This window comes from Cupressus sempervirens, chromosome 2 (genome assembly GCF_028749045.1).
Source record: "Cupressus sempervirens isolate cs-2001-9-10 chromosome 2, ASM2874904v1, whole genome shotgun sequence".
In the NCBI taxonomy this organism is placed as follows: Eukaryota; Viridiplantae; Streptophyta; class Pinopsida; order Cupressales; family Cupressaceae; genus Cupressus; species Cupressus sempervirens.
Window position 1 is genome coordinate 734424795 of NC_143119.1, and position 144179 is coordinate 734568973.

General features: G+C 35.2%; 1 protein-coding gene across 3 annotated transcripts; it reads left to right on the forward strand.

Annotated features, from left to right (window-relative positions):
* Positions 1-25314: 25314 nt before the first annotated feature.
* On the forward strand, positions 25315-108949 carry LOC149575473 (serine/threonine-protein kinase BSK1-like). 3 transcript variants are annotated; one of them, XM_089815219.1, is made up of 4 exons: positions 25327-26412; positions 46022-46180; positions 71947-72060; positions 108401-108949. In XM_089815219.1, exons 1-4 carry the CDS (start codon positions 26275-26277, stop codon positions 108644-108646), a joined length of 657 nt encoding a protein of 218 aa, XP_089671345.1. In that variant the 5' UTR covers positions 25327-26274; the 3' UTR covers positions 108647-108949. The 3 variants fall into 3 exon arrangements, with proteins under 3 accessions (XP_089671346.1, XP_089671345.1, XP_089671347.1); XM_089815221.1 differs by lacking the exon at positions 25327-26412 and adding an exon at positions 29810-30055; XM_089815220.1 differs by lacking the exon at positions 71947-72060 and having other exon boundaries at positions 25315-26412.
* The last annotated feature ends 35230 nt before the right edge of the window (positions 108950-144179 follow it).

Below are 144179 nucleotides of genomic sequence, written 5' to 3' on the forward strand. Positions count from 1 at the left end.
TCAACCTTCTCTTTTCCTTTGTTTAATTCATTGCTCGATACCGGTGACTGAGTCAGACAATTTCTGCTGACATGACCAATCTTGAGACAACTAAAGCATGTAATCTCACTCAACCATCTATTGTAATTACCTCTAAAGTGTGTTCTTATGTAGTTTTTAGGAACATGTCCATATCATTGACAATAGTGACAACTATACCTTGTATTGTAATCCCAATTGCAAGAATTTTCATGATGTTAACTGTGAGAGCTAACTAAAATGCTCCTAGTACCTCTATCTCTATTTCCCTTTAGTGAGAGAAATGGGTTGCAAGGTCTTAGAAAAATACTGCAGAACATTAGTACCACCAGAACCACCACCACCCCTATCACCTATGGTGCCAAATTGTATCTCATGTTCTCCTTAGCCTAGTCATGGAGTCCTTCCCTTACAAGTATAATCAATGCTACGTATAAACTATTGTGCCATAATGAACCCAATTCCCTATAGGCTAGTAGGAAACCACTCTAATATCACTCTAAGAGCCCCTATTGGCTCACTCTATTTCTAATTGTGTAGAAACCAATGTAATGAAGTTTTTTATGGCATCAGATAGAGATCAATTTAGTGAAGTTGTTCATAAAAAAATGGTAGAAGATACCAGTATTAGGAGAGGACATATAGTATGGGAAACATAAAATTTGACATAAAAAAACTAGAATGTAAATCATAAGTCTAATTTAAATTGCAATGTGAAGCATATATATATGAAGAAAAGACAACTAAAATTTGGAGACCTTAGTTTGCTTGTTTGATGTCCACTCGGGCTTGGATCTTCATTCATATGCTTTGTGTCCATATTTATGACAATTGTAACAATATCCTTCAAATTTCTTAGTTCTCATGGTTTTGGTCCTGCATTCATCTACCTAATGTCCTTGCTTGGGGTTTTGGTTGACAATTTTTCTCCTGCAAAAAATTGTTGTATGACCTAGCTTTCCACAATTATGACGAGTGGGTTTGTTGTTCTTACCTTTTTTATTCCTTTGTTCACCACTTCTAGATTACTCTCCTTCCATAGTAGTAGTATATCCCAATCCAATAGTATCATTAGGTCTTAGTGATTCTATCAATTTCTCAAAGTACTTTATGGCTTCACTTAGTTTGTTACGCTTTTCTTTTTCTATCCTTAATTCATTTTGTAGTAGATATTTCTATGACTGTAGGGTTGTTATCTCAATGTATTTTCCATTCAATTCATGATTTGCAAGCATCAACTAATTCATTTTATCCAATTACATTTTTCTAAGCTTTTTTACGTCTGATGTCTTCTCTTCAAGTTTTCTAGTTAGTAGTCTTTTGTCTTCTTCAATCATGACTTTGTCTTTCCCAAATTTATTTTTATTTTTAGTCATTTCACATAGAAATAATTATTGTACTTTATGTTTCCTTTTGAGATTCCTGACTTCTCCATTTAGGGCACCATTCTTTTCCATCAAATTTGTAATTACTGCATCATACTCTTCTAAGTTTCCTCCTACAAATAATCCAGTAGTGTTTATCTCTTCATATTGAGAGTCATTTTTTTGCAAAGCTATTTCTTTCTTTCTCTTCAATGACTACTATAGTATATTTCTTGCTTCATTCAACTGATGCAAGACAATTTGTATTTCAATCTTTTGATTCTGAATATTCTAGTTTGTAGACTTCCATCTTCAAGATACTTAAAACTTTAACCTTAAAATAATTCACCTAACATCCATCTCATAACTTAGCAAGTAAACTAAATTAAGTAACTGTACATCACATCCATAGAATAAACAAAATTCAACACATAACAAAAATAATTTGGTTACCCAGAAACCCTCCAAGGAGAAGGTAAAACTGGGGTGGGGATGACACCCACAAATCTTCACTATTGCAATTGTAAAGTGTGGCCAATTATGGCTACAAAGTTTTGATCATAAGCTATGGTCTATCGTATGAGAGGTCTACCCTATTAAAGGCTTACAAGATTGTTAGGTCTCACCTTGCTTAAATGATTTTAAACTCACAATTAATTAAGCACTTGGTTAAGCTATTTACATCATCTTGTTAGGAATAATCAGTTAAGAGATTTACTATGTATCACCTGTTAAAATGATTCAACACTTGATCCTTCAATTAGCACCTTGCTGCTTAATGTACAATCTTCTCTTTACTTTTAGAACCTTGATGTCCCTAATCAAATATTTCTTCTCTAACCTTTCACTACTTCACTCTATTCTACTTAAACTGATTTTGAAATATATAACTTTTTCATAGCCATCTATGACATCACGAATGCCATCTCTACTCTTAGCATTCATCTCCTTGCACATGTATATCATCACTCATTGTCCATAATCCTCAAAAATATTTAGGGTTTTACCTCCTTAAATAAGCATTAGTATATATGGGATAGGTCATGATCAATGGCCATGTTTGATCCTTATTGCCGCCTAATTTACTCGCTTTTCTAATTGGTTATATGCATTTCATAGGGATTCATAATATGACTCAATCATTATCTTCTATAATCAAAAAATCATGTTTATGTCGGCCAAAAATGGTTTACATAGTAATTTGTTCCATTACAAACAACTATGTCTTTGATTGGTTACTTGACATCAATAGGCTTTGATGCTCATCCTTCATTATGCTCTTAATGTTTATTACTTGGATCCTAAATAGCTCAAGACTCACTTTTTTCTTGGCACTTGAATCACTTGGCACATGCCATTTACTCAACTCCTGCTGTTGCCTCAACACCTGAATGACTCGACACACACTGACTACACGACACCTACTAGTGCTCAACACTAACTATCATATTACTTAGCATGTATTGTCTAGAGGCTTATGCTCAGCATACTCTATGCAGTTGGATTGCACTGCAATTCTTCTAGATGATGATTAAGTGTTTTTTCATTGCCTTGTCAAAACCAAAATGAGATCAACACTTCGAACAAGTTATAAATTACTCTTAGTAGGGTGAGCCCTTGAAAAGGGTTATTGTAGCTTCTAACAAGGCACACTCAATTAACATAGTAGTGAGCTTGTGGATGTCATCCCCACCATGGTTTTCACCCTATAACCAAGGTTCATCTTGAAAAAAATGTTCCATGTGTGATGGATTTTTGAATGCTTGATATTGCTCTCTTTTATTTACTTATATAAGTTACATTCTTTGTGGCTTAGAAGTTGATATTGTAGTTGTACAAATTGGTAGTTAAATTTTACATTACCTATTTGTATAGATTCACCCCCCTCTCAGTACCTAAGAATTATAAAATTTGGTATTAGAGCTCTGGTCCTCTTGGTAATAATTCTAACAAATCGAGGAAAAAACCCACATTCATGGAGAATTATAGGTACAAGAAGCAACACAAAAATGCAAATAAGATGATCAATGAGCTACAAGAAAATATGAGGAAATCAATTTCCATAAGGAGAAAACTTATTGAGAAGTTAAATAAAAGCCAATTGTAACGCCCTGCCAAGGGATCCAAAGAATTAACCTAAAATTTCACTAAGTTTGATAACATTTTTAAATTTTTTTTTTTACATGAAAGTAAATCCATTTAAAACTTATACATAGTAACGGAAGCAATAGCAATGTCCATTAAAAGTAAACATAACAGGTTATATTCTTTAAGGATCCCTTAACATTGAATTACATCTAAATCAACTAACATTATTGAATCCATCTAATACAACAACCACATGAAATAATAATGATAAGTCCAATTTTTATACATTACATTTTTAAAATGCTCAATCATCCATTGTACATGTCACAGGGTATGAAAGGCTTAAAAGAATATACATTCACGATGCAACAAAGTAAAGGTAATCACAAATCATACATGATACATCATCATAGAAGATATAGACATTCATCATAAAAGATCAAACATAATAAACTAAGTGCACAGTTCCTCCCAACCATAAATATCATCATTAGACTATCGTGGATCCTAGCCATCCCTCTGTGCATAACATTCCAAATTACCGAAGAGGTCATCGGTATTAACATAGTATGAATGTCACACCTAAACATACTACATCATATATAGAAAGTAATCTAACATGCAAATATAAGCATAAGATAACATCATCTAACATATGTTAATCATCAGTGAAAGGATACATGTCCACCATCAAAATACAAGAATGCATCAGCTACAGTGTCTCAAACAAATCTCAAATGATAAGAGTGGAGAAACACTACCACCCAACCGCATGGAACCTAAGTGGTCCACTCCCACCATGCTGAGGAGATAATCTCAAGTTCCAAACAGGTTAACAAATCACAAAGTAAAAATACTCTCTAAGTCCAGGAAACTTAAAAGTATACTACTCAATGGTTCTAATCACAAAATCGACATCTAATCCCAGAGGCACACAATGACATGTAGGAAACCTACAATGACTGAAATTAATCATATTTTTTTAGCATTAATACCAAAAAAGCTACAACAGTATCACTTTCATATTTTTGCCCCATTGCATTATGTAATACAATATATAAAATTTATTCAAAAGCAATAGCAAATAGAATTAAAACTTTGCTTCCAAAAAATTATCTCAAAAAAACAAACTGGGTTTGCACCTGGTAGATCAATACTCGATGAAATATCCATTATTTAGGAAACTATACATTTAGTAGTTAAAAACAAAGAAGCTTGTATGTTTATGAAGTTAGATATAGAAAAAGCATATGACGTAGTAGAGTGGAGGTTTTTATGTAAATGCCTAGAAAAGTTTGGATTTTCCAAACAATGGACAAATATAATTTTTAAGTGTATATCTACTCCAAAAATCTCACTAATTATTAATGGTACTCCTGAAGGTTTCTTCAAGATTTCAAGGGGTATCTGACAAGCAGACCACATGTCACATTTTCTTTTTATAATTATGGTAGAAGCATTTGGAAGAGCTATTCAAAAGGCAGAAGGTGTAGGATTAATTAAAGGCATTACTGAACTGAGAATGTTCCAAATACTATCCATCAATAGTTTGTTGATGATACCATTCTTCCAGGAATTAGTACCAAGGAAGAAATCAAAGCTTTTAAGCAAATTATATTGGATTATTCAGTAGCATTAGGACAAAAGGTTAATGAAGAAAAATCAGAAATTTTCTTTTTAAACACTCTAAGGAACATGGAGGAATACATATGCAATTATATGGGATACAAAAAGAGTAACTTTCCATGCAAATATTTAAGGATATACTTGGAAAAAGGAGTTACGAGTAAAAAGGAGGGGACAATATCTTAGAAGGAGTAGAAAACAAACAGAATCATGCAAAGGAAAATGGCTAACTAAAGCTAGGAGAGAAACAAAAATTAAATCTATTATGTCAACTATTCCTACTTATCCTCTATCTTGCCTTCCACTACCAAATAATGTTAATAAAAAATTGGAAGGAAAACTTAGAAATTATTTTTGAAATGGAACAGAAGAGAAAAAGAAACAAGCACTAATAAAATGGGATATAAAGGAGTATTGGGTATAAAAAAATCTCAGTTGGCAAAATGAGGCATTTGGAGAAAAATAGTATGGCATCTATACAAGGAAAAATATTAAAATGGGCAAAAATACTTTATAATAAATATTTTAATCCATTAGACCCTTCCTCTCTCTTTAGAATAAAAAATCCACCAAGTGGTTTTGAAAAGTGAAATTTTATGATGAAATGTAGGCCTTTGTTAGCAAATATAGGCATTATTTTGGGATGATTAATGGGATGTTCAACCCCTGATTATTAATTCTAGAATATCTAGAAACAACATCAATGTCATTACTAATATTTGGGGACCCAAGGTTTTAGATGCCAAAACACTTATCATGATTGATGAGACCAAGAATTGGGTATGGAAATCTTTGGATAATTTTAATATTCCAAGTATAGATAAAACTATCCTTGAAAATATCCTCAAGAGTAGATTTGTGATTCACAAAAATTGAGTAGATAAACTCAACTGGGGAGCATCTAATGATGGAAAATACAAAGTTAAGCTAAGATATGATCTTATAATTAACTCACAAAGATGGGATAATATTGTTATACCCTTGGATCTATGCTAGGATTCAACATGCCTACCTAAGGCTGGTATCCTTCTTTGGGCAGCAATTCAGAATTAGATTCTTACAGTTGATAGATTCTCTAAAATGGTGTTTGAAGGACCATCCAAATGTAGCCTATAGAAAAATGAATTTGAAAATATGGAGCATATTTTGTTTCAATGCCCCTTTGCATAAGATTGTTGGTATTGGGTTAAGAATAAGTAGAATTGAACATCCCCTATACCTCAAGATATCGAGAGATTTCTGAGGGGTTGGCCTATTAAGAATAGGACTAGTGTATATGAGAAATTATGGAATATCACACCTACAATCATTATGTGGGAAATATGGAAGGAAAGAAATAGAATAATATTTCAAAATTTAGAACTTAGTAAGATAACTTTTTTCAATAAAGTCGAGGCAGCCATTACAGAAGTTATGAATTGTCATCTCAAGAACACACCCAAGGTGGAAGGTACATTCTTAGTATGGGATGAGAATATGAGGAAAAATTGGCTACATTTGATTGATCTATTCATTCAAACTAGATAACAGCCCTGAATATCTAATCCACTCTAAGTAAAAATAGTAAACTGAATAGGATAAGGGGTTAGATTTTAGATAAAGATTCATTTAAAGTATATTATAAAACTCTTATGACTAACTCCATTGGTAAATTTAGGATTCTTATTGTATGAATAGTTTCTCAGTATGTTGATTGGTCTCTTTACTCTTCCTACTTTTTTTTATCACATTGATTTGGTACTAATCCCATATTGGAAGATAGTTGTATTTTGTCATGCAGATGGTTGGTGGATCACTTCTCCATGGCAAGATCCTTAATGAATTTAGTTTGGAACCTTGCCTCTCCTTTGATTTATGTCCCCTTTTTCAAAGGAAGTCTATTTGTTATTAATTGTTTCATCAAATTTTGTTTAAACCTATATGAAGTTTCATATAAACTAGGGTATGTCCCTATTAAATTGTATAATATTGGACTTCGGTCTCGGGTGAGATTGAAAGTTTTCTTGCTCCATTGTTTCCTAGTAGTGCCCATTTGAATGGAGAATTCTATAAATTTAATTTTGTTTTATTCAATATAACAAGGCTTCGGTCATTTACCGATCAAAAAAGAAAAGAGTGAAATTACCTAAAAATACTTAGTTCTCATTGGCTCAAAATAGTTCATTAACTATTTGGATGCAATAGTATATTGCCTAGGGATAAGCATTGAAAGGAAGGAATGGTGGAGTGCTAGAGAAATGGTTTCCAGAGAGGGTTTATAGAGAATAATAGGAATAGTGAGAGCTTTGGGAGGTTTAGAAAGGGCTTGGAGCCTTTCAAAAGACATGAAGGAAGATTTTACTAGGGGAATAGGAATGAAAGATGGCAAAATAGGAATAGAAACTACCAAGAAAGCTCTTAATGGAAAAAATTGGAACAGAACAATGGGGAAAAATGGCAAAATGAAAGAGAGAGGCTAAATGAAAATGGTTGGAGAAGACATCTGATGCAAAGATTCACATTAGTGAATCTTGGTGGGAATGTGGTTTGTAGTGCTTGCTCTTAGTTCGCATTTCTATTATCATTGTCAAACTCTTTTAGGTCAGTTTTATGTTTGATGATTAGTAGCATTATTTTGGGATTATCAGATATTGTTTCAGATTCAGTGGATATATGATGAGATTACTTGGTACTCTATACTTCATGTATGCATGATGATTATTACAATGTTTTTCAATTATTGATGATGTTTAGTTAGATGGATTATCATATGTGTTTTCTTATGGATACTTACCCCATACTGCATGTGTATGGTGCGCGCATTTGTTTTCTTTATGTATGGTGTTTCTAATGTGGTTAAGGAAGGGAGTCGTAGTCACCTGCTAGTCAGGATCTACATGATGCACCACTTCCTACCATTGCATGTTTAGCTTAGAATATGGTGTCTATACATGCATGAATTTTATGCAAGTTGTAGGTATCGGGTATCGACTTCCCTGAATTGCCAGGATGAGCACACCCTATCGCATTATCTCAATGGTAAGAGAGGGGAGATAAATTCTTAATTTCAAATCCTAAACCTTTAAGCCATTTGTCCTAGATAATTAGGGCAAGTATCTGAGCTGTCTACCCTCTGAATGTGTCGAATGACGTTAATTCTTGATTATAACCCTTTAGTTTGATTTTGTATGTATTCTTCTATGATGGGTTTCCATATTTTGTTTTATGAGTCTTTGGCAATTTTTCTATTAATTAAGTCTGATTAAATGATTAAATTTAATGGAAAATTATTATGGTATTTTAATATTTAATTAATTGGAAAATTAATTAAATAAAAAGAATTAAATTTGAAGATAAAAGTTATAAGTATAAATTTAGAACGTGATAATATTTATTTAATTTAATGATAATATATTTAGAGTTCATTTTTAAACAAATGCTAAATAATATTATTATTCAAGTTAATAAATATTTTATCAATTAAGTTTCAAAAATAAATTAAAAAGTGGAAAAGATATTAAATTATTAAAAGTCTTAAGTTCGCATGATGCGTGCATGAGATTAAAATATAAGAAAATAATTAAAAGATAAAACAAGTGAATTTAATAAAGATATTTTTATTGCATAAAGTGCACATGAGATTAAAATTTAATAAATCAATTAAAATAGAAGTCAAGTAAAAATTAAATAAAGTTATTTAATAATCCAATAAACATGCATGAAAAAGGTAAAGAAAAGATTAAGAAAAGTAATTAAGAGTTAAAGTTTAGTGAACACGGAGTCCTCCCAAGTGAATGCACAATTAGTGCCCCAATTTAAGGAGAGAACTCCTTATCACCAATAGGGGGTTCATTTTTTATTGATGGGAATTTTGGAAGCAAATTTGGAAGCAAATTTTGGAAGGGGAATTTTGAAAATTTTTTAGAGAGAAGTTCTTGGATAGAAGCAAATTCTCTCACAAATCTTCTGGATGTTGCGATTTTAGCATCAAAATCCAGCTAGATTCTTATGTTTTGAATTGCACAGTTAATTATGTTATTTAAATAATTTTGTCTTCTTCATGATTGTGGATTGTAAATTCAATTTTTTCTATGATAAACTGTGAATATTTCAATGTTGTAAATTACTGAATGCATGTCAATATCTTTTGCATACGGGGTGAATAGAAAAGTAATCAAGAAACCCCCATTTTGTAAATTAAAGAATTTAGTATTTTTATTTAGGAAGGGTTTGAAATAAAAGAAAAATTTTAATTAGAAATTTGAATGGTTAAATGTATTTTTCCTATTAGGCTAATATTGTAAATGTTATTAAAAAACAAATTTAAAAATTTGCCGCAGGGGGTGGGGTGGTGGTGGATCTTATTTTTGGAAAACACACACACACACACACACACACACACACACACACACACACACACATATATATATATATATATATTTGGGGAGGGGGGGTTTTACCCCACCCACCCCCTTACCTTACTAGCTGACAACCTTAGCCACTACGGCAGTAGTCTGCCACAAGCTTTAAAGGTCACAACCTTTCCTTTAAAAGGGAAACGTTTCAAATAAAACACACCTACTTCCTTGTTTTTATTAATTGTTTTTAATATGTATAAATTATTTCATAAACTTTGTTTATTAGAAATTTCAATTTTAAATCATAAATTTTATTAAAAGTTTTTAAATTAATTATTAATAATGTTAATCGTTATTATTAATTAGTAAATTTACTAATGAGTTTATTATTTATTAATAATTATTAATGAATGATAGTATAATTAATTTTATATATTTATTAATTAATTTAATTTAATTTAATTTAATTAAGATTAGTTAATAATTGAAGTAATGTAATGAATTATAAATCAATTTAAATAAATGGAATTTAATTGAGATCAAATTAAAGGGGAGTATTTAATGGAAATGAATTCATTTTATAATGATAATGATTTTTAATAAAATCAGAATTATTTCATTGAAAGATCATTAGTTATAATTTTAATGTTTGAAATAATCAAACATTTACCCATAGGGTATTTTAAGAAAATTGATTTCAAAAAATTATGAGGATAAATCTTTAGTTTTATTCCAAACAATTATATGGGTTAACTATGGGGTAATTGTACCATTATTTAAATTAAAGAACATGATAATTTGTAAGGGTAACTATGGATTTTATCTATTTAAAACATGCGTTCAACTAGAAATGAAAACCTCACATTAACTCAACAATATATTATCAATCAAACTGAGTGTGAGACTATTATGGTTTCTATGTACTGTCTATGTTTTGAGTTTTGGGGTTTGACTTAGCTTGTCCAGTCATAGGTTGTTACTAGAGGCTCGGGGGTTATGTGTTTGTGATGTCATGCTAATATTTTGTTCTCAATCTTTTTAAACGCAACCATGGTAATGTGTTTAGTATGCTCTATGATGGATTGTATTTATTATTGTTATTAATATCTAGTCTTCTTGTGTGAAGCTGAGGTGTATATATATGAGATACTTGACTTAACCATTTTTGTGTCCTCAATCAGTTATACTTGGGTTACTTTCCAGTCGCCTTGATGAGATTGAAGTGTTTGCTTTGACCTTGGTGATGTCATGTTGTGACATGTTTGACTTAACCATTTTGAGTTGTTCATCAGTATTATTGGGATACTTTATGGTTGCTTGTTGAGAACCAATGGGCATTGTGATTTATCTTAGGATGCTTTCCAATTGCTTGTAGAGAACTGATGTGATTATTATGATTATCTTTATGATGCTTTCCAGTCACTTGTATAGGACTGAGTTGATTTTACTATGATTCTTTGATTTGTGATTTCATGAGCCTAGGCTAGGTAATCTATATGTAGTGTTGGGAAGTGGCTTGCAATGGGGGTTAGGGCCCTAAGTGGTTCCTAGGGTAACTCATTGTAAGTTGATTAATGAGTGAAAACATTACACTAAATCAGAGTAAAATGAACCCAATAAGAGTCTTTGTATGTTATTGCCCATGCCTCGAGTCCTAGTATAGACTAGGATGAGAGAAGAGAGAACACTTGGTTGCGACCTTTCATTTTGTAGTTTGTCTTGTCAGTACGAGAGGATACTAGTGGCCGCATAGGGATCACTATGGACCCTAGGGTCCTAAGAGACTACCATCTGCGATGACACTTGCTCGCTTACATAGAAGGTTTCCTACATGTCTTGCGTGCCTCTAAGAATTAAATATTGATCTGTCTTAGAACCTTTGAGTTAGAATACTTTTAGGATTTTCTGGACTTAGAGAGTATTTTTTATATTTGGTTTGATATCTTGTTTAGGACTTGATATTATCTCCTTAGCACGGTGGGAGTGGGCCATTTAGGTTCCACGCAGTTGAGTGGTAGTGCTTTTTACTCTTACCATTGAGATTCATCCGTAGTCACCATGGCTAGAGCTTCCTTGTCTGCATTTACTTTCATTCTTTCTATATACCATTATGGTGGATGGTTTCATTTATTTTTATTGTACTTTGTATCATGGATCCAAGAAGGATGATGTATTTTTGTTTCTACATATGTATATTCTTTAGCCTTTCATACCCTGTGACATGTACAGTGGATGATTGAGCATTCCGAATTTCATTTGCCAAGAGGCATTAGGAACAATTGTATATTATTATATGGACTTTGGACTTTCTCTTATTCTTTCATATGGATGTAGTAGTGGTTAGACTTAGTATTAATTAAATTTTAATGTGATTCAACGTCTTGGGATCCTTAAAGAATGTAACCTAAATTATGTATGCTTATAGTTGATTGTATGTTATTGCTTCCGCTACTATGTGTTTGATGTGTATGTTTTACCTTTCTTGTTTAAAAAAAAAAAAATTGGCAAACTTAGTTAGAACTTTAGGTTAATTCTTTTGGATCCTTTGGTAGGGCATTACATCTGGTATCAGAGCCCAAGTTTCTATATTGGGAGCTCTGGGTATATTGGAATGCCACTAGTTGTTTACTAGTTGAACAAAAATGAAAACTTTAAACTGTTATGCATATCATTTCAAACTGAAACTTGAACTTAAACTTTTAGTTGTATATTTTTCATACTTCAACACTTAGACTTCAAAACTGAAATTATACTTAAACCTAAGAATAGGCAAACTGAAAATTGAATTTAAATTATTTTCAAAACATGTATCTTTTATCTATGCTTTAAGATAGTATGCCTTTGATTTTCTTTGCAAGCATTATGCTATTCTTGTTTAGAGTGTTTAGGAGGTCTATTTCAGTATTTGTTAAAAGAATGAATGTTGGATCAATATGGTTTTCAATTTACTATTAAATCAGAATCATATTGCTCTAAGTGACTAAAAGTAGTATGTTTTATGGTTATTATAGTGCCTTGTTATTTCGGGTATTATTATAGTGTTCTCAATAGAGTCATATCTATTGGAGTTGATGAAAGCCAACTTCGAAGATGCTCAAGATCACCTACATGCGAGAACCTGTCAAAGAGAAGCCAAGAAGAGGAAGAGCATGGAGTAGGGGAAAAACCCTAAACGGACATAAGAGCAAATATGCAAACACAAAAAAAAATGTATTTACAATATGCACAATAAGATATGTGATATGATATAAAAATACAAAGAAGGAGCCCAAATATAAAGAGCTCTAGGAACCTTCTAGAACAAGCTAGAAGATGCTAGGAGATAAGTGTGACAACTAAGTATACATCCACTTAAGGTGGAAAGTCCTCGAACAATGTGAGAGGATAAGTATGACTTAGGAGAGAACAAACTCCCATATTGTCAACAACTTATAACTAACTCCTAAATTATAATTAATAAATAAATGCATCTACCTAAGTAAGCTTAAGTAAATAGAATAAATAATTAGTAAATTAATTATTTACTCTAACACCCCCCCTTAAGTGCAACTAAGGGAAATGTCTTAAGTTCACAAAACTAAGAAATGCAGGAATGGGTCCCAGCAACGAGGCCATGTTAGGTACCCATGAACAATGCAAAAGATGCAACCTCTATAAACGGGGAAAGAGAGAAAACCATGTGGGAAAAACCCTCCCCCAAAAAGAGGTAAGAACCTAGTGAAGAGCAGAAGAAGCCTCCAACTAGGGAAATGTCCCCTAAAATAGGAACAAGGAGTGATCATGAAGAAGCATCGCTGAAGCATGAAGAAGCCACAAATCTATCAACAGAGCATGTTGGAGTTGATGAAAGACAACTCTGGAGATGCCCAAGATCACCTACATACGAGAACCTGTCAAAGAGAAGCCAAGAAGAGGAAGAGCATGGAGCAAGGGAAAAACCCTAAACGGAAATGAGAGCAAATATGCAAACACAATGAAAATGTATTTACAATAAAATGTGATATGTGATGTTATGAAAATACAATGAGAGAGAGGTCGCTTATAAAGACCTCAAGGAAGCTTGTAGAACAAGCTAGAAGGTGGTAGAAGAGAAGGTTGACAACCAAACACACATCCACAAAAGGTGAAACATGCTAGAAGGGAACAAACTCCTGTGTTGTCAACAACTAACCACTACATGCATTAAATACAAGATATTAAATAAATGCATTTACCTAAGTAAACTTAAGTAATAGAATAAATAATTAATACATCAAATCGCCTTGTACATAGGATCAACCACTGAATACATAGTTCACACTATCGAACCACAAATGCATTAGAACAATAGCATAACCCCCCCTTAATGCAGACGGGGTGTGTTGACAGGCAACTGAGAAGCTGGGCCAAAGTCTCGTGTAAACAAACCAAGAATGACGAGAGAGGGAAGAGGTACAGACACCTATGAAGACACGATCAAACTGACTCTGCATGGGCTAATGTCATGGAAGGGACACTCACTTAACAAAGGGAGAATGCCTAAAATAGCAAACAATTATCCCCCCCATGGTGCTTTATAAAAATAATGCATGTACAACTAACTCAAAATAACATTCATGACCCCTGGAATGCAAGAGTGGCACTTTATCTCAGTGCGATACATAAAATTGCTTCAAAATGATAGCTACAATGATCAAAATCAAAAATAAATTGTAACAAAACATAGTACAGCCGAAAATAAGAGAATCCTTGCTAGGAAAATGATCCTTGGGCCTAAAACACTCAAGATATCCACCATATAGAAAAAAAGCCAAAACTATGATAGAAAGAGCATAGGCCAAAAACTCAAGAAAAGAATCACATTTCTGAAAAGTACATAGAACTAGCTTTCCAAAAATATAAAGTTTTAAGAAAAGGGCATGGGACGCAAAAGGTATGCATGCCGGAGTCAAAAATAGGACTTCAGATTTCAACTAAAAAAAATAAGCTATAAAAATGCATCAAAACTTAAAAATACCTGCAACAAAGTCTCTATCTCGAAACCAGCTTTTCGGCGCTTCTTTCAGATCGAAAAAATACCTCAATATGCTCATGTTATGGCCAAAAAATTGAAGGTAGGTCCAAAGTGACCCTAAAGGAGAGGTGCAAGCAAGGTCTAATGACATCATTCTGATGTTAGTAAACTGCTACATTAAAATTGATGGCCGGTCAACCATCATTGCAAAAAAGAAGCCACATGGACACCACGTGGCAAGGCGGATGATGTGGTAGGGACCACGTGGCAAAGTGCCACGTGGCAGCCCTGCCACGTGTCACGTCTCACGTGCAGACTGGCTGTTGGGCGCTGACTGTGCATCCCTACTAGCGCTGAGTCTACATGGAGCAAGGCGGCGGTAGACTGGCTATTCTGTCTAGTGGAGATGGCACTGCACTGGCAGAGGTGCAGGAGGCTAGGGGCGCCGCCTAGTCGTGGTGGCCGGTGGGTGGCCCGCCGGTGGCGACGGTGCTGCGGCAGCACGACTACTGCAGGCGAGGCCATGGTGGCGCGGTGGTGGCGGCTGGGTGGCCACCCGATGGTACTATTTTTTATTTTTTTCTCTCAGAAATCCGTACAAAAATGGCCTGCAACAAATTTTTTTGGCTCCTAGAGCTCTGTCTCCAAAATCGACAAGCTTTATATGAATCCTAACTACAAACGACCTTTCAAATCCAATGGCAATGTCTGTTTGGCCCCAATGTGCTCCAAAAATTCGTTGATCCTCAGATTTGAAGAAAAAATGCACAAACAAACTAGGGTTTGTGACTTCAAATCACGGCTTCAAAATTTTTCAACGAAGCAGCAGCAGGAAGGCTCTGATACCATGTTGGAGTTGATGAAAGCCAACTTCGAAGATGCCCAAGATCAACTGCATCACATAGTGGCATGTACTTGCCCTATTGTTATAACATTTATATAACTAATAAGTTCTCTAAGCATAATTTAAAATGAATAAATAGAATAGTGTAAAAACTCATTATACTCTTATTATTTCATTGATAGTTGTAAATAAATTTTACTAAGATGTATATAAAATTTTACTCATATATATTCTTTTGATGAAAATAATCTTTACAAAGTACACAAAAATTGACCATGTTATTATTATATTTATTAAGATTTATTTGATTGTTTGTAAATTTGATCAACCAAAACTTGTGCATAGAGAAACTAAAACTAATACAACTATTACCATGTAATAGTTTTTTTGATAATTTTTTTTAAATGATTATTTTTTCCATATTTGATAAATTGAATTTAATTGTAAAATCTTGAAATTATTGAATACGTTTCTTAAGCAATATTCAAATTTCCTAAATATTATAAATTCTATATCTATGTTTTAATCTTCAACTTTTTTATTGTTGTATTTTCATTTTAAAAAAACTTATATTTACATTATTTAATGTTCATTCTACATTTTTTTCTTAAATCTCATCTCCTATCGACACACTCGTTGCATGTACAAAAGCATGCGACTACTAGTACTATAATATTTTTAATATTTCATATTGAAATTATCTTAGTTTTGAAGGAGCCTAGACAATTTTGTTAGAAAAGAGAAAAATATGGATTTATTTTTATTTTTATGAAAGAGGTAGAGTAGAAATTTAGAAATAAGATTCAACAAAGGTATCTCAACCAACCAACCAAAAACAAGAAGATTAACAAAAGATTACAACTAACAAAACATACAACCTCTCAACCTATTACTATACCAATAAAAAATAAAGATGCTTGACAATGAAATCATTTTTATTTCACCTCTCTTTTGTTTGGAGTGATTTGTTATTGACCTCCTAATTTTATTTTTTTAGGTATTCAAGATCTCACATCAATAAGCACTACAACACATCAACAAGCACTACAAATCATATTATTATTATGTACAAATATTTATATAATAATTAATGAAACCTTTAAATACACTATGTGTCACTTTTATCTTTAAAAAGTACTATGATGCTAGGCAAAATTTGATTTTTTTAAAGACGTATTTCTATATAGTCACTGTAAGCAAAACATTGAATAAAGTATATTAAATTTACTTAAAAGTTATATATCAATTAAACAAGAGCTCTAATCGAGCTTTAGTCCCTGCCTTATGTGGGGAGAATGAGGTTTATACATACCGCCAGATCTATTTTTTAGTTTAATCCATGGAACTGTAACATTGATTTCAAAAGTTGTTGCAATTTTATAGAAAAGGAGGAAGTTGAGGGTTAAAAAAAACTAGAACGGTGGAAGTTTTCTATTTGTATTTTGAAATTAGCAGATTTTCAAATTGCACAAAAATAGCACATGTAGCATATGAATAAGTATGTTGAGAAGACTGTATATGTAAAACTATCATATTCTATGCATTATAGAAGGAGTAATCTAATTTACATTGTTTGTAGTAAGGACGACTGTATCAAAAGAATAGGATAGTTTGACATTGATGTAAAATGTAAGATATGTTTCAATAATTATGAATTTGTGTTTCCCTAGCATAACTTCAAATATAGAAATAATTAATAGTATAATAATAATAATAAAAAGTTTTATTTTAAATAACATTTAATGAAAAAACTATATTCATATGATGTAATGTTTGATCATTTTCATTAAACTAAAGATAAATAATGTTTTTACAAATTATTATATATGTCACATAAATAATAATAAGAATTGATATTTGGTATTTTTCTGTTATTAATTTTATTCCGTCAAGAAAAATTAATATAGAAAATAAAGTAAATAAAAAATAGTTTTAAAATAAAATAAAGATATAAACATTCAAAATTTTTAAGATTAAGAAATTTAAAATATTTAATATTTACTATATAATTTTTTAGGACTTTACTTCATATCAATAATTAAGATGAAAATTACAAATAGAAGATATGATGTTGTTAGGGAGGGTAGAAAATTAGAAGAAATGTTGTTTTGTTTGCATGGAGAAAAAGATTTTGGTGTCGAGAAGAAAATAAATTCAAATATTAAAAAAATATTGTTTAAAAATTAAATATAACATGTAAAAATTACATTTTTAATATATTTTGAGAAAATAACTATTATATTGTTTAATTTGAAATAAATATAAAGCATTTTAAATAAGTAATTATAAATAGAAACTATATCTAAATATTAATTTAGTCATATAATTTTTAAAAAATATTACTTCACTTACTAAATTTTTAGAGTAGGAGTCCCTGTCTATTGTGAAATAATTAAGTTCATAAATTTTAAGAAAACTATTACTTATATTTTGAAAATTACTGGACCAAGTAATAAAAATAAAAATATAAGTACAAATATTTTAAATTTATTCATGTATAGGAGTCATTAAAGCTTATAATTTGTAATTTGTTAAATATATTTTCTAGAACTCAAAAATATAATACAAATAAATTTAATTTGAAATAAATTGTTTAAAATTTTATTATTTGTAATTTAGTATCTTGAAAAATAATTAAGTGAAGATTTTGGAAAAAAATAAATTTAAGATTTTTTAAATTATTAATCTTTAAAAAATAATAAGAACTATTATTTGTGTGTTACTATTTTAGAACTTTTTAGAATTTTAAAATACACTTATGGCATTTGAAAACTTTGCAATCTCCAAATTTTTAATAATTTGTGAATTAATGAACAAAAATAAATTTATTATTATATTTTATTGAAATATTTGATTTTTAACTAAATTTTAATTTAAAATAAAAATGTCTTCAATTGATTTTCTTAAAAAATAATTAAAATAGAATAAAATTTTAAATATAAAATATTTCAACACAATTATTAAGTATAATATAAAAGTAAATTATATTAGCATTCAACTGAGTTGTCATCAACCTCACTTGCATGGCACATAGGTGTTCTAGTACAGAGGCCCCTATTTCCTTTCCATTAATATAAATATAATTAATTATAACAATAATTACACTCATTATGTGACACTTTTTAAATTTAAATATACGAGATTTCTATGTATAGATAACTTGCAATTTGAATTCGATAAATGTTTTTTGGTTCTAGATTTAATTGTGATCCAAAACGTTGAATTTTTTTATTGTATTATTATATTTCTTTACAAAAATTCATGCTAAATTTTAATATAATTTATTAACTAAAACTTTCATTTAACTTATTTTAATAAAGTTATCTTATGGTATCTATTAAAATTAAAAGTATTTCTTTTTACAATAATAGAACCTAAATGCATCAATATCTCAACATTTTATTGAAATTTTCTAATCACAATTTTCCAATTTCAATTTCATTAACTCAAGATCAATAAAGAAACTTTCTATTTAATTTCACACTCAATGTTTCATTAAATCTAGATTTATTCCAAAAGGTATGTTTTTAAAGGAAGTTTCCAAATAGTTGAAAATTAACTCAAGATTAATAAAGAAAATTTGTATTTAATTTCTGTCATGCCCAAATTTTACAAGATAAAACTAAACCAACAATTTTTTTAATTTTTTTTTTTAAATTCTTTTGTGTCAAGTGAACTTAATAGTAAGGTATATAAATCTCTACTTGCTTATGAACGTTCTAATGATGAATGGTGACCAAATCATTTTAACCTATTTTAAAGAATTTTAGCTTAACCTTAGATCTATCATTTAAAACTAACATGCACCCACATATTAGACTTAGACACTTCCTTGATATAATTACAAAACTTAAGTCATCATTCATAATTCTAAAAATATATAAAATTCACAATCTAGTAAGGATTTTAAATAAAATTAAAATCCTCTTTAAAAGGAACAAATCTTAATATTATCTCACATAAATTGATAGTTTAAAACCTTTAAGTTAAAACTTTGAATTTATGACATTATGACATTATTATTTTATTATTATTATATTTAAAATTAGATTAATCTTAGTTGTTTTATCAAGCATTAGAACGATTATTATATCATGATTATTAATCAACACACCTCTCTCAAATTCTAACTTCAATATTTAATCTTCTAGTTAATAAAAACATCATTACTTTATAATAAATAAGATTACCTTACAGAAAATCAACCCACTTAATATTACTTGCTAATCTGCAACTATTTAACCCACATTTTAAAATTTAATATTTCCATTCAATATCACCCCATCTTACTATATTTTAGAAGTTTCTATATTTTAAGTGACCTTTTGGGAGAAAACTTGTTAGAAACATCCTAAAATGATCTTCAAGAAAACAAAAGTGTGGAGGGAAACTCTATTTCATAAATCTTCATTAGGTTTCTTTTTCAATTTCCTTTTTTTCTTGAAAGTTTCTTATTTCTCTTCTCATCTTGTTTTATGTGCTTAATAGCTAGCCTGATATATATATTTTTTCTTGTATGTTCTTTCTTATTTGGTTTGCCTTGTGTTGCAGATTTTATGGAGTGCTAGAAAGTGGAGGAGGCAACCCTTATTTTGTTCTTCTTCTTTTTTTCTTTTAAATAGGATCTTAAATCATTATGGCTTCCCTTCTGTTTCTTGATGCAGGTTGAAAGTGGGGCTTTAATGGAGGATTAATGGTATTGAACATCTAAATCAGAGAGCCATGCTTGTCCATGCATGCACTCTCTTTTACCCCCCCCCCCCTTTTGAATTTTTTTCATGGCATCATGATGCCTATATTTTTGTTACTGATTTGTATGCATGCTTGTAAGAGGGATTTTAATGGTTAAAATGTAAGATTAATTATTATTATTTTTACACAAAACTAACCTTAATGTTAAGACATAACCTATTTATTTTTACACATACCTATTTGCTTGAGTATTTCCTATGTTCTCACTTCACTCTATATAATTACACATGGTTTTAGCTTTACACATGGTTTCAGCTCCTTCACCTAGGCATATTCTCTTTTAATCCTAGGGGCATGTGTACATACATTCACCTTCAACCAAAAATTTGTATTTTACCTCCTTTCCCAACACTAGGTTTTTAGGTGGCATAAATCCCAAAGTCTCCATGTGCTTATTTCCCAACTCCAACTCCCTCCAAATCTCTCTTTATTCCTACCCACGACTGCATACCCTCTACTTCCCAAGTATGGTCCCCACCTAGCTCACGTGAGCCTTGAGGAAAATTGAAATTCATAAAGTGGCCCATCATGGGCTCTTTCTCCCAAATTTATTTGTTCCTCCACCATGATGTGTTTGAGGAGGGACTAAACCTTTATCACTCTATTCAAGTCAGCTAATAGCTAGGGGAAAGGCACTGACAAATTAATGTCAGATGTTCAGGTTGCAATAATCCCAAAACATGTACGCCCAGAAGGAAAAGGAGACATTTCCAAAAGATGGGTTTCTTTTTTCATAATTTAATACGAAGGTGACTTGTGTTATATGCAAATATATGTATTGTCTTATCAAGGGGACGGGAATGTCTTGGTGAGCGGTCCTGACTTTATGTTAGTGAGCAGTCCCCTTTTTACGCCTCACCACATGTGCCAAAAAAAATGCAAGCGCCAAGACTTGGGAGGTTTCTTTTTTTTTTAATATATTGTGTTGCTTTTTGACCCTTTTTAACTTTACTTTCTTATAGGAAGATGAGCACCTGGTTATGAAGTGGGAAAATATATGTTTTGTTTTAAGGCTTGATTCTTAGCTTATTATTAGTTTATCACCCTAGGATAAACCCTCTAAGTTTATAGGTTCTTTCTAGAAGCATCAAGGATATTCCTCTAATATTTTATTGCTCTGTATTATTGGCAAAATATTATTTCCTCCTTCCATACATTTTCTAGAGAGAAAATATGCACATTTAGGATTAGAGTTCTAGTGGTGAGTTTCATCATAAAGTTATTAGGTTTATTTTCTTTCTATTTGAATCACAATTTAATGATTGACTCGATATTATTATCTACTTTGCAAATTAGTATATCAAGGTTAATATGTTAAGGTTACTTAAAAACTTTGGAGCATAAGCTTGCATCCTAAAATTTATTCCTACAAGTTAACTGCAAGACTACATCTATCTTACCTATTTCGATTTAATCAAATCAATTCAAAACACATCTGTAAGATCAATTCCTTATAATAAAACTTTCAACAAATTTTCTTAACCAACTCATCTACACAATGGAGTTTTATTTTCTTGTAGAGCAATCATAATTGAGTGCATTTTCCACCTATGACTCAAGAATGAACATTACTCAACAATGCATAACCTTTTTTTTTTTTTTGGGGGGAGGGGGAATTATTCATTAAACTACTTATTGAAGTGGATCAACTTGTTGTGCAATTATGTCATCAAACACATTCATCTCTTCATGTCATTACATATGAATTCTCATCTTAACATAATGACCCAAGCTATACTTTCACAAGCTTTACATTTCTAATATGAAATAATACTTCAATGAAACAAATAAGATGTAGATTCCTCCATACAATGAAATACACAATGACTAGTTCTCCTTTAAGTGATGTCATTATAATGAGCAACTCCAAGCTTTTCCCATGAAACCATTGAGCACAAAACCTGCAAATGCATAACAACAAATAACAAAGACCATGGGTGCTTTCCACCCAACCATAGGCCTCCAAAGAGACCACCCCCGCGCTAGGGGAACAAGGCTCGAACCAGGTTATACACATACATCACAAAATTTTGCATGAAGACACAACACAAAACACAATCAACACCCTTCCATGGCTTGCACAATGATTCACCATTGGAATCACAAAACGTTGGGTGAAGGTGGGCTATTCAAGGAGGAGAAATTCTAACATCATAATATCATATTGCCAATGCATTTTGCCTCTCAAGGCCACCACAACATAAACAACATATTGCCACTGCATTGCCTCTCAAGGCCTTCAAAACAACCATCTTCTCTTCATCCACCACACCTCCTTGTACCTCCCAAACAACAAGATTCATGGCCATGATGGAGCCCATGCTCCATAATAATAACAACCTCATCATGAGGTAAAAACAAAATTTTCTTTTCTCACCTGCAATGTCAAGCCCAATTTGTGCCCTTCACCCAAGGCTTCTCTGCCCTCCCAAGGGTGAGTGAAGCCTTCACACCCATAATCACAATCAACACTCACATTCAACAAGAACAACAACAAAACAAATGAAGAACAACAAAACAAAACCAAGAAAAGATCTTCATGAGCACAAGGCACATTCACTTCTCTACAACACAATGACAAAGATCATAATGCAACAAGAACACTACATATTCTCACAACAATACAATATCCATCCAAGATGCAAGACTTCCACTATAATGCATATTCCATTGACACACTCCTCATACTTGCAAATCTACTCTGCAATACTCAAGAATGAGAATGAAGCATGGTTTGGAACGCTAACCTTGGTCCAAGCTAGGGTAAGGATAGTTGTAGTAGAGCTCCCTTCATCTTCCTCCAAAACTTATCTGTCTCTAGAATTAGAGAGTGGGTAGACACCCCACTAGTTTGGCCAAGACTCTCTAATAAAGCCTTCCCACTAACTTATTTTAGCAAAAACACTAAGCTACTACTTCTTACAATCTTGTCTCCTCTAACTTTTCTATTTTTGACTTAATGACAACTCCAAATTCGAATTGATGGAAGAATGCATGGGTAAAGGGGCTCCCTAGGCTATCTAGGCACTCACATGATCAAAATTAGGTCCCTCACATGATGTACTATCATATGGGTAACTTATTTTCACATAAAAGACACTTTGAGACCACCTAATGACCCCTATAAACCCTAGCCAAGTCCAAATTCGAATTTCCATTGATTGAGACTCCTCATGGCATTTTCTATGTGAGGTTAACTTGGGCACTACATTGGGGTTAGGTTTAGGTTAGGTTACTTCTTGCCAAACCCTGAATGACATGACATCTCCACATGGACAACACAAGTGTCAAATGACACGCGCAAAACAACACATTAAATTAAAAGTGACTTGACTCCAATAATACATGAACTAAGCTATTACACACATATACAATAAAACACATTACAATGAGGTTTGAATCTTTTCCACTAATTCAACCTTGGCTATGTCATGTTTGTAGTAGTTTGAGCCTTAATTCCCCCTTTAAACCCATGGTCAAATTCTTGCACACTAAACTCGAGTGTCAGTAGTCCAAGAAAATCATATAAGCATATGTAAAATAAATCATTATCTCATTCAACATTAGGCTTGCATATATTTCATCATCTCAAATTAACTTTCCCTTTCTTAATCATTTCAAATATAACCTTCAAAATATTAAAATATCAAAACTTAAATATCACATTCGACATTTGAGTTCCATACTTCATTCTTTTTAATTAAATTGCTTTTTCTAATAATTTCCATGTAAAATGCTCAAAATACTATAACATCAAACTTTACTTATCAACATAACATGGTCAATTTAATATTCTGAATAACTTCATAGTCTATTTTTATGATTGCAAAAAGATGTTGAATCCACAACTATTGAATCCCTAGGAATGCGGGTTAGGTCTCAATGCATAACAAAAATTTATCTTTTTACTCTAATTTCCACTTTAAACATTACATTCTTACATTACAAGCATTTCCACCATTCAATTTCTATTAAAGAAATGTCAATAGCTTAAAACATGAATAGAATCGTTAAATGCATCAATTACGTCATAATATGCATAAGTAATTGTGGATCATCAAAATACAGATATCAAAATAACATAACCCTACAGTCTCAAAAGTTTATCAATACATAGGATTAAAATCACCGTAATACAATTATCTCATTGGTACTATGACAGATTGGGTGAGGCCTCACAATTTCCCACCCAATATTTTATCAAATTAAGATTTGATTTGAAGGTTATGTCTATAAAAAAAGTTTCAAAAAAACACTTCTCATTTGTCAAAGCTTCATAACTTCGTTAATCCTATAAAAAAGTTCATATGATGGCACGCATATGACTTCAAAGAGAAGAAAAGATATCACGAATCCATATGACAATGTCGGTGTGGTGTTAACAAAGCAGTCCAGTCGTCGAAGGCACAACAATTAAGGGAAGATTTGAAGGGGCGGCTAATGCCGTGGGATTCCATAATATCGTCCACTGACATAGACAGTTAAACTTTATTATAATATTCATTCGTTGCGGGAAGCGAGTTAATGCTTGCGTCGGTGGCAGTGAAACGTGGCGGAACGGGCCAATGAGAAGAGCTATGCGACACATGTCTGCTTTTGCTTAATTGGCTTAGTTAATAATAAACATTAGAATTGTATTATTGAGTTAGGATTAGTAGAAGAGTTGTCAACATTAACATGTTATGATGGTTAAGTTATCATATTGTTGTTCTTTCTATAAAAGTTCAAACTCTGTTGAGATTCTAGCGTTGAATGTTCAAATAAGGATAAAGCTGTCGTTCCTCTTATTAAATGTTCAACAAGATCCCCATTTATAAAAGTCTTTCAAAACAAATTGTTGACATCTTTAAACAAACAATTTTTTAAAAATTTAGTTACTTCAGATTCTCATAAGTAACACTTTTTAAATTAAATATAAATTATCAATAATAAAAAATTCCATCAATATATGTTGTTTAAAAACAATTGATAATATAAAATCTAAATATATAAACCATATAAGATCTTAAGAAAAAATAATAGAAACTTAATGTTTGCTACAATGACCTTGCAAGGCCTATGTAATAGATAATCAGACAATATAATGTTTTCAGATTGCTTCTAGCACAATATTCACCTAAATTGCCATAAATTTAATATTAAAAAAATTATAAAATTACAAAATTAAATATTTTTTCAAATATTCCTCTATTTTGATGACAAAATTATGTTAAGAACTTAAACATTGCTCCCATACTGCAATCTCATTTAAACTCTTTTTAACGAGTGGAACAATTTATTGCTGTTCTGACGTTCTATAACGGCATCTTCATTAAACTGATTTTTCCTTTCATTAAACTCTTAAAACCCTAATCCTGAAAATTTTTATACAATTTTCAAACGTTACTCTTAAAAGAAAAAACCCTATTTTACTTCGCTCATTTGATGCGTCATTTAAAATACAACATTAGAAATTAAGAAACCCTTTTTTGCGGATTTTTTGCTAATCTTTTGTAGAGGATGCGTTGACTTAATGTTTATTATTAACGGAGCTATATATGGAGTTTCAGCTTTTGCGCATTAATTTAAGCTGGCCTCTGTAAATTTGTAGGATTCAGACTTATACGTCCGCGTGTGTTGAGAAATGGGAGGATTCAGACTTATACGTCCGCGTGTGTTGAGAAATGGGAGGATTCAGACTTATACGTCCGCATGTGTTGAGAAATGGGAGGAGAAATGGGAGGATTCAGACTTATACGTCCGCGTGTGTTGAGAAATGGGAGGATTCAGACTTATACGTCCGCGTGTGTTGAGAAATGGGAGGATTCAGACTTATACGTCCGCATGTGTTGAGAAATGGGAGGAGAAATGGTGCATGTGTTGAGAAATGGGAGGATTCAGACTTATACGTCCGCATGTGTTGAGAAATGGTACTGAAGGAAACAGGGGAAATGGCTGCTATTTCTGCATGTTGCGACTGGATAGGGGCATGTGTAAGGATTTACATATAGCAGAGAGGTAATTCTGACTTATTTTCATGAGCGGAGGCTAAATATAGCTTATGGCGTGAATTATTTAAGAAAAAAATTATTATCATATGAGCGGATTCTTCTTCGTAGCACAGGAGGAGGAGTTTTTCAAAGCATGGGAAATGTCATATTAGTGCGTTACCTTCCGCCCTTGTGTGGATTTGGGTAACATCTTTCTGCTTCCATTTTCTCATTCTGGTTAAGTGATATAGCCCTTCTGATAGCGACATAGGATCTTTATCTTATGCAATATCAACAAGACTTAAGTAAGATAGTCAGGGGACTCAAGAAGATGATAACCTTCCGGCACGTCAATTGCATCATGGAAGCCGTCATACATTTCTTCAGATGCACCATTGCTTGTGCAAGTCATAATGCCCAGGTGCTGTACACAATGCTGAGGGATTTGTTGTGAAATAATTTCAATTTTACTACTCCTATTTAGTTTTGTTCTCATAGAATGCTGGATCTTTGTGAACTAATTAGTGTATTTAAATAAATGATATGTGGATTTTTAAAAAATAGTCATCTTGTATTTGTATGCTCTATACGAAAATTCATTCCTACTGTATGCCAAAACATCCCCTCACCCCATACAAACTTAGCCCATCGTACACTCTACATGGCTGTATTGTACGGGTCCCATCGTACGTCAACACTCCCCCACACAGTAAGGTCTTCCTTACTCTAACTCTGTACACCCTCTTAGCAATCCCTTACATCGACTCTATTTCATACCATATGATCTTGTATAGAAATAATCCAACACTCATCCTTCCTGCATGGATAGGCTTTGTGATTTTTCGAACACTATGATCGCCGACAAGGTCAATGGGCCTTTGGAATATTACAAATCCATCTAACAAGGATCCCCTTCTAGTGAAGACCTTTGAACTAGTTGGAAAGTTGGAATGATCCATGTGACAAGAATCTTCGTAAGCTAAAATTGTGTGATTTACATGGGATTTTAACTCTTGTTTTTCCCACGTCTTAATAACATACGTGCACTATTGCCAATGAAATGTCATTCCCAACATTGTTTTAATAAATTATGTGTATTATGTTTTATGAAATTGATATAGGAGATCACTTTTTATCTTTTTTTTTTTAATAACTTGAAATCATACATTGGGTGCGAGCAAGATAGATTTATTTATGTCTATCTGCAACAAATGCATATTGATCATACACTTGGGGGCCTAAAAGAATGAACAAGTATTGTTTATATTTGAAATTTGGAGCTTGTAACTCAATATTTTCCCTTTTTGGGTTTGATTGCTAATATTCAATTAATCAGAGTCATAGGATTTTATACATTAAATGCATTAAAAATATCACTAGAGATTTTACTTTGAAAATAAAAAAACACCATGGTTGATGGAACATTTTGAAAGCATTCTATTTACAGAGCAATTGAAAAACTAATGTTGTGAATTGTACTTGCAAATATTTAAATAATAGGATTACAGAGCAATTGAAAAACTAATGTTGTGAATTTGTACTTGCAAATATTTGAATAATAGAATAGAGTAGTTGTGGGGCATTGAGGATGATGCTGCTGAATGTTTTCTCTTAAAATTTGTTTGTCTAACTATCCTATAATTTCAATATTATTCTCTCTTTTTTGCCTTTCATGTTAAACTTTTTTTTTTATATGTTATTTGTAATTCATGATTGTGTGCTCTCAATACATTGTTGACACCATTGCCTCACCTAAATCCAGTTTAGAGAGGATAATGAAGCTGGTTTATGCAGTTTTCTAAGTTAACAGATAAGATTTAATTAATAAATTAGGTAATTCATTTTCTACTTATATATTTGTTTGAGTGTACAACTACAAACAATTGGTGACAATAGGCCCCCTTTCATATAATAATGGTTACATCAAGGGGAAATTAATTTTTTTACTGAATAGATTGCTCTTTCTCTATTGGGTGAAGTTTACATGAAAATGAATTTCATTGCAGCACATTGTGTAAAGGTGATAATAAATATCAGAATAATATTGTTGGTGGGGTAAAATCTTCTTCTCATTATGCCTATTTAATTTTTTACATTGGCTCTCATGTTTAATTTGACCCTATAACCGAGTAACCTATAATTTAAGTTTCATAGTCATCTCTCTATATAGTTTTATAAATCAATTTTATGTATTGATATTCTTTTCCTCAATGCAGAAAAAACATGTACGTAAATATACTGCTGTTTCAATTTTTGATATGGTGTTAGGTATATTTGAAACATGGGGTCGCATTGCATGAGGTTGCACATAAGGAGTGAATACAAAACAATTATCTGTATACAAAGAGACGATCTTATTATATTTGTCCCCGATTCTTTATTTTTAGTAACATAAAGTGAAATTTGGTTCATAATATTAATACAATGAACAGTAAAACTCTAACCATACAATGTGGATGCAATTTGTTCCATCACGATTCAGTTTCAGGAGGAACCCTACCATGTACAGTTTGGAACTTGGTGACTGTGTTAGAATTTTTTTGATACATTCTGGAGGCCAAGAAAATTTGGAAGTCCTGTAATTTTTTTTAGGATCTGAGAAGTCTGGACTGAATTAGACAAATCTAGCTTGTTCAAAATGTCTAAATTTGAGCTATATCTGGCAGGATGTCACAAAATTTCTTTGGACATACGTTCATCTTTAGTATGACTTAAAGTAAAGACGTTTGAAACTTTCTATCAATTGCCATGTCATACATCCAATCAGAATTCCATGAAAAAAGGGAAGCTTGTGAAAAAACCTTGAATTGCATAATTTATCTGCATAACAAATCCCAATTTGTATTGAAAAGCAAACAGCATGTATATTTCAAATGGTACTAGTAGCAAAACACATACATAAATGGGCCTGAATTCAGAAAGATGTAGAGAGTTGTGAACATGGAGGTGGGATATAAGTAGGTGCTTTCCAACATACGCGGAATAATGGGCTTCAATTGGAGCCAATTATGACAGTCAACCTTGCATTTTTTATCAGTAAAATCAATCAGTTGATTTCTTTGGAGAAGTAAGAGCCATGAAGTAGTTCTTAGGCATCAAAAGTTGGAAAGCTGGAGAGAGATTGAATATTTGTGGCCTCTATGAGTTGCCAGATATAGACATGCAAGAGTTTCATAAACACTAGGCTTGCTTTGTCTAAGAAGTAGCAATTTTATGAATATTGAAAGTAGGCGATTTTGAATAATTGGGCTGGTTTTGAAATATAGGTGTTAGTTTTGTCATGTGACAACAATGGCTGAAAAAGACCAAGAACTCTTCTACTTACTTTCCTAATTGGTTTCTAGAGACTTTGGGTATCCTAACTTATCACATGTAAATGTCCATTGAGGCAATTTAGAAGCGTTCAAGTTTAATTTTTTGAACCGTAGTATTTATAAGTTAAAAACCTACCATAGGAAAAAGAGCAGAGTTGAGTGTGTAAAAGAGCTGCTGTAGTGATCTAGAGATGGAAATAAGTTGTTTCAAATTTTCAAGCAGTCTAAGATCATTATGTCCATTCAAGATAGTGGAAGGTGTGTTTTTAAATTTTACTCACTAATTGATTTAGTTTTCTCCTGGGAATTACATCAGATATATAACCAAAATTGCATCAGAATTATGAGCAGAATTACAGTAGATTATGAGCAAATTTATAGGAGACCTTTCAAGTGATTTAAGGTATATATGTGGCAAACTTTTTAAAGAAGTTGAAGGCAGATTTCTAGCAGAACTTTCAAGGAGATTTGAGCAGATTTATGGCAGACCTTTCAAGGAGATAAAAGGTACATTTATAGCAGATCTTTCAAGTGATTTAATTCTGATTTTAAAGGTGATTTATAGGAGATTTGAGGTAGAGTTGAAGGAGATTTGTTTTCATGATGAGTATGATTCTCTTGTGTTACCAGTTGGTGCCTCTCAATAGAAGAGATTGGCCTCTCTTGCTGGGTTGGTGCTCAATGGTGGGGATTGGTGTATCCAGTGAGTTAGTTTCTACAAAGTTTTGTATGGACTGCTGTCTCCAATAGGTTGGTGCCTACAATGTTTGTAAGAGGAGTCTGTATTAACAATATTTTGCCATGGTTTTCTCAGGAAAGCATTTCCACATAAATCTTGTGTTCTTAGATGCTGATGTTGCATGATTGATGATTATTGTGATTATCAATTTGGAAGAGCAAAAGATTGCCTTATACTGATTTACCACACCTTTAGTATAAGCATGTGCTCATCACTTTGTATATAGACATTTTTTAATTCATTTCTTAGACAAACCTCATACAATCCTCAAGTTCTGAATATAGCTAACACCATACCAAAAATTGAAATAGGGGTATTCTTATGTGTGAATATTTTTGCATTGTGAGAAATAATATCAATACATATTGATATAATTGATTAGCACACTATATGAAGCGATGTCTATAATGCTTGATTAGATGTTTACTCAATTATGAAGTGCAATTAAATATGATAGCTAATGTAAAGGCCTAAATTGAAACAATTTTATAAACTTTTTACTTCATCAACATTGTTATCCTCATATTGAACTGTCACCATTATATTTGTGTGCTGTAGTGAGACGGATTCTCATGCAAGCCTCACACAGTAGATAAAGAGCAATTTGTTTAGTAGAATTTTCGTTTCCCCTTGAGAATAGTTCTGATGAAGCTTTGGTAGTCTCTGCATCAAACACAATCTGTGACTATACAATTTGCATCCATGCAATATAATTGTTAACCATATATCACATATCTCCTATGCAATTAAAACTTGATCCAATATATGATCTCCTAACCAAAAACATAATTCCTTTCGGCTTCTAGAATGAAATGTGTAGAATCTTTGACCAAAACAATAAAGCGATGATAGCCAATTGAGAGTAAATAACTCTGATGTTGGCTCAACCAAAATATATCATTTATGGAAATTAATTCTCCAACCAATACATCATACTGGTAAATCATTGCCAACCACCCTGTTCTTCACAGAACTGTCAGCCCAATACTCAGAAATGAATATCTCCATAATGCAACCACTTCAAACCTTGCGATGATCATATTAGACGTAATCATGTGTACCACCATGCCCCACAATCTCATGCTGTAACTAAATCTGCTCATATTTAATTGGTCTTTCTGACTGTCTGAACACTGCTTCCAGTAGACTAATTTTTTTTGCAAGTGTAAAACTTCCAGTAAATCCTCTCAACTCCAAAATGACCATGAAAAAGAATATTAGTTGTTATCAATGACAACTTACCATGCTTTGCTAAACACTCTTGCCCACACAACATGGGTGGCCTATGTAGACAGAGAACTCGTCTTTGTCCTCCCAATCATGTCTCAGTTCTAAGCCATACATGATTGTTTCCAGTCTTTAGTTTTACTTCCAACAACTGACCATTATAGGGTTTGTAGAACATTTACTGTAGCTAAGCCCAAGGGCATTTTATAACACCCCTTGTTCCACAAGTGGCAGGAGTTCTTGTCCATCCAACATGGGGTGGCCTACTTAGATAGGGAATCCATCTTTGCCCACCCAACCGGGTCTCCTTACTAGCCCTTACATGATTGTTTTTATAGTTAATACTATAATATTGCATACCAATCACTTTCTTTAATATTTTAGATTGTTGTACTATTTTCTGAGTTCTATTCAAATTATACTTGGTCATTTGATTTATGCCGATTGGTTGATATTTGTATGAATGTTTGATTGATTGAGTGAATTCCTTTGATTGTATAATTTGAGGTATTGGTCAGTGATGATTAAGTGATTGCTGATAAGATGATTGACCAGTGATAACTTAAGGAGTGTTGTTTGATATATTGGTAAAGATGATTGAATGAACACCAATTTGATAGAAAGATGCTTGATTTCTTGATTCCAAGATGAAGGGATGATTGATGTGGATTTGATGATAGTTTGCTTGATCTTGTTTGCTTGATTTCATGATGGATTAATGATTGATGGATAAATGAAGGATTTCTTTTGATGGATTTATTAGTGATCCTTGAACACTTGGAATAAATTCTCTTGTTTACTGTATTGGTGAAATGTCTCCACCTTTTATAAGGATTGAGACACGACTTTTCATTGTTGCCTTTGGAGAAAAAAAAAATGTTATTCCCCAAATCATTTTCCCTTGGATTTCATCCTCAAATAAAACTTTATCTTCTTTATATCATCTAGTGCGAGGATGAGTCACATCTCTTCATCATGTCTTCCCTTTGCAATAGTTACAACCTTTCACAGTTAACACTTTCTGAAAGGGATACAATCCTTCATCATTTTCGCTCTTTGAGATAGACGACCTTTTATAATACAACCCTTTGCCCTTTGAAATAATTACTTATTTTCTTCCCCCTCCTATGCTCCCTTTAATCCCTCCATAATTCCTATGCTCCATTCTTGTTTCCTCCTCCCACATCTCCTTTCAAATGATTTTTTGCTATTCCTTTTGTATCTCATGTTTGAGGGACATTTATTCTTTTATAATTTAATTTAATTATTATTGCTTATTATTAATTCCAATTTCAAAAAGATGACATTTCAACGAGGATAGATTGAATTCCAAGCCCTTTTCGAGTTTGTCTTTATAAGAAACTACATAAAGTGATATAATTCAGTTTCATCTCCTTTATGAGCTCTAATAATCCACTTAGTACACAAATCTCACACTTGCTGATGAGTTTCCATTAAATGCACGCTGGTAGGTTCACAAGGGAGACAACAAAAATCCTAGACATCTCTATGAAATTCCTTTTCATGTGTAGAAGCAGCCCAAATAAAGTCTTAAAGAACCCTTGGAACTGGCCCAACATAAAGAGTGATAAATATGCATGTTATAAATTTGTTAATAAGAATTTTTAAAATTTCTTGTTAATCATGAACAACGTGATAAGATTTGGAGATCTAAGAAGGGACCACAATCAAAAATTGCTGAAGGGTTTGTTCCTACTCAATAGATGGATCTTCAACTATAAAGATTTGTTAGTAATGGTTGACAAAAACTTGATGTTACTAGAATCTATCAACCTTCAAGTTTGTTTTCGCTTAGTTATAAAGTACTTGCTACCATCTTGGAGCACTAGCTTGCAAATTTCCTCGTTCTGACATCATAATACCATAAGGAATCAAAAGCAATATGCCCTTATTTAGTGGTGAAAGTTCAAGTGATAAAGTGCTATGAAGGCCAAGTGCTTTTTTGAGATAACGATCTAGAACATTGTGTGAATTTTTTAGGCAACTCTAAAGATGAGGTTTTATCTTCTCAACAACACTGTCTACAGGGATTAGGCACAAGAAAACTGAATCGTCCACCTCAAAAATAAAATTAGCTTTGTGTTTATCCACAAAAAAACTTCTATTGATTCTGTGCACTTTGAAGATTATTCTTAAGTGACTTAAGGATGTCCCGACTCTCCTTAATCCAATCCTTGGCCTTGGGAGTTATGTTGTCTCCAAGTTCCAATTCTATGTAGATGTAGCATGATATCCATACAAGCTCAAAAATGAGTCATCCCAATCAACCAATGATAGGCGGTATTACAGCATTGCTCAATTGAATGCAACAACCTAATCTAGGCCTTCTACTACCCCACAACATAATTGGGTAAATACCCTTCCACCCATTTGTTAGCAATCTTCGTTTGACCAACTGTTTGTGTATGGTAATTACTGCTTAGGGTTAGCTCTATGCCAGCCATCCTAAATAGCTCTTGGTGGAAGACATTGAGAAACCTATTATCTTGATAATTTACAATGTTATTTGGTAGCCCATGGGGTCAACACACCTCTATGAAGAACAACTTTGCAATGTGAGGTACCTTGTTCCTAGATTATATGGCAAAGAAATGTGCATGTTTGGTCAATTTGTCAATTACTACCTAGATGCCATCTCTACCATGCACTCTAGGAAGGCCAACAATGAAATCCATGGATATGCTTTCCGACTTCTACTCAGGGATGGATAATGACGACAATAAGCTTTCTTGGAAAGTATTCTTTGACTTGTCTTGTTGACAAGTCATACATTCACAAAGGCTCCAAAAATATTTCTCTCGCCCCACTCCATCTTCCTTCATGCTTTCCAAAATATTCATTTCCTTAAAAGACATGCCTCTTCCAAGGGAAGCAATTAAGGGTCATCACTGTTCATGAACTTAACTCCAAATGAACAAATTGGACCCCTATGCATGAATTGATGCTTTTCTAAATGTTTGTTTGTTAATAAACATGATGCAATAGAGTCGCAACCCTTTCATGTAAGATGAAGTCACACCTATTGGGAAATCACTAATTTTCATTAATAAACTTGTCTTCTTGTTAATTGCCGCTGTTAACAAATTGCACCCTTTTACTGGACACTGACTATTTACCATTTTATTCCTTTAAAAAAAATCTAAAACAGATCGATGTATTATGGACATTCACTCTAATACTATTATTGTATATTGCTGTATTATTGAATACACAACACTGTATGTGTAATATTGCCAATTTTACAAATAAGAATGATTTTTGTCTTCATTTGGTTGGTGATCTTTGCTATTATTCTATGCTATTTCACTACGTTACACAGAGTGCTTCTCTCAATTGTGATTGCTGCCTATGATCACTATTTCCATTTTTAATATGGATCGTCGCATATTGCACTTTGCAGTAAGCTGTCATATGTATATATATGAAACATTGTTTTCTTGTTTGGATTGGATGGGAACATCACAGTCTCCCCTCCTTGAATGTGCTTACCCACAAGCAAGATCAGATGTTCATGATGATACTAGGGTCTCAATTACATTGGTAGGTCGCCTCTACACATACTCATGTCTTGAACTTACAAGGTTTGTTAAACTTAACCATATTATTAAAAAAACTATCCATCATATCAGTTCTAAGGTTCCAAGGGTGGCAGCACACTCTGCTCATAATGTAGCTAGGTTGAACAAGGGCAACAGCGGTCCTTTAGTAAGATGAGTAATCCAATATTGCACAAACTCTTTAGAAGATGGTCATTTGAGAAACCCAAACCCCACAATAATAGGCTTCTGAAAATCATTATAAGTTAAATTATTTCCATAGCTGTTGAATCTCAATTGATTGAGTTAAATTAGTTCCATAGCTGTTGAATCTCAATTGATTTCAGGATTCCAAGTTTTCCAATCTATGGCAACCATCACGATGTTATAACGTGATTTCTGGAGGTGAAAATCTGAATGGTACTTGTAGAACCTCTTGTAATTAGCTTCCATAAAGTTGGCAATGGTTCAAGCCATTTGGCCTTGAATTGATTTTATCATTATGGGAAAACAATTGCAGTAATAACAATTTTATGTAGGACATAAACTGGAAGTGTTACTTCTCCTTTCCATTGAACTCAAGTGTTCAACATATGGTCTTTGAGCTATGGAATGATTCTTCTTCATTAACCTGATCTGAATTGCAATCTTTCGTAGTTTGATTGAAGAGTGATTGGTAATAGCATCACTATTGTTTGTCTCACTACTCCAAGCTTGTATCCACAGTTCTTTGATAGGAAATGTGCTAACGTCCCAAGTTTTATGTTCGTTTTCAACCTTATCATATGACTCCATAATAGCTTCTTTATTTGATTTGAGAAACAGATTATCATAGGTCACATTAGCTTCAACCTCAAACAAGGGATTATTAACAAGCTGAAAGTTATCCTTGTTTCCAAACCTATCTTTTTTCCAAATTTTATTATCTGATTTCTGCAGACAATAGTTTGAGTCATGGTGCTTCGCTATGTTTTTGATCCCTTAATCTCATCATTTCCTTCTTTGACCTCTTTTTTTTTTGAAGAGTCCAGTTACTACACCTTGATTTTCTATGTGTAAGGTTTCATGAGCATCTATCAACTTATCCATTTCTTGCTTATGTTGATCTGGCATCTCATGACATCTAGCTGCTGATCTATCTTTGCTTACTATGTTTGTTATCTCATCTTTCTGTGACATTTCATTACTTATCTTCCTCAAGGTGATCAAATTGGACACACAATGACTTCTTATTTACTATCATTAGAAATGATACTCTTCTCATCCACAGCCACCAACTTGTTAGTGGATGCCATGTACTTATGAGGATGAAAAGGGTAATTATGAATGCCATTTTGACTTATAAAATCATTAGTTATCCTCAATACATGATCCTTAAGATGGAGTAACAGCAATCTGATAATCTTCATGAATGTATGTACTCAATTTATTTTGATAGAAGAAACATGTGAAGAATCAACTGCTTCTTGTAATGCTTGATGATTATCTATTGATTCGTCTTTTTCCAAGGTTTCGTGACTTGCAACTGTCAAACTCTTTACGTTATCTCCCCTTGGTGCAACAACCTTCAAGGCCTTAAATGACTGATTATTGGTTAGATGAGTCTGTGCGTGTGTGAAACTCTTGATGCAATATTTGAATCATAATCATTCCTCTCTTGTACATTCAAGCGTTCATGCTTTCCAATTTTACTCCATAGGTCAAAGTAATGATCTCTATGCTCTTTGGGCAAGTGCTTCATCCTTACAGGCATATCGTGCTGTAATCCTTATCTATCCAATCCTGTTGAAATTGATCTTGTAGATCTACCAATGTGGGTTCATTGCTTTCTTCATGTTCCACTCAGGTGGGAATGTTAGTATCATCAGTATCGAATTTGTTGAATGCATATGTCTAGTTGGAGCATGATTACTGTTGGATTGATCTCCATTTCCTTCATGGCCTCCTTTGTTGCCATTACAGTTGTTATTATTGTTGTTGCTTAACATGGATTTTGTTAGTAAGTCCAACAGTCGAGCCATTCTTTCTTGACTGATTCTTTGCTCTGCCACTGTTTGATTCACGCAGTTGTTAATTTTTCCATGTCCCCCCATAGCAGTTTCTTCTTGTTTGCTCTTCTTTGAGGAGGACTTGAATGTTATCTTCTGTAGTTTGGTGGATTTCTTTCTGTAATAGCACTTAGTTTCTTTATGATTCGTAACCTTCAGAAGTTGGTGATATAGCTTGCTCTAATACCATTGTAATGTCCCTTATATGATTTCTTAGGATCTGGACAAATTCTTATAATGCAAATTGCAACAGACTTCTTTCTATCTATAACATACACACAACTCTTTAATTTGCCACAAATGAGTTTATGTAATGTGACTTGCTAATTTGTATAGTATCAAAATCCCTTTCTAATGAATTTGACAAGGAAAGATTGATCAATGCAATTGTCTGCTATCTTGATGTAAAAAATAATTCTGGTATAGTTCTCAAATCAATGATTGTATAATTGCTATATTATAGAAATTGTCCTTGATCAACAAATATTGATTATATCATCCTTATATCCAAATGCTCTGTGCAAGATAACCACTTATATAGTAGATATTGATCTGAAAAATGGATTGAACAAACAACTGCAATATCTGATTTAACTTTGGTAGGAATGTTGTTTATGAAGATTGTTTTGAACAAACTAATGCAAGATAAATGCTGATATGACAAGGGTTGATCTGATTATATATAAATAGGTTTTAAATATTATACTGATCTGAATTTGACAAAGAGTTTTGTGGTTCTTTATAAGAATCGAATTGATTACAAACCTAATTGCTATTATAGTGATCGACAATGGATACTCTTACCACTGTTCTTGATCTTTATCAATCTTGCCACTGATCCTTGCTGCATATGATGGCTTGATATAACAGCCAATCCAAAATTCACTATCACTGTCTCTGATATGATTCTTATAGCTTATGTGATGTTCTTATGACAGTGTCTCTGCATAACAATATCTTTTAAAAACATTAATCCATAACATAACAATATCTTTAAAAACATTCATCCATAACTTTAGTCTGTGGCTCGATCTGAGTACCAAGTTTGATCTGAATATTATAATTAAATCTTCATATATATTCCTCTCACCCTCCATTTTCCTATATATCTTTCAAAATATGCTTTTCCTTAAAAGTTCTGCCTCTTCCAAGAGAAGCGATTACCTAGGGTCATCACTTTTCATAAACTTATCTCAAAGCAAACAAATCACACCTCTCCATATATTGCTGCTTTTTGAATGTTTGTCAATAAATACTGAGAAATAGAATTGTACCCCTTTCATGTAAGATGCAGTCACACCTATTGGGAAATCACAGGCTTTCATTAATAAGATTGTCCTGTTGCTAATCGCTGCTATTTGTTGCAGGTTCATTCTAAAGAAGCATACACATCTGGCAAATACCCTTAGCTGGATACTTTCAGCCTCCACTGCATCCGAATGGTCTCTCATAGTTGTGCCCATACAAGCCTGCACTTCTACCATCACCTATCTACCTGCCCGTACAGTTTGACTCACACCTGTGTTGCATCCCTTGTATTGCAGGAACACCATATGACATTCTTGCTTAGAATCCACATACCTCTATAAATAAGACCATACGACATTCTCCTTCCTGCCTCCCATGTACAAAGACACTATTGCGTACAACTTCCACAACCCAACAATATACGACTTATTACGAAGTAATTGGTAAATATTTGCTTGATATTAACAAAGACCGAGTGGTCAATATATACAAAATAATGAATGATGTTTCCTTAGGAAACAATCATAAAGAATAAAAACATTCTATTCTAGCGAATAGAAAACTAACAATTAACTACATGCAAACTAAATATTAGAAATATTCTAATATTTACAATAGATTACAAATAGATAACCATTAGATAATAATAGATGCTATTTATTATTGTAATACCCTCCCTTAATGATTAATCTATTTACAACACCAAGCTGTCCTTTGAATTTGACAAACTTATCAGAACCAAGAGGCTTGGTGAGAATCTTTGTAGTCTGATCTGCTGTAGAAACATACTACAAGTCTATTTTCCCATCTTCAACCATCGTACGTAGTGATAGTGAACATCCACATGCTTGGTTCTTTCATGGTAGATTGGATTGTGTGCTAATTTGATAATGCCTTCGTTATCAACAAACAAAGTGGTTGGTCTATTGGTGATATTTGCATATCCCCAAGCATCCGACAAAACCAAACAACTGCACATCCTGCCTTAAAAGCCCCTTTGTATTCAACCTCTGTGGAGGAGAGAGAAATTGCCTGCTGCTTCTTATTGGTCCATGGGATGACACTAGATCCCAAACCAAACACATCCAAAAGTTGAATTTTTATTGTTAACAGAGCCTGCCCAATCTGAATCTATGAACCCATTGAGTCTAGGATTAGAACTCTGAGAGTAAAGAAGTTCATAATCTGTAGCGCCCTTCACATAATGAAGCACATGTTTTGCTGCCATCGAATGATCAACCTTGGGAGATGTCATAAAGTGTGAGATGTAGTTGACTGCGAAGTTGATATTAGGCCTAGTAGTAGAGAGGTAGACGAGGTTGCTTACTAGTTGCCTATATGTAGTATCATTGACGGGAGGAGAATAAGACTTGGGTGATAACTTGAGATCTTTCTCCATGGGTGTAGATGTAGGCTTGTAATCTTGCATACGAAATTTGTCTAATAGAGCCCTGGGATATTTGGACTGAGAGATGAATATACTTGAAGACTATTGCCAAACCTGAACACCTAGGCAATAATGCATGGGCCCAAGGTTAGTCATATCAAAAGACTGGCATAAACTTTGTTTGATTCCTTGAATTAAAGATATTAAACTGTCAGCGATGATAAAATCATCCACATAAATAATCAAAAGGATGATGTCACAGTCAATAGTCTTGATGTACAAATTTGAGCTCTTCTGGAAGCCTTGATCATTGAGGTACTTAATAATTTTCATGTATCATGCCCTAGAGGCCTGCTTCAAGCCATAGAGAGCTTTCACTAATCTGAGAAACTGATGATCTTTACCGACAACCTTGAAACCATGAGGTTGCGTCATGTAGACTTCTTGTAGGTCACTATTTAGGAAAGCACTCTTGACATCCATCTGATGGATCTTCGAGCCAAATTGTGCTGCTATGTTTAGAACTAATCTGATTGTGCTCATCTTTGCAATAAGAGTAGAGGTCTTCTCATAATCTAATGCTAAGAAAAGCCCCTTGCAACTGAACGAGCTTCTTTCTTATCCAAAGTACCATTAGATTTTGTAAACCCATTTGCAGCCAATGGATTTCTTCCCTGGTGGAAGATTAGAAAGGACCCAGGTGTTATTCTTTAGCAGGCTCCAGTCTTCAGATTTCATGACTTGTTCCCATTTTGGAATTCTTTTAGCCTCCGAATATGTTTGAGGTGTTTGAGGTTCAAACCCATTGTGAACATTTGCCATGAGAGAAAACTTAACTGACTCTCGGAGCAATTCTCCCATCAATGAGCCCATCATCTCAAAAATCAACAAGTGTCTTAGCCCACCACTTAGGCCAGAGAGGAGAGTGACCAACATTAGTAGAAGGAGATGCTCTATGATCAAGTTCCTCGTTAGAAGAATTTGGATCAAACTCAGGTGAAACATCTACAAATCTGGGTGATCTTGTAGGAGAAGCTAGAGATGTTTGTACAAGGATCATTGGAGTTATAGGAGCTGCTAGAGCCCTCCCATCAGGTGGACCTAATGGAAGCCTAACTCCCAAATCATGAGCCTTCATAGGATGATTTTCAAGATTAGGAACAGGAGAAACAGGCATGAATAGTCCTCGCTACTCATCAAAGGCTACATCATGATTGTATAGAAGACGAGATGTCTTAGTGTCGATCAAGTGATAGTCTTTGTGAAAACTACTGTATCCATAAAATTGAGTTTTTGACTCTTGGCATCCAACTTGGTGCGTGACGCATCAGGGATCCAAACAAAAGCAAGAGAGCCAAAAATCGCCAGGTGGCTGATTCTGGGCTTGCGACCTGACCAGGCCTCTTCCAGAATCTTACCTTTGACCGCCACTGTAGGTGACCGGTTCAAAAGATAAATTGTAGTGTTTGTCTGCTTTTGCCCAAAACTTCTTCAGAACATGTCTGTGTTCAAGCATGGATCGAGCCATCTCGGTGATTGTTTTGTTCCGATGTTGAACTGCATTGTTTTGTTGTGGTGTGTGGTTAACTAACATTTGATATCATTAGTATCTAAGAATCTAGAGAATTCATTAGAACAAAATTCCCCCCACTGTATGACCTAAGAGTAATTATAGATTTCGCAGGCTCTTTTTCAACTAAAGATTTAAACTTCTAAAATACAATAAATGCATCTGATTTCTTTTGAAGAAAATATACCCACATTTTTCTATTGAAATCATGAACAAACAACAAGAAATACGTGGACCCAAGAACATAAATAGTGGCCATAGGGCCGTAGATATCGGCATGAACAAGCTGAAGTACTTGAGAAGCTCACCATGAATTGCCATTGGTGAAAGGTGTGCCATGTTACTTCCCAGCCTGACATGCATCACAAACTTCAAACTGTTCTAAATTTCTTGCGACCCAAGGACACACTCTTCCTGAGAAAGATAAGAGAGATAATGCACTTTTAAGTGCCCATATCGCTGATGCCAAAGTGTGCTAATAAAAGACCGCCAAGCAGCCATAGATAGAAACCAAGAATTACCAGAATCAATAAGTCTGAAAAGACCATGATCCTTAAGACCTGCTACACCAATAGATTGTCGCCCTATCAGTGATGGTACACTGATGTGAACTGAAGGTAATATCCAACTGTGGGGAATGTCACAACAACTAACTAACTGAGAGTAGATTAAGTTCCATCCTTGGAACGTAGTACACCAAAGAAAATGAGATTCCCCTCAGTAGACTGAATCTGAATGTTGCCTTTGCCGACAACAGTGTACTCTTTTCCGCCACCAAAAATAATAGAATATGAATAAGGCTGGTAGTTAGAGAACCAGTCTTAGCGGTGAGTGAAATGACGAGAGGTACTTGAATCAATATACCAAGCAAACAACTTCACATGATCTGCAGACCTTTTAGCCATGAAGGCATAAAAGGGGATTTCGTTGGCTCGGTGTGCTTTGCACTGTTTTCTTTGGGCTGCGAACTTGATTGCTTAGATTGTGCAGCTAAGGGTTTTCGACATTCAACCTTCATGTTACCATACTTGTGGCAATAGTTGCATTGAATGTTTTTTTTTCTTGTAGCCTTCTGAAGTTGGAGTAGAGAACTTTTGCTGAGAAGACTAGTGAGACTTGCCTTTATCCTTCTGAAAGGATTTAGCAGCAAAGGCTTTCTTTGTGGAGGTGGAGGTGGAACTGCTACTAGAGTGTTGTTTCTACCAATCTTGCTGAAACATAAGTGTGCAGAGATCTGTGAACTTCAAATCAACACCAGTAGAAGTGATGTTGAGAGTTTCAATAAAATGCTCGTAGGACTTGGACAAAATTTTGAGGGTTATGACCACAATGTCCTCTTCCTCCATCTTGTGTCCAATGGCAAGCAATTGATCATGGATATCCTGAATCCTATTCAGGTGTTCATGGAGCATTTTCTGCTCATCCATGATAATAGAAAACAGAGTGTTCTTGAGAAAGAAGGCTTTGCTTTTGTTTGATGTCTCATGAAGCTTCTTTAGATGCTCCCATATCTCGATAGTTGTTTTGTCGAATGAAATTTGAGGGAGTTGATCATCAGGTATGGATAATTTGAGAAGCATTACCACCTTCCGATTATTTAGGTCCCATATATTCTGATCAGTACCCCTTGCAGTCGAACACTTTGTAACACCCAGAACAATCTGATCACTATTTCGATAGTCCAAGATTGCTAGTATCCGTTGCTTCCATGTGCTGTAATTCTAACCATTGAATTTTGAATTGCCTTCGAGCAGAATATTAGTTAGAGTTTCCATAGCTGAGTTTTTAGTGAAAAAGCATGAAGATCTGTGAAGGCACATACTTTGAGGCAAAAAAATGGAAGACCCAAAAAATTGAAGAGTTACCCAAAAAAGAGCTCGAAAAACCATAAAATTATATTTTGTTGGTTTTCAGATCCGTTGGCTGAAAAATTGAGCCACTTGGAAAAATCTGATGACAACCTAGTTGAGCTCTCAAAAAACCCACCAAGAATCTGTAATCAGAAGAATATTTCGAGCCAAAATATAGGGTTTTCAAACAAAACCGTAGTCAGCGGCCATGGAAGGAAATAGATGCAAAAAAAGTAGTTGTTGGGCGTGGATCTTATAGAATATTATAAGATAGAATTTTAATAATAATTAGATAATACAATATTATTAAATAAATAATGATAATAAAGTTATATTAAAACTAATACTAAAATATAAATATAGGAAATAATGATTATTTAATCTATATTATCAATGAATAATTGCTATGATATTTTAAATTATTAAAAAATAATAAAATTTCAATAAGTAAATAAAGAAATAAAATTAAATACAAGAGACAATATTGTAGAAAGTATGTTAACTTTCTAAATAGAATTTAATAATAAATACAAACAAGTAAATAAATAATAGTGGGGACATTACATTCTGCCCATCATTTTTGCAACCATATCTATTGTTATGAATTGAAGTTTGGCATTTAGAAAGAATGAGAATTTAGATCAGCAATATATTCCTTGCGTGCAAAGTGTTGGACAAAATTCTCAGGTCAAGTAATCAGGAAGTTGAATTCAAAATTGCTAGGGATATTGCAGTTTGATCTCCCTTGGATAATCTACTCAACCTTCACCATCTTCTTGCTAACCTACTTGATCTCTCGATGGTGCCTATTAAATTTCAGACCTTACAAGTTTAGGGGTAGTTTTGTTGGCGATCTTGGAGTTATATACCAGTATGTTGTGTTATTCCACTCTCCATGGTTGCAATCATTCTCATTTTATTGCCATTGTTATCATTGTTGTCATTGTTTCCATGGTTATCCTGACTTCTGTAACTCATTAGCTAAACCAACTGATGCTATCATCTAGCCAAACCGTTTAAAATCTCCATGGTACTAAGCTTCTGCTCATCACGTCTACCACCTATATTTATTCAGAATTTGAAGTAAGAATCTCTCTCTTCTCCAATAAGTGATAAACTCTGTATTCTCTAGACTCGTGAAACAATTTTAGACATACTTTTCTCACAACCCTCCAGGCTGGCAAGGTTGCTCTGATTTGATTGTAAATGCATGGACCCAAATTGCTATGCAATTTTTTTCACTTCCCTTAATAATTAATTAATTGCCATTTGATCAACAGTTAACACGCTTGTTATTTGAAGAATTCTTGGTTGAGGCGTGCTATGCTTATTTTGGTAACATTGCCATTTATAACATTTGTAAAGTATTCATGGGACTCACTATTTGAAGTAAAAATTTATATGACAGTTTACATTGAGCAAGATACCAAGGTACAATATAATTTGAATGGCGATTTTTCTTTAATAAAGAGTATATGTTCAGGGCAATGAAAATGAATTTTTGATCTTTGAAGCAGTAGGAAAATACTTTAGACATAGTATAAAATTCTCTAAGTTCTAATTTTCACTACTTGAAATGTCAATTAACCATAACAACATATTATCTCCTTTTTGATGTTAAATCACTATATTCTCCCTCATATTGGGCTGCAGGAGTTTACCACCAAAGAAAATACCATTGCCCAACTATATATTGATGAGGCACCTAGGGATGTGAGTTTAATTGCCCAATTAGGTTGTTAACCTCTCATGCCAACATCAACCACCCTTATTACCTAACAAAGTGATAGAATACCTTCAAAGCCAATTTCCAACTGCATATGATGTGTTAAACATCTTAGAAATATTGACTCCTTGACTAAGATTCTGTAGGTCAAATAACTTGACCTGCTTTTTGTTCTCTTTTGCTTAGTTTTGAACAAAAACGATGGGTAGTAAAAATACTTATATTGCCACAACATCATGCAATAACTCATTGCCCAATTTTTGGTAGATTGGCGGTTGGATTTGAAAGTCACACTCACAACCACCCCACAAGTCTGAAATTACATACCAAACTGTTATTTTGTCTTTCTTGTAAATCTATGCAATGCTCTAATGATTTGTCTTGCCTGGAAGACTTAGCGAATTGCCCAATATTTTAGTCCAAGCCTGAAACCTGTATGCTTTCACCTGTAACCAACTAGGAGGATAGTTTACCACCAAAACTGAGTTCCCTTAGGGTTTTGATCCAACAAAAAGCTCCAGATCCACAATAGAGGAAATAAACCAAGCATACCAAACGGACTCCCAATTATTCTTTTTATATTTACCTTCCGAAGGGCTTTTCAACTTCTTTCTTAAAATAATTTATTAAAGCACATTTATAGAGTGACTTTCTTAATTTCCCTTCTAATTTCACTCAAATGACTATTTAATTTGTTAAATTTAAGCTATTAGTAAATATTATTTTATTGGGCAACTTTTAATTAATTAAACAAATTGATTCCTTGGTTCCCTAGAAGTTTCCTACTAGAATTAAACAGGCTAAATGGGTCATCTTTGACTTTACCTGAAAGGGGACACTATAAATTCCCAACATTTTAATTATAAATAGTGTATACTATATTTTAAGATGTATGCTTTCTATTATTTTTTACTTGAGGCTCATATATTGGGTGTAAAGATGATTGATATATTTCCGACTCTCTACAATGAATGCATATTAATGATACTCCTGGCAGCCTATGAAAATGGACAAGTATCTTTAACACTTTAAATGAGCTCTAACTTGGTTGTTTTGCCTTTTTTGGGTAAATGGTTCTGAGAATTTTTATCACAATTTGTTTGACCCACTATCATATAATTTGAACCTTGTTATCTATCCTTTTCTCCTTGGTTATTTGTCTATATACTATTTCTAATTCAATATTGTGTTTCTCTCATGTACACTATTGACGTCAATGCTACACCTTAATCTAGGTTCAAAGAGGAGAATTTAGTTATGTTTTACATTTTTCTAACTTGATAGATGATTTATATTAAGGGAGCTAGTTAATGCATTTTCCGCTTATATATTAAATTGAGTGTAAAACCAATTGGTGACTACAGGCCCCTTCTCATCTAAGGATGGCGACATCAAGAGGAAACAAAAGTTCTACTGAGGAAAATGCTCTTTCTTTGTTGGGCAATGCTTGTATGAGAATGGATCTCATCACAATACACGATATAATGATGGAAGCACAATATGAAGATGATAATGTTGGTGAGGTAATTGTTTTTCCTATTGCTCTAATTTAATTTTTCTTTACAATTTAGTAAATATCTAATATCAGTGTTAGATATGCCATTCTATGTAGTATTCTGAATCAGTTATCAATATTTTTTTTTCCATGATGCAAAAATATATGCGTATAGCCGTATACCTATTGCCCCTGTTTGAATTTTTGGTATGTTGGCTATATTTGAAACTGGGGGTTGCACATAAGAAATGAAGAAAACAGTTTCCTATACTCATAGATGATATTATCTTTTTCTTCCTTGTGTATTGTGTTTTGAAGTAACATAATTAGAAATGTAATTTCGCAATATTAATAAAATATGAATAATGAAAACGTGACCATACAATGTGGATGCATATTTGTTCCATCATGATTTGGGTTCATGAAATATTCTTTAATACTTTTGTAAGAAGCAAACAATTAGAGTTTGGACTGTGGTTACTATGTTTGAAAAAATTGATGCATTTGAGAGGCCAAAAAATTTTGGAAATCAGGTAAAATTCTATTTGAAAAATTTGAACTCAATCTGAGAATTTAGGTGGTTTAAAAAATGTAGAATTCAGCCATACTTGGATGGACTTGTGAAGTTGTCAATGATGTTTTGGACTTGCGTGCACCTTTAGTATGATTTATAATAAAATCCTTGAAAGAAAAATAATATCTCTCTCCATCAATTGCTTGTGTGATACGTTTGTCTATGTGAGTTTGTGACCATCCTAATGTGCAGGGAAGAACACTAGGTATCCAATTTGTTAAGTTTGTAGTTCAGTCAAATTGATATGATTGTGAGATTCATTATTGATGATAAATCATCTTTAGATAAATATTCTTATATATATATTGTAGATATATAATATACATAATAATATATATACATGTATATATATATATATATGTATATATATATATATGTATATATATGTATATGTATATATATATATGTATATATATGTATATGTATTATATGGTTATTTATATAATTAATATACTAACTAATGATGATTAACTATAGAGACATGTCTCCTCTCATATTTATGAGTCCTCAAATCTGCATTTGGAAAACATCAATTACAATGGCCATGTTATTACATTTGTAGAAATCGATCCACAAAACTCAACATGGTATCAAAGTAGATTCGAACCTCTGGAAATCTTAATACTTGTTTTCCCTTTTGAATGAACTCTTTATCTCATTAAGATCTGTGGTATTAAAGAAAGATTAAAGTCCCCAACATTAGAAGGATGACACATAAATATGCACAGAAAATGCTGAAAATATCAGGTCGTCTAAGTCATAGATCTTGGCGTGAGACTCTTGCACGAATCTTCAGATGTATGTATTCAATGTTGTTTTTTGTAGGAATAAAAAATTGTCACTAATGTTTAAAGATAGTTCAGGCTAGGCAGTAGCTCTCGCCAGATTCTGATGAGTAAACTAGGTGTCAAACCCCGATAAGAAGTTATCAGGGTTTGACATAGTTGTTGACATATCTAAAAATATCAATGTGGAAATAGAAACTTCAAACCTGATGCTAGAGCTCTTGGCAGGCTGCAGTTAACGAAAAAAGGTGGGGCTTCAGAGAAGTATCTCCCATTTTACCATATTGAGTAAATAAATAAATAAAACTGAATTCAATACCAGACATTCGCAATAAGTGATAGGCTTCATCAAAGACAATGAGCTTGGTTCTTATGATGACACTCATGGAATGAAAAAAAAAATTAACTATATGTGAAACTGGAATGAGCTGATGGTGCATACATAAACCATTAGTTGATGTACATTTTTGCAAGAAACATTGCCACAAAGACCAACCGCAACTGGTAGAAACATTAATCTGTGGTCTCAAATGTGTTGCTGACCAACTGTGGTAGTAAGAAGGGAGATTGGTGGAGTCAAACAAAATAATGTTGACACTAGACAAATCAGGGATAAGACTCAAAACAGAATACAAAGGCGACATCCACAAAGGTAGATCAAATAAGGTGATTGCAAAAAACGTTAAAGTGCAACAAACTTCAAAAATGGGGAGTCATTAGACCCCAAAGCATGTAGACATATAAGGAGGAAGTAATGACTTCCTAAGGCTTAGGCGGACATCGACAGTAATTTGGTCACACTATCATTTATAAATATATCTAGTTGTTCGTCATTATCTAATTGTATTACATTGACACTCGTAGACCGCTTTAGAGAGATATGAGAAGGGACATGAGTGCATAGTTATAAAGTGCTAGAGGCATCAAACTCTTAAATGGGTAATGAAGGTCCCACCATATACGTTGAGCAGATTCATAAGTGAATGTTCTATGAAACATAGGCCTCAAAAAGTAAATATTGAAATTGTATATATCCTTGGCAGGTCCTTTTGGATTGATCACATTGTAACATTAATAATGTGCAATAAAGGAGGGAAAAGTCATTTCCGCAACAATCACCTTCTAAGGGATTTGGTCAAAGCATAAAGACCATGTTGTATATGGGTTTCATACAAGGTAAAAAGAGGTATGCAAATTATTTCAAATTAGTTTCTATGAAAAGGATACACACACACACACATATCTATATTTATATATATATATATAATTTTATATATGTGGTAATATTATGTTGAAAATATAGATTAAACATATATAAATAGAAGACAGAATGTATATATGCATATATGTTCAATATATATATTTAAATTAGATATCTTGGAATAATGGGGATCATTCTCAAAGTAAGATTAGAGGGAATGGGGTTAGGTTATAATTATCTTTATTATATTGAAATGATCTTATTATGCATAATTATTATCCTTGGGTATTATTGTAATGGCCCTTGCCAATAGGCCACTAATAACCACTAATACAGAACTGTGAAATTTTCTCAAGCACTTGACATGCAAACTAAATACATTGCTGAAAGTAAAATGCTGAATAAAGGAAATTGTTGTGCAACAAATCTACTCAAATAACTGATGTAAAATAGTACCAATATATTCATTCAATGATAACCAAATGCTTTTACATATGATATGCAATTTTCAACTCAAAGCCTTAGTTACCAGATTCGTGAATTAGACCCTGGATTCGAATTCGGGTCCGATCCGGATCCGGATTCGCAAGTGGATCCGTGAGGATCTGGGCAGGGTCCGTGATCCTGCCTATGGATCCGTCAGGATCCGTGGCCCAAGGATCCTGATGGATCCATAGGCAGAATCAAGGATCTTGCTCATATCCTCAAGGATCCAAGCACGAATCCTGAGGATCCAGCACGAATCCATGGCAATACAAGGTCGGGAACAAAACCCAAAGGAAACCAACCTGAGGGTTAAAGGTGGAACAATGCTGATTATATCATTGTATTTCCCTCTATCTTTCTGCGGTGTAGTTCTGGTTACAAGATGGATCTCAGTAATCCTGTTGTGAACCCAATTACAGTTAGTTGTTGGTGCAAAACTTGGGTTGAAAGTTGAAACCCTATGTCTGAAAATTGAGAAAACTGTATGAAAAAACCTCCTCTATTAATTTTATATCTAAAAATTTCAAAAGATGAACACAAAATCTATGTTGCAGGATTTGGCAGGTTCCAAGGATGAACCTGCTTTTAAGAATTTTCATATGGGTCATATCTCAGGTATGTTTGACTCAATCTCTTTTGCCTCCTATGACTATGGATAGGATTTGGGAGAGGTCTCCTATCCACCCAAAGGCTAGTAGCCATAGGCCAATGAAGTTGTTTGATTACATACATAACATGAGATGAGTGTTGCAAACTGTTTAGAGTAAGGTGTACCACTAGATGGATGACACAGTTCCCCAGCTCTACCCTAATATTCTTAAGGTGTAGCCATTATCTTAGGGTCTCACCCTAGATATTAGCAAGGCAAATAAAAATATATTCAAAATAAAAAATTTCAGCACCCAAAGAAAAATCTTCTGTGCTGAAAGTGATGTTAAGTTCCATAGATTTTCTATCCATAAATGTTTGCAATTTCACATTCTCATTAGTGTTTCCTAGGACATAGGCAAAATGTAATTAGAAAAGAAAAAAATGACATTTTTCAACTTCTTCAAATGTGTACCCATCACCTTTGCCTGTGTAAAATTGACAATAAATAAAAAGGATGATAATATTCGTAAGATAAAGCTTTGATCTTGATTTCTAAATACAAAGAATGAATGCATGTAATAATTATTGATAAATTATGAAAACATAAAATCATGAATGTGAATGTTCTGATTTTTTTTATAATTATGAAAGTAGATAAATTATTAAGTATACTAGATTCATAGATGCATACTAGAATCATAGATTCATACTATGAAATAATTTCTCTTAGTTATATATATATACACGAATCCTCTACGAATCATTATTGGAAAAAAAAAATCTCGAATCCACGGATATGATTCGCGTGCCCGAATCGGATTCGTTTCACGAATCGGCAACTAAGCTCAAAGCATTACAACATAGCACATTACAAACAAACCCTTATTGGTTCAATGCAATCGAGAATTTCTTGCAACTACAAATTGAAATGAAAGAACTTGGATTGAGCAGATGTTGGAGACTGAATGCTAAAGACGAAATGATGAAAATGAAACTCCAACCTGCCCTCAGATTTGCTGACCGTACGACCTGCAGGTACAACTGTACATGTACGAACTAGTACGATACCTAGCAAAAATAGATACTGGGTTGAAAGGTGCCGAAAATGGTATAGAAATAATCGCCAAGCTCCAAGGAAAATTATCCCAGAAAATAAAAATCAAACTCCCAGCCAACAATTAGATATGAGCAAAAATGTATGTCCAGGTTGAAAATCAAACCTTGTTGGAAATGTCTAAATACCAAATAAGTCCAACTTGAAGTAGCTGAATACCACTTCCAAAGTGCAACCCTTCAAAGGATATTTCACCTCCTCAGTTATGCAAATCTTTAGGTGACTCCGTTCCTAATGATCAAATGACAATTTGTAGACCAAGATAGCACCACAAATGCTCAAAGAGAAAAGTTGTGTAAACTCAAGTCTTGGGATGTCCAAATGAGAGGCCAAGCACTCTATTTATTCACTTTTTGAAGAAGCCACTAAGAACTTCTAGAAGTATCCATAAAATATTCTTATGAAATCCCTTTGTAATGCACTTTTATATAAAAAGTAACTTCATAAAATAAAAAGTGCGACTCAACTAAAAATTTTAATATTTTGGCCCTGTATAACACATAAAATAAAACTATGATAAACCTCATCTCTCCAAGACCAAATAAGACCATCCAATCCCCAAATAATCATCAAAATGACTCTCACCAAAATCATCTGCCTACGAGAGTTCATGATAGGAAAATTCACTGAAAAATAACATGTCACTGAAAAGAGGACATGACAATTATAGTAGTCTCTTTCCTTTTATATTTCTATACGAGATATATACCTTGACCTCTTCCTCCAAGAATGCTCTTGTAGAAAATAAGAGGGAGATTGAGATTCAAAGGGAGTTTGTCATTTTAAGCAACCTTGAAAGAGAGGGAGTGGATAGAGGATATGATTTAGACAACTTTCTGTGATCTCGGTCATATTGTTTCAAAGGGAGTAAACCATGTTGAGATGGATTCTCTAGTGATTAATAAATTGTAGCAGTCAAGAGGACCATGATTCATGAATTTACCTTAGGTCTACATAATTTCAACATATGATATTCAACAAAGATATCAATTTGGAATACACAGATTGCAAGATGCACGCAATATAGGTTTAATCAAAAGATCAAACAAACACTTTTGCATGAACAAAAAATATTTGAGTTGTTGTGAGAGGTTAATGAAGATTTTAAGAATTCATTTGAACCATCTACAAGTCTCTCTTTGATAAATGAAACTCGGCGTATGAGTTGTAGATTCATTCATGTGGCACAATCATACTCAATCAAGATATTGGCGTATCATGGATAAGTTTAAGAAAAGGGAAGGACATGTTTGCTTCTACTGTTAATTTTAATGAATGTTTGGACCTTCAATGGATGAAAAGAGCAAGTTAGAACTTAGAAAGAATTTGATGTGATGCAAAAGTGTTCAACGATATAAGAGTGGGAATTTTACATTGTGGGGAGAATAATAACCAATGTTTCATTCCCACTTGAACCATCTTTAAAAAAGAGATGTTCTATTAACCTTCATGGGAAAATAAGTACATGCTATAAGAGTTATTTTTCATGATCTTTTCCTTTATGTCTAAGGATGTTCTTGCAGGAAAAGAAGGTTGGTACTTTACACATGCTACCAAATATTGTGCAAACTCAATCTTATGATAGTAGCTCCAAAGATGCTAATGATCAAGATGGATAAAGTGAGGCTCTTGAAGAAAATATCTTTGATGATTGAGGTTATGAGATTCTTCTACGTTAAGGGAGTATGACACTTCTTTTGAAGCAACGCGAGAGCTTATAAGATTGATACTCAGTGGGAGTCTAAAATACATGTATGTGACTGCATGATTTTGATGGGCCTACTTCTATATACATCATGAGTAAATAACAACTTATCATTGAAGGTTGAAAGATTAATATCAGATTTAGAGAGAGTCTGAGAGGCATCCTTGGGTAAAGAGAGTCTCAAAGGGAGTAACTACAGGACTTGACTTCCTAGGATCATTGTTTAAAGGGAGAAATCTTGAGATGCAATCCTTTGTGGATGATATCTTCTTTACAAGAAGTTCTATGTGAGATTCTTTGTAATATGCTCTCCTCTATGAGAGAGAAGTCTGAGGTGAAAGGCTTTGTTGCACCCTCTAGTAGCAGCTGTGGTGGGTCTACCCTTTGACTTGGTTCATGGTAGATATCATGTGAGTTACTACATGGTGTTGTTGTGATTATGTCATGAAAGGTGACGATCTTTCATTGATGTATATATTTAAGAGGGGAGCTATTGAAAGGTGATAATCTTATTAATAGTTGGACCTGTTATCATGAAAAACTTCATTAAATTGTTGTCCCAGAGTGCTAGAAGTCATGATAACAAACAAACAGAAGGTAACCATTGTAAGGTGGCGATCTTATAAATGGTAGACCTGTTATCATGGTTCTTTGGACCAGATTTTGTCGGACACCATGATAACCAACTTGTTATGGTTATTTGAGCCGGATCTTGTTGGACACCATGACATAGTCACTATTATAAATCATACTTAAGGTGGTATTTAATCTTGTATTATATGCACTTCAATTCCCTCCTTGTTAAAGAGGGAGTATTGAGAAATTTAGTCTCATTGTGAGTCGAAGCAAATTCTATATGTAATATATGTTAATATGTATATGTGAATGTTAATGGATTTATGTTGATATCCTTAAATATGTCATTCTAGGAATATCATACTGAGATGATATCTCTTCATATACTCAAGAGTATAATGTGTTCTATATCAATCCTCCCTAACTAAGAGGGTGTGTTAAGTTTGTAGTTCATTTAGATTGATATGATCATGAGATTCATTATTGATGATAAATCATCTTTAGATAAATATTCTTATATATATATATGGTTATTTATATTATTAATATACTAACTAATAATGATTAACTATAGAGACACGTCTCTTCTCATATTTATGAGTCTTCAAATCTGCATTTGGGAAACATCAATTACAATGGCCATGTTATTATATCTGTAGATATCGATCCACAAAGCTCAACACAAACCTCTCTTGAAGAAGGAATCTTCAAGTGTTGAACAATGCAATGATATCGTGTGGTCAAGTGAAGTGACCCCAAGGTTTATAATGCATACTAGCATCTTTATGGTGGACACATCTCAATTTTATCATGTGATTTGTTGATAATCATTTGGGGACCAAGTTTTTTGTGGAGGATATATCAACTCTCTTAATGTGAATGATATGGCTATTTGACAACAATTAAAAATAAATTGTAAATGGGATGGCAGATTATGAATCTAAGCTCTTTCTACTTCCAAATCTACTAGTGCAAGACACTATTGATGTTGTGGTGAAACAAAACCAATCCTTGCTTCACCCAATTAAATTATGCTAACGAGGGTGCCATCTTCTAAGGGTGTGCGTATGATTTGAAGATTACTTATTCTCATCAAAACCATAAACTATGCAAATCAACTAAGTTACTAGTTTGGATGTGGGTTTGACAGTCGGGTTTGAAATTTGTCTATTTATTTTGGATTGAGGTTGGTTTCTTTTTGGGTTCGTCCGTACACAAACATATGTTGCAGCAAATAAGTTCATACACCACTATGCTAATATTAAAGAAAATTAGCAAAATACACCCCCACAAATATTAATGGTTTAGTTTGAATGACATAACAAAATCTCAAAATACCCAACCATATCATTGTTTCAGTTCAAAATCCAATTATGTCAACCAGTGTTCCAGGAGTCTGCGAGTCTGAGGTAGAGGCGGCCTTTTCGAGGCAAATGGCCTCTGGACTCTGACTTGGCCGAGTCCTGGTAGAGTCCACATGGACTCACCGAGTCAAGGGACTCTGCCGAGTCTTGAGCCAAGGACTCTCTTGAATTTTTTTAATTAATTTTTAAATTAAAAAAAAAAAAAAAATTTAAAAAGATAGAGATTTCTGGAAGGTGTTTTTTTTTCTAGTGTATATTAATTTTGAAAATGATGTTGTGGTGTGTTAGGAATTTATTAAGAATTGAATCTTAAATCTTCAACTTTATATTTTGTTATTCAGTTTTTTTGTTTCAGAAATTCGCTGTTATACTTATGTGATCTATGCAAAATTGTGTATGAGTGTTAAGTGGCTTCTATTTATCTCAATTATTGTGTATTTGATGTTAATTGACTAAATGATGCATGGAAAAATCATTAAATCCTTAAAAATCTTTGAATCTCACGGGCTTTTCAATTTTTCGAGTCCTTGCTAAGTCCTGGTTGAGTCCGAGTCCGAGTTAGATTTTGACTTTCCAAGTCGGAGGCGAGTCTGATTCCTGTAACTATGATGTCAACGCGGCCTGTTAGTGTTAATTAAACTTATGATCAGACTGTAATGGCAATGGTTATTTGCAGATTTAGGGAATAATAATCTATATTTATCTTGCAGGTGATAATCAGAACATAATGGATATGAATCAAATCAATACTGAAATCTGTGAGTTAAGTCTGAATACAATTGGATCACTGGTCTTGATGTTCCGATCTGTAGAGATAGAATCATTTATCGATTTCAATGTCTTTCCTCTTACAATCGGTCAACATAATTATAGTACTCAAGGGGCTTAATCACGAACAAACATGACTGTTTGGTGAAGAGTCTTGTTGAAGATACATGATGTCTAAACTTAACTAATTCAAATGCCCTGATTATGATTGGGTGTGATCATACATGAAGTGAACTAGTAAGCATTATCGGGCATGTTAATGTGCAATAAGATAATCACTTAGCCCCTCGTCGATCTGATGAGAAAATAGGATTATTTGCTCAATCCATATAAATGCATTCAAGATCGAAATATTCAGGAATCTGCAACCTGATTTTAAGAGAAAGATAATCAAATATTCATACTTGATTCGATCATATTGATTTCAAGGAAAAATCTCTAAGAGTTTTATGAAAGAGTAGATCATATCAATGTGTATGCGTGTTAATGTATATCATTTCACATGCTGAACTGATATACATGCACACACATACACATAATTTTTGCTAATTTATATTTCTTTGAATTCTGACCGATGTTGCAGTTTCTCAACAGTCCCTCTTAGCTAGGGAAGATAACAAGGTATGAATAGGTTTAGATATCACCTAACATGTGATATCAAGGAGTATACAAAATATCAAGTCAGCATAATATTTGTATATCCCAGTTATGGTATATGCACTGACACCACGTCGCATGATGTTTAACATAACATGTCATGGCATGTCCATAGACATTATGTCACATAATGTCCACCACAATTATCACAATAAGACCATATTGATCTAGAATAGATATCAAGTCAGCATGATATCAATCAATTTGTCCAAGAGATATCAAGTTAACATGATATTTGTCATGATAGTGAACTTTGTAAATTCGTCACCTTACAATGTTGAACACAAGTGTATGTTATTAGAAAGATCGTCACCTTTCATTAATGTACACAGGGGGCTTTAAAGTCACGGAGTCACTCACATGAGATCAAAAGTTTGCATAAAGTCACCACGGATTTTCTCACGTGGTGTCGCTATGGCATTACACACATAACATCCACCATGAGCCATATCAGAGGGTGGATCTACCATAGCTACTCTCAGAGGGTGGAATAAGGATTTTCACCTCAAACTTCTCACATAGAAGAGAGTAATGCAGCTTCAACTTTTTCTTAAAGAAGAATGCATTAAGGTATATCTCAAGAAATCACTGATGTTGAGACTCCTCCTTAGTACGGACTTCATTTTCCACAACTCCGAGCTTGTCTCAAAGAAATACACAAACTTCACTTTGGCTTGATGAGAATATTGGTCATTCGTGCTTCAGTCTTAAGGAATAGTATTATAGGTGTTCATTTATGGTTTATGTTGTCGGTAAATTCTATATTGTAGTTGATGGGTAGAATTGTATCCGAACGGGTTCGTGACGGTTGAGTCACCCCTTACGGAAGGTATATGTACACCGTCCGAAATGGACTTTGGATTAAAAAAAAAAGAAAAGAATTTGTATGTATATAAGATAAGTAAATGTAATAAAGAGTCGAACACAAATTCTAAGTATGGAAGTGATAAAGAATAGTATTATTTAAAGAAGTACGGCCCTTGAGATTCATCAATATTATAAAGAGGAAATAAAAAACATTGTATGACATTTTCTACGAGATTGTACAAACAAATAAGGAGGGAGAATTGTAGCCGTATGATTGATAAAAGAAATAGACAAGACAAAGTTTACACCGTATGGCAAGAGTCAAAGGTTGACACTGCACATCATATGGTACTGTATGACAAGCAATCCCTGTACGGAAAGGTCCCAAAGTTGACACCGTACGGTAAGTAGACACCGTACGGCTGGGAGATTACCTAGTCAGCATTGATGACCGTATGACCTATGGGTCCTAAGAACACTGCATGGCCAAAGAACAGACTAAAATCGACATTGTACGGCTTTGAGTATGGTCAAGTGAAGCATTGTACAACTTGATAGAATCACACATAGCAACATTGTACACTGTACGGTCTGTACGGACATAGGAGAAGACATTTCAGCATTGACGTACGGCTATACAAATACACTTGGAGTCAATTAAGAAGGCCGTGCGGTTGTGAGTAAAGAACTGTACGACAACAGGAAAAGAGCATAAAAGATACCTTGCCAAACATTGTAAATCAGTATTCACCAGGAAGGGATTAGGCCGTACAGACAAAAGGACAACATATACACTAGAGAAGCACTATAGGAATACAAAAAGGAATCGGAGAAGCCGTAGCAAGAAAGTAACCCTCTAAAGGTTGTACCGGAGCATTAAGGCAATAGAAGCCGTACACCCTTTGGAAAAGTAACAGCACATTGCAAGAGAGCAGCCCTACCAAGGAGGAGCCGCACTTTTCATAGCTGTACAGTCACAGGAGGCAAGAGTCGTACGGATTAGTATTGCAAGAGAGGGGTTTTGAAACAAGTTTATACAGAGGAGTACTTGACATAACGGTTTGTATCCTATTCCGCAAAATGACAAAGAAGTGCTAAGTATGCATTCAATCAGAAAAAGGGCTTGGAGAAAGAAACTAGACAAAGATTCAACCATGAGTCAGAATATGTAGACATTGCCTTCAGGAGTTAAGGTAAGCGGAAAAGACAAGGGGAAACAAAGGGCCAAAGTACAGAACCAGCTAGATATACAACTAACACCGCAGAAGATAGCATTTGAAGGGTTGAATGGGCTAGAGTGCAGAAAGTGGTGGAATGAAAGTCCCAATGACCACCTCGTCAAAGAAAGCATATGGAAGGCACACGTAGAGTGGGTAATCCGGATGCTAGTCTTTTGTATTTGGGATTTTGAAGGTGTTCTGCATATCATGATTGAGGCATATGACAGGCATTCCTAGAGGAGTTCTTTTCCATATTTGGGACAGAACTTAGTGATTTCATTCTGGCCAATTGACTTCACCAGGGTATTCGACATACCAGGGGGTGACATAGAGAGGAAAGAAAATTGACAACAAGCCAAAAAAGATGGACAAAGAGAGAAAATTGCAGTTGGTGGAATTAGTGTGCAAGTAACAAGCATAGCAGAAGAAAGATGCCCTTACTGACACTTCGAGGGGAAGAGGGTTGCGAAAATCAGACATCAAGGAAGGCCATTGGAGGTGTCTCATGGACTTAATAAAGAATCAACTTATAGGGTCAAGTAGGGCATCAAACATCTCTTTTCTGCAGGTTAGTATGATGAACAAACTCATGAACGGGAGGGTTTATGATTAGGCTTCTCTATTGGCTACACGCATGGATGAGTTCATGACATTGCGACACAAAACATTTTACATGCCACACTATGCCATTGGATTCTTTTTGGAGGCAACTGTGAAGGTGATGCCAAACGAAAGGCTTGAAATCCAACTGAGCCCAATAGTACCTAGCGAGCCTCCAATAATGCAGTGTAGACATTTAGACACACCTGGAGGGCAAAAAGGTGTTGGTCAGAAGAGGATGCGGCAGGAGATAGATGAATCCAGAAACATGGATAATGGCCGGTAGGAAATGTCTTTTGAAGAGGACGAATAAGAGGAAATGGAGGTGGAGCAAGATGAGGAGGAAGACGAGGAAGTCGGGGTGATTACAGCAACCCCACTTCTCTTTTCGTGTCAGTTGACAGCTGCCCTAGTGAAAACTACACGATCTCTTACAGTACCACATGTACACACTATGGCAAATGTTCACATTCCAGGGGTCGGCCAATTTAGACAACCAGTGGTGATGACCCGAGTCACCTTAAATCCTAGACCACGGCCAACAGCAGGAGCATTTTCACAGCTAGTGGCCGCCCAACCCTTAGGAAGCCGAGGGACAACATCACTGGTAGATACACACACGGAGACACAACCATAGCTAATGGTTTAGCTAGAGGAGGGGAGGGAAGAACTAACTCCCGTACCGCAGGAGCATGGATTACCCCGGTCAGGTACATCAAGTAGTAGAGTTGATAGTTACAGAGGGAGGACATAGTCAGGGAAGGGCATAGGAGCAGGTTCGATTAGAGGTGATTGGGACAAATGTAGTAGTCATGATAGCTGACACACTGTTGGATGATGCAGTAGATCAGGAAGCTGATTTGAACATGCTAGAAGCAGAGCACCAGGTGCCAGCAGCCGTACAGGTTAGCTCATCGAGTCGAGCGAGTATCTGGGATGACGACTACTTTCCCCTGTTGCCAGAGGCCCTTCCATCCAGTCTCCCATGAGAGAAGACCTACAGTTAGAGGCAATATGGTTGAACAATGAGGTTGTTGAGGTCTCTTCATTGCCAGAGGTAGGAGATTAGAATACAACGGCATCGGAGAAAGCAGAAAGGAGGATACGGATGAAGGGTCCTATACCAGTAGCAGAGGAAAAGGAAAAGGATATTCATTCTTGCCTCACTGACATCACAGAGAAAAGCAAGCTCTTGGCAGAGTTGGTGCTCAGAGAGAGACGATGGGTAGAGGCTACGCAAGAAGCTCGAGAGGCCATAGAAAAGGCTTAGGAGGAGATGGCCAACTGACTTGCCACCCAACAGATTGCATGGAAAACAGAGTGGACAACATTATTAGCATAGCTCGAGGGAGGCGTACAAGGGGAGCAGGAGGCAGTATAGCAACTTGCTGTTATAGGAGAAGGAATCAACAAAGTCAGCCCATCACCAGAAAGAGGCTGAATGCCAAGAGGTCACGATGATGCTAAAGGAGGTAGTGGAAGAGAACTCCTAGATCATAGCTGATTTATAGGTCCATACTAAGCAAGTGTATCAGCTGCGACGAAGTCGGTGTATGCACTCAGGGACACATCATTCAGTGTAGTATTTGTGCATTAATGTAATTAGTTGTTATTTTTGAGTTTTCTTTTATTGTCGTCCAAAGACGACTTTTCTTTTGGGGGGGATGATGTTGTCGATAAAATCTATATTGTAGCTGACTGGTAGAATAGTATCCGAACGGGCGCGTGACGGTTGAGTCACCCCTTTGGAAAGGTATATGTATACCATCCGAAATGTATTTTGGAATCATCATTGTAATCAATCACATCGAATATTGTAGTATCTTCTAAATACATGCGAATAATAAATACTTTTGTGTTACATGTTCTTGTCTATTGTCCGAATGCATTAATAAACCGTTTACCTTGTATGGTAAACATTTTATGCATTCACATAAAGGCCTTTCACTTCATCTAATGAATCATAGTCCTTTGACTACAACCATTTCTTGATCACACAAGAATCTCTCTCTTTATAGTCTACTCCTTTTGGACCAAGGTCCTTGAAGTGAGGTCCTCTACGCTGCTCCTTCTGAAGCAAAACGTCCAAGATCCTATGATGTCAACTTAAGTAGATGCTTTAGTTACTCACTTTGTCATAGAAGCTTACTATGCTTACATGATCTCAACCATGGGAGATATATTGATCCAAGAATGCAATTATTGTTCCTTTAAATAAGGATAAAACAACTTGTGAGAATAACACCTCAATCTCTTCATTCTGACCTTATATGAAAAATGGATTAGATAAATTTGATCTCTTGCTGGATGCCTTCTTGGATTCAGCAGAAATAATTCGTTCCACAACAAGCCATTGCTTGTAGTCCTTCAAATAACTTGCAGCTTCACCTTTGATGTGATATTCTCATAGTAGCCATGGTGAACAGTTCTATGCAGTTTGTCCTTTGCATTCATTTTGGATTCAACTGAGATCTACCCATTGTAGATTCATTGCGCCTTACATGCTTGTACAACACTTAAATGTGGAAGGTTATTCACAGTGTTCAGTCTCTTCCAAACTCCAACATAGAGTCATCGCTTATTATTCGGTAGTTACATTTGAGACACAAACAACATAGGTTGTGATTTCCAACATGACGTGGCAGTGCGGACCTCTTAAATACAATCAATATTCATTCCCAAATACTGAATGTGCATCAACTCTTGTGATGGCTTATAAGGTATCTCTGCAGACATAAAATATAGCAAATCTAATCCTCTACACCATCAAATCTATCATTCACAAGATTAGAGGTCTACTACCATGCGAGCATAACCAGCGATTTCATGTATGAGATTTAAGGTTTCTTCCAACACTATGTTGTACTACAGCTTGTAGTGTTAAGGTTTGAAATTTATGACTGCAACACTATATTGCACTACTATGAGGTCTGAGCTCAGTGGCTCTAGCTTGGCTTTAAAGCAGTCTTATGTGAGCTCAACATGATCCTTAGAAGTAGTTGTTTGTCAAAAAGTCCTCTTTGCAATGTCAACAATGTTTGTAAGGTTCATTTTATATTGTTTGCGGCTCTATCAAATCCAGCAATTCATGTTGACTTAACTGGTGGCAGTTTCTCAGTCATACTTCGCGAAGATGTTATTTCTTATGCATTCCTTATTATCGGATTTCACAAGACTTTTAATCATCATGGAGATATTGATAAGAAGTCAACCTCTTCAAACAGATAATATTCATGTATGGAATGTATTGCAAATGACTGGCATGGAATGATCAAACTTTCCAACCCATACTCAAATTGACTCTTTTACAAAGAATCATTTAAACATCAGGGGCTCTGCTTAGCCTAGCATTAAACTCAGTTAGCAAGAAACTTCCTGTCACACAAAAGTGTCGAGCATTGTTAATGCGTACCAGTGATGGGATTCAACTCCCCCTCACAATCAAATGTATGGATTCATGACAATTTTATGTTCAGTATGGCTCTTATGATATAAGCAATGATAAAGATCCCAAATACCCAATTTTAAGATTATCTGATTACAACTACAGTCTTCTCAGGAAGAGAGCCTTCAAGTATGAGCTCCCCAAACTGCCAGTATAAAGATCATTATTACCTTCATCCTTCATGATGAGGCTCCATATAACATCAACATTTATCTTCATGTCCATGCTCTGCACTTCATGCCCACCATGATGGCCTCTCACTGGCAAGCCATCTATTTCATCAACCCATTTTGACAAATCAAGGCAACGTTTATTTGAGCAGCAACAGCCAAAACCTTTCTTAGCTAATGGATGAAATGTGAGAGCAAAAATGTCCACCCTTGTCTATTAGAAATAGTTGCACATTTTAAGGAAAGATGCTTGTCCTCTACCTCCAACGTCATTTCCAGCAGGATGGCAAGGGCCTCTTGCACCTCTTCAATCCCGGGGATGCTAGTGCATGACTCAGAGTTAAAATTCAAATTTTGCAGAAGAATATCTTTACTTGGAGTGATCAAAAGATGCAGCTCCCTGCTGACAAGAAATATCTGTTTGCCAGTCATGCCAATCAAGAATAAGGTTGTTGGCACTTTTGTCCAAACCAATCAATAGTCACTGTCAGAAATACCATTTTTTCTTCTCCCAAGTAATATTCAGTAGAGGAGTTCAAACAAAATAACAAAGTAATATAGATCACACAGCTTCTTCAATAACCAGAAAGCCATAAGATTTCCCTCTTTTAGCAATAATCATCAATAGGAATCGTTATACAACCATTCACAAAAGTCCGATCTCTGCAATCTTCAATGTTTATTATAATGTCTGCATTGTGTATATCTCTGTTATATATTTTATAATCTAAAATCTTAATATATCTTCTACATTATAGGATATATAATCTGTGGTCTCAATGTTTATCCTTTGTGACCCATTGAAGTTCTCTGTAGTTATATTGAATGACATGTTAGTATGCAATAGCCTGATATCTCAAATTTAATTTGATCTTCTTTTACCAAGGCTCTGATACCATTTTTGTGTTAATTAAACTTATGATAAGACTGTAATGGAAATGATTATTTGCAGATTTAGGGAATAGTAATCTATATTTATCTTGCAGGTGATAATCAGAACATAATGGATATGAATCAAATCAATACTGAAATCTGTGAGTTAAGTCTGAATACAATTCAATCACTGGGCTTGATGTCCTGATCTGCAGGGGTAGAATCATTTATCAATTTTGATATCTTTCCTCTTACAATTGGTCAACATAAATATAATACTCAAGGGGTTAACCACGAACAGACATGACAGTTCGGTGAAGAGTCTCATTGAAGAGACACAATGTCTAAACTTAACTAATTCAAATGAACCTCTTTGATCAGATGTGAGCATACATCAAGTAAACTAGTAAGCCCTATGATTATCAGGCATGTTAATGTGCAATAAGATAATCATTTAGCACCCCCCACTCTCCCCCAATCTGATAAGAAAATAGGATCATTTTCTTGATCCATATAAATGCATTAAGGATCAAAATAATCAAGAACTTGCAACCTGATTTTAAGAGAAAGATAATCAAATATTCATACTTGATTCGATCAGATTAATTTCAAGGAAAAATCTCAAAGAGTTTTATAGCATAGTAGATCATGTCATTGTGTATGTGTGTGAATGTATATCACTTCACATGGTGAATTGATAAACATGAACACACATACACATATATTCTGCTAATTGATACTTCCTTGAATTCTGACCGACTATAGTTTCTCAGAAAAGTCAGTCACATATCATCAAATAAAGCATCATCATTCTGCTGTTGCAGATTAGAAGCACAAATAGTGCCACTAGCATTAGTACTAGCAGCCTTAGGCCCAATCTTAGGATTGGCCTCAACATTGTTAAGTATATCATGATTGCCATCATCAATTGCAAGTGCATGAAAGTGTGCTTCCAACTCCGCAGACTCTTCTTCAACATCCCAATGCTTTGCCTCCCCATTTTGGTAAGTATCTTTTGTGTGTTGTGAGCCTCAAGTTTGAATGCACAAAGAACAAGTTATCTGCCTTCTTGGAGTTTGGTCGATTGTGTTTAATTGAGCGGATGGAGTATGTACTCGAGTTCCTCTTAGATGATGACGAACTAAGGGGATGGAGCTTGTTCCAAGCACCAAGCACTTCCATGAAGCTCATGAATGAAGCGCTGAAAGAATGTTTGGGTAAGTTTGTCATAGTATTGAGATGCTTTTTTGGATTTGATTGTTTACCAATTTTAGATCAACATGTCAAATCACGTTTAGTGATCCATCACCAATATGAGAATAGTTGGAGGAGAAAAATGTTTCAAATAACACTCATTCTTCTCCTCCAACTATTCTCATTTTGATGATGGATCAATAAGTATGATTTGAGATGTTGATACAAAAATTGGCACACAATCAAATCTAGAAATGCATCTCAATACTATGACGGATTGTGGATACCTCTTGACATTTAAGTTTGTCATTGTTTACCTAGATGATATTTTGATCTTCAGTAGGACATTGGAGGAGCATATAATGCATATATGTAGGGTGTTTGAGAAGTTAAGGGAAGAGAAATTGTTGATTAATTTGAGGAAGTGCAGCTTTGTGAAGGAGTTACTATATTGAGAATTTCTAGTCTCAGCAGAAGGTCTAAAAGTGGACCCATAATTGGTGAAGGGTATTGGCTAATGGCCAACTCCAAGAAGTGTTATTGAGGTAAGATCTTTTCATGGTTTGGCTAGCTTTTACAAAAAATTTATCAAAGATTTTATCTGTGTTTGTGGACCCTTGATTGAAACAATAAGAAGGGATAGAAATTGTTTAAGTAGACTACATGAAAATATAAGGTATTTAAATTGTTAAAACATAAAATTACAAAACAACCTGTTTAGCACTTCCATATTTTAAGAAGGTGTTTAAAGTAGATTGTGATGATAGTGGTACTTCAATAGGAGTTGTTTTGAGCCAAGAAGGCAGACCTGTTGCTTACTTCAATGAGAAGTTAAATGATGCCAAAAGAAAATATTCTGTTTATGATCAAGAATTTTACGCTATAGTTTAGGCATTGAAGAAGTGGAGACATTATCTTCTACCTAAGGAGTTTGTTAAATATACTGATCATTAGCCTTTGCAATATTTGAACAGTCAAGGAAAGTTAAATTAGAGACATTTGAAATGGGTTTAGTTTTTGTAGAGTTATACATTTGTTTTGAAACACAGGAGTGAGAAGTCTAACTAGGTTACTGATGCTCTTAGCAGGAGTCCAATTTTGTTGACAAAGTTGCAGACCCCAATTTTGATGAAGCTTGGAAAGCTTATACAGAACTTGTTACTCTAAACAGAACCAAGTGGTTGGATTTCATCATCTACGATGGTATGCTATTTAGAGGAAGTCAATTTGCATTCCAAGGAGTTCTACGAGGGTGAATCTCGTCAAGGAGAAACATAGTGGAGGGTTGACTGGACATTTTGGTCGAGATAAAAGTTTTGCTCTGGTTAGTGACTATTATTACTAGCCACAATTGCAACAAGATGCCAAAAAATTTGTAGAGTTGCAGAAAATGTTAGATGGCAAAAGGATCAAAGCAAAATACAAGGTTATATCAGCCGTTACTTGTACCAAAGAAGCTATGTGAGGATATCAACATGGATTTTGTTCTTGGTTTACCAAGGATTAGCGAGCACCCGATTCAATTTTTGTGGTGGTTGACATGTTTTCAAAGATGACACATTTCATTCCCTACAAGAAGACTAATGATGTTCATGTTGCAAAATTATTTTTCAAAGAAGTGTTGAGACTACATGGTTTACCAAAGAGCATAGTTTTAGATTTAGACAAGTTTGTTGGGTATTTTTGGCACACATTGTGGAAGAAGTTAAAGATAGATTTGAAGATCAACTCATCACATCATCCACAGACTGATGGATAGACAGAGGAGGTGAACAAGAGTTTATGGAATTTGTTGAGATGTTTGGTTAGGGATAAGCCAACGAGATGGGATTTGATTTTAGCACAAGTAGAATTTGCATATAATAATTTTGTCAAAAAGAGCACTAGTAAATCATTATTCCAGATAGTGTATAGAAGTAGGGTTATAAATGGTTCTGAATTAAGGAAGTTTGGTAAAGGAAAGATACGTAATGATGAAGTTGAGGATTTTGTAGAACACTTGAAGAACATTCATGAGGAGGTGAGGAAACACATTACCAAATTGAATACACAGTACCAGGCTAAAAAAGATGAGAAAAGGAAGCATAACAAATTTCAGGTTGGAGATGAAGTCATGGTTCATTTGAGAAAGCAACAATTTCTGGTAGGAATATATAATAAGTTGAACATGAAGAAGTTTGGACCATGTAAGATATTGAAGAAGCATGATTTAGGAAATGCCTATGAAGCAGAGTTGCCCATTGAATTGAATATTTCACTAGTATTTAACATTTTTGATTTGAGAAAGTATCATGGAGGTCTTGAACATGTGGTCATAAAAGCACAATATAGTATTCTACCATCTACTTCAGCCACAAAAGAGTTTAAAGATATATCAGATAGTTGTGTTGGCAGAAGCATAAGAAACATGACATATGAAGAATATCTGGTCAAATGTAAAGGAAGACCTATAGAAGATTTATCATGGTTGATAAGGGAGGAGGTTAATCATCTTAGTTTCCCTTTTGAACATTTGAAAAGTGATGGGGCCAATTCTCAAATTACCCCAGGTGTTTGATGTAGGAGCATCTTGGGTGTAAGGAAAATCTTGCATCACTCAAAAATATTTTTGTTTCTACCTTTTTCAATAAGGGTTGTTTCAGTCTAGAGTTGCTATTAGTGGAAACTTACCAATTTTAATAAGTTGGTTGTACGAGCTTAGAATGTTTAGATTTCATAGGTGGAGGTTCATCTTAGATATATCAGCCTGCCAATTTAGTTTCATTGCCATATCATCCGTATTGGTGAAGTTATTGAGGATTTTTGGTACAAAATCTTTGATCTCAATTTTGAAGGCCTCAGAGGCTCCAAAACAAGGCTGAACTCCAACTGATGACGCCTACACGATCGAGGTGTTGTAGATTAGGAGCTACCGTGTTCAAAAAGTGGTGATAATAGCCAATCAGAGCTACGGTTAAAAAGTTATGGTCTTTGGAAGTTGGACTACTTGAAAGTAAAATTTGAAATTGTTTTGAGCCGACTCTAATGTAATAAAATGTGAAAAATAAAATAATTTAGGGTTGGTCGGTCTCAAGAGTTGGGGGTAAATTTCTAGAACCTTCTTTGGCTTCAAACCTTGCTCCAAACCCGTTGCAAATTTGCTTCAAACCCGCCTCAAGTCTGCTACATATCGATCAAAATCAATTTGCAAGTGTTTGGAAGAGTTTTTGCTGAAGAAATGACAAATGAAATTGATTTGCGCCAATTTTTGCCTTTAATTGCTGTTATAAAACTAAGACCGAGTTTATAAGAAAAACTCAACAAGTAAACGACAAGCTCTTGCCAAAAATTATGCAAGTTTATGGTGCTAGTAAAAGTCATAAAAACTTTCCAAGCCATAAAACTTGGCCAATTTTTGTAACTTGGAGAGTACTTTGCCAGTAGTCTATCTATGGCGGTGGCGGTAATACAAAAATGGGTGGCAACTAGGTCATTTCCTCTATATTAGTTTACCGGGTGAGTTTCATTGCCATACCATTTTACATTTACCCAATAATGTTTTCAAATTTTATTGAGTGCTTGAAAATTTTCTCCCCAACTTCAAAATAAAAAGCCAAACTATGAAAGTTCTGTCATTCCCAACCAATCATGAACAAACCACAGATTTGCCTTCCTACGTCTAGATGACTAGAAAATTAATATCCTATGAGACCAGATAAAATATTTCAAGACTGTAAACACTTCAATTTCTTGACTTCACAGGTTGGCAGGATAAATGGCTTTGATACCACTGAAATATCTCCAATAGATATTTACCCGATTTTTACCTCGATAATTCTTAGAACATAAACTTATGTTATTACATTATACAACAGCAATATAACAACTTGCATTCAAAGATCTAATCTTAAACACAGTTTTACAGTCAGATTGGAATACTATGAAAGAACCTGTAAGCACATGTGAGGCACCTAATGTGATGTTTCCATGGACAATGGGTTTGCGTCCACTGCCTACCAGCACGAGGGTTTATGTCCTCATGCTGGATGAAACCTGAAGCTTTCCAAATAACTCGTGCAAGAGAGAAATTGAAGTCTGAATCATAAACCAAACATATATCCGAATGAATGAGTCTCTCTCTTTTTAATCCTCAAAGCTGTGACTCTTCGACTCCCTTCCTATCCTTTCGTCTTATCCCTCCTTGTCACGTTTAGCCCACTTTATAATATTAAATTGACCTATTATAGTTTTAATTCATGCTCTCATAGCCAATTTTAATATTATACGAGTATGTCTTTAAATTTTCTGATGTCCCAAAAAGGGGACATTACACTCTTAAAAGCTGCTTATATTCTTCAATATATTTGCTAATAGGTTTGCAATAAATCATCTTAAAAGCTGCTCATGATCTTCAATATTTTATGCAATAATTCACCTTAAAGTCTACTCATATCTTCAATAATTTTTGATGATAATGTCTACTCTAAATCTGTTCTAGATGAGAATAATATTCAATGAATGCTTGATCAAAGAAATCCCTAATGATTGTTTTTTCATACAGGCAAATGTGCCCCTACAGGGGATGCAATCCACAATGCTGGTCGGCCAACTTCAGATTTAAATATTTTATTTAAATCTTATTTGCTTGCTTAAAGTGGATGCCTAAACCCAGGGGGGTTGGTCATAAGCAGAAGAATTTAATTTAATTTATTTGCAGCACCCAAACTTAGCAACTCTTCAGGGTTCTTCCCTCTTGAAATAATATTGAAATCTTAGTTACTGGGCATTGCCCTTAAGGTGTCCCAAGAGTTTAAACTGTGCCAGGTACACGCAGGTATGGGTTTGCTTGGGGTTATGCCTGGGTAGGTATCCAGGAGACTATTATGCCAAGCATACCCGAGAGTATGCGAAGCCAAAAAGTAACAATTTTTTTATTTTATTTTTGACTTTGTTTTACATAAAATGCCCCCTTATTTTGTTCTCTTCACTCTATTTTCTCATCCTGCTCTTGCGATACGGTTGTTGTAAACAATTGATACTTCTGTTATATCACTGTGTGAACAACTCTATTTTTCCTGTTATTGCAAATTGCAAGATATGGCATATGCACATTGTTTGGTTCATCTCTTTTAGTTCTTACATTACATATTCTATTCATCTGTGATTCTGCGATTTGTAATATCTGAGAATATATACCATTTGAATTATCCATTTTGTGGGACATTACTTGTAACATCTGAAAATTTATACCATTTGAATTATCCATTTTGTGGGACATTACTTGTAACATCTGAAAATTTATACCATTTGAATTATCAGTTTTTTGAGACATTCCTTTTAACATCTGAAGTATGTGCTGATGGGAATAAAATTAGCTTGAGCTAGTACACAATTTAGAGAAAGTACACAGACTTGCTTCTCCACGTTTTCATCAAGAAATGAAGCACTAAAAGCAGTGGAAGTCAACTTCTAATCATCGCTTTGTGCTTTCTAGTGACCACTAGAAGACAGCACAGGGAATTTGCCTTCTTCAACTATTTGGGTTAGCATTGATGCACATTCATATGTTTTTTGACTAACCTAAAATGTTGCCTCCAATTTACATCCATTCAACATAGCATTGATTTGATTTGAGGATCATAAGCCCCTAATTTTCATGCATATCATTGCTGCCCTGCAAGGCCACCTTCACTCCCAAATCCCCACTAGTTGGTGGAATCTCTTGTTATATAAGAAATTTGTTCACAATGTGGGGGTCTGGTAGTGGATGGGCTCTGGGAGTGGATACCAAAATCAAGAACTTAGACAACTAAAATTATCACTGTTAAATACCAATTGATAAAGATAAATATTAAATACTTAGCTATCAATTATCGGGTGCCATAAAATATTATCTTAATTTCTACCATTTTGGCATTTGGCAATGATCAATGATGAAGTATCATGCTATTCAATGTATTTAGTTCTACTATTCTGTACATTTGTTTAATATATATAATAAATAAAATTGCCTGTACCCATGTATCTGGTTCTCATTTCCGTCCATGCTTGTACCCATACTGGTGACTTAGATTTCAATGCATTTTTACTTTCCATAATTGGTTTGGCTCCAAGAGAGGGGTTGGTCACAACAAGAAAAATAATATTTTGCAATATTGAACCCAAAACTAAAAATGCAATTTATCTCCTTCATGCTTGATGGCATCTCAATGGTAGTGCTGTAAATTTAGCACAAGCTAAGCTCCTTCAAATATGCAATGAAATGCTCTTTGACATCAATGACAACAGTCCAACATGCATAAGGGACACCTTCATTCATTAAATCGTGGGCACATTGGGTGCAGTGAATGCTCATATGCAGGTCTGGATTCATTCCCAGTTGGTACGTTGGGATTAGCCTGTGACCTGAGCTTCAAAGGCAGCAATATTAGCCAATCATTCTTGGTGGGGATGTTCAAAGTTGCCTGTGATCGGAGCTTCAATGGGAGCAATATGAACCATTCTTTTAGGTTGACTTTAGCATTTACATGGACGAATACACTAATAGGCGCGTGCTGGAACCTGCAAATCATTGTTTGACCGGGTGCATGACTTAAATGCCACTGTGTAAAATAAGCAAGGAAGCTAGGACTTTGCTCTACCTTGCTATTGCATGGATAGACTGCACCATTTCATAGCTCAGAAAAATAACATGTAAATATCTTTGGACTGATCTTTATCTCAGAACTATAGCATTCACTATTGCATCTCAAATATTAAATATTCAAGGGTTTATATCTGCATATTGTTTCTTTACATCAGTGGTTTATCATATTGTACAGTTAATGAATGTATACGATTGTATTTTATTCCCTGCAATAATTTCAGTTTGAAAGTTGGAAAGTACATTACTGTTAAGAGCATATTTTATTTAAAATGCAATAACAAAAACTAAAAATTGCAAACAAAAAATACAGTGAAAGGAAACCATTGAACAAATTAGAAAATTATATAAACAAGATTTTACGGTCAGTGGACAAGGGAAGAGCAATTTTTTGAAAAAGTGGAAAAAAATTGGGCTTGTGATTTTACGTTATTGTTTTAAAACACTCTTGAACTGTGATTTTATCTTGAATTCTATCTTCTTCAAAGTTTTCTTAATACATGATCATTCCATTTTGGGGTCATGAGGTGACTTGATGACCTTAACAAGATATCCTTCTTTAATATCACTTTGTAAGTTATTGGTGGAGAGATCTTCTGATGTCAAATTCTACTACTTTTGGATGATAATGCCGTTAACATCATTGTAATAAGCATTTTGTGATTTGCATACTTACTATATTTATTATCTCTAGTGTCTATGTCTAGCAACATTGTGTGTGATATTACATGCCTTATGGTAGTATCAATGGTGGTATCGATATCTGACTGGCATGTGTTGCTTGGTCTGTAGTTTGACCGGAATTTATTGTTTTACTATACTGCATGTGTATTTGCCTAGAAATATGTAATTTTAAGGCATTAGTCAATTTTATGATGCAAGTTTCTTCTCTTTGTTTTCAAGATTGCAATTGTACACTTTGGTGGTTTTATAAATATATTTTTATTTATTTTTTAAGCTTAGCGAGTCCTACAAACTTCTCCAATGTGGATGATTTTCTTTATTACATCCTTCTGAAGTGTTTCCAGTCCTCTGTGTACAGCTATCTTTCAGGGGATGGACAGTTGATATGCAGAACATACTAAATACAAGAAAGCATGGTGATCTGGCTTTCCAAGATAAAGATTTTGGAGTTGCTATACTGTGGTATAATCGAGTATGTATATCCTCATTTGTTTAAAGTGATAGAGTAACAGAAAAAACCAGCTGCATTAATATACCGAGCAATGTGCTTTCATTTTAATAACATCTTAAGCTTTATTGAACTAAAATGTCTAATGATTAGGATTCTGTAACTGAGTTCATAAACCAGAGGTTATAGAATTTATATTTAAATGCTAATAAGTAAATGGAGCCAGTATGTATCTTCTGTAAAATGAAAATCTGAACATATTGAAGCATGCAAAGAAAACTACAATTGTGCACCTCATTGATGCTTATATAGTTGTCCTCATAGTAGCAAAAATCTTTCTCAGGAATAACTTGGAAAACCAAGACATTAATTTTTTCTTTTAAACCAACATTTAATTTGATAATGTTTTGAGTTGGGGAAATTGAAATTTGATTTGTTTTGGCAAAATAACTTGTGGAAAATTTAAAAACACTGCAAAAGTGAGCAATATGACTGAAATGCATGTTTCATGGACAAAAATTGCAATCCCTTAATAATTTTATGGTTATATAGGTACCAATGGTTTTTGATTTCATCACTGTGAAAAATGCATCCACAAATCAGGAAATGTGGCTATCCAAAATTCAGATTACTGCTTTGGATGAACCTGAATTAATTTTGATTATTTTATGATTTCTCCACCACAGTACTTGTCACCATAGATATTCCCCCATTGTTGGCAGCTTTTTTGTAAGATTTCTGTAGTGCTGCACATTTTTTATTTCCTTCTCTTTTCAAACACCATTTTTGGGATACCTCGTCTAAGTTATCCCTCTTGGACTCTCTTGTTTGGCCAACTGTTTTTTATGGCTCAGTGGTTTGGGGGCCTTCTCTCTTTGGATCTAACTGGGCCTCGATTGGGTGGGTTCAGACATTGTTGTTACGCAGCATCAGTAGATGTCACAAGTTCACTCCTCATAGTATCATCTTTGCTGAGTTTGGTGCTCATCGCTTCAGTCTTGCAACCATATTCAATTTGATCTGGTTTCTTCATCACCTACATTGTTTTGCGAACTTGGCTGGTGATCATGATAGATAGTCCTACCTAGCATATTCTTCTTCTGTTGCTATTGCGAGTTCAGATACTAGCTCTCATGCTCATTGCTGGTATGCTCAGGCATCTTCTCTACTAAGCTCGATAGAGATTGATATTGATTGTCTCCCTTCTTATCAGTTCTCATTGAATGCCGTTGCTCATCTCCTCCCATCTCGACAGGAGTTAAATGAGCATGTTAGACTTGATATCTACAGATAGTATATTACCACCACATGGACTAATCCTTAGGGTTGCTTATGGCCAAGGATGGCCTTTTATGCGGAGCACTTTTCGGAGATCAGTAATGGGATTATTGTTCGTCCTAGTTACTTAGCTTGTCAGTGGTGTTATGCCCTGCGTATCTTTTTGGGGTCTTTCAGATTTGGTTCTCACTGTCTTTGTGCTTAGATTGATCATCATAGAGGTGAGCATATCTATAAGTCGTGTAATCTTGCTAAGGTCGAGATGGAGACTCACTTTATTTTCCATTGCCCTATCTTTTATGAGATAAGAGGGAGATTCTATTGTTTGTTCCAGGACTGTTCTTCTCTTTCAACCTTTTTCAACTATTCTGACTAGCGGTGTCTAGTGCTTTATCTTTAGGAGGCTACTTTGCTTTGTGACAATACTTTATAGTCACTACTTCCTTACCGGTATACCTTTGCTCAGCTTTTAACTGCCTTTTTCACACCTTTATCTCCTTTGCTCGGTATGAAAAGACTATCTAGTTCTACCAATTCTACTAACCATTCAAGATCTATCAAACCCTGCAATGGTTTCTTGCATCGGCGACACCCTTCCACAAGTACACAGAGGCAGTATTGGCCTCCTCCTTGCTCACAGTCTTATCCTTCTGTGACTGATTTCTTTTTACCAAGAAAAGACGCCTAGTCTTACCTTGGCCCTTCTCTTCTTGGTTCTTGTTATTTGCTTTTCTTGGACACTGTTTGGTGCTCTTGCTGTTGTCAGCTATCTAGTTGTAAACTCTCAGTCCCATAGACCTTTTGTTTTTGTTGGACATTAATAATTTTATCTTATCTCATCTTATCTTTGGTATAATGGGAGATACATGTTGATCTTGTTCCTACATTTCTTTTGGGTTGTTTATGCATCTTTTTTTACTCATTTTAGATATAACTATATTATTTTTGTGTTCCCATTATGATTAGGAATATTTCTCATTGAGCATGCCCAATCTCTCTAGGCCATGCAGGTAGTAAAGGATGTGGTATGATAGGTAATAAAGACTTTGGCAAGTAAAAATCGTGGTTCTTCAAATTATTGATCTGTTGAAGGGCTTGCAAGAGATTCATCTCTGTCACAATAAATATGGATCATTATTATTGTATTGGACCTTTGAAGCTTTTATAGACTAGACTTGGAGATGTTGACTTTTCCTGCTTGTTTACCACGGGCAATGATTTGTGCTCCCAATTATAGACAATCCGATTGTCACCCCCAACCACTGCATCTGCTTAATAAGGCAGATTGTATTTTTCATTCCCTCTATAATCAAGACAGGAATATTAATCTTCTTTTGAACAAATCAAATGGGATTCACAAAGGGACACCAGCCTTCCAAAGTTTGGTCCCCCAATTAATTAAATATTATGATAAAGTTGCCCCGCCCCGCCACAATATAATATGATAATTATTTTATTATTATTATATAATAATATGATAATCAAGGTTGCATGGGTACTGGGTTACTTGGGTACTTTGGATATGAGTATGAGTGTGGGTATAACTGTTTTTCAAAATAAGGAATGGGGGCACGTGGGTATGTCTAGTTTTTTTTAATATAATTTTGATATTTTATAGAATATCTGAAAATATGGGTCATGAGTCATCATGCCGAGCTTTCAAAACAAGAGTTCTGAAAATATGAGTCCTGAGTCATAATATATATGCTGAATATTTAAACTTTAGATGCATAGCAAAATATGGACAAGAATATCATAAATCATATAATGACATACTTTTTAATGATAAACTTCTAGTTCTAACTTGAACAGTGAAAATCAGAAAAGTTTAGTATTTTACTATTAATCAATATTATATTGAAGTTTCAAACAGATTGCATATTGAATTAAGCTAGATAAACAGCAAGCTGATATGCAAATGAAAAATTGAAACAAAAATCAGACATCTTAATCTACGTGGCAGTTTTTTAACATTTTGCAAAGGGACAAATTTGTGAGCTGACATGGTGTTTCTGGCTGCAATGTGTGTACCCAGCCAAGTACCCGGTACATGTACCATGGGTCTAGGTGTGTGTACTTGTGCCACCTTGATAATAATTGTATATTATAATATCATATAATAAAATAATCTAATAATTAAATATTGTTATAATTATTGTATTATTAATTACAATAATCAATATAACTATTGTATCACAATAAATATTTTTATTACAACCTTTATGTGAACTATGTCGGTTTGAAGGAATCCAACCATAACTACAATAACGTTAATACTCCCTCTTAGTTGTTGAGTAACATGGATCATTTTTTGCAAATGTACTAACATTGCCATTGTAATTGATATATTCCAAATGCAGATTTGAAGACTCATAAATATGAGAGAAGACATGTCTCATGAAGAGACATGTCTCTATGGTTAATAATGATTAGTTAATAAATTAATAATATAAATAACCATATGTATAATATATATAAGAATAGTTATTTAATGATGATTTTCCATCAAGAATATATCGCATGATCGAATCAATCCAACTGCAACTACAAACTTAACATAACTAGGAGGAATTCTTCTCGATAACTTTAGAGTTACAATGTCTAACTTGGCTAGTCTCAGAGGGTGGCTCCATGATGTCTGTTCTCATGAATTCAAAAGCAAATGACCACAAGTGCTCATAATGGAATTACTCAATGTGATGTCGTCATGATGTGCAGCATGGCTACTCTTAGAGGGTGAACATGCACAAACATGAAATTTCTTCCATGACATCCACCATACCTACTCGCAATGGGTGGATTTATCATGCCTACTTGTAGAGGATGGAAAAGGTCCTAGACCTCAAACTTCTCCTAGAGAAGAGTGCATTACCACCTTGCCTACTTGCAGAGGGTGGCTTCACCTACTTGTAGAGCTTGGACAATGAGGTCTTGCACCTCAAACTTCTCAGAGAATAATGCATCACCACCATGCCTACTTGTAGAGGGTGATTCCACCATACCTACTTGTAGAGGGTGGACAATAAGGGCTTGTACCTCATACTTCTCCCAGACAAGAATGTATTACCACCATGCCTACTTGCAGAGGGTGGAAGATATACCTCAATGTAGCACTGATGTTGAGACTCCCTCTCAACCAGAGCTTCATTCTCCACAATTCCAAGTTTCTCTTGGAAGTATGTGAACTTCACTTGAGCAAGAGGGTTGGTGAGAACATTTTCTGTCTGAACATCAGTGCTAATGTATCTCAATTGAATACCTTTCCTATACACCATATCTTCAATATGATCTTCACATGCTTTGACCTGTCATGAAATACCAAGTATCCATCTATTCAAGAATATCTATGTGTCCGCATAAAGGCTTTTTGACTTACACATAGGACCATCCAATGAATCATAGTCCTCTACCACAATTTCCTGATCACTAAAGAAGCCATCACAACATGGCCTATTCCCTTTGGTTCAATATGACCAAGATCTTCAGAAATCAAATGAAGCAGATCCTCTAGCTGCTCCCTATGAAGCTCAAGTTCTGACCTCTTGACACTTCATCCAAGGATGCCTCTAATGGATTGTCAGACTCCCTTTGAATGTTAATTCTTCCTCTATGAAGAAACTGAACACAATCTGTATAGATTCTTCCCCGTTGAGAGATGTCTCAAGGATAACATGGGCAGGTCCCTCTCCTATTTGAAGACAATCATCCTACTATCATGTCCAGCAACATTTAGGTTCTTCTCAGGATGTACTGCAAGGATCTAGAGTCTATCATTCACCTTACAAAATGTTTGAAAACTTGTATGCTTTGCATATCTAGACTTATAATGCATTTACCACAATGTCTTCTGGATTGAGACATAATGTTTGCACATGGAATAGTGTGTGCATTGTTAATTTTTGACCTACAAGAAGATATAGAAATATAAATGCAAGACAAGTGCACAACACAATCAAAATATCCTGAGAAAAACAAACAACCCAGCCCACCGAAAATGTTCCTTTTATTGAAGTTTGCAATAGAATCAAATACAGTGCCTTAGTTTCTTAAAATTCAAAGATAGAATATATGACTTCACTGAAATAAAACCGATATGAAGATCACTGCAAAGCTTATGCAGAATACCTAATCAAATTTTCAGTAAGAAACAGAGCTGTAAATGTATAAATTACTGATGATCATGAATACTTCAGACATGAAGCCGCCACACACAGAAGAACTCAAATAGGAAGAGACCACATAAGCAAAATAACCCTTTTAATCAAATATGTTGGAGAGAAAGGAAAGTGACGGAACCAATTCATAACTCCTGCAAGATAAAATCTTCAGAGTCCATGCACTATTGTGGTCTCTTAATAATATGAAGTATGCCATCCATGGTAGCATGAGTAAATAAATCTGACTTGGCAAATACATATGACGAGAGAGAGTTGATACTGAATAAAGCAACATGAGCTGGCTGCCACGACATCACCCATGGGCAAGTCGGATATGCAAGTGACGTGCTATTTAAATATGTTGAAAACCATCGAAGATAAAAGGAGATATAAGGAACAGACTGCCTTGAAGCAAGATAACAAAAATTATAAAATCGGCTACCATGGGAAGGAATACTAACAACCCTAGTGACAATGAAAAGAGGACCATTGGGTGCCTTGATTGTTTCAACAAAATTAAAGGTAACGGAAGGTTGAAGTTGAGGTTTAGGTTGAACATTTTTAACTTGATTAAAAGTATGATTGACTTCAACTTTCCCATCATAAGCAATGTTTGTAGGAGAAGGAGGTTCCTTAGTAGCGTTGGTTGAATGAGATGGCAAAGGATTAGTGTAGATTTGCAAAGTCTGATTAGGAGGTGCAACTGAATTATTTCCATGATTAATATCAACATCAACAAATATAGGATTAGAATCAATAAGCTCTTGCACCACATTCTTCAAAGAAAGATATCTTTTAGTATCATGACTGGTTTGGCGATGGAATTGACAGAAAGATTTGGGATCAAAGAATCGTGAAGGTGGTTTAGATGAGTCAATTGGTTTGATAAGTGGAAGTTCCATCATGTTTGCTTTCACCAACCCATCCCAGAATAGCATCATAGCCTTTTCTTTTTAATGGAATGACCACAAAATCCAATAAAAATGGTTGCGTACCAATTGTTACCGGTTGCGCTTTCAAAATTCCCAACGGTTTGATTCCATGTTGGTCTGCCGTGAGCAACTGAAATGCAGGTGGCCACAGCGTCGATTTTCCCAACTTATTCCAAATATCCTCTGGCAACACATTCACGTCGGACCCTCCGTCAACAATTGTCTCTATCAAAACATTTCCCAAAATCCCCATCTCGACGACCGCCGGATGCCGTCCGGATGTGAGTGCCAGCAGCATTGGGTCTGTTGTCATCACTTCTCTACTATCCCTTCCTGTGTCCTCCGGTGCTTTCGGAAACGGTGTATGATTTAGAATGGCTGTCCGTAACTGGGGCATTGTGAGAAGGAGGTCACTTATCTTGATCGGTATCTCCGTTTGTAAGATCTGTCGTACAATGTTTTGTTCTGCGAAGTTCTTTTCCAAGGTATCGGTGATGTCCTTCAACTGAGATGTCCCTGCCGACGATGCCTTTGCAATTTCCGCTTGCGCTTCCCCCAATTTTCTCTTTTCCTCCGCTTGCCTTTGTGTAATTGCCAGGACCTCCTCTACCTCCGTGTCGACAGTGATTAAGTTTACTCCAGACTTTGGACACTTGGAATCTTCGTGATCGTCGGGTCCGCACCATCTGCATAATAATTTGGGTGTGTTTGCCGCTGTACAATCCTGCGCAAAATGACCCCACAAATTACACGCTCGGCATTGAACGATCGGTCGTCCATTTGCATCATACTGGGTTCGACTTCGGCTTCCATTATTATTGTTATTGTTTGCATTGTTGTTATTTTGCCCTCTACTATTATTCCTATACCCTCCGGATGTGGCACCATCAATGTTTGCATTTCCGATACTGCCCGACAGGGAAGCCTGCTGCGTAAGAAGCACCTGCGGAGATCCTCTTGTCTTCATGTTAAAGGGACAATCCTTTGTCGAATGGCCCATGATCTGATAGATGTCACAAAATTGGTTCTTCGGACACGATCCCTTAGTATAACCGTCGGTCTTACATTCCGTGCACCACAGTTCACTACCTTTTGGCTCCTTCTGCATGTTTTTAAACTCCTTCATCATTCGAACCATATCCTTCTGTAAGGCACGAACCTTTTTGCTACTACCTTCGTCGTCGCTACTATCATCTCCGTCAGGCTCGTTGTCATCCGAATTAGAGGAGCTAGTTTTCTTCTTCTTTGTCTTTTGCTCACTTTCAAGGTCTAGTGCTCTGTTATACGCGTCCACATATGATGACGGTGGCACAATTTTCATTTTCCTCCGCAACTTCGAGCGTAGGCCGTCGACGAACCATCTTTTCTGCAATCTGTCCACCGGCTTGCTTTCCATTTTGTTTATTAAGGCTTTTTAATCTCCTGGCGTAGACACAGACAGTTTTGTGCTTCCCCTGTTTGGTATTGAAAATCTCCGCTACAATTTCATTATCATCCCGCAAGAGTTTAAATTCCGCCAGGAACTCCTTTTTAATGTTATCCCAGGTATCCAGCTTCTGTGGATTCCTATCCGAAAACCAATCAATCGCAACACCTCGTAGGGTTGCCGAAAATTGCTTGGGCCATTTGTCGGCATCTGTGATTCCATTTGCCCGCCAGATCGTCTCACATGTCTTACAATGTCGGAGGGGGTCGGTTGTACCATCGCCTTCAAATTTCGGCAGCTTTTCTTTGGGTCCTGCCATAACTCTGGAGGTTTGCACTCTCACACCGGCGGTCGGCACTCCCACACTGGCGGTCGGCACTCCCACACTGGCGGTCGGCACTCCCACACCGACAGTCTGTACTCCCACACCGGCGGACTGGTCTCCCATACCGGCGGTTTGCACTCTCACACCGAAAGTGTCGACAGCTGGAACCCTTGGTGAAGACGGACGATCCTTCGAAATTGTTTCCCGCGGAAGTCTATCCTGGATGAAGAGGTCACTCCACGCTCGTGCTCCGTCGGCACTACGAGCCATGCGAGTTGATGCTCTCCCGTCTGAATTTTCTTCCCTCGGCGAACACAAATTCAAGAACTCCTCCCGTGCTTCTTCCACCAATTCCACCCGTTGTCGAGTCTCCTCCAACAATTCCTCCGCACTTCGGTTTCCATCGGTAATCTTCTGGAATCTCCGTCGGCGTTCGGCTTGCTGTGCCAGAATTAAATTCTCTTGCGCAGTACGGATTCCATCTTTTCCCTTCGCCTTATTCCGATCTTTGTTAAGCTGATTTGGCATTAATCTTCATTCCCCCCACCTTCCAGATTCATAAGGCAACGGCGCCAAATGTTTACCGTATAGGTAAAGGAAATGAACGCATACAGACAATGAATATGAATAGCAGAATAATATTCGCAATAGTAGATTATTGATGCTTTACAATGATCCCAGACGGAATATAAATACTACTGCCGAACCTTCTCGAAGGAGTCCGTCGGCCACAATTATTCTATCCGTTACAAACTATTTACCGCCGGACCGTCGGCTACAGAATACCGAAACACCTTCGGACCGTCGGCTACAAAATACCGAAACACCGCTGGACCGTCGGCTACAGAATACCGAAACACCACCGGACCGTCGGCTACAAAATACAGAAACACCGCTGGACCGTCGGCTACAGAATACAGAAACACCGCCGGACCGTCGACTACAGAGTACAGAAACACCGTCGGCTACAGAATACAGAAACACCGCCGGACCGTCGGCTACAGAATACAGAAACACCGCCGGACCATCGGCTACAGAATACAAAATACCGCCGAAACCATCCAGTCGGCTAACAATCATTGTAAAGCATCATTCATCTACTATTGCGAATATTATTCTGCTATTCTGTTCCATTATCTGTATGCGTGGTTTTCTTTACTTGTACGGTAAACATTTGACGTTGTTGCTTTATGAATCTGGAAGGTGGGAGGAATGAAGATTAATGCCAAATCAGCTTAACAAAGATCGGAATAAGGCGAAGGGAAAAGATGGAATCCGTACTGCGCAGGAGAATTTAATTCTGGCACAGCAAGTCGAACGCCGATGAAGATTTCAAAAGATTGCCAATGGAAACCAAAGTGCGGAGGAATTGTTGGAGGAGACTCGGCAACGGGTGGAATTGGTGGAAGAAGCACGGGAGGAGTTCTTGAACTTGTGTTTGCCAAGGGAGGAAAACTCTGACGGAAGAGCATCAACTAGCACAGCTCGTAGTGCCGACGGAGCACGAGCTTGGAGTGATCTCTTCGTCCAGGATAGACTTCGCGGAAAACAATTTCAGAGGATCTTTTTTCTTCACCAAGGTTTGCAGCTGTTGACACCTCCGGTGCGGGAGTGCCGACCGCCGGTGTGGAAGTGCCGACCACCGGTGTGGGAGTTCAGATTGCTGGTGTTTTAAGCATTCTAACCAATTTGCTATAAGCATCCTGGGCTTAAGTGTTTTATTCAGGAGTACGTAACACCCGCTTTGGTTTTGCAGAGCTAGAAGTGCAGGGGATTTGGATCGCATCGATTGATTCCATCAAGTTGGCCATAATCGGTTTTGATATAATGAACACTCAAGGACAATCTTCACCATGCCCAATGTAGATTGAAATTGCATTGAAAGAACATTTGATGCTGGAGATTTTATTTTTTTAAGGCCACAATTGTATAAGCATACTTGAATCAAGGCCAATGAAGTAGAAAAGTTAAAGCCCCAAGTTTATAGACCATACAAGATCCTAAGAAAAATAGGCGAGGTAGCCTATGAGTTAGAATTGCCTGAGAACAATAGAATTTCCAATGTTTTCCATTCATCTCAACTTATGAAAGTCCTTGGACAACAAATTTCTCCATGTATAGAGTTATGTCCACTTGATGACAAGGGTAAGCTGATTTGGGAACTAGAAAAGTTCTTACTACTTAGTATGAGGGGAAAGAGATTGAGGAATAATACCATTCTCAAATTCCTATTTAAATAGAAGGGCTTACCTAAGGAAGACACTACATGGGAAGGAGAAGAAATCTTCAGTCATCCAAACTTGAAATTGCTTGTGGAGAAGCAAATTTGGGAAGGGCAAATTGTTATGACCCTTGATTTAACCTAGTGCAGCAACAATCATCATATTTGTATAGGCCCAATCACTATCATTCAACAATTAAAAGAGGGAATTATATAAACCTTACACCAATGACAACTAGTTATCAGCAGATGATGACGTGAAACATCTGACTCTCGCAAGTAGCATTACCAAAGATTTTTGAAATGACTATTATAACCTTCTATTATAGCAGCATGCTACAAAAAAATTACTGATAGTTGATTGAGATAATCAACGATTGGTTAAGCCATTGATGCAGTCAGTGATGGAGTGTGCATCAGCAATGGAAGGAAGGAAGTTAAGGTAGAGACAGTTAACAATGATGGAAAATAAATATGTTGAGGAGTTATGAAATTACCAACAACAGTGCTTATAAAGTGGTTAATCAAGATTACTATTAAAATGATTTTCTATGCAAAGGTAGGATCTTTAGGAATACTATCTAATCATTGGCAACATATATAACTCTTCCCATAAGTTGTAAGCATCCAAGTAGATTTAATGGGCATTTAAGTCATTCCATTGGGCATCAAGGAGAAAACAAAACCAAATATGTATCAGCTGTAATCAGAAATCAAATTGAATTATGTCTGATTGCTATCAAGTATTGAGTAACAGCAAGGGGTATACTGTAACCTATGCATCACTAATGATTTGTGGAATATTATGTCAGGATTTTATTACTGTATCATTAATATTGGTTTTAAAATGTATATGTATAAATATGTGTGTGCGTGTATATATATATATATATATATATATGTATATGTATATGTATATGTATATGTATATGTATGTATGTATGTATGTATGTATGCATGCATGCCACATTTTATTTTATTTGTACATAATACACAATATATTAATAACTATTCATAATCTATTTGAAGTTAATGCACTCCTAGCCTATTCCATAATCGCTCGCTATTGCTCCTTAAGAGTATAGGTTAGTGTTGTTTAGGGAAAGGTGGATTAAATCCTTGCAAGGTAGGTGAATCCCAAGGTAGGATGCAGACAAAGTCTAGGAGCCTTGGGGAACCTGCCTGTAGATTGGTGTCAGTCACACTATGACAAGTAAATCCCATTCTCTTTAGGGTTGATGATTAGTTAATCCCAAGGTAGGATGTAGACAAAGTCTAGGAGCCATGGGGAGCCTGCCTGTAGATTGGTGTCAGTCACACTATGACAAGTAAATCCCATTCTCTTTAGGGTTGATGATTAGGAGAGAAGTAAGGAATTGGGGCCTAAGTTTGTTAACTATCGAATGTATAAGGAATCCTTAGTTGTTTCTATCTATTTATCTATAATATAGCATTATACCTTTAGGTTTTTTTTGTTTTATATATATTATAACTTGTTTATTTCATATATTAGTTTTCTACTCATTTTTGTTTATTTTAAATATTATTTGTGGTCTTAATTTTGTTTTTATTTTATACAATTTATAATTAGTTTTCTTTCTTTTATGTTTCTAGTTGACCTGGAGATTCTCTTTTACTTTTGTCCTAGTTACTGATTCACAGCATCATTCCTGGATTCATAAGCAGATTCGTTTTGATGCAGACACTGCTGCCCTATAGATGTGTGCAAGATGTGCATCCTAGGCACTTGGATGCTTTGATGCATGCAAGAAGTGCATCTTGGGCACCCAGATGCTCTGTATGCATCCAGAGAGCTCCAGGTATCGAGGCTGTGCTTCTTGCATGCACTAGAGGGCAGCCATGAGCTTCCACAAGCATCCGCGTACCCAACATCCAAATTGATGATTTTTTATTAGGAAAAACAACTTAATAGCATTATGCAATGTAATTTTTTTTGCAATGTAGAGTTTGATAACCTAAGATGTTGAAACTTGTCAACTTTGATTACTGTTTATGTTCAATCTAGCAGCTGCTTATATTCAAACTAGCCTGATGTAAACCGGTTGCTTACTTTTTGGAGCTTGTCAATTTTATCGCTCAACTTGGAAAGTGTTTATATGTAGACAAGGCTGATGTAAACAACTACTGGAATGAGTACAATGTCTTCAATTTAAGCTGTTCTAGATAATTTCTACCATTTAGACGTATAATGAAGAGTGGGAGATCGGGATGGGTATTTTGTATAATTCAGAATCGTATATCAGCCTGATTGGATTACTTCCCTTGTGCCATTTATTGCCTTTTCATGTGATTCAGTTGTGCTAGATCTATTACTTGGCTAAAACAGCATTTTTGAATCTTTGACTTCTTTTTAGCGTCTAAATCTAGACATATTGTGCTTTATTGGAAGTTGATTCATAATCTATAGTTCAAGGTTTAATGCCCATTTAGCCAATATAAACCTTCGATAAAAGGTGAACCTTATAATTCTTTATTAATGATAATTTATGATGTTGAGCAATTTCGTAACCATTGTAAAGGCCTATTATTGTTTCAAATCTAAGTTGCTAGTGTGGTTATGGTATCAGAACCTAGTATCTATGTGTGGGCAATTTTCTTGGGTTTGGGTTTGCATGTGTGTATGTGTCTCTGACTCTATATACAAACACACAAAATTTAAATAAATCTTTCGAATTGTAGAACTAAATCATTTGATTGTTTGGTACTTCATCATTGATCTTTGCCAAATGCCAATGATAAATATTAAATGCCAATTGATAGTTCATGTTGAAAATTGATGATCAGATTTATTTTAATTTAAAATTAAATCCTTAAGTCCTTGTATTAGATTTATATGTTAATATATATAAATGGTCTCAAAATATGTTTTCAATCAATATGTAATATCTTTTCAGTCAATATGTATATTGAATATGATTAATATTCAACACTTGCATAATTGCACCTTACACCTTTTGATGTTTATTATATAATAATGGTAATAGGTATTTTTGACTTGTAAGCTACCAATAATAATCTGGAAATCGACCTACAACACAATTGTTGTCGAGAAAATCTATATTGTAGTCGATGGGTAGAATTGTATCCGAACAGGTGCATGACAGTTGAGTCACCCCTTCGGGAAGGTATATGTACACCGTTCGGAATGGACTTTGGATCAGAAGGAGAATTGTAATCATCAATGTAATCAATCATATCGAATATTGTAGTATCTTTTGTATACATGCGAATAATAAAAGGAATACTTCTGTGTTACATGTTCTTGTCTATTGTTTGAATGCATTAATAAACTGTTTACCCTCTACGGTAAACAACAATAATACTTGTAAGCCACCGATGTCGCTGTCTATTGTTTCACCGATAACAATAGAAACCCTTTTTGTTGATCTGCTTTGTATATATATCCTTGAAGTAACCGGCATGTATATTGAATATGATTAATCTTCAACACTTGTGTAATTGCACCTTACACCTTTTGATGTTTATTATATAATAATGATAATAGGTATCTTTGATTTTTAAGCCACCGATAATAATCTGCAAATCGACCTACAACACAATGATACTTTTAAGCTATGCATGTCGCTGTCTACTATTTCACCGATAACAATCGAAACCTTTTTTATTGATCTGCTTTGTATATATATCCTTGAAGTAACCGGCATGAACTCTATTATGTAATAAGTGTGTGAGAGGAGTGCGGGGGCAAGTACTATGGGGACATGACCTCTACGTGCATCCCTACATTCAATCGACACACCAATTACTAACAAGGTTGGGTGGATACAATCACGATGCTTTAATATCAACCATGCTCGGTCAACGTGGGTTCAACGCACATCCCTTTGCCACCTAAGGTCCACATGGCATGACATTTGTACATTGAATATTTGATCACAAGCAGAACAAAGAAAACATCCGCTCGACTTAGTTGTCCAACGAGGAGATGATTAGGTGAGCATTTAATCAATTAACATCTCACACATAGGCAAGCCCCTTATAATGTACCCAAGCCTATTTCTTATGTCATAGAGAATAGTGCTAGAAACTATGTATAGTTTAGTTTTTATAGGTATAATGTATATATCATTTATTAAATATTATAAATATAAATATAAATAAATAAATAAATAAATATATATATATACACACACAACATAATAAACTATATATTCATCTAATTAAATCAATCATATTGAATCATCATCCGATGAAAGCTATATCATTAACACTCCCTCTTAGCTAGGGAGGATGATACTGAGATGATTCAAACACAAAAGAATGTCATAAATTACCTCAATTGAGAGGATATCTCTAATCAGAAGTTTTCTACCATTTGATATCACATTTGATATCAAGAGCATTGGCCTCCTAGGATATCGACATTCGATATTCACCAATTACTCAAAAGTTTTGATATCACAAATTACTCAAATTTTTTTATATCACATCTGATATCATGAGCATTAGTCTCCCAGAAGATCAATGGTATTAACCAAATACTCTTTGAGTAATGGGCTTCCAAAATGTTGAGATGAAAGATATTCACCAAGTACTGTGAGTAATGGCTTTCTAGAACATCAAGTCGCATGATATTCACCAAGTGCTCTGTGTAATGGTCTTCTAGAACATCAATTTGCATAACATTCATGATGTAGTCAAAAAATGTTTACAAGGTATGGGCATACCCATTCTCGTAATGCTTATTGTAAACATCCACCATGCAAAGTATAATCTATCATGATCTTTATAGACATCGTAACATTAAGTTATTGTAAGATCGTCACCTTTCATTAACTTCTGCCAATACAAGTAATGATCATTTGGAAGTCGTCACTTCCTCATGATGTACATAGGGGTAGGCCCATTAAAATCACATGGTCACGGGGTATATTCATGAATCACACTCCTCTTGACTACTACAATATATTTATCATTGAAGAATCCATCTCAACATGGTTTACTCCCTTTGAATCAATATGACCGAGATCATTGACGGTTGACTGAATCATATCCTCTATCTGCACCCTCTCTTTCAAGGTCGCCTCTAATGAAATGTCAGGCTCCTTCTGAATTTTTCTACCTTTTCCTACAATAACATTTTTTGAGAAAAAGATCAAGGCACATAGCTCTTATAGTATGTATAGAAATATACACAAATAAATGTGATTTTAAATTTTGATTTATATGAAAATATATTACAATAATTTGGTATTTTGAGACTCCATCTTAGAAATTGTTACCAAGGCAAATTTACTTTAAAAACATTTCACATTTATTTTGCAATTTTGATGACAATGGTAAGCAAATAGAGAACTCCCTCTCAATCCAATATTTCACGTGTGATGAAAATTGAAGTTTCTCTAGAATGGACATCTTTTTGAATCTATATTCGAATTGGTGATTGGCAAAGGATGCTTGATGTTGCAGTCTATCAGGACATTAAAATGCCGAGTGAGCATAGTTGTCACATCTAAAACACTATATTTTAGAGTAATCTATCTGTTTCCTTTTCCCTTTTATTTTAGGTTTCTTCCTTTTATCAACTTGGTTTGTGAGAATTTGAATATCACCTTCAGTAGAAGCATCATCTTGAGACATTAGCATGCATTCCTCTTGTAGGCAGTCAGCCTTTTTGGTTGAGCAAGTTTAGGAAGCTTGGATCGAGCTTATATTCCCTGTCTAAAATTTTTCCATGATGGTGGTAGTCCTTTCAGTGTTATCATGGTTAATTCTGTCATCATATATGTGACCAATTTGTAGAGAGTTGGTTCCTTAGTTTTGTTATCCTTGCAAAATATGAAGCAATGGATTCTCCTTTATTCATTTTAATGTTGGAGAGTTTGTCTTTCAATGTGAGAATATTGGTAGTATTGTTGATCTCAAACATTTCTCTAAGTGTTTTGAACATTTCATGTGCTGTGTCTAGTTCTATAATAACGGGAAGTAGATGATCCTTCATCTCGTCCACTAGTAATTTCATAGCTCTAGTGTTGTTTTTTCCCATTTATTCAATTCGTCACTCCCTTTGGTTGGTGGGTCTGATTTTTCCATAAACTGTTTTAAATCATTCTTCTTCAAGATCAACATTATGCACAATTTCCAAGCTGCAAAACTTGAGTCACCTTGAGTTTGTCTTTTAGTCTCATACCATTCACCATTTTGATAGATAAGGAATTTTGAGTGCACTGGATAAATAAATCTGATCAGGATTGTCTCTTAGACCCGCTTTGATACCATGTTGAAAATGAATGATCAGATTTATTTTAATTGAAAACTAAATTCTCAAGTCGTCGTATTAGATTTATATGTCTATATATATATATAAATGTTCGCAAAATATGTTTTCAATCAATATGTATATTGAATATGATTAATATTTAACACAAATAACACATGCAACTGCACATTACACCTTTTGATGTTTATTATATAATAATGGTAATAGGTATCTTTGAATTGTAAGCCACTGATAATAATCTGCAAATCAATCTACTACACAATGATACTTGTAAGCCACCAATGTCACAGTTTACTATTTCACCAATAACAATAGAAACCCTTTTTGTTGTCTATTATATAATAAGTGGGGGGACAAGTACTATGGGGATGTGACCCCTATGTGCATCCCTACATTCAACCGACACACCAATTACTAACAAGGTTTGGCAGATACAATCACGATGCTTCGATATCAACAATGCTCGGTCAACGCGTGTTCAGCACACATCCCTTTGCCACCTCAGGTCAACGTGGCACGACAGTCGTACATTAAATACCCAATCACAAGCAGAACAAAGAAACCATTCGCTCGACTTAATCGTCCAACGAGGAGATGACCGGGTGAGCATTTAATCAATTAACATCTCACACATAGGCAGATTCCTTATAATGTCCCCGAGCCTATGTCTTATGTCATAGAGAATAGTGTTGGAACTATATATAGTTTAATATGTAATAAGAAATAATTAGTATAGGTATAATGTATATATCATATATTAAATATTACAAATATAAATTTATAATACATATATGATACAAATATATACAACAGAGTAAACTATATATTCATTTGATTAAATCAATCATATTGAATCATCATCTGACAGAAGCTATAACATTAACAGTTCAGAATTTCAATATTAAGTCATATGTTATATAATAGATGTCTAGGTTAATGATTCAAATAAAAATCATTACATTTAGAAAATGGAGAATCGAAAATAGTAATTGTCTTCTATCTTCATCAAACATTGAAAGGATTTAGAAGAAAATCATCATCCATTGCATTTGCAACTGCTGCAAACTCAACATCATTTGATTCCAAAATAGTGCCATTTTCCTTTTATGCACTCATTTGCAAAAGAACAAGATACAACTGCAAAACCACTGTCAACTGTCTTCAAGCATGTATTAAAAAATTGGACAGTTTCTGCATTGTTTTTAATCTCTATATTTACAAAATTACTATATGCAAGAGGACTAATTTGATGTGTGTCAACATTGCAATTGTGTTCAAAGAGGAACAGTTTTCAGTTTGTGGAATAATTCACCACCATCCATGATTTTGTTGATTTAAAATAGGGTATAGCACAGTTTGATGGAGGATATGTACAAATTACAGACGACCAATCTAACCATCACACTATGGTTTAACATAAGCAAGAACAAATGAATATACAAAGTCAGCAGAGCGCATGATGAATAAGGGGTATGGCCCGGTATGCACTGGGTGCACCTTGGACGTGCTTGGTGTACACCCTGTGCAAACCCAGAGTGTCCTGGGCTTGCGAACCTGAACACATGCATGCCGACACGTGGTACACGGGTTCATACAGCATATCCTGCAAGTAAGATGAAAACATATATAACTCACTCTAAAAGGATTTGGAAGAAACTATCAATTTAATATTTGGTTAATGCAAGTAGTCCTAGGCTGTAACATCCAATCTAGGGCCATGTCTTAAGATAATACAGAAATGAACAGAACAAGAAAAGCATACATGTTTCCTACGTAAATAGCTATGGACTAATAACAGGGGCATTTATTATCCAAAGTTGTATAGCTATTGAGCTCCCAGCTACCATAAGTCTCCCAATATATTTTAGAATTATTTACTAAAGACATGGGACTCTCTTACTCAGTCTTTGGGCAAAAGGTAAGATCTTGTTTAAAATGAAAGTGTTGAAGAGGCAGTTGAGGCAAATGGAGATGCCCATTTATAATTGTTCTACTTACATTTTGCATTGTCAATATTAAAGGAATCTGTGCAAATTTGGCATATCAGAATTTGTAGAGAATGTTACTTTTCCTTTGAGAGATTATATTTTCTGTCTTGTTTTACTACAAAAGGAGGGATGAGACTGAAAGGATATGCAGGTTTTAACATGGTTTAACCACACTTTTGTGGGGTTTAAACTTTATACAAAATAGAAATAATAATAATTGATATTACAAAAACTATCATATATTACAATCTTTTCTCTTTCAACAAATAACATTAGTGGCAGAAGTGCATAACTGTTTATTGCATAGATTAATTGATTGATGCACACAGACAATAGATGGAAATAGCAGAACTTATTATTATTCGCATGTGTCAAAATAGTACATTATGCTCCAATGATGATAAGATGCTTTACAATGACCCAAGAAGGTGTATAAATACTATCCGAAGAACCTTCCCGAAGGGGTCCGTCGGCTACATACAACATGTTGCTACATAATAAGAACCTTCCCGAAGGGGTCCGTTGGCCACATACAACATGTTGCCACATAAGAAGAACCTTTCCGAAGGGACCCGTTGGCTACATAACAATTTCTACCGACGGCATCATCCCCCTCCAAAAGAAAAAGTTGCCTCCTGATGACTACAGAACAAAACTCAAACAACTAACTACAACAAGATAGATCTGCCACATCACTTTCACATTCATTCTGTGCCTGCACCAAATTGGTCTCCAACCCACATTGCATCTGTAGCCACAATATTGTCTCCTTAGTCAAGCTGACCTTGATAGCCACCTGTGCTGCTTTCTTTGCTTCCAACTCTGGGTCCACCAAGCCAAGTGTCGTTGCACTGCCTTCAACTGGATGATCAACTCCTCCCGAGCTCTCCATGCATCCACCAAGACAGCTTTACGTCCAACACCTACTCCAAGTGCCTCTAGTGCACAAACACTCTATGCTTGCAGCAGCGCTAGGTCTCATCAATTGGTCAAACTTCCCACAACTGATATCTGCAACGACTGGGGGTCTAGGGGGCAACGCCCCCGGCAGGGTCGAGGGGCAGCGCCCCCGTGGGGTCCTCGGGCTGACGCCAAGACCAAACCAACACTCCAAAACCCACACAAAACTGCACGGGACACACTATTTTTTGCAATTTCTTCTAATCCCACACTCTTCTTAGCAACTGCTAATGCTTCCCCTTCGCTTTGGCATCATCAGATACTCATTCTAAGCATTCTTGATATGTTGACTTTTTTTTTTTAAAGCTCTTCTACTTCCTCTTTCCTGCAGACCCATTCATTCCGTATGGCTACCAGGCTACAGGAGAGGCTGGTCATATCAAGTATCCTATCCCTCAAGGTTGATGCCTTTAAAATCCGTACGCCAATTTCGTCTTCGATATCCATGGTAGACTGGGGTTGGATGTTCAAATCCGTACGACGCCTAGTCTTTTCCAAATCCGTACGGCAACCTGTTCTAACAAATTGAATCTTCACTTCCTTGCTTGGGAATCCGTATGGCTACAGTAACATGAGAGCTCAAACTCCGTACAGTGATTCCTTCCAAAAACCTGTACAATGCCTAAAATCGTACAGCAACCAATCTTCAGAAAACTCGTACGGCAACTTTTATTTAGAATCTGTACCGTGCATCTGCCTTTTTAAATCCGTAAGATGAGCAGCTTTAAATCCCGTAGAATGATAAAAAATCCGTACGCTGGTCACGATTTAATGAAAAATCCGTACGGTATATATGCTCTAATAAAGCTGTACGGTAAGTGCCTCCAAAATCCATACAATCTCCCAAAAATAACTTTAAAAGACCATACAAGCTGAAAGCCATACGGTGCATTAGCTTCACAAAACCCTACGGTGGACTTTCATTCTTTATTCTCTTTATTTTTTTTATTTTTATTTTTTTATCCAATCTGCCCTTATCTTCCATATGTACAATATTTACATATATGCACTATGTACAGTCATTTTTTTCTCAGTATTTTGTCCACGGAGGTGCGTTACTTCTTTCATGGCAGACATTCAACTTCGACCTATTCACTGCATCGGCCACTTCCTTTCCGTCTAACATCCATAGTTTTATTACTCCGTTATCACCCACTTCCTGAATCTGGTACGACCCGACCCATTTCACTTGAAACTTGCCTGGGTTGATCTCGTTCCGTCCGTCATACCTCAACGCCAACTGTCCTGGTTGGAACTTGTTCAATATCAGGTGTCTAGCGTGCCATGGTTTGCACCTGTTCTGCATCAGCTTTGTCACCCCTTGTGTCTGCAATCGTTGCTCATCAAGTTTATTTAAGGTACACGATCTCTCCACCTAATTTTCCATGTTGCCCAGTTTGTTCCCGAAGCTCGGTACCGTGGACTCCGTCAGCTGCCCCTTCTGGCCGTCAATAACACCTGCAAATTTTACTGAACCCTTCCTCCTTGTTTCCTGTGCAGAATGTATGATGTGTCTTCCTTGTTGCCAGCACCTTTCTGCTATATCTATGGGTCGACGTAACATGTCCTTTTTGCGCAGTCGCACGATGGAATCTTTCCTTTTTATGGGTTCACACTGTATGTTCTTCCCTTCATCTTCAGCCATAACCGCTTTTCCTTCTTCGGCTTCTTTGTGTTCCTTCGGACATTCATTTCCTCCTTTAGCTTCACTGTGTTCTTGCGGACATTCATTTCCTCCTTCAACTTTGCTGTGTTCCTGCGGACATTTATTTCCTCCTTCGGCTTTTCTGTGTTTTTTTGGACATTCATTTCCTTCTTCTTTCATACCTTCGTCGACCGTTAACATATTAAAGCTTAGAAAGAGCTCATAATCCTCCACCTGCCAATGAAAAAGGCCGTTCAATGAGTCTAGATCGTCCTCACTCGAACCTCCTTCCAGTCTCAATATTCCTTCTTCATTAGGTTCCATTCTCTTCTTCCCTTCGTCATCCCCTTCCTCTTCACCTTCACCTTCGCCTTCGGAATCCGATGATAGGGCTTCTTCACCAACCATTTGAGTGTGTAGATCGATGACAAATTGCCGGCCTTTACTTTGGAGTGACAGGGTGTTCTTCTTCTAGTCATGTCTAACTCTGGCCTGAATAAGCCATCCGTGGCCCAGAATGGCGTCGTATCCTTTTCTCTTCAACGGAATCACGGCGAAGTCTAGCAGGAACTGTTGTGTGCCAATCGTCACTGGCTGTGCCATCAGGACACTGAGAGGTTTAATGCCGTGTTGTTCTGCTATGAGCAACTCAAATTTAGGGGGCCACAACGTCGGCTGTCCCAACTTCTTCTAGGTCTCCTCGGGTAAGACATTTATGCTGGACACTTCGTCTATGATTGTGTCTATGAGAACATGTCCGAGGATCCCCATCTCGACGACCACCGGATGCCGTCCAGATGTGAGGGCTAGCAACATTTGGTCTTCTCTGCTTGCAACAATTTCCTTCCCTTTACCTTGTTCTCCTGGTATCTTCGAAGTTGGTGCCATATTTGTGAGAGCGGATCAGAGCTGAGGCATCGTAAGAAGCAAATCATTTATCTTGACTGGTACCTCTGCAAAATTTTCCGTACAATGTTCTGTTCTACGCAGTTCCGTATGGAGGTACCAGGCGTGTCCTTCAGGTGTGCCATTTCTGCCTGCGTTGCTTTCTGGATCTTTGCCCGTGCTTCCTCTAGTCTTTTCTTTTCTTTCGCCGGGTTGGGGTACACTTTTGCTTGCTACTGCGTAATGGCTAGAACCTCTTCTTCGTCGGTCCCGACGGTGATCAAGTTTACTCCAGACTTCGAGCACCTAGCATCTTCATGATCACCAGGTCCACACCATCTGCATAACAACTTTAGTGAGTTCGCCGTTGTGCACTCTCCAGCGAAGTGACTCCACAAATTGCATGCGTGGCATTGGACTATCGGCCGACCATTCGCATCATACTAGATTCGACTCCTCCCGCCATTATTGTTGTTGTTTCCATTGTTGTTGTTATTGCTTTGACCGCGCCAATTATTTCTGTATCCACTTGATGTAGCACCTTTCGTACTGGTGTTCCCGTTTCTTCCTGATGGGGAGGCCTCCTGTATCAGAAACACTTGTTGCGGTGTTCTTGTTTTCAAATTAAAAGGGCATTCCTTTACCGAGTGTCCCATAATCTGGCAAATCTCACAAAATTGAGATTTCGGGCATGATCCCTTCGTATGGCCTTCTTTCTTGCACTCCGTGCACCATAGGTCATTGCCCTTAGTCTCCTTGTTCATGTTTTTGAACTCCATTATCCGGAGCATGTCCTTCTGAAGAGAACGGACTTTCTTGCTGCTACCTTCATCGCTGCTATCTTCTCCTGAAGGCTCATCGTCATTTGAATTGGATGAGCTGGTCTTCTTCTTCTTCTTTGTCTTCTTTTCACTTTCGAAGTTCAATGCTCGATTGTCTGCTTCAGTATATGTCGATGGTGGCACAATCTTCATCTTTTTCTGCAACTTCGAGTGAAGGCCTTCAACGAACCATCTTTTCTGGAGCCCATTTGCTGGCTTATTCTCCATTTTATTGATTAAGTCTTTCAACCTCCTCGTGAAAACCCGTACTGTTTCATTCTTCTTTTGCTTGGTATTGAACATCTCGGTGACAATCTCATTATTGTCGCGCAATATTTGAAATTCTATGCAAAACTCCTTAATGTTATCCCAAGTGTTTAACTTCTACGGATCTGTGTCAGTAAACCAATCAATCGCAACACCCCGTAGGGTGGCTGAAAATTGTCGGGCCCATTTGTTCGTATCTGTTATGCCATTTGCCCTCTAGATAGTTTCACATGTTTTATAATGTCGAATTGGATCGGCGGCTCCTTCACCATCAAATTTAGGCAACTTTTCTTTTGGACCTGCGATTATCACTGTATGTTGTGGGTTTTGTTGTGTACCTGCGCTGTTTTGCACTCCTGTGTTCTAAGCTCTCGTGCTATTTCCAACACTCGTGTTGTTTTCAACACTCGCGCCGTTTTTGACTTCCGCGCTATTTCCAACACCTGCGTTGTTTTCAACACTCGTGCTTTTTTCGAATTCTGCGCTGTTTGGTGAAGAAGAGGTTTCGTCAACCGAAGCTGTCCGTTCCGAAAGTATATCTCAGACGAAGAGGTCACTCCACGCTCGTGCTCCCTCGGTACTGCGAGCTGTGCGAGTCGATCTCCTTCCGTTTGGATTCTCTTCCCATGGCGTATGCAGGTTCAGAAACTCCTCCTTGGCTTCTTCCACCAACCCAAGCCGTTGTCGAGTCTCCCTCAACAATCCCTCCACACTCTTGTTTCTGTCGGCAATATTCTAGAATCTCCTTTGGCGCTCTGTCTACTGTGCTTGAATTAAGTTTTCCTACGCGACGCGTATGTCATCCTTTTCCTTCAGCTTATTCTTATTCTTCTTCAACTGATTGGGCATTTAATTTTCATTCTCCTGCTTGCGTACCAGGTCCATCGGGCAATGGCGCCAAATGTTTACTGCATAGATTAATTGATTGATGCACACAGACAATAGATGGAAATAGCAGAACTTCTTATTATTATTCGCATATGCCAAAACAGTACATTATGCTCCAATGATGATAAGATGCTTTACAGTGACCCAAGAGGGTGTATAAATACTATCCGAAGAACCTTCCCGAAGGGGTCCGTCGGCCACATACAACATGTCGCTACATAACAAGAACCTTCTTGAAGGGACCTGTCGGCTACATAATAAGAACCTTTCCGAAGGGACCCGTCGACTACACAACAAGAACCTTTCCGAAGAGACCCATTGGCTACATAACAATTTCTATTGACGACAATAACAAGGCTATATGCTTTAAGTTATGGATACTTCAAATAAATAGATGCTCCTCTCTTTGCTCTTAAGATCTACTTGACCGATGCTAATGTTGGCAGGAGTAAGCCTATTTCACATCATGATACACAGACTTTTAAAGTTGGGATGTTTATCAAACTCTAGTAGTACAGGTGGACATTGTTGCCGTGTCAAGCTCTTTATAGGTTCCTGGTATGGAATGTATCTTGGGAATATGAAAGAAAGCTCACAAACAATTGTAAGCTACTTGTGGACCAAAATTCTATGGAATGAGTCAGAGATAACTACTAAAGATGATAATGAAAAAATTAAAATAGACATAATAATAATGTAATCAGTATCTGATCTGCAAGATAAATTTAGGGTTAACTACTAATGAGCACATACAACTTAATGAAGAATCATTTTATACCTTTAAGGACATAAAAGTAATTTGAGTGAAACAATACCACAATGGTAAGACACAAGAACTTAACCTGAGAACATGAATTCTGACATAAAACTCCAGCAATAGTGAAGAGTGCAGCATCCATAGAGAGCAATATAATCTAAGGAATATTGGGAACACAACCAGCTTGAAATTTCATCTTATCTGTTCTTAAGATCATTACAACCACTCTTTGCTACACATTTTCAAAACTATATATTTTTTGTGACTTAGTATTGAACCCATGAACTGATGCAGGAGCATGCTTGGGTCATTGGCAATATTGCATTATCCAAACAAAATTTCCTTTCGGTTTGCGTGTTTATTGTTCATTTGGACAGTTTTCCAGTTGTTTTAGGTTGTGATCGATCCTCCTAGCTGGTTATCTTATACGATCCTTATGGGGTGGTCTCAGCATCATGGAAATCCTATGTCTAGCTTCACATCTTGTTCCGAGATTTCCAGATAAAATTATCTTATGATTGGTCTGGTCCTATATTCGCTTTCTTGTTCTAGTGGCCAGGTTGGCGAGATTCGGCTTGCAATGGGATTTCACAACATGCGATGCTTATTGGTGCATTGTTCTATGCTGTTATACATGTGGCAGACTCTCTTGTATGTTTGCATGACATGATTTATCTTTTTGAGGGTTTTCTTATGAATTTGGATCCTGACCTAAGTGTTGCAATACGTCTCCATTCTCTTGTGGATTGTTCATTGGTAAGCCAACTTGTGGCTCACAATCTTGTATATAAGTAACACAGTTGTTCTTGTTTAAGGATAGGGAAAGAGAGAGAATATCTTGAGGGATAGTTTCAAATTTTGTGAATAATCAGGCCTGTATGTGTGAAATGTAAAAAGGTTCGTGTCCTAAATCTGTAATCTGCATTTGCAGGCCAACTTGATGAAAAATGAAGTTCCTATTTCCTTATTGGTTGGTGTTATTATAGCTTTGTGTTGTTATTTCTGCTGTGATGTTTCTAGCTGCAAGATTGGTCATCTCCTTTTGAGGGTTCTGCGAGCTTGATTGCATCATGAACTCTACAAGAATACAAAAAATTCAACTCTGATCCTTCCCATGTGATTCCATAAATGTTTACATATGTTCAATAAACTTGTAAAGTCTAACTAAGAATCCCCAAAATCATCAGAAACTGAAACCAAGATGTACTTGCAAGTGTTCTTGGGCATTTCCTGCTGTTTCCAGATACATGACAAAATCACCATGTTGTACAGTAACAAAACCACCTTTTCTATAGAAAATTCCATCTTGACGAACCAGTGTTTTTTCACAAAGTTGCTGAAATTTTATTTTTTCTTCAAATTACTTACTTCTGAGACATGCACCTGATTTTTGTGTTTTCCTAACTGTTTTCCACTTATCCTATGAAATTAATGGACCATTTTTCTGATCAGTATAAATGACTGCAATGCTTCTCAAACACTTTGATCCTAAACATGTTGAGTGTAGATTTTTTGTTTTAGGGTCTTTAATTAATTAAGTGAGCTACCAACCAATTTAATTTTAGAAAAATATTCAACAAGACACCTATGCAGAAACCAACTAGTTCTAGGCGCAATTGTTTGTAGGAATTATTTGTGCCTTAAAAGGATTGTCATACCATATTTACTTGGTTTGGAATCCATTAGTGGGGTGTTGATTCATTCGCATGTCTGATGCTTGCCTAGCACAACTAGCAGTTATTCTGTATGCTTCTGTTTTCCCTCAGTTGTCATTGAAGCCATTGGAGTTTACAAAAAGCTTTCCTTCATTTGAGTTTTAGTTTCTTAAGAACAAATCTCATTCTGAAAAACTGAGTGATTTTAATATGAATGCTCATGATTTTTGAGTCAATTTTCCTTGCCTTGACCTATTTGAACCATCTGACTGTTAGTGTGATAAGGTTATATTAATGTTCATCTACTTCAATGGTCAAGGGATCATACTGGAATTTCTATTTTTAAATCTATTTCCTTTGAATGCCTTTTGTTTGTGATGTTTTTTTAAATTTCTGCAATGTTAGTACTTGCCTGACATTGTTATTAACTTTGCATTGAGTTAACATTGCATTGTGTTTTTTCGTATTTTGTTTTTTCAATTGATTTTGCATTGTTATTTCAATGGCATTAGGTTTGTTCTAAGGTCAATGTTTAATTGTTTGCACTTTTATTATTTTTTAATATTTTTATAATTATAATTATTATATTGTAATTATGTTATAGTAGTTCTATATTTTTATTAATATATTTAAAAAAAAATTATTACTTATCAATAGTTATATTATAATATTTTATTAATTATGTTTTAGAGAGAGAGTTTTCATAGAATGTTGTTTGATGTTTAACACATAGTAACGAGGCTTTGGGATATTAATAGAGTGGATTTTTTATGTTTTGAGACTACTATTATAATGTTTTATTGAAACTTATAATGTTGTTCTACTACCGCTCTCTTATAAAAATAACCTAGAAAATGTTTCGAACCATGTCCCCTGCCATCTCCCATCCCTATCCTGAAACACCATGGAACACAGTATATGTTACATGTTGTAAAGGTGAAAAGTGAAGCAACGGAAAGGCTCTCAATTACTTCACATTTTGTCAAGGGAGTTGTGACCTTATAACTCAAAGGGGAACTAAGGGGATAGATTCTTTCAAGTCCAACTTTGAGGTTATTAGATTCATGTAGATTAATGCAATCCAAATGATGAAGGAGCACTAATGCAAACAAAGATCTAATGTTTATAGAATTAGAGAAAGAATGCAAGATATTTAAAACCCTAATTGTAGAAATTGTTTACCGTACAGGTAAAGAAAATGAACGCATACAGACAATGAACATGAATAGCAGAATTATATTCGCATAGTAGATGAATGATGATTTACAATGATCCCAGACGGGATATAAATACTACCGCCGAACCTTCTCGAAGGAGTCTGTCGGCCACAAATATTCTATCCGCTACAAACTATCTACCGATGACGTCGGCTACAGAATACACAATCATCGCCGGACTGTCGGCTACACAATATAAAATACTGCCGAACCGTCGGCTACAGAATACAGAAACACCGCCGGACCGTCGGCTACAGAATACGGAAACACCGCCGGACCGTCGGCTACAGAATACAAAATACCGCCGAACCGTCCAGTCGGCTAACACCATCCCCCCCCAAAAAGAAAAGTCGTCTCCTGACGACTGACAAAATATCTTGATAGCCACCTATGCTGCTTTCTCTGTTTTCAATTCCTCGGTACCCTGAGCCAAGTGTCGCTGCACTACCTCCAACTGGATGATCAGCTCCTCCCGAGCTCTCTACGCATCCACCAAGATAGCCTCACAGCCAACACCTGCTCCCACTGCCTCTGGTACACAAAAAGTCCATGCCTACAGCAACTTCAATTCTTCTCAATTGGTTAGACTCCCACGACTGATATCCGCCACAACTGGGGGTCCAGAGATTTTGCACTCTTTTTGGCAACCACGGATGCGTCCCCTTCCCTTTGGCATCATCTGTCACTCATTTTGAACAACTTGAATCTGTCGTCATTTTTTTTTTTTTCAAAATTTTTTTTCCCTTTTTTTTAAATTTTTTTTTTCTTTTTCCTAAAAGAAATCAAATAACAGAGGTACCTCCATTTTGCCTCCAAGCGTCGCCATTCTGTAACGACGACGGAGTCAGCTGGCCATCTTGTGACAGCGACGGAGTCTTCTTGGCACCATATATTTTGAATTTGAATCTGTTGACTGCCGGAGGTATCCTTTGCCCGTCCAAAGTTGATAATTTGATCGCTCCATTGTCGCCGACCTTCCGAATCTGATATGGTCCAACCCATTTGCTCTTAACCTTTTCCACTTTGATTTCATTCTGACGGTTGTACGCCTTACGTTTGTTCTGTGCCACCCTCGTCGCCGACTGTGCCTGTAGTCGTCGTGCAACTGGATTATTTCCTTGCTGTCGGTGCCCTTCCACTAAATTTATGCTGCGGTGTAACCTTTTCTTTCCGCGCGGTCCATTCACCATGTACCGGATAGTGGGATTTTTTGTTTTTCTGTGTTCAGACTGTATGTTCTTCCCCTCAGGTTCAGCCATGGCAGCTTTTCCTTCTTCCACTTCCCTGCATTCCTCCGGACATTCGTTTTCCTCCTTTTTCTCATCTTCGTCGACCCTTAGCATATTACAACTTGGAAAGAGTTCGTAGTCTTCTATCTGCCAGTGGTAAAGGCCATTCACCGAGTCCAGGTCATCGTCATTCAATCCTTCGTCAAGTCTCAATACTCCTTCATCCGGTTCCATTCTCCTCGTTCCTTCGTCATCACTCCCGCTTTCACTGTCAAAATCTGACAATGCTGCCTCCTCGCTAACCATTTGCGTGTGCAGGTCAATTATGAATCTTTTGCCTCCGCGCTCCATTGATAGGGTATTGCGTTTCCAATCATGTTTTACTTTTGCTTGCACCAACCAATCCCGTCCCAGAATAGCATCATAGCTTTTTCTTTTTAATGGAATGACCACAAAATCCAATAAAAATGGTTGCGTACCAATTGTTACCTGTTGCGCTTTCAGAATTCCCAATGGTTTGATTCCATGTTCATCTGCCGTGAGCAACTGAAATGCAGGTGGCCACAGCGTCGGCTTTCCCAACTTTTTCCAAGTATCCTCCGGCAACACATTCACGTCGGACCCTCCGTCAACAATTGTCTCTGTCAAAACATTTCCCAAAATCCCCACCTCGACGACCGGCGGATGCCGTCCGGATGTGAGTGCTAGCAGCATTGGGTCTGTCACCGTCGCTTCCCTACTGTCCCTTCCTGTGTCCTCCATTGCTTTCGGAAACGGTGTATGATTCAGAATGGTCGTCCATAACTGGGGCATTGTGAAAAGGAGGTCACTTATTTTGACTGGTATCTCCGTTTGTAAGATCTGTCGTACAATGTTTTGTTCTGCAAAGTTCCTTGCCAAGGTGTCGGTGATATCCTTCAACTAAGATGTCCCCGCCGACGATGCCTTTGCGATGTCCGCCTATGCTTCCCCCACTTTTCTCTTTTCCTCCGCTTGCCTCTGTGTAATTGCCAGAACCTCCTCTACATCCATGCCAACAGTGATCAAATTTACTCCAGCCTTGGGACACTTGGAATCTTCGTGGTCCGCACTATCTGCATAATAATTTGGGTGTGTTTGCCGCTGTACAATCCTGCGCAAAATGACCCCACAAATTACATGCTCAGCATTGAACGATCGGCCGTCCATTTGCGTCATACTGAGTTCGGCTTCGGCTCCCATTATTATTGTTATTGTTTGTATTGTTATTTTGCCCTCTGCTATTATTCCTATATCCTCCAGATGTAGCACCGGCGGTATTCGTGTTTCCGCTACTACTCGACGGGGAAGCCTCCTGTGTGAGAAACACCTGCGGAGATCCTCTTGTCTTCATGTTAAAGGGGCAGTCTTTTGTTGAATGGCCCATGATCCGACAAATGTCACAAAATTGGTTTTTTGGACACGATCCTTTAGTATGGCTGTCGGTCTTACATTCTGTGCACCACAGTTCACTTCCTTTTGGCTCCTTCTGCATATTTTTAAACTCCTTCATCATGCGAATCATATCCTTCTGTAGGGCCCGAACTTTCTTGCTGCCGCCTTCGTTGTCGCTGCTATCATCTCCGGCAGGCTCGTCGTCATCAGAATCAAATGAGCTAGTTTTCTTCTTCTTTGTCTTCTGTTCTCTTTCAAAATCCAATGCTCTGTTATACGCGTCCACATATGATGACGGTGGCACAATTTTCATTTTCCTCCACAACTACAAGCGTAGGCCGTCCACAAACCACCTTTTCTGCAATCCGTCCGCTGGCTTGCTTTCCATTTTGTTTATTAAGTCTTTCAATCTCCTGGCGTAGACACAGACAGTTTCGTGCTTCCCTTGCTTGGTATTGAAAATTTTTGCTACGATTTCATTATCATCCCGCAAGAGTTTAAATTTCGGCAAGAACTCCTTTCTAATCTTATCCCAAGTATCCAGCGTCTGCGGATCCATATCTGAAAACCAATCAATCGCGACACCCCCTAGGGTTGCCGGAAATTGCCTGGCCCATTCGTCGGCATCTGTGATTCTGTTTGCCCGCCAGATCGTCTCACATGTCTTACAATGTCGGATGGGGTCGGCGGTACCGTCGCCTTCAAACTTCGGCAGCTTTTCTTTGGGTCCCGCCATCACAACACTAGAGGTTTGCACCCCTGCACCGGCGGTCTGCACTCCCACACCGGAGGTCTGAACTCCCACACCGGCGGTTTGCGCTCCCACACCGGTGGACTGCTCTCCCACACCGGCAGACTGCACTCCCACATCGGCGGATTGCTCTCCCACACCGGAGGTGTCGACAGCTACGAACCTTGGTGAAGAAGAAGGATCTTCTGAAGTTGTTTCCCGCGGAAGTCTATCCTGGATGAAGAGGTCACTCCACGCTCGTGCTCCCTCGGCACTGCGAGCCGTGCAAGTTGATGCTCTTCTGTCTGAATTTTCTTCCCTCTGCGAACACAATTTCAAGAACTCATCCCGTGCTTCTCCCACCAATTCCACCCACTGCCAAGTCTCCTCCAACAATTGTTCTGCGCTCCATTTTCTGTTGGCAATCTTTTGAAATCTCCGTCAGCGTTCGGCTTGCTGTGCCAGAATTAAATTCTCTTGCGCAATACGGGTTCCATCTTTTTCCTTGACCTTATTCCAATATTTGTTAAGCTGATTTGGCATTAATCTTCATTCCTCCCACCTTCCAGATTCATAAGGCAACGACGCCAAATGTTTACCGTACAGGTAAAGAAAATGAACGCATACAGACAATGAACATGAACAGCGGAATTATATTCGCATAGTAGATCAATGATGATTTACAATGATCCCAGACGGGATATAAATACTATCGCCGAACCTTCCTGAAGGAGTCCGTCGGCCACAAATATTCTATCCGCTACAAACTATCTACCGATGACGTCGGCTACAGAATACAGAATCATCGCCGGACCGTCGGCTACAGAATACAAAATACCGCCGGACCGTCGGCTACAAAATATAGAAACACTGCCGGACCGTCGGCTATAGAATACAGAAACACCGCCGGACCGTCGGCTACAGAATACAGAAACACCGCCGGACCGTCGGCTACAGAATACAAAATACCGCCGAACCGTCCAGTCAGCTAACAAAAATTGCAAGCAAAGAAGTAGGAAGAAGCTATGATTTGCAATTAAAGACAATAGATTTTAGAAGGTAAATTTACTGAAATGAATGAAACAAATAAAAGACTAACCTTAAAAGGTGAATGGAAAATTGGACTTTGAGTTTTTGGCTTCCGTATTGTTTTTGGTAGCAAACAAACCATCTTTTGGACAAGAAACTTTGAGATATGCAAAATGTAGAAATTGTTCAGCTCCAAGATAAAGATGACTTTTAGGGACGGGGAAGAAATGCGTCCCTTTCGAGGACAAAGATTATTTTTTGGGACAAGGAATAAATGCCTCCCACCCCTTCTGTGTCCAATCATGAAATTGGTTTCAAATCTCTAATATTTGACGAAATGGGTATCCAAATCTATACTTTGTTTTGCTTTCCAAAGCTTGGAACTTGCAAGAAAAATGTTTTTGTTTTGTTGATAGCGGGTTTGCCTTGGTCAAACCCCAGTTTAGGAATTAACCTTGAAATTGAATTCGAAATAGTAATTGCGAAGCTGGAAATGTATAGCAAATGAACAAATTAACCTTACAGGAGTAGGATTTCTCAATCGAATGCAATGAACTCACTTTACCAAGTTGATTAGGTTATGAGGATGTGAATGTGCTCTTGAATCAAATCAGATGTAGAAGAATGGTAAATGTTGAAACCCTCTCTTGACGACAAGCTCCACTATTACCATTGGAGGAAGCTAGATCTTGAAAGGTTGTGGTATGAGCATGGAAGATTGATGATGAAACCCCCAAATGAACTGCTTTGAAGTTCCTTGAAAAGATCTTGAATGCAAGAAATCTCCTCTCCAATGGGTTGCAAAAGGATCTCCCTGAATGCTCTTGAAGATGGTTTGAACCCTTGATTGCTTGAAGGCTTGAATGCTTGAGCACAAGTATGCTATCAATCATGGATTATGGATTTTCGAAATAAAGAGGGAAGGCCTCCTTTTATACCAAATCTTGAGTGTACACTTGAGAGAGCTGAACCAGAAAAGTATTTTTGATTCCTTTCCACCACGGATCTAGTCACATTAATAGAAATATTTACTATGGATTGACTCAGAGAAGACTTGAATCTCAACATGTATTGGAGAACCTATGGATTAGTTCTGGAGGCACCCAACCTACTGTGTAAAGGGCCCCTACTCTCTATGGGCGGTTGAGACCAAAGTGGCAAACAAGTGTGTAACACATGGGAATCTGCTGAATAGTTGAGCCCATTCTTGAGTTCCATTAACCTTTCACATCCTCACACCACAGAAGTAATAGCATCAATCATTCCTAAATTCATACAAGAAGATAGAAACTTTTCTAAAAACTTATTAGAATATTTAAAACAAATATATCCCATCTTTTTAAAATAAGTCTAAATCATTTTGTATTTTTATAAAAAATATTATAAACTAGAATACTACATTTACACATAATAAATTTTTGTGCTTATTAATATTTTAGAATGTCATATATACAAATTTTTAAAGATAATAGTATTTTTGTAGCCTTTTTGTTGGAAACAATTCTTCAAATTGTATATTGCCATTGATGTTACACAATGTCAGTATTAACCGAGCAGTCGGGCAACGAAGAACTTGCAGTATGAACGAGCATATTCAGTATCAACCAAGAAGTCAGGCAATGAAGAGTATTCAGTGTTAACCAAGCAGTCGGGCAATGACAAATATCCAGCTTCCAGTATTAACCAAGTGGTCGGGCATCAGAGGACTTCCAGTATTAACCAAGTGGTCGGGCATCAAAGGACTTCCAGTATTGATCGAGTGACAACAAATTACACTTGTTAATTATTTAACTAATTGAGGTCAACTTGTTAGATGTTTAATCATTATTTGAAAAGGTATTCAAGCCGACTTGACAAAGCTTATGATATATAAGAGAGATCAAGAAGTCTAATGTAAAATGTGAGATATGTATGATGTGGAATAGGATGGATATGTGATTGAAGAAAAAGGAAGAGCAGGCAAGTGTGGAAGATAAGCTGCAAAGGATATTCTGATCAAGTATGGATCTAGAGGTCAAGCCAAAATAGAGATCTGAATTTGCAAAAGAAGTTGCTTCATAAATCAGATCAAATTAGTGTTACCTTCTAACCATTGTAGCAGTGAAGAAATCTCTTAACATAATTCACTTAATAGTCAGACTGTAAATCCTTTAACAAGGTGACATTCAAGATTGAAGTGTTTGAAGACCTCTAACTAGGCCACTCCTAATAGGGTGATCTAAATCCTCTAACAAGGTCATACTTAATAGTATGTATTGTAACCTTTAACAGGGTTGGTGCAATATCCTCTCTAAATAAAGATTTATGATTAAATCATAAATTATATCCATATTTATTTACTAAGTAAATGGTCAATAAAAGATATATATAAACTATTATACTCAATATATAAGATCGTCCAAGTCGCTAAATAAAAACATTTATAATAAAATTTCCTTGCCACTTTAAATAAAAGGAAACATAATAAGTACAAATCATTCTAAACCATTTTTCAGCCCACTTTATAACTAAACACCATATTAAAAGATGGGCTTCCAAACACGTCGAATGATGATAGGGCACGACCTATCTTGGTGTGTTGGTACTATAATGCCAATCGAGGATATAAGTAGCAGATCAAAAAGTAGAGAGGAGATATCACCATTGAATAGAAAATAAGGAAAATACATGCATAATAAAAGGAGGGCAAGCAAGATATAACCCCACCAATGGGCAAAAGGGAAATAATTACCCAATGAAGAAGAAACTATTTAAAGTGAAAACTATATGGAACGATTTCCATTCAATTGGTAATATCCATGGCTATTAGAATTGTGCCCCAATTTTAAAGAATCTAACATACAAGGTTATCCTACGTGGATTTAGAAGGAATTATACAAATAATATAAGGAGTAAAGTATTAATGCTAAAAAAACTGAAATTCTTGGGGGGGGGGCTTAATTTGACCATAGAGGAGTAAAAGGGGTGTTAAGGAGTACATAATTAATGCCAAAAATCAAGCTATATATTGATTTTCATATTGTATATTGATGGTAATATTAATAATATTATATATTTAGATAAATAATACTAATATTGAGTATTTATATGAATAAAGTTGAATCTTTATGTTATTTTTTAAAAATGGGAATACTATTATTAATTACAATATTATTATTAGCATTAGGGATGATTTTCTTTTGTAATACTATTATCTTGTATTTGAGAGGAGAATCAAGGATGTAATTAAGGAGAGGCTGGAGTAAATTCCAACCAATTGGATGTATCCCAATAGAAGGTGGGGGTCAATGTTCTATAAATCTTTGTGAAACAGACTTGGATTTGTAAACATTGAGGGAACACCTATTGAGGATTGGTGTCTAAGCAACTTGATTACAGCTGAAGTCTCCTCCTTAAATATAAAAATAATTTCTAACAATAGCATTATTTGACTTTTTGACTAAATAATTATCAATTATTACTATCCCAAAAAGTGGACATTACAGTTGGCTCCTAACAAGGCTCACTTCAGAAGAGTCAAAATATTGTAACTAGTTGCATGGTGGTTTTCCCAAATTAGGTTTCCATGTTAAATCTTGGTGTCATCTGTGTTAATGTTATTTGCTTTATGCTTTATGTTTCTTCAAGTAAGTTACTAAAGTTAAAACAGATTAATTTTCATAAGGCTGCTTTGTTAACCAAGTTACAGCAAGTTCTTAGTTTTAACCGAGCTGGATAAAGAATTGCATTATCAGTGAAAAGTTTGATTTGACATTTGAGGACAAGGAATTGTTTTGTGGTAATTGATTTACCCCTCCCCTCTAGTTACTCTCTTCATTTCCAACACTTTTGACTTGTATTGTATTGGAATTTGACTTAATGTTTGTGTACTTCAATGCTCAAAAGATCACAACGCAATTCTGTTTTAAGCTTATTTTCGTGACATTTCCTTGTTTTAGCCTTTTGACTTGTATTTGCTCCCAAGAAGAAAGCTCTATGAATGTCACCTCAATCCTTGTGCAAAGGTTACAAGTAGCTGCTGGGTTTTAGAAAGAAAAATTCCATAACTAACTTTTGAAATAAATGAACTGTAATAACAACCATTTGACACTAGGTGTATGTAGTAGAACACAGACATGAATATCAATATTCTAAAGATAAAGACATTTTGGCAACTTTTACTCATATGAACAAGTTTTGATGAGCATTTCTTGAATAGATAACTCGTAAACTTTAATTGAAGGGATGGTTCTGCATCTACAATTTATGAATATATTTGACATTTTGTTTTGGGATACAGGTCATAGATTCTCACCTTTTGGAGTCACCGACAGTTCATGCAAGACGGAGTCTAGCGTATCTTTACTGTGGTCTGCCAGAGCCAGCTCTTCTAGATGCAATGAAAGCACATTGGTTAAAACATGATTGGCCCACTGCATTTTACTTGCAAGCTGCTGCCCTCATCAAACTTGGAATGCAGGACGATGCAGCTGATATGTTGGAGGAGGGTGTTGCTTTAGAGAAGAGAAGAAAGAATCTTAAATAAGTTGGCTCTTGACATGAAATGATGACAATATACTTATTTTGTTGGATGCTGTCAAGAAAGAATCAAAAAACTGTCAAGAAAGTAAAAGAAAAAGTCATTATATGGTCTGTCAAATATGCTGTTTTTGTATGTAACTATGCTATGCCAATGTGTCACAGCTTTGAGGGATGTACTACATCAGAAGTAGACATTGCACACTTACTATAGCAGGAAAAACCAAGCTACATGTTTGCTATATTATCGATTGCCTTCTACTGCTTCAGAAAAGATTTCTGTCGTTTATAAAAATCTCTGTTTTATGAATTCCAGCTATATAGTTATTTTGCTACATAAATACTTTCATTATGATGTCCCACTCGTATTCTTTTGTGCAAGTAAGTAATTATGTTCTTGCATAGTTAGCATTTTTGTATACGTTATTGTCTGCAGTGTTCTGACGTAAATTTCTCTCAAAGAACCAAAATAATGTAATCGTATTCTTCTCTTGTTGAAACCATGGAATAACGTGCTGGCTGTATTTTGAGTGACTTTTTTTTTTTTGATCAGAACAATACCAAGTGAACTGTGATTCAAATCTAGTTACCTCTTCTCTATTGTTCTCTATTCAAATATAAAATAAAAGTGTGAACCTGCTAAAATCCTACACGTAAAAGCAGCTAAATAAAGAAAACAAAATCCCCCAAAAAATATTTGCTTCATTGAAACTGTAAGATACTAGCCTCCATGTTCTTTGAAGTTTATATACTACGTTAAAGAAGTATTTCCTCAAAAAGGACTGAACTACTATATCTGACCCAAACCAATCTTATCAAATCCATGGAAACAAGGATAATTTAAGTGGAAAGCTATTGCATTTAGCCTAGTAAATTATAGACGGTTCTAAGATTAATGCGAGATTTCTGAGCTATCTCAGTATTAGAAATAATGAATATCGGATCATTAGTCGCCTTATCATTGTCATTGTGCAAAGATGAGTCGAATCGATCAAGGCTGAATTTATGGCTGCAAATTTGTCTCAAAGCTACAAACATGTCCTATATGATCTACATACAAGTTTTCATTCATGCCTTACCATAATATCTTGTCTCCATGCTCTGCTTAAGTCAATTCAATTTTTTGTTTAATTATGGAAAAATGAAAATTTAGAATCTTTTTCTGTTTTTGTGTGTAGCTATTTTTGAACAAATAAAAATAAGCTGTGGAAAAAGAGGAGGCTAGAAATAATCATTAGCTACTTATTGAAAAAAGCGACCCATGTCATCACCATTGTTTTCTCCTTCCTTTTATTTGGCTACAATTTAGTTCTCAAAATTATTTGCAATAGAACTAATTAAAAATTTGTTGTAAAGTAATATTTGAAATGCTGCTAAAAATTAAGTAGCAAACATTCTGATCCATAGGGCTACCAGCGCCACAAAAAAGGAGCAATCGCTTCTTGCAAAATTAAGCTAATCAGCAGCATGGGGGCCTGCTCTAATGGGACAATTTGCTTTGCTCTTCTTGGATATCAGGGGACATTTTGATAATTAATAATGAACATAAGTAGTCAACTTCTTCGAAGTGAACTTCTCTAAATTGAACAATGGTAACAATAACATTAATCTACAATTACAAAAGCATCTTGAGAATGATGATAAAGTGTTGATCTTCCAGGTGTGATATATCTTCAATTACAAAAGTGCTTGAATGTTACTAGGGTGTAAGCATGTGAATGTGAGGGGCTCATGCATAGAAATGTGTTCAAGGTTGGTGGATAATGCATGCAAGGGGCTTTGCTCAAAACTATACTATTTCTAATATTCTTATGTATTCAAATATTTAAAATAAATACAATAAATTGAAACCAATACATATATACACTTCAATATTATATGTTGCTTGCACTTTAAAATACATGTGAATCATAGAATGATCATGCATTTAGAGATATGTAGTGATAATAAACACGCCTCCAAAGTTATCACCATGAATTCCTTATGAAGCAATAGAATCTGATGTGTTTTCCCTTTAGGCATGTATTCTCCATGGGAGGAGTCTCTATTTGTACAGGTAACCATTTACATATATAAACATAAGAATATTAGTGATAAGACATGTCTCCATCTAAGCAAATATTCACACAATTATACACAGATCTAATCATATAAGCATTTTAAATAAAATAGTAAATTAGTACATGGTGTAATGAAAATATTAACACAACTTTTATTTGATAGAAGATATGAATAAGATAATAAACTATGAAGTGGGAAAGAAAATATTACAAATGCAAAAGATAACACCAAATTTATCTAGAGGAATTCTTGAAGAAAAAGGTTGCCACTAAAGAGATCTAAGTTAATATTAATCTCAAAGTAACATATACAAACACAATCACATATTGAAGAATATCATTAAAGAATCTTATAATTCCAAACATATATGGGTAGATAAGTAATATATAAATAAAATTCCTATTCACACATAGGTATCTCATTTTGTCCACTCTATATGTTTGGAGATCATACATTGCCAGTGTTCTCTTTAGTGGCAAATATTTTTTAATTGGCAAATTTTGCTCATTGACCAACATCGGTTTAGCAATTTTTTCACATATGTGGTACTATGTATTGCCCCAAGTTTACCAAAAATGGGTCACACCCCTGGGACCATTGTCGTAGGATTTATGCCATCAACTCTCCTTTTGACACAAAATAGCTAGTTAAAAATATATTTTGCATGTGGCAAATTAAACACATTCGCCTATGATTTTTGAAGTGAAACTTTTTGGACGACCTCAATTCACCAATGGTTTTACAAAATGTTTTAGGAGAGGGACGACATTTGCCCCACAAATATACGAACGTACGTCACACACTAATTCAATTTTGCCAACTATATTATGCATGACCATATAATGGACGAACCATATTCACCTTGGAAACTCCATAACACATGTTTTTATTATGCGAGCTTCACCAAATAGTTTGTATACACTATATTATTCCTGCGAAATTTGCAGAAAATGAGTGGTTAAATACATTCATAGATCAATAGGTTGTCTAAATCCCAATCAATAGCAAAATCTCAATTTCACAAACTGCTGAGATCATTGCCGAGCAAGTCTTGAGTGCGACGACTGCAATTTGGGCAAAGGTGAGTAAATTGGACCCCTATATATTTGTTCTCCATAATTTGAGTTCATTCTTATTTAGTAGATACAAGTTAGACTGTTAGTGGTCAGTTATCACTTGGACCAGTACCACTAAGTCATGTAGTAACTAGGGAGACCTAACACATCTATATTATATAGTGTAGGTTGTACAACCAATAAATACTATTTAGATAAATATATGTAATAAACTATAGTTGACTGTCACGTTTTGAACTTGAATTTTTTGGCAGCCTATATTTCTTGGGAGATGCCAAACATGAAAAAGGGTAAGAGTCCTACATGTGGTGCAACCCAAGAAAAGCTAGGCAAATGCACTCACATAACCTTGTGATCATATTTTAGTGGCCAATATCAAGAAGTTGCAACATCACAAGTGCATCTAGAAGATTCCTAACCACTGCCAGTGCCATTGGCACATATTGAAGAAGTTGGCAAACCTGATATCTCTGATTACGATGAACTTGAAGAAGATGTTCAAGTAAATACCCAGAGTAGCCAGAATAATATAATTAACTTGGATGAGGATTCCAAAGATGGTGATGGTGCATGACTAGGAAAGGGAAAAAGGAAATACAAATACAAAAATTGATGCAAAATTTAAAAAAAAATCAGAATTGAGATTTATCGATTAGGAGTTTTCAAGTAGAATGGGTCTCAAAGTATTCATTCATTGAACCTGAGTGTAATCTAAAAGAAGGTGAGCCTCTAGTAGAATGTAGATGTACAATATGTACAAGTATAAGTAAAAAGGAAAAGAGGCTATAGATAAAAATTGACACCATAGAAAAACAAATAGGTAAAATTTATGAGAAGAAAATCATAGATGGAGTGGAAAAATCAGTGACAAGATGAGAAATCAAGAAGGAATGTCAACATGCTAAAATCTTAGAATTTCAGGGGAAAATACAGATGAAGAAGCAAAAAACTCAATTGAACCTCTTCTTGGAAAAGCAATGGAAGTTGAAGAAATGGGTAAAGTTCTTTAGTGAAGTGTTGTCTTCTTTATTTTGAGAAAAGGGTGTGCCATGACAGATTACCCATCGTTGAGTGATTTATTACACTTTCTCAAACTTTGTTATTATCTGAGGAGTTACTAGTTAGTAAACAATGGATGGGAATGAGCAAGTTGTCTTGCTAAGGTTGAAAAGGAAAATATCAAAGAAAAAATTATAGAGTCAATTTTCATTGCATTATCTTTAGATGAAGTGAGAACAATAAACAATACTTCTTGGGTATGTATGCATGCATTTCTATGCTATCTACAGTTTTGTCCACCAACCTAATCTACTAATTGTTGTTAAAATGAAGGATAATTCAACAATGGAAAATATATTTGAACTAGTAAAGAGTTATCTAATTGAATATGGAGGTATAGTTGAAATGATGATTGCCCAAAAGTTGGTGTGTGTTGGAGCATTTGGAGCTTTAGTAACACAAGGCCACAAGAATGGTCTTGTCACAGTGTTAAAAGGTTTCCTTGCACCAAGCTACATTGTTGGAATTCATTGCATGACCCAAACAACGAATCTAGCTTTTGGAATTGTCAGCAACTCTTCAAAAACATACAAAGTTGAAGTTATATATATATATATATATGTATATATATATATATATATATATATGTATACATATATATATATGTATATATATATATGTATACATATATATATGTATATATATATATATGTATATATATATATATACATATATATATATATATACATATATATATGTATACATATATATATATACATACATACATATATATATATATATGTATGTATATATATATGTATACATATATATACATATATGTGTATATATATATATACATATATATATATATACATATATGTGTATATATATATATATATATACATATATGTGTATATATATATATATATATATACATATATGTGTATATATATATATATATATATGTATGTATATATATATGTATACATATATATATACATATACATATATATATGTATACATATATATATACATACATATATATATGTATACATATATATATACATACATATATATATACATATACATACATACATATATACATACATATATATATATATATATATACATACATATATATATATATATATATATATATATATATATATATAGATATATATATATACATATATGTATATAAATGTATATATGTATGTATATATGTATGTATGTATGTATGTATACACACACACACATGTGCACATTTATCAAAGTTCTAAACGATTCACGAAATTTCATCAGTTTGTCGAGAGACTAACTAATGGGAGAAAGCTTCTTAAGGATAATGATACCAGGTGGATCTCTTTGGATGGACCAACTCATCGATTTTTTTTTGAACATCCATCATTGCTTGGTACAATGGAGTCAACTCACGACGATCAAGGTGGTCAATGGAAATATGGTGAGCTACTTTAAAGGTTAAGTAATGTAGAGACTTAACATTAACAACCATTCTCCCCATGCTAGAGGAAATGAGAAATATAATGAATAAGATCCAACAAAGATTTTTTTATATTGTAAAATATAATACGTTGCATAAAATGACATGCACGACCCTTGATAATCTCCATAGAAACCTAGATTCATTTTCTATGGATGAACAACTTTAAGGGTGGATAAGAAACACAGATTTGGATAATCCTAATAACTTTGTAAAGATTGAGCAAAGGGGGACTTATGTGCCAATATATGGGGTGTTGAGATACCAATGCACTATTAGAGTAATAAGATATTGCCTTATTAATTAAATCATTTTGATTTAATTATTAAGTCACTTATTATCTTTAGTTTACTTAAGCTAAACTTTGGGCATATAATAAGTAATTATTTTATTAATTATTATCATGCAACTTAGGTTTTACCTATTAGGGTTTTGATATCCTTTTATAAGGATTGATCTCTTTGTAATTAATTCAATTCACTTTTGATTAGAGCAATCACTCTTTTTTCTCATCAAGAATGTCTCATTTATGGATTTGGGAATTCCACCCTCCATAGATTTTTCTTCTCTCTTTTTGTGATAGATGTTTGCATGTAGGTGATTTGCGAGAGCTGTTGAAGTTGATTTTTCATCATCAACTTCAACATAGTATCAGAGCTCTAGATTTTCATACCCCTATTCTATTTATGAGAGGTTTGGCTTGGCTTTCAGATCTATGCATTCTCTTTCAGATGGTTTCATTTTTCAGAGTTTTTTTGTATTGGATCTAGGGGGTTCACTTTTCTTAGTGCACTTTGAGCCCAAACGGACCTCACTGTTGAGCTTAGAGCACCCCAAAACTCCTATTTTCATATAGAATTTGTCCAATTTGGACATAGTTGAAATTTGAGGCAAAAAAAATATTGCTCCCAGATTGGGCATGTTTTCAAAGGCAACAATTTTGTGATTTTTGACACGAAAATCGAGTTTTTTTTCAAAAGTCAAATTTTTGGTACAGAACTTGTACACTTCCCAAGATAGTTTCTTGTAAGACCTTACATGCTTCTCAAGATAATTTAACTAGTGGGCATGTTTCTTGAGGCAATGATTTTTAAATTTTTCCATTCTAGGTCTTTTTTCACCTGCATATGGTTTTTTGGCTGTAATTTTCTCATCTGGACTCTACTTTTCGCAAATGTGATATCGTTGGAAAGTTGATTTCGAGCTCGTTGTGACGTTGCAGTTTATTTGGAATTTTGATTATGCCTAGTTTTCAGTTTATGTAGTTAAAGTCATAGGTTCTATTTTGCACTCTTGGAGACATTGAAAATATCTATTTTCTAGATTTAGCTTCAAGCACATCTTATTTAGTTTTTTACTTTTTTACATTGTAGTGGATATCTTGGGTGTTTCAAGTCAGGAGATTGATTGTTTACTTCAGATGATTTTGCATGCGTTGTACTATCTCTTGTATCAACCTTATGTCTCTTTTGATCTTTGTTAACATCTGTTTATAGTATTTTTGCAAACACATTGAGATAAATTGCCACTCTATTGCATTTTGGGATCTTGCACATCTTTTTGTTTTATTGTACTCAATCACACTATATTATAAAGTACCTTGGGGGGTTTCATGTTGGCCATGTTCACCATCTTCCTTTGTCAAGTGAGTGTTCATTCCACGACATTAGCATCATGATGTGTCAATGACACGTGACATTGTAACTGTTTGTACTTCTTTTCCACTCTCAATGTTCCTAGTTTTTTTTTCTATAGGAATTATTGTATTCAGTTTCAGTGTTTATGTCTTACCTCTCAACATTATAGGGGGGTTATGTTAGTTCTATTGCTTTCTTGGTTTGACAAAGTGAGCTATGTATTCAATATTTGATGCTATGTACTAGGCGATTGTAGTGGCTAGATACTTATGTATTTTGGTGAGATGGATCATTTACCATATACACATTCTTTCATTCATTATTTGGGAGACCATGAAGATACTTTCCATCTTCGATTGATCATCTCTTCAAACTTATCCTCTCTACCTAGTCATGTTCTATACTACAGAGGTTCTTCATATCATCAATTTGGCAATGTTTGTAGCTTCATGTTTTAGTGTTGTTCTTCATGATCATCTTTTGTTCCTATCTTCTGGGACATTCCCTATTTTGAAGGCTTCTTCAGTCCTTCACTAGTTATTTTAGCATTCTTTCCATCTCTTTTTGGAGTAGGGTTTTTCCCATGTGGTTTTCTCTATTTCTCCTCTTTTCAGAGATTTGGTTGTGCGTGGGTATCTCATCAGGCTTTGTTTGTTGGGACCCAGATTTACTTTCAGCAGTAATTTGTAGGTGTTTAGCTACTCTTAAGTTTACCTTAAAGGCCGGGGGGTGGGGACATGTTTGAGTAATATGATATTGTCTTATTAATTAAATCATTTTGATTTAATTATTAAGTTGATTATTGTCTCTAGTTTACTTAAGCTAAAATTTGGGCATATAATAATTTATTCTTTTATTAATTGTTATCATGCATCCTAGATTTTACCTATTATGATTTTGATCTCCTTTTATAAGGATTGATCTTTTTGTAATTAATTCAATTCACTTTTAATAATCGAAATCTCTCTTTTTGTATTCAAGAATGCCTCATCTATGGATCTAGGAGTTCCAACCTCTGTAGCTTTTCCTTCTCTCTTTCTGTGATAGGTGTTTGTATGTAGGTCATTCTTGGGAGTTGTGGGGTTGATCTTTCATCAACTTTAACATGCACTACTATGGAAGGCCCGTGTTCATGAGAAAAGGGAAGGAACCCACATATCCAAAATTAACAATTACAAAGGAAGTGTTTGAATAAGTTATTGAGCTTGTAATAGTTTTTGTGAATGAAATTTCTTATAATATTTCCTCATAAATTGGAGTTTACAAAATCCTAAAGATTTTAGAGATAACTTATTGATTTTGATAGATCAATTTTGTAAAACCAAAGAAATCAATGGGGTAATTGTAAATGGAGTTTTAGATGAATCTCATTTCAGAAAGAAGTCACATTGTTTTGCTTTTACAATGAAGGAACAATATGATCTTATGTGGAACCCTAGAGAAGAAGGATCAATAACCAAAGTTTAGATAAATCTAGTACAGAGCGAAGTGTTGTGGGATTCAAAAATAGAAATTTTCAAGCTTACTGAGTTATGTTTGACCATGATAGTGGGGTCTATGGAGGACGAGAGAGTTTTTAGTGCTTTGGGGTTCCTAAAGTCAAAGTTAAGAAATAAACTAGACAAGAATTGAAAAATTGTCTAAGGTTGTATACATCCAGATATGAAGTCAATAATTTCATTACAAAAGGGCATTAGAACTATTGAGGAAAAAATGTCAAATAAGAGGTTTGAGAAACATTTCAAACAATGAGATCACTAACTCAAGTAGTGGGAGTGGTATTGGTAGCATTGATGTTGAAGCTAAGGATCAGACAAGTGAAGGTATGCAGACTAGAGATAACATGGAGCATAATGAAGGATTGTTTGAACTTGAGGGTGAGGAATATGAAGATTTGTATGATGAGATGTTGTGGCAAGTCTAACAATTATGGTATGATGTGTCTTTATATAGCCTAAAATTGAAAAGACCTAAAACAACATAAATTTCAATCAAACAACAAAAATTAAAGACAAAATCAGATAAATGAGGAAAATAATAGACTTTTAAATCAATTGCAACATCAAATCATTTGAGTTGTTAATTAATTAATCAACTATCAAATTCAAAAAGGACAAAAGTCACTTTTAAAGAGGAAAGTCAATTCATAAAATCAAATAAAATGAAAAAAAAAGGAAAAAAGTAAAGACAAAAGTTGAAAATAAATGCAACATTTAATAAATCAACAAAAAGACATTTATCCTCTCAAAAGAAAAATTCACCTTTTTGGACTAAAGAATTGAAAATCCCTATTTATCCTCACATTCCAAGTCTATTGGATTGTTCTTTTTGGGGTCTTATGAGATATTTTTATTTTCACCATTACCCCTAGTAAAAGATAAAATCTAGATCCTTACCCTAACCCCTTCTAAAATCCTATAGATAGAAGGGAAAATCAAGAGGGAAAAGAACCAAGTTTTATGCATCCATACTATAGGCATATTAGAGCTATCATTTTGATCATCCATTTAGCATTAATGTCATTTTGGTGTCATTCTAGCATCATTCTGCACTCATTAGCATTACTTAACATTGTTTAGTCTCATGCATGCTCTTATTTTAGCATTTTACATTCTTATCTTAGTATTTTCATATAGATCTCATATAGACATTCATAGATTTTCATCAATAACATACTCCCATTATAGAATCATCATTAAAATGCTGGTTTGAGAGAAATTTTAGCAGTTGTAGTTAGGAAAACATGAGATGTTTTAAGAGTCATTATTTGACAATTTTTTATTAGGTATAGATTAGTTCATTGTTATTCTGATTGAGCTCTTCACCAAGGTCTCATGAATACATGATTCCACTGTGTACAAATTGGCACCCTCCATGGGGTTGAGTTCTAAAGCCTCATTGATCTTTAATCTTTCATTCTAATCTTTGAATCTCATTGTAGATCTATGTGTTGCTCTTACTTCTTGTGCAAATCTAATTGATTGCGGGATTAACAATGTTTGGGAAGAATCATAACTAGAGCAGAAACCTTTCAAAGACAATTTTGAATGCACAAATATCAAGTCTGAGATTTATCTAACATCCTAGCACTTCCAGATACTGTTTTAATGCTTTTACATTGTCTTATTACACATTTGAAGTGTTTTGTAATGCATTTGAAGTATTTTGTAACATATTTGAAAGATTAAATAATGCATAAACAATATTTTCTAGTGCATTTAGAAGTTTTCTAATGCATACACATCATCCTCTAGCACATTTATAAGATTATATAATGCATTTGAGTAATTTTATAGTGCATATGTTCATTTCTTTAGTGCATTTGATCAAACTCAAAATTTATCATATCTAACTTGTAGATCTAGTTTCTAGGTGTTTATAGGCCTCTTCTGAATTGGACAGGAGCTCCCAGGTCACTGAACTTGCAAGAAAGGAATGAAAACAATAAAAAATGTGCCTAACCTTTATTAGCATCAAATCAAGTAGGCCTGAAACTCTTGTCAATTAGATTGTGACATTTCAAAGTTCACAATGTAGCATAAGTAAGAAGTTTGATTTCCTTGATCTACTTGGGAATATGCCTATGCTCTTAACTCTCTAAGTTGATTAGAATGCCAGACCTTTCAAAAGTGTCAAAAGGAATCAATTTGGGAATAAACAAACACATAGACTAAATAAGAGCCTCTTGTTTTCCTAATTAAAGTCTCGTAATTGAACATCCTACTTGTTGTGTTTGAGAAGTTGGAAAAGCAGGGATATGCTCTCACCCTTTTAGGGTGATCAAACTCCCAAACCTTCTTTCAATGTTTATTTTTCATGCTCTTCCATAGGTAGTTTTACTTAGCCATAAATAGGCGTAACTCCTAAGATTTTCCTTAGCAGGGTTAGTGAGAGGGAAAGCCTTCCATCTTTTATTCCTAATCGAATGCAAGCCGTTTGTGTTCAAAACATAGCCTTCCTCTAGTAGTCTTGAAAGATATTGTGCCAAACCTCCCTTGCATTGGTGAGAAGCTCTCTTTCACAAATAGGTAAATTCGAACATAATCAAATATGTTAAAGTAAATAATTAATTTATTAATTATTTATTCTATTTACTTAAGCTTACTTAGGTAAATGCATTTATTAATTTATTATAGTCTAGGAGTTTTTTATAAGTTGTTGAAAATACGGGAGTTTGTTCTCTCCTAAGTCATACTTATCCTCTCACATTGTTCGAGGACTTTCCACCTAATGTGGATGTATGCTTAGTTGTCACACTTATTTCCTAGCATCTTCTAGCTTGTTCTGGAAGATTCCTCAAGGCCTTTATAAGCGGTCTCTCTCTCTTTTTATTTTCATCATCAAGGCATATTGTAAATACATATTTTCTTGTGTTTGCATATCTGGTTGTCTCTCATGTTTGTTTAGGGTTTTTTCCTTGCTCCATGCTCTTCCTCTCCTTGGCTTCTCTTTGACAGGTTTTTGCATATAGGTGATCTTAGGCGTCTTCAGAGTTGGATTTCATCAGCTCCAACAAAATAAACCATAGAACCTCCTAGTCACTAGCCTTAGCAAAACCATTAATAGGAAACCATTTTCTTTACATTCTAGAGTTGTGTGTGGAATATTTCATTTTCGTTTTCAATTGTTGTGCTTGAAAGTGCCTATTTAATGTGTGTTAAAGAACCTCAAATTACAACAACATCAAGGAATCTTAGACACAACTACAAACTGACCCTGAATCATATACAAATGTTGCAATATTGTTAAAAATAGATAATACTAAGAGGGGGAGGGGGGTGAATCAATATTATACAAAATTTTTCCCACAACTAAATATTGTTAATTAATTTATAACTTGCATATGAAAGTAAACCAACAATGTTGAATAATAAATATAACCATGCACAAAGAGAACTCATAACACCATTTATTTGTTAACTAGGGAAAACCGACCAAAAGAAAACCTCGATGGGGATGATACCCATTAGATGATTCACTAAACAAAAAAATCATGTTAAGGATATTGACCTTGTTAGGATTCTATGAAGTACATATAGTGTCCTGAGGCCTTATTAGAAAAATAGGCCCTGTTAAAAGCCTCAACCTTATTAGGAGTTGCTTCAACTCTGTTAGGAGTTATTAGATCAAATATAATGTATGCAAGAAGATCCCTCTGCCCCAACATGCAATAAGCAATAAAGTTCTTCACAAGTATAGGTATACATACAATACTTTCTCTCTGCTAAAACTTGTACTTGATCTGATCATATGTTAGATTTTGTATCACATAAGGTTCACATATCTTTCAACCTATCTTCCAATAGTTTGCATGTCACACATCCTACACAATATTTGCACAAGATAAGATCTTTACTTATATCTAAGAAGTTAACAAATCTCTTCTCAGTCAACCTTTATGTCTTCACACACTTGACTTGGTATAAGATCACTTATGGATTAATGTGTATAATGTTAGCCCATTATGACTTAGTAATTATTTTGTCACCAAAATAATTCGTTAAATTGTACAAATCATATTTTTGATATGCTCTATTCTATTCTATTAAATACCTAAACTAGTAAATCAACTGTAACTTGCATCATATTGTATGTACACATATGTGCAGTGACTTACATCATCATGACATTGTAATATATCTATCCTCAACTGCACATGTGCTAACTCAAATTGAACAATTTTCTAATTCTAAATACATAAATGAAATACTAAATGTATGTTGCCATAAATAATGACACTCTAGACACCTAGCTGACCATATTTCCAACAATCTCCCCCTTTGGCATTGATGGAAACATTTAGGAAAATTGGCTAAGTTCTAAAATGATGTCATACAAAACATAAGCAAATTTTAAAAAGTAGCTACAAAAATTTCCTTCAAAACAAAAAATATTTTATTCATGTTTTGATGGATCATTACGTTCATCATCACTCCTTACAATGGTATATAGGTATACTCCCCTTACATATACAATTTCCTTACATATACTTCTCCCTTAAAAATCATAAACATATACAATTTTCCTTACATACTTCTCCCCCTTTGACATCAATGGAAAAGGTGTCAAAGCTATATAAAAAACTATGTAGCCTTTTACTGATCAACTTGTTATTTTGGAAAAGTAGTTTGCATAAACAAGTTTCAGTCCCTCAACTTCTTTCTTCCAATTCTCCTTAACTATGTTAGAGATACTAATGAGTGTGCAAGGTGCATATGATGCCACTTCTACAGCGATCAAGTCACTATAAGAAATTTTTTCATAGGAGGCCTTGGCTGCAAGACACTCCTCCAATTGCCTCTGCAAAATGTTAATCTTAGGTGAAAATTTCTCTAAGGGTAGAGAACCTTTTGATTACATTTTCCTTATTAGTCTCTATGCTTCTAATTGCATTGTGAATCTTCTCTACTTTAGTTCCAAGATCTTCAATGTTGGCCTCTGGTAACTACAACCTGGTGGTGAGTATATGAAGCTCTCTCATTTGACCCTTGATTTGATTCTCAAATTCTGATGGATAATTGTATGATAGTGCACACTTTCCATACAACTTATTTCCTTCATCAATGTTCTTTCTAAAATCATTGATGCATACATCTAATGACTTATGTCATTTCTCACATTTATGCCTACTATATCAAACAATGATGTGTCATGCTTGACCTGTGCTTGTGCTAAAGCAATTTCAGATAAGGTTGTGAATTCTTCATCAAAAGACTTCAGTAATTAATTATCCTTAGTCTACAAGTCTAGATTTGTGGCAATTGTATGAGCTATCTTTTGTACTCTCTCCAAGACTTCTGATAATATCTTCTCCAAAGACTTAACTAATTTATTCTTTTGGAGAAATTTTCTTAAAGAACTCATCAATCCTTTTTGGTCATCATCATCATCAAATAATATTGCTACTATTGTTGCTATTGGAGTTGTTGTGGGAATGAGTGTAACTAATTTTAGTTCTGTACTCTTCTTCTCTTCCTCAACCTTCTTCCTCTCTTCTTCTAGTCTTTCTTTCTTAGCTTTTTTTGTTTCTCCTCTTCTTCTTTATTTGATTCTTTTTCTTCTTCTTTCTTTTTCTTTTCTTCTTCTTTCTTCTCTTCTTCTTCTTCTTCTTCTTCTTGTTTCTTCTTTTCCTCTTCTTTCCTCTTCTCTTCTCCTCTTCTTTCCTCTTCTCTTCTCCTCTTCTTTCCTCTTCTCTTCTTCAACTTTTTTCTTCCTTTCTTCTTCTTCCAATCTTTTCTTCTTTGAAATTTTATTTCTTTCTTGTTCTTCTAGTTTCTTTCTCTCTATATTCCTCTTCCATTCTTCTTCTTCGTCTTCTTTATTAGAGCTAGTATTTGCCAGCAATTGATGTTCCATAACCTACAAATGGATTTTCTTTTGCATCAATCGTTATGTGTGTACTATCCACTTGCATGGATTCAATACTCATAACTATGTGAGGATGTTGCTTGTTGTGTCTCTTCAACTTCTTCTCCTTAAGTGGGAGTGTTGGATTCCAAATAGACTAGACTATTTGGTTGTGGCTACACACTCTCCTTCATGATTGGAGGTACTGAAGTCATGTGTTTCACAATGTCTTCCTCCATTTCTTTCCTTACTTCCTCATAATTTATTCCTAAAAGAGGAATATCTCTTCTTTTTATTCCTTAGTAGAGGTTCAATGCCTTTCAAACTTGTAATGAATATAACTCTGAACATCTTCTATATGAAGCACCTTCAACGAGATTTGTGAAAATGCTCCTAATAGATCATATACTAAAGAAATGAATGGGTGTTTCTTGGACTTATACCTTAACCTATCACTTACATCATATATTGTCGGACTTGCCATATTCTTAATTGTATATATTAGAATTTTAATCCAAGCTTCATAAAATACCTTGAAATACTATGTTTAGGGCTTCTGCAACTTTGCACTTCAAACACTTTTATTCACACTTGAAATCATTGTCAAATTGGACTCCGCATTAAATGCGCATCTAACACAAATTTAAAAACTATCACTGATCACTGGTAAGCTTATTTTCTATCTTACATCTTCCTACGATCATATTTAAGCTTGCACACTCGACCATAGCTTCCTCTCTATGTCTTCTAACTTCTACAAACTGTACAACTTCTAACTCACTCTTTAACATTAGTTCTGATTAACTGATGCTCTGCCTTTACTACAAATGCTTAATTCAAATAGGATACAAAATTTATAACTTCAATCTCTCATCAGGTACATCAAAATATTTTTCCTCCAAAACTATATAAGAACTTTTTGGATCCTTAGCTTTCACAAATGCTTCATTGAATTCATCAACATGTTCCTTGATTTATTCCTTCTGATTGTTATCATTCCTTCTGTCATTCCTATTATGTTTCCTTCTATAATTGCAATTCATGTTAAAGTTCCTTTTGTCAATTCTACATAATCTTGTTTTGTATCCAAAGTTATTACATAACTAACATATAGGTACATTCCTCTTTTGATTGGTTCCATTTTGACTATTAGGTGCTCTACAATTCCTTGCAATATGTCTAGGATTCTTACACTTGTAACATACAAATTGTTTCCTTTCTCCATTGGGTTTTTCTCCATCATTAGATCTGCTTAGTGATCTTCCTCTTTCATTACCTAGAGGGTTAGGGTTCCTAAAAATTCTACAATTTTCATTATTACCATCAAACTTATCTTTTTTAGAATCTATTGCTTTATGTCCATAACCATGACAATTATAACAATAGAAATTAGTAATAGGTTTGAAAAACTTACCTATGTAATCTCTTTTCATATGACCAACTTCATTTCATATGAAACATCTACCTCTAAATTCATGTTTGACTTCCTTGGGTGGTTCATCTTGCTTAGGTTTATCAACTTTCTCTATTTTCTTAGGCTTATCATGTTTCCCAAGCAAATCAACTAGTTCAATCTCTTTAGATACTTTAGTAGTAATGCTTGATTCAATTTTAGATCAGATTCTTTAGGGGATTCAACAACAGGATTTTTTGGAAAATTTCTCTCCAATAAGGTAACCAAAGCCAGTTTTATCATAAGAAGGTCTTTGGTGAAATATTTGTTCATCAATTTTCTCACGACTAGAATAAAATTTCTCTAACTGTTGCTTAGCTTGCATCAATTTTCCTTTCATAATGGTATTGGATTTTTCTAATTATGAATGCTCAATCTTAATAGAATCTAATTCAGATGTTACTTGACTTAACTGGGATCTAAGGTTTGTATTCTCAAATTTCAGATCAGATTCATTATTATTGTCATTTTTCTTAAGGGTCAACTTAAGTTCCACAATTTTCAACTCATGCTTCAAGATCTCATTTTATTTCTCTAGATTTCCTACTTCATCAGTGTTACTAGTTCACATATTTGATTCCTTAATTTTTTTTAGATAATCTATCTTATCTTTCAATTTACCAATGTAGACTTTTGCATCTTCATATCTATCTTTCAAGTTGTCTCTTTCTTTTGTAAGAAGATCGATTTGTTCAATATCTTCTTCAAGATTTCTCTTCAAGTGTTCCATATATATAGGGATCTTACTCAAGTTGTTAAGCCTCTTCAGAGTAACTATGCTCTGATACCAATTGTTAGAAATAGATAATACTAAGAGGGTTGGGGTGGGGGGGGGTTTGAATCAATATTCTACAAACTTTTTTCCACAACTAAAAATTGTTAATTAATTTATAACTTGTATATGAAAGTAAACCAAAAGTGTTGAATATTAAATATAACCATGCACAATGAGAAATCATAACACCATTATTTTTTAACTAGGGAAACCCTGGCCAAGGGAAAACCCCTAGTGACGATGATACCCACTAGATGATTCACTAAACAAAAGAATCATGTTAAGGATATTGACCTTGTTAGGAGTCTATGAAGTACATATAGTGTCTCAAGTCATTGTTAGAGGACTAGGCCATTTTAAAAGTCTCAACCCTATTAAGAGTTGGTAGATCAAATACAATGTATGCAAGAAGAGCCCATTGCCCTAACATGGAATAAGCAATAAATTTCTTCACAAGTATAGGTATACATACAATACTTTCTCACTGCTGAAACTTACACTTGATTTGATCATACATCAAATTTCGTATTACATAAAGCTCATATATCTTTCAAACTATCTTCACAATAGTTCGTATGTCAACCATCTTATGCATTATTTGTACAAGATAAGATCTTTACTTATATCTCACAAATTAACAATTCTCTTCTCAGTCAGCCTTCATGTCTTCACACGCTTGACTTGATATAAAATCACTTATGGATTAATGTCTATAACGTGAGCCCATCATGAAATATTAATTATTTTTCCCCAAAATTATTCCTTAAGTCATACAATTGATATTGTTGATATGCTCTATTCTATTATGTTAAATACCTAAATTGGTAAATCAATTGTCTAAGGAAACTTCTTGGTAATAAAGAATATAACCGTATCCACATAACCCATAATAGATCTTAAATAAATACGAAATTAAAATCCACATGAAAGAGAATACACAACATACCCATAAAATGTGACACAAGGTATACCTTGGGAAACCCTCATTGAGGGAAAAAACCTAGCCTCCAAAAGCATCCATCATCATGTATTAATCAACAAAAAATACCATTGCATCCACATTTAATATTGGGCATTTAATTCTTTTCCCCAATATTAAATAATTACATGAAATATTTTCACAATGTTACAATACAACTCATCAAGAGTATTCCGTGAGAATCTTTACATGTTGCACATCCATCTAGGCACAACATTACATAATAAAATATAACAATATTATGCAATGTGTGCAACACCTATTATCTCAAAAAACTGTACCTTCCATTGTACTATCTGTATACATCTGTGCACTGACTTACATCATCATGACATTGTAATATAGCTATCCTCAATTGTGCATGAGCTAACTCAAAGGTTTTTGTTCATTTTTATTACATATGTCTTTGTACTACTAAAAATCGTCTAACACTTAGAAAATTTTCTAACTCTAAATACATAAATAAAATACTAAATGTATGTTTCCATAAATAACAATACTCTAGACATCTAACTGACCATATTGCAAATAAATATAACTTGAAACAATGCATCGCCTTACTCTTTTAAGGCATTTGCAACCTAGAATAACACATTTGAATGATTAAATATCATATTTGAACAATAAAACAATATATTTGAACAATAAAACAACATATTTGAACAATAAAACAATGCATTTGAGCATTAAAGAAGTGCATATGCATTTATAAAAATAGTTTCACATTGTAGAAGAGTGCCTAACATACCATAAAAAAATGCATATGATCAATTAAATAATGCATTTGAAGACCTCTACAATGCATTTGAGGGAATTTTTGAAATAATGGCTATTTGCGCACAAAACATCCATAAACTAAAAGAATATTTGGATACCCTTTTCTTCCTTTAATACACTAAAAATTTGAGGAACTCGAAAAGTGACCAATATCTCTAAGATCAAGAAATAGTTTTTCACCATCCTTGTCATTCAAACGACCCTATGTAGGTATCTTATCCAACCAACATTATCACCTAAGCCTCATACATCAAGTGAAATACAAAAGGACACACACACATCCTTTCATCACTTGAGCTCATGAAGCTAGATCTGACCACCATTGGTATTGCTAGAATATACTCAAAAGATATCTTGATACTTCATCATAACTTGGTCTGAACAAAAATCATCCTCATAACATGAAAGGACAAAAGGATTAAAGGGTTTTTATTAACCTCTCATGCCATTGAGTAAAACTAGTGTATGTGCTAAAAAAAGGAACCACAAAGACTACCCATACGAGTAAGTGCTAGAATAGAAAAGAAAACAAAGACACCTACACAATCCTCAAGCACTATAATCCTATATTACCATTGATTGCTTGTCAACCACCATTTTTGAAGAACCAACCCTATTTGAACACCATAATCCAAAACCCACTAACAAAATGGGTTCATCCCATATCTGGTATGGGAACAACCTTGACTTAAAGATTAAAGAATTTCAAAAAAATGTAGAACTTGTTGATATAATGGAGAAACTATCATAATGACATAAAAAATGTTACTTGTTATCATTGGCACAACAAGGTGCAAAATTGATCATAGATTTTGATATATCTAACCTTAGAAGGGATCACGAAGATTTTTCCTTAGAGGTTTGTTACTGAAAAGCTCCAAGACCTACAAATGGAAATGGAAACGATGAAACAAGGGAAAGTCCAACTAGCCAAATTCAGTCTAGAGAGGATATTTCCTCTCCCCTTTGATCGAAGTGTCATCTTGACACCTTTTCCCCAAAATATCAACTAACAAAATATGAATAATATTTTGGTACATGTGATTCCCAATATCACCTTCACCAATTTGATACTTTAAGTATGAAATTCATGCATGATATGACATTCCTTATGCATCTATTTAATAGAAGTTTGGGAGGACAAGCCATTGAGTGGTTCTCAAAGCTTCCCTCCAATATTAAGTCATTCAATCAACTAGCTTTTATCTTTATTGCACAATACTCATATAACATTGAGAGAGAGTTCACTATGATTGACTTATATAACATGAAACAAATCCCAAGGGAGTCTTTCAATGTTTTCTTACAAAGATGGAGGAATATCTTTGCCAAATATTATCAAGATATCCTAGAAAAAGAGAAAACTTATATCTTCATCAATAACCTCTTCAAACCTATGAATTATGGGCTACAACTCGAAGGTCCTAAAGATTTTAAAACCACATTGGAAAATTTAGCCAAAGTGGAAGAAACCTTACTAAGAAATGATATTATTAAACTATCAAAAGATGGCAAAGGTTTCTCCAATAACTCCCTATAACCACATAATTCATCTGATCGGTCAAATGATAAACATAAATCATGGTGGATAAATAACAATAAAAGAATGTAAATGATGGGGTAGTAGAAGAAAATATCAATAAATATCAACTTTATCCCTCCCCAAATAAAAAATATCAAAGCATCAACAACACCGACGTCCCTTCTCCCCAAGATACACAAAGGCAAGACCATACTTGACCAATATATTGTTGAAACTATCGAAAACATGAATGCTAATGATATTCATATGGGGGAGTATTGTAGAAACATGATTAGATAATTATCATGATGATATGTTACATTCATGACTCTGTTTGTCATTGATGTCAACATAGCAGTTTTCTATGGTATCTAATAGAAGAATAGTGGAAAGATCAAGTTGGTATGGATACACAGTTGAGCATTTTCACTAAGAGAGGTTAAAGGAAGATACTACTAACTATCTAGTATATATAGCTAACCTTGGAAACATAAGATATTAATTCTAGAAGAACTTATGCAAGTTTCAATGACGATTATTTTGAGATAGAGTTTACAGAGGCATGTTTTGGTAAACTTGTTATATTTCGTAGCAAATTTGTTGTTCTAAGAAGTCAAAGTTAAAGATGTGAAGAAGACATTCTGGAGATGACATAGCTAAGCTCACTCATCATAATGTTACATGTATGGAAAGTTATTCAAGTTACAAGGTGAAAGATTAATATTATCACTAAGTGTAACATGTTCTTAATGTGCCTTCTACTCACCTTCTTCACAAAGACATAGTTTTCAAGTGGGATAATCAGTATCAAACAACTTTTGAGATTATCAAGAATTATCTAATGAATCCACCTATCTTGGAGCCTCATATGCCACACAAACCTTTATTATTGTATATCTCCTTGATAGAAAAATAAATAGGACCCCTCTTGGCACAAGAAAATGACCAAGGAAAGGAATGATCCATCTACTTCATTAGTTGAATATTGGTTAAGTATGAGATCAACTACACTTTCATTAAGAAGGAATATCTAGCAGTAGTCTTTTCGTTCCAAAAATTATGCCACTACCTCCTAACAAACAAGGAAAAACTTAGCCAAAATTGATCCTCTCAAGTATCTTCTTAGAAGAGCAATGTTAATAGGAAGGATAGCTAAGTAGGTGATGATTCTAAGTGAGTTTGACATAGAGTATGTTGATAGAAAAGCCATAAAATGACAAGCCATTGTAGATCAGTTGGATGAGGCAACCGTAGAAAGCTCAAATATCATCTTAGTAGATTTTATGGATACACACATCTATTAGACAAATCTAGTTACATGGAAGTTTTATTTTGATGGATCATGTACACATCATGGTTTAGGTACAAGGACTTTATTCATCACACCTTTAGGCATGACCATACGAAAGTCATACAAAATATTGTTCCCATGCACTAATAATATGGAAGAATATAAAGCCTTAGTTCTTGGTATTAAATTAGCCTTAGAATGGTAATTGATGGAAATAGAGGTCTATGGAGATTCCATGGTAGTCATCAATCAGGTGAATGAAACATATCAAACCAAAGATGAAAAATTGCTACCTTACAAACATTTCTTTGATACTCTCAAAGCATGCTTTGTTTAGATAATATTTGAGCAAATTCCTAGAGACAAGAATAGGGTGGCCGATGCTATCACTACTTTGGCCTCCTTACTCTAGCTATCAAACCAACAAGAACGATATGAGTTCTTAGTAGAGGAGGTGGTTCAACCTATATTTTCTCAACCAGAATCCCACATTGTTTTCCTCTTAGACACTCCTAACTCCCCTTGGTATTTCTCCATTTTTGCCTACTTATGCAATAACATTATGCCTTCTAACCTATCGCAAAACCAAAAATAAAACTTTATCTGACAAACATCACATTACACATTGGTAGTTGATACATTGTATAGGAAAGGTCTAGATGGCACTTTATTTAGGTGTCTAGAAACTTACAAGTCTAGGGTTTCTCTGCAAGAGGTTCATACTGGTGTTTGTGGGTCACATTCCAATGGATTCACCCTAGCCAAAAAATATCCTTAGAATGGGCTATTTCTAGCCGACCATGGAAAAGGATTCTATCAACTATGTCAAAGCTTTTAAGAAATGTTAGGTCCATGGTAATATAGTTCATGGACTGGCTCAAGAACTCAACCACTTAGCCACACCATGGCCTTTTTATCAGTGGGGTTTTGACTTGATAGTTGTCATCAACCCACATTCCTCTAATGGACACAAGTGGATTATCACATCAACATAATATTTTACCAAATGGGTTGAAGCAATAGCACTCACAGACTCCATTGAAAAAAAATCTCTTTGTTTATCCTTAATCACGTAATATGTTGGTTCAACATACCTCATGATATTGTAACAAATAATGTCTTGTATTTCAAAAACCAAATAGTTGACGACCTGTGTGAAAAGGTCCACATCATTCACCGTTCCTCATAAATCTATTATCTCCAAAGCAATGGCCAAGAAGAGACCACCAACAAAAAATCATCACCATCATCAAAAGAACTATTAATGACACTGGTTAGGACTAGCATCTACAACTGAATCCTTCACTTTGGGCCTATAGAACATGTGTTTGAATGCCTTTGGGCGCAACCCGTTTCTCTTTGGTCTACGAAAGTGAAGCAATTATTCCCATAGAGGTTGAAATCCCATCTTTGAGAGTCACCTTATGTGATGTTATGAAAGATGAGGAATATAGAGTGGTCCATTTAGAACAATTGGAATTCCTAGAGGAACATCATTGCACAACCCATGAACAACTCAAAGTGTATCAGAATAGGCTATCCAGACAGTATAACAAGAAGGTGGAGCCTCATGTTTTCCAAATAGGAGACTTAGTCCTTCATGAAAACCCTAAAAACTAGGCAAATCGAGAAAAAAAAGGAAAATGGGAAGCCAATTAGATTGGCCCTTATATCATCATAGAATCTTTTAGGATAGGTATATACAAACTTTTTGATTGTGATGGAGAAGAACTAGTAGAACCCATTAGCATCACCCATCTTAAAAGGTTCTACATCTAAAGCCACAAGGAACCACCTCATATCTGAAAATATAAAAAAAAACCATAAAACATTAACCAAAAAAACAAACAAACAAAGGAATTTGGTGTAAAAGGAGCGAGAGATACCACCTTTAGGATTCCCTAACAACACAAGTCCTTCAATGTGAAAATACATTAGGACATGGATACAACAAAACTATCCACGCCAATTTTCCTTATTTGTAGCCTTTCCATTGCATATCTTAGCATTACCTAAAATAATTAATAGGACACCAAACAAGAGGGATAGCTGATGCCACATTTGAATCAATTTTACACATACCCAATTGAGAAACACTTGTGGGTTATAGTTCAGTGGTTTCTCATCAGTAGAAATAATTCATTGTAGAGACAACCAACAAACATAAATAAAGGGAAGGTGAACAAGTTAGAGGAAACATGGAGTTTGATTATGTTTTATGATATCACAGGCATGAATTATAGGAACAATAATACACATCTCAAATATCTATCACTACCAAAAATCCAAATATCCATTTTAGCCTCCATAAACTCCATTTGTATCTATCACTACCAAAAATCCAAAAATCTAGCTAGCCTCCATAATTCCAACTATATCCCTAAGAGCCCCCTTTTAGTCTTCATTAATGCAAACATGTTCCCCAAAGCCCACTTTTGGTCCCCTTAACTCTTTATGTGCTCTAAAACATCCCTTTTAGCCTTCTTGCCTACCTCGATGATCTCCATGTTCTAACAAATCTCACTTCCTTCCTCCTTTTACTACTACTAGATCAAAAATCATCAAAAATAGTCTAAAAATGTAAAAAAAATCAAAGAAAACCAATACATATAAAAAAGTATAAAAAACAATAAATTTTTTTTTAAAATAGTCAAAAAATAGTAAAAAAATAATAAAAAATAATAAAAAACAACCAAAAAAACCATAAAAATCATTAAAAATGATCACAAATGCATCAAAACTATCACAAAAAAATCAAACAAATCAAATAAGAGATATAAAACATGACACAAATATTATCTTTAATTTGACATGAATTATTTTTATATTTTTTCAATCCAATGATCCATTGATTTCATGTCGAGCTGGTGTATGTCTATAATTTTGCTCCTTCGAGATAAGTTTATATACCTCAACTGATTTTATTTGAAATCAATGGTGAGCCCCCCTACATTGAAAAATATTTAAATATTTTATGACATTATCCTTGCCCTATTACTTCCAACAAAGACAACAAACAAGTGCATAAATTAATTAAGAAGTAGTGTTGTTATGTCTTGACACATATATGGGGGGTTGGAAAAATTTGGCACAACATGGATAGCTAAAGAAATTTTCCTTGGTTCCTCTCATAATAATATCAAAAGAAGTTTTTCAAACTTATTTATGTTACAAAGACCACAATTGATCTAGCACCATTCAACAAATATATCAATGCTATCTTGAAACATCCTTGTGATCTCATTTCTCATCTCTATGATTTAGGGACATGTTGGTAATCATGGCATCACTTAGATTGCCATAGATATCTATTGCACTCTTTCATCACCATCTAGTTAAGCCACCATTCTGATCTTCACTAGCAATATTGCTAGCACTCTATCAGTCTGGCCTACTTCACAATCATAAGAAATAATCCATGAGATGGAATGCCACACCACTTGAACCCTTAATCATTGGAACAAAAGGTGGCACAAAATAAGTAAGCATTTGCAAGACCACAACAACCTCCCCCACCTTATAGAGGCCGAAACGTCCATTTCAACTCCCCTTTCACCTTTTTCAAGCCTCAAATGCCTTTTTCTAGGCCTGCTTAGTGAAACATTTTTGAAGGCCTCATAGTGCCTTTTCAGGCCTTCTGACACCTTTTTTGGGCCCTAAAGTACCTCTTTAGGCCCACACACCTTTTTAATGGCCCCATAAATATCTATCTCGATGCACATCTAGAGAAAATCCTAACTTTGGCCCTAACTTTTCTATAAAGGCTATCAATATACATAGAATTTTACACTCCAAGTTCTGACTACAATTCGTGGTTTAGCACTTCCTGGTTTTTCCACCTTGTACACTTTAGTTAAATTTTTACACAATTCTATGTTCATCTTTCATTGAGAGCTCACCTTAGCATTTGGTTATCACACATAAGTGAAGGTTAATCCTCCTCTAAATATCTCATTGCTCACTCTTTTTGTGGAGTTCAATAACCTTCCACAATTTCAAAAATACCAAAAAATCCATAATAGTTTCAAAAATACCAAAAACATCCAAAAAGACTAAAAAATACTAAAAACATCCAATCCATTTAAATGCAAAAATATCAAACATAAATGACAATAATAATCAGAAACTTTCAATTAATAAGACTTAGCATGAGTGCTAGTCACCCTTTTTTGTCATAAACAACACACTTTTTATTCTATTATGACAACAAAGGCACAATTACATCTAAAGCAACATCTAGTAGATTACTTATTCTGGGCTCCCTTAAGGAGGTGACATGTTAGGATTTCCTATTGGGGGCATTTCCCTTAGTATAGTCCTAAAAGATAAAGCTCCTACCGTGGATCCCCCTTGCACCCAAAAAACATCCATTGGTATTAGGAACCTCCCACTGCATAGTTGAGCACTGAACAATTGTATAAATTGTATATCCATGAACTGGGTCTCCCATCAATGCTCCAATGGGATTGACTGATAATATAGCCCCATATAATAGGTGGCTTCCTACTATAATTTTGTAGTCCTTTGCATATCCATGAACACATTGTCTACCAACTTGTTAATACCCAATATAGTGATCGCTCATTGAGCCACACCCTACTCCTATTACATCTAATCAATCTCCATTCTCTAGCGCTCCACATCTATTTTGTCTCACTCAACCACTACTACAACTACCTCACCTTTACCTCACTAGCCACCAAGCACTCTTGTAGCTGCAATGACATGTTGTTTATTTTTGACACTACATCCTTAAAAGATTTTGATTGCGCCTACAATAACACCAGTTCATTCTACACACTTTCCAAACCCACTTGTGCCATCCTCAGCGAATCCTATAACCTTTGTGTCCATGCTCACTCAGCTTAGATACCCACATCATTTCCCTTTGCCTGTGATTGTTCCAACTATAGCTTAGCTTCCAACAATCACACTTGTGCCCATTCAGTATTCACCACCACTTGGAGCCATCTGGCTTTTGATTATGCTCCATCCTCACGAGCTTTATTCATCAAACCCAAAAAATATAACTTCTTTTTCTATATTGTCTACTTGAACTCTCTCTATGACCAAAATTTTTTGCAATTCATCCACTTCACTTGTTGCTTGTGCCCCACCCTCTACCTCTAGTTGTGGCTCCACCACACCCAATACGCCCATCTCTCTCACTTGATTAATTTTGTATCAAGATTCTAAATCTAATCAATTGACTCATTGCACTTTTCACATTACCCAAAATGACATCCTTCATTTCTCTCTACACTTTTCCTATAGTCTTCTCAGGAGAGTCCATCTCTTGCACATTTGTTGATGCTTTTGGCATGCTTTTTGTCACCCTATGAGGACTACTTTTCACTCGCATCATAGCATTGCCACCGAATTCCTCCTACAACACCTATTGTACTACATGCCCTAACAACAAAAATAATGCTGACAAAGGATATTTTTCCACACTGACTCTCAAACCCCTAGGATGTGCTTGCAGTAACCCTACCTGAATTAACTCACCCTCACAAACAAACATTTGGATCTTAGGCTGATATGCTAATTCACTTGACGTACGACAAACACTCTTTGTCTTTCATCCTTGCCTCACCCAACCTCCCTGACTGAAATCCCCCATCTCCACCTCCTACTATGACTACTTTGGAGAACCCACCATGCTTTCGAACTCAAACTTCCTTGATCCCTCATTATTAACATCCATGGAGGAAGGTTATTGTTGATAAAAAAAAATAGGCCATACCAAGTAAAAAAATCTCATCTCTCCAAATGGATTAACATCATCAGTTGTTAGAGAAAGCTTGAGCTTTTGAGGTTCTTCTTTAGAGTGCGGCCACTTTTATTCTATTTCCATAAATGATGAACCATCTGTAGGCATTCAAATAATGTCATCTTGACTAATATTGTGTACATAGTAATCCATAAATTGTCTCAAGCTACTACACCTAAATAATTATTTAAGATGTGGAATAATGGGGATGTAACAAGGAACCTTGTAAGACACCTTTTCTGTCACTTGATCATCTTGATATCTACTCATATGGCATTCGGGGAATTATGTTGTATTTTTTTATTCTTTATGATAAATAACATGATCTTTAGGACAAGCATCTATTGCTTGATACTCCATTCAATTTTGTTTCATAGTGTTACATTATTCTCAGTATGAGCAAAGGAGAACATTTGATGGTGGTAACAAATAGTCACCTATCAATCTACACCAAAAAATATAAGTCATTAGTATGAATGATCTTAAGGGTAATATTTCACCTTTTAATGACAAATCTTAGCATATGTGACATTGTTATGCTAGATAAATCAATCCTAACCTTTAAATTCACTAACAACAATACAATAGAGAGAAGAGTTGATTGGGATCCTTTGAAAAGGGTCATGTTTTCCTTCTCAAGTAGAGGTATATCATGGACAACCTCAATGTCATCCTTATCATAATCATCATCATTAGCATTAGCACCAAAACTAGTACCAAATGTGTCATGGATCAATGTATTTGTACCATCATCTTCAAATGTGGTTTCTAGCACATGATCACCATCTTCCATGGGATCATGATCTTCTTCTTCAACACTCACACCTCTGTTTCCTCCATATTCACACTTCCATGTTCCTCCATATTCACACCTCCATGTTCCTCCAAGATGTGGTGGTCCATATCACATACTACCCTGGGAAGATCAACCTATGTAAAAATGATGATGATCAAACCCCCATTTCACGATTCATGTGTATATTAATTATGAAAATAATATAACAAACAACTTACCAATGGATGATAATCAAACCCCCCTTCAGTGTGACCATTCTCCCTATAATGTCTCTTACTTGTTTTGAATTTTATTCTTCTTGTCTTCAAGTTATTACAACTCTTGCAAGGACAATAACATTTTTCATCACCTTCTCTTTGAAAGTTAGACAACATTCAAGAGATTGTCTCCTTATTTTGATCAAATTCATTGTATTATCTCACACGATCCTTCTTCACATGAATACTTTATTCTTGTATCTTTATTGAGTTGGTTGTACTTAATGTTTATATCTACGCATATGGTTTAAAAGAAAATTTGGTGTAATTAATGTGTATATCTTCAAAAATATTAGACATATTGTACTTAATATTTATATTTGCACATACGGTTTTGAAAAAAAAAATTTGGTGTAATTAATGTTTATGTCTACAAAAATATTGGACATGTTGTACTTAATGTTTATGTCTACACATATGGTTTTGAAAGGAACATTTTGGTGTAATTAATGTGTATATCTACAAAAATATTGGACATGTTGTACTTAATGTTTATATCTACACATATGGTTTTGAAAGGAACACTTTGGTGTAATTAATGTGTATATCTACAAAAATATTGGACATGTTGTACTTAATGTTTATAGCTACACATATGGTTTTGAAAGAAAAAATTGGTGTAATTAATGTGTATATCTACAAAAATATTGGACATGTTGTACTTAATGTTTATATCTACACATATGGTTTTGAAGATGGTAGAATTATTTAACAAGGTATTTCTTCACTGAACTGCATTAAAATCACCATGTGTTTCTTTAGTGAACTGCATTAAAATGTGCCTATGGGCTATAGGGCACCTAACATATAAATACAATTTGACCATATGGTGTCATTTGAGTACTTTTTATTGTAACTATAAGTTATTTTTTAATTCACAATAAGTAAGTTGGAAAACTTGATATAAAGATAAAATATATTTTGTCTATTTTATCACTCTTTCTTCTTCACATTTCTCACCCAATGATCCCATCTCACCCCTATAAATATGCTCCATTTATAACTCCATCTACTGTATCAACACAACTCCCATTTCATATTGATTATTTATTTGGACTATATTTCTTCTATTCATATCCCCTTACACATTTGATCATTTGAGAAAATAAACTATTTGATTCCTTCTTGTATTCCTAAAGAAGGTCTTATTCGATTTTATTGTTGTATGAACTGTGTGTGGAGATTTTTAATGTGCAGGTCATTCATAGAATCATCATGGATTTTTGTGTTGGAAGTTCTTTGTGTGAGTGTTTTAGTGTGCTTTTGTTTCTCAATTTTAGTTTGCTAACTGTATTTATCGGCCATGATTGATGTGAGGCATAAGCTATGCAAAGCTTGAAAATTTGTCTTCCTTGATGGGACTATTTGAGTACTATTATATTCAATTCTTTTTCTCTATAATTTAATCACTAACCCCACATTAATTTCCACATTCCCTTCTCACAAAATAAAGTTATGCAAGTATGTCTACTCTTGTCTAAATTTGGATCTTTGCAAACTCCATTGAAATCTTCCAAAATAGTAGCTGGTACAAGATATTTTAGAGCTTATACTTGACTTTTAAACTCCATTTCCCCTTGAAAGAGTCTTTCATGACATTTTTAATTTTTAATTTTATTTTTTTAACCTTTCAATTAAATGATACATGCCAACTCTTAATTGAATGTGGATTATTAGACTAGTAAACTTTATGGTTGACATCTAATGAATAAGAATGATATGTAGGTTTAAATCATTTAGATGAATTTCCAAGGTTCTCAATAACATGCCTTTGTGGCTATCTTTGATTACAAATCATAGAATGATTAATAGATTGTGGGCCAATAAGTAAAAGAAGATAAGAAATGTGCATGCATAGTCATATATTGAAATGGTCCTTACTAGTAACCAACTGAAATAAACTGAACTATGAAAGTTTATTGAGTACTTGGTATGCCACTGTTAGATGGGTTTATCTTGTCTCAAACGATTTCATTACCTAAGATGGTTATACAAAAATGCAATGATAACTAAAAGATAAATAATATTAAACTTATCGTAATTTGCAATAATTATAGGCCCAGGTATCAATAAAAAGCTTACAATACTTGTAGCAATTTGGAAAGAATAGAAATGCCTGATAAAATTAATTGATTCTAATGATCTATTGAGAACCTGGATTTGTTTATGCGCTAGCCACAAATTCTGCTGTTGAAACAGATGGAACCAAATTTATTGTAACTGTCTATATTAATCTGGTTGGGCGTCTCTACCGTGCCGTCTAGAGTTATATCTTCCTGTTCGTGCCCTCCACCCGTCTGTTACCACTGCAAAAAATTGTATTTTTTGCCGTCCCTTGGATTGAGCATAACTGCACTTGCTCAACCACGATCTTGATCACCTGACCCGAACTGTATTTGTCATTTTCAGACAGTCTAATAGCTGGGGTTTAAATTGTGTGGCAATTTTATTTCGTCATCCTAGCCTGAGTCTCGCTTCCACTCCTCCACAAGACAAATTTTTGGCAACTCTTGAGCGTCCCAACCAATACTGTTACTGCTGCCGGCTATGGATGAAAATGCAGACAAAAATCATAGATTTATCAGACAAGGTTGCGAATGGAAATTCTGTCGAAGCCGTCGTTTTATCCAAATGAAGTGCTCAAATTTGTGTAGCAGTCCTTTCAAGCTCTGACCCAACTTTCACCAAATTGTTTTTTTTTTAATAATTTAGTGGACAGTTAATTAGATATTCTTGCACAATTCAAGATGTAAGGGTTTCCAAATTGGCCTTAGGCCACAGATCTCTGCTATGTTGAAGTGACTGCAATATCACCTCCTGATTGCGATAATTCGGGTGATATCTCACACCCTCAAAATCACTTATCAATGGGAGTTTTCGTTCCCAAAGATAACTTGAGAAGTTGCAGACCAAATGACTACAAACTGCTCCAACTAAAGTAGAAGTCGAACCCACAAAACTGCTTGTTCAAATGGGTGCCTCATGTCCTCTGTTTATTCACTTTTTTGAGAAGTCACTGGAAGCTTCCAAAATTTTCTTTACCAATATCTTATTATAATGCACTTTTTATTATTAATTAACTTTATAAAATTAAATAAATAACTATATAAAGTTAAAAGTACAATCTCAATTTGACATTAGACCAAGTAGGCCCCACTTACTGAATTATAACTCTCTGAGAGCAAGAATGTAATCATCTAGAAATAGAATGACTCTCTCTCTCAAAAATCATTTGCCTACGAGAGTCAATAATAGGCAAATCCCCGATATAAGTTATGTCGCTAGAAAGGGGACATGACAGTCCGCCCTTCCTGAAATTGCTTGTCCTCAAGCAATCTCAAAGCTGGATGCTACAAAATTGTTTCATTTTCCCAAGTGGCATCGTCAACTGGTAGATTTTTCCATTTAACCAAATATTCTCTGATTACCCTCCTGCGGAGCTGTCTTTCCCTGCTTTCCAAAATGAATTCTGGCACTAAGATTAATTTCCCTTCATCATCCAAGGGAGGCAATACTGTAGAAGGTATCACATTCTGTCCCAACACCTTTTTGAGGCGCGATACATGAAACACATTATAGACTTTGCTATCTGCTGGAAGCTCAAGCTCATAAGCCAATTCCCCTATTCACCTGGTATCCTGAAAGACCCATAATACCTAGGCTTAAGCTTCTCTAACCCACTCTTTTTGAGAGTAGATTGTCGAAATGGCTAAAGCATGAGGTAAACCATGTCATCCACCTCAAAGCTCCTCTCTATCCTCTTTTGATCTGCATATTGCTTATATTGATTCTGTGCCTGAGCTATGTTATCCCGAAGAGCGCTAATAATGTCTTTACTTTCTTGAATCAAATCCCTGACACATGGAACCCAAACATCACCCATTAGCAAGTCAATAAAGCTCGGTGCATCATACCCATATAACGCTCGGAAAGGTGTCATCTAAATAGACATGTGAAAAGTGCTGTTCTAACAATATTCACACAAATAAATCCATCTTACCCATGCCTTCTGCTGATCAACCACGTAATTCCTCAAGTAGCCTTCCACCCACTTGTTTACTATCTCCTTCTATCCATTAGTTTGTAGATGAAAACTACTACTGGGTGTGAGCTCAGTGCCACATAATCGGAACACCTCTCGCCAAAAATGACTCAAGAATCTACTATCCTTGTCACTGACAACACTGCGGGGTATCCCATGTAACCTGAAAACCTCTCTGAAGAATACCTTGGCTACCTGTATTACGGTATAAGTAGTGGTGATGGGAAAGAGCTGAGCATATTTTGTTAGTCTATCTACCACCACATAAATGCAATCGCGTCCCTGTGCCTTGGGCAGCCCTGTAATGAAATCCATGGATATGCATTCCTATTTTTGATCTGGAATAGGAAGTGGTTGTAGGAGTCCCACTGGGAAGGTGTGTTCTTGCTTATTCTGCTGACAAACAGGACACTCATGGACATATTGCAATACATCTGTCTTGAGTCCTTTCCATGTGAATCATTCTCACACCTTTCTATATGTTTTAAAGTATCTAGGATGACCAGCTATAGGTGAATCATGAAGAGCTCACATAATAGACTGCTTCACCTTCGATCCTGGGACTAAAAATATCCTGCTCTTGTAAATAATCAATTCATCCACAAGTGTATACCTGGTATCAACAATTGTTCCATCAACTATCCCAGATGCCCAAGAGTCTCTAGCATATTCTGCAACAATCAAATGCTTCCAATCCTCAGAAATCTCAACCATTGCACTAAGATGTGGCTTCCGTGACAAGGCATCTGCTACCACATTCTGAGTTCCCCTAATGTATGATATATCAAAGTCGTATGCCTGCAGCTTACTCACCCATTTCTGCTGTCTATCATTGAGATCTCTCTATCCAAGGAAATGTCTCAAATTGTTGTGGCCAGTTTTTATACAAAACTTACCACCCACTAGATACTGCCTGAATTTAGCTGATGCATGCATGATAGCTAACATCTCTTTATCATAAATGCTAAATGATCTTTCTGGCCCATGGAGTTTTTTGCTCTCATACGCAATAGGGTGTTTGTCTTGCATTAAAACAACCCCGATACCATCTCCTGAGGCGTCACACTGAAGTTCAAATGGCTTTGAGAAATCGGGCAATGCTAGTACCGAGCATGAAGTCATGATCTCCTTAAATCTGTCAAAACAAGCCTGCGCCTTTGCTGTCCAAACAAAAGCTCCCTTTTTTAGAAAATCTGTCATAGGAGCCACATGTTGCGAATATCCGCAAACAAATCTACGATAGAAGCCACATAAACCAAGGAATCCTCTCAGCTGGGTTAGGTTCTGAGGAATAGGCCACTCCACAATAGCATGAATCTTATCAGGATCCATCCGTACTCCTTCTCTACTGATAATATGACCTAAGTATAATAACTCAATCAATCCCAAATCACATTTGGACTCTTTGGCATACAAGGAATCTACCTGCAAGGTATTCAATACTGTCTCTAAATGCTCCATATGCTCACGCCATGTCCGACTATATACCAAGATATCATCAAAGAAGACTAACACAAACTTCCTCAGCTGATGATGGAAAACCTTATTCATGGTGGACTGGAAAGTAGCTGGTGCATTGGTCAACCCAAATGGCATCACTACAAACTCAAAGTGTTCGCAATGACATCTGAAGGCAATCTTCTCTATGTCTTGTTCTCTAAACCTAATCTGGTGGTAACCCGATCTCAAGTCTATCTTACTAAAGTAGCATGCCCCGTGTAGTTCATCTATTAATTCATCAATCTGTGGAATAGGATATCTATTTTTAATGGTCTTCTTATTCAACATTCTATAGTCAATGCACATCCGAAGAGAGCCATCTTTCTTTTTTTACCAAAACTACTTAAGAAGCAAAAGGAGACTTACTAGGTCTAATGTGTCCCATTGCAAGAAGTTCCTTGATGGTTTTCTCTATTTCATCTTTGAGCCTCTTTGGATGCCTGTATGGAGTAATCATAACTGGTTTAGCACCCTCTTCTAATTCGATGATGTGCTCAATCCCTCTATCAGGTGGTGTACCAGGTGGAATATTGCTGAATACCTTACTATACTTTTCCCTCAATATTTGTATGTCTGGATGATATTCTCTCTTCTGTTGTTCCTCCTTCATGGGCATGAGAGCACACATGGCTGCCCATTCAATATCATTATGTCTCACTTGTCTTTCCAATCGTCAGAGAGAAATAGTTTGGATGTCACTATTCCGGATAGCTCTCAACACATGCTGCTTCCCATCTACTTCAAACTTGATCTCCATGTCCTTGAGGAAAAAAGTGACTTCCCCCAATAAATGCAACCATGTCATACCCAAAATGATATCCAAGTCGCCCATATTGACCACATGGTAATCTACTTTAAACTCATAATTGTTCAAACGTAAAGGCATGTCTCTAACCATCTTGTTACACTTGAGAGTGTAACCATCAACAACCTGTACTTGGAGACCCTCAAACTCTTCTGTCTTGATACCGCATCGCTCAACCAAATGAGCATCAATGAAGTTGTGCGTAGCACCTGTATCAACCAATGTGATCACCTTCTGTCCTGCTAGAACACCACGTAACCTAAAGGATCCCTCCTGCTGAATGCTAGACAAATGCCCCTGCTGTAAATGCAACTCCGGTTCCTCTTTTTGCTCAGAATTCCCTGTTTCTCCCTCAGGCTCTGAATCACTGTGATCATCCTCATTTGCTATGCTGTCAGAATCTGATTCTTCGTAATATGCCCACATAACTCTATTGGCCTTTCCCTTAGGTCTCAAAGGACAATCATGGTCCCTGTCATATGGGCCTTTACAATAGAAACATAATTTCTTCCCGCACAAGTCGTTTAATGCTTCTGCATCCAGGGGTGTAGTAGATTTTCCTTTGGTCTCAATGCTCTTCCCTTTATTCTTATCAAACTTCTTATTGTCTCTGAAAGAAGTAGTACTCTTGGAAGTGAACCTACTAGAAGGTGCTATTAGCTCCATACTCTGTGCTTTCCTCATGGCCTCCTGAAGTGTTGGTGGATCAAATGCCTTAATCCACCCCTTAAGGGGTTCGGACAATCCTTCTGTGAATAGGATAACCAACCGTCTCTCAAACACATCCTGTACCATAACTGACAACCTCTGAAATTCACTAATATAAACCTCCAAATTGCCTGACTATCTTAATTGAGCGAGGTCGTGGAAATAAATCTCTGGATCTTTTTTATCAAAACGTTCAACCAATCTATCCACAAAGTCCTGGTAAGATGTCACCTAGTTGTGC

Coding starts and splice junctions, on each gene's coding strand:
- LOC149575473 (XM_089815219.1), top strand. CDS start 26,275: ATGCAATATCAACAAGACTTAAGTAAGATAGTCAGGGGACTCAAGAAG. Junction 26,413..46,021: donor GTGCAAGTCATAATGCCCAG/GTGCTGTACACA, acceptor TGGTGACTACAG/GCCCCTTCTCATCTAAGGAT. Junction 72,061..108,400: donor CTATACTGTGGTATAATCGA/GTATGTATATCC, acceptor TTTGGGATACAG/GTCATAGATTCTCACCTTTT.